Source organism: Pseudochaenichthys georgianus, chromosome 21 (assembly GCF_902827115.2).
Source record: "Pseudochaenichthys georgianus chromosome 21, fPseGeo1.2, whole genome shotgun sequence".
NCBI lineage: Eukaryota > Metazoa > Chordata > Actinopteri > Perciformes > Channichthyidae > Pseudochaenichthys > Pseudochaenichthys georgianus.
In genome coordinates, this window is record NC_047523.1 from 35,995,061 (window position 1) to 36,139,239 (window position 144,179).

Consider the following 144,179-nt stretch of genomic DNA (forward strand, 5'->3'; position numbering starts at 1 on the left):
TCTAAGTCTTTCCTAGGGAGGGTGCATCTAGTATGGCTTACCTTTTTCTGTTGGAGTTGAGCAGTGAGCTGGCTGTGAAGCCCTTTAGGAACTTCCTGCTGACCTTTGACCTTAGGCTGGAAGCCAGCGAAGGTGGTCAGGGTCTTTTGAACTGCAGCAACAGGAGGAGATTTCTGAGTCGCAGGTTTCACTGACACCACCACGACATCATCATCATCATCTTCATCATCTGGTTGTGTTGGTCTGGTAGATGTGGGGTTCCTGGTGTTATCGGAGTCACTGGACCCCGGGGTGATTTGACTAGATGTAGGTTTAGAAACGGTCTCTTTTACAGTAGGCTTGTTTTGTTCCACCAGAGAGGCTTTACCTTTGTTTGGATGCTGGGGTGACTCCTTAAGAGGATCTTGTAATGTTGTATGTACCTTCTGGGGGTGAGCACCCTTAACATTGGAGGCAGAAACTGTTTCTTCTGTTTCTCCTTGCTTTGGGTGGCGCTCTTTAGTCTTGTCTTGCACCTTATCTGTATTATTTTCCAGACCGCTTGCTTCCGAACTGTTTCTCTCCTCGTCGGAAACTCTCTTCTTTACCTTCATCCCCGGTGGGAGTGGTTTACCTCGGTAAGAATCCTCTTGATTCACCTTTTCTCCAGCCACCTCCACATTTTCTTTCTGATAGCCCTCTCTTCCCTCCGCCTTGTGACTTGGCTTGCCATCTTTCTCCTCTCTTCTTTTCTCTTCATCTCCTCCCCGATGCATCCTTCTCCACTCAGAGTCCTTGTCCGTCTTGCCACCGGCTTTAAAGGGGTTTAGAACGGGTGGCAGACAAGAGGGCTGAAGCTGGGTGTAAGATAGAGGGTTTCTCTTATCTTTCTCTGGCTGCAATGATGGAAGACAACATATATATATTTTTTAAACTGGTAGCGGACACACAAAGGAAAAAAAAGATTGGTAATGACATGATTGTATAGTCGGTGATTTAATTTCCCCCATGTCCAGTTATATCTCCTTGCTCTAGCACATGTGGTCTCTTTGGAAATCATGAAATCAATACAACATACATTTTGAACATAAGTGTGTATGGTGTGTATGGTGTAATCTTACTGCAGTCCAAGGCACATTTCCACACCACTTCTGGCCTGCCTTTTTGCCGTCAATGCACCTGTAGAACAACCTGGAAAAAAAGAAGTCCCTTAGTTCAAACTGCCTAATGTAAATGTAAAACTGCAACTGGTGTTACTTTTCATTTTGTTACTTCCCGTTTTGGACCATTAAACAATGCACCCACCTGTGGCTCTGCTGTTGTTGACTGTAGGCGAGGGCCTGGAGCTCCACCATTGAATCTTCATGTTGGAGGCAGTGGGATGGAGAGATGCTATAGGAGAATCAAGTTTAAAAACAGGGCCATACATCTATGCACAAACTCCCCTATTTATTCTAACAACAAAATGAAGGAAATAAAATCTAGAATTTGCCAAACAAGTCTACTTTTATGCCAGTGATATTTGACAATGACATGACTCACAACCAGAATGTATATGGCTTATATCAGTGGAATATAATTGGATACCAATATGAATGGTACAACCATATCACTTTGTGTATGAGAATAATTGAGGTTTCGATATAGGAAAAGTAAGGACACTATTGAGGGACATATAGCTTTCCCCCGCAATTACAAGGATTTTCAATTGATGTCACTGCATGTGGAGTTGCTTGGATCCACCCTTCACTTTCGATATCCTCTCTTAATTGGTATCAGGGATCAGTTAGGAATGTTTTTAAACTTTTTAGACAGATCTGAATTCCAGACTGCAATGGATGGACTGAGTATATTTGCTTTAGAAGTGTCTCTGTTGTAATGTATTGTGAGAAACTGTGTTAGAAACTCATGTAGTAGCACTTTAAATGCTATAAAGCTAGTGCATTTGCAGTATTTGAATAATGCTGGTTGATTCCACGTATTATAGGTGGATTTGGATAAAAAGTGTCAGCTAAATGAAATGTAATATAGGTGATGTGACATGTGAGATTACCTGGACACATGACAGAAATCACAGCCTTGCTTGTCAACGCAGACGAAGAAGCTTTTGCCTTTACTTGGTCCATCTTTAACGCCCGTTTTTAGCATACATATGCTGCCTGCAGGGGGACGTTGAGAAAGAGATGTTGACTTAATCATTTAGCTAAACTTTCTTTACAGTGCAAGACAGAAAGGAAAATGCGTGGACACATTTGGTTTCGTTAATTCAGACCTTCAACAGAATATGCCTTGTCATGCGCATTTCTAGCATAAATATGACTTTTGGAAACTAAACACAATATGTATCTTTATATTTTTATAAGAAACACTTAACTAATTGTGACTTACCGTGGACATTACATAAAATCTTCTCCATTGTACTGGCACATTCACTTCAGTTGCTGTTGCTTGGACATGAAAGTTAAAATGTTCGTATGAACCAATCGCATCAGTCAGAAAACACATCCGGTATATACATACCAGAATAAATGTCGACGTACACATGTTTGGATACAACCAGCGCCATATGGATACAACTAACTTTGGATAGCCATACAAGTAAATATATGACAATGCGAATATATCAAAACGTAGAATACACCAGGATTTAAGTATACAAAGTGAAAAGTAAACAGTACGCCAGATTGAATTATCTCAGTGACTTTTATTGTGAAATACTTTTTGCAAGCGAGCCGTTAAACCGGATATAATTAAAAACTATTAAAAACAATATACATATATATATATATGTAAATATGACTTTATATTGATAAAAACTCACCGTTGATAACAAACAACTGTTATGGTCGTTTATTGTAAACACAAATGCTTATTTAAAACAAAATTAGCGAAACGGATTTTTTTTCAAGACCTTTGAACTACATTACCCACAATGCAATATTTTATTCGTCATCTTTTTTTTTTTACTCTCGCGGGTTTTGTTTTGGTATGGCGGCAGGCTTCGAAAGTTCTGTATGTTATGTTTCTATTTTGCACTTTTACACTCCAGTGACACCATTTATCGCCCATGTTGAAGGTAAATCCCATGTTTTAAACACTTTTAAAAATGTTGCTAATGTTTCTGCCTCGTCACTACAGTGTAACAACTGTCAACATAGCTTTGTGTATCTTCAAAGAGCCTGCTAACAGCAAATATCACCGGGGACGCCTTTTAAATGAAATTGACTACATTGTACTCCGAGCACCATTCCACTATCTGTTATTACATTTCATAAATGTTGTCACTTTGTCAATGATTAGGACGCTAGATTTCACAAGCAGCTGTGTTTTACCGTTGCTAACCAAACAAACTGCCGTGTTGAGTCGCTACCGTTTAACCGTGTAAACCAGAGTTGTCCATTTATTTTTACTGAGGGTCACCTACAGAAAGATATACAAAGGGCTGGGCCACTCACTATAGGTAAGCTATATTGCCTTGTAAATCAGAAAATGCAATCAAATATAGGTAAATTATTACAAACAGCCTACCTCAAAGCTTTCAACTAATAGGGTTTCATTCATTTTGTTACAACTAGTCTCTGCAGCTCACTCCTTAAACAGAAGCCTCAGATTGGGGGGGTGGGGGGATAAGACAAAATAGGAAGGGTATATTTCAATCTTGTTATGCAAATAAGTTATTGGGCTTTTTCGATCAACTAAGATTTGTTAGAAAATGTTTTCAAGTTTAATTGACTGATTTTTTTGTGTGCTCTTAACACATGAAAAATACATTTTTACATATTTAAGAAGTAGAATATAAGACATGGGCCATATTTCATTATCCTTTGAGAATTCCCTGCGGTCCAATAAAAAATGGACCACGGGCCGCAGTTGGGACACTTTGGTCTGACCGGTGAAAGCCAGACACTTATTAAAAAAGCTAATTGTTATTTCTTCGTAAAGGAGTTACTAACTTATATATAGTTTTCTTGGATCTTGGCACCTTTTGAGCGTGCTGTACGGTATTTAATCAGGCTGAGATTAACCTTTATTAACCTGTCACCATAATCTGTCTCCAAATCCTGGATTAGCGAGACCTGCCTGAGACAGCGCCGTCATCCTCATGTCATCTCCAGCCGGGCTTCACTTCTCCCAGGCAGACTTTGTGGCCCGGTGGATGCCAAGTAGCACCAGAGCCGGGGTCATCCTCAGCCCCTGCCCGGATTTGGCAGGCTCCTTGAGACACACCTCTGCCATGGGACCCTCCTCCCTGGAGCCAGACGACTCCTTTGCATCCGATTTCGCCCCTCTTCCCGGCTCAGCAGACAGCAGTTGCCTGGGTGTGGATGGATTTACTCGGTCACCTGGAGGAGTGACAGCTGGCACGGACATGCCAGTGAACGATCTGTCCTCTGGGAGACATTTAGATGGAGAGTTGGACAGCTTGGACGAGATGGCAAGCAAATCACAGGATCTGCCCCTAAGGAGGAAGCTTGAACAGGTTAGGACATTCTGTTTTAGAATCTGGTGTCTCATACAAATAATGTTTTGTCTCCCAAGGCTTCAACACAGGTTAATTGCCTGACTGTCATTGTTATAACAACATGAGTTTTGTTTGATATTCTAAAGCAGAATGCACAATCTGGTTGTCAGAATGAACACTGAAGAGATTTAATTAATGTGACTCAGAATATTACCCGGAATACTTGACCAAGCCAAATGAACATTACATTACATTACATTGCATTTAGCTGAGGCTTTTATCCAAAGCGACTTACAATAAGTGCGTTCGACCAAGAAGATACAAACTTGTAGAAAACCGAATCATAAAGTACATCAGGTTTCATAGAGCCAAGCATTTCAAGTGCTACTCAACTGGCTTTAGATAAGCCAGTCCTTTATTAGTATATAAGTGCTTTGTTAATAGTTCTATCGCTCGAAGTGGAGTCGAAAGAGATGAGTTTTCAGTCTGCGCCGGAAGGTGTGTAAGCTTTCTGCTGTCCTGAAGTCAATGGGGAGCTCATTCCACCATTTTGGAGCCAGGATAGCAAACCCACGTGTTTTTGCTGATGGGAACTTGGGTCCCCCTCGCAGCGAGGGTGCAGCGAGTCGTTTGGCTGATGCAGAGCGTAGTGCACGCGCTGGGGTGTACGGTTTAACCATGTCCTGGATGTAGGAAGGGCCAGATCCATTCGCAGCATGGTACGCAAGTACCAGTGTCTTGAAGTGGATTCTAGCAGTTACCGGAAGCCAGTGGAGGGAGCGGAGGAGCGGCGTGGTGTGGGAACATTTAGGAAGGTTGAAGACCAGACGAGCCGCTGCATTCTGGATGAGCTGCAGAGGTCGGATGGCACATGCAGGTAGACCAGCCAGGAGGGAGTTGCAGTAGTCTAGGCGTGAGGTGACGAGAGACTGGACCAGAAGCTGCGTCGCTTTCTGGGTCAGCTGGGGACGCATCCTCCTGATGTTGAACATGACATCTCTTCCCTCCATCATGCAATCTGATCCGTGGACATCTTCATTTAGTAACCTTTGCTCGACACACTTAAAAGAGCGTGCAGCAGCACATGCATCATGTTGGCTAATCTGTTGTTGTGTCCTGAACGTGGGAATTTAAATGGTGATTACACCACTGCTTCCTGTGTACTTAACATCTACCGACCTCATCTCACAACCTTTGCCTCTACTTGCTATTAATAGTGTTTCCCCCCGAAAGCTACCCTTATCAGCAAAGACTTGGAAGTGCATGCAAGTCAATCAGCACTTTTATTCACTCTCTAAATGTGCAGTGTGCAACTGTGATGGACAGCAACAAATACATTTACAAGTTAGAGTGAGGAGGTGGAATTGGTGTCAGCATGAAGTCACAGGTTCACTACATTCCACTTAATATAAAGCCATGTCTAGCCAACATATATTTAAGCCTACTGAAAACACTGAGTTGCTGTGGATAAGAGGGTAACATTTAGATATCGTTGTGTGTGTTATTGTGCAGTTGAGGATATGGCAGCAGCAGATGCAGGAGCGGCTGAAAGCCAATCAGCTGGGGGAGCTGCTTCGCCTCCAGGAGGAGCAGCAGAGGCTGCTGGGAATGATGAACGGATCTCAGCACTGTGCAGGAGGTAAGAGAGAGAAACAGTTTGCTGCATTTAAGAAATGCATACAATGTTTCCCGTAGGATGGAGTCATAGCAGCGGTGCTGAGGCACGCGGGCTCAGTATCATGTGAGCGCGTGGAATTTCTTAGTGTGTGCACGTGTGAAGTGCGCCCCGCCAATTTGTTTCTATGTCTGCCAGCACAAGAAAGGCTCTTGAGGCCTAGTACCAGGGCTGGTTCTAGACTATTTGCTGCCCTAGGCGAGATGTTATATGTAAAGAATAAATGAAAAATCTCTACAAAAGACAAATACACTATCAAAACAGAAATGCATTGACATGGTAATGTGTTCAGTATTGTATGAACATGAAGATCGGGCAGGGACGCAGATCGGTTAGTGACACCTGGTGTCACTACCCGATCTGCAGCTCTGCCCGATCTGCAGTGCGCATGTGCGAGATGGTCCGCCATATTGGACAACTCCGTACGGCAACTCAACTAGGACACTTGACACAGTGGCGTTTGGCAAAGCAGAAAAAGAACACTCAAAAAAGCGAGAGAGATGAGTTATTGTTATTACAACGTGACTTCACTATTATTTAACAACTCTTTTTATTGGGTTCTCTTATTTGGGGTTAAGTATAGTCAGAATAAGTTAGGAATGGATTTAACTTCTGTTAGACAGCTATCATACTGAATACATATTTACTGTGAATGTGTGCAACAATGTATGGCATATAGCTGTCTAACAGAAGTTAAATCCATTCCTCACTTATTCTGACAATGTACTTAACCCCAAATAAGAGAACCCAATAAAAAGAGTTGTTAAATAATAGTGAAGTCACGTTGTAATAACAATAACTCATCTCTCTCGCTTTTTTGAGTGTTCTTTTTCTGCTTTGCCAAACGCCACTGTGTCAAGTGTCCTATTAGAGTTGCCGTATGTAGTTGTCAAATATGGCGGACCATCTCGCACATGCGCACTGCAGATCGAGCAGGGAAGCAGATCGGGTAGTGAGGCAGATCGGGCAGGGAGGCAGATCGGGCAGGGAAGCAGATCGGGCAGGGAGGCAGATCGGGCAGGGAGGCAGATCGGGCAGGGAGGCAGATCGGGCAGGGAGGAAGATCGGGCAGGGAGGCAGATCGGGCAGGGAGGCAGATCGGGCAGTGAGGCAGAACGGGCAGGGAGGCAGATCGGGCAGGGAGGCAGATCGGGCAGGGAAGCAGATCGGGCAGGGAGGCAGTTCGGGCAGGGAGGCAGATCGGGCAGGGAAGCAGATCGGGCAGGGAGGCAGATCGGGCAGGGAGGCAGATCGGGCAGGGAGGCAGATCGGGCAGGGAAGCAGATCGGGCAGTGAGGCAGATCGGGCAGGGAAGCAGATCGGGCAGGGAGGCAGATCGGGCAGGGAGGCAGATCGGGTAGAGACACCAGTAAACCCAAAGCAGGAAAAGAAGAAGTATCGTCAGCGGCTTCATTTGCGTAATCTTCCCTCAGGGACTTATTCCGGTGTGAACGCGATCTGCTCTTAGTTCCATGGGGGAACTAAGAGCTGGGAACTAAGTACGGCAAAGAACTTGGTGTGAAAGCGGCTTTTGATTTATCACTACCTTATTTAAGATTGATTTTTTGTTTTTATTTGAAAGGATGTGTATACGAAAAATCTTTTGATGCAATAACAATATATATATATATATATAAGCATGTTTTGATGATTAACAAGATAACATAATATATTAGCATTACTTGGCCAAAATAACTGTGACATTAAAAAAAAAAAAATCTTCCCATGCCTTCTGTTATTTATTTTACAGATGACACAGAACTTTCAGATCTGTCAGAATCAGACTGGCAGGACAAGACGTCTTACAGCCCCTCCAAAAACTCCCATGGAGTCCCACAGGGATCGTCCAGGGGCCCCCTACAGGGACAAGAGTCCTCACCTGCACAAAGCCAGCAGCGGCTACCCAGAGGTCAAGATTACCTGGAGGTGGACGATGAGGAAGAGGGTGAGGAGGGAAAGGTTTCATTAAGCTTAACAGCATTTGTACAGAATTGTTTTATGTTGTGAGTACTTTGGACATGATTTGACTGTGTGTTTCCGACAGGCACGTGGAACCCCAGAGAGGATGATCGTGAACAGAGTTTCCATAGTAACACTTGTGGTGTGGATGTGACCGACGACAACAACAGGGAAAACGATGAAGTCTTTCATGACAGGTAAAGCCTATGCTCCAATATATTACTGTTACTGTTAATACGACTGCTTTTATTTTTGCTGACTACATTTCCTGTGTGCATACGTCTGCCTGTGTGCGTCCGTGCCCCGTCCAGACCTATAAAGTCAGGTATCGGGGGTCAGAAGAAGACGTTTGAGGAGTTGTTGGAGGAGCAACTCCGGCTGGAGGAGCAGAAACTGAAGTCTCAGCAGGTCAGAGAATACAACACGGTTCATTACAAACAGTAAACAAGTCAATCATCAGTTCGTACTAAATGTACTTATCCCCTTAAATGTAATATCACTAATTTAAGCCTCTCCATACGGGTGCAACAACATCCAAACTCTCATTGTGTCTTCTCCCTGAAACAGAGCCACACGGATGTTGTCCAAGCTCCTCCCAAGAAGGCCTTTCTGAAACGGGGCGAGGGTCTCTCAAGATTCACCAACACTCGCAAAGCCTCCTTACCGGAAATGGAGTTAAAGAAGGATCCTAAATCACAACTCAAGTCCAGAGTAATCTCCCGCAGCAACTCGGAGCCTTCATCCGTCCAGAAAGGTGTCACAAATGGAGTCCAGCGGCTTCCTGTTCAGCGTAAAACCGCCACGCTCAACAAGGAAAACCGACCGAGGGGTTTCGGTTCAGCCCCTCAGGATTTAAGAGTTGAGAGCAAGGCAGCACGGATGAAGGTGTTGGGTAGTCATCAAAGACAAAACACAGAGGCCATTCAAGCTAACCCAGAGAGGAGACAAAGTAAACAACATCAACTCGGGCAAGTAAAGGATCCGAACAATAGAAAGGTGGGTCCGTCAGCTCAGGCTGCCGGGAACATGCAGCCGAACCCAGTGACCAAACAGGTGGGCATGTTCAGAGCGCCAGAGACACTTGGAAGTGTCGCCGCCAGAGAGGAAAGCGTGGAATCGGCAGAAAGAGGAGACGGAGTTCCACAGGACTCGTTTGAGCTGTCGTTCCAGGAGAAGCTCCACCGCTGGGATTGTGACCTGCAGATCGAAAACATGGAGCTGGGAGAGTTTGAGCTGCTGGAGCAGGCGGCCCAGGAGCTGTCCTTCTCCTCCAACTCCTCCTTTGTCATGAAGGTACTTCGTAAAGTCAACAGCTACTCTCGAGTTGTTTACACTTTAGTTTCTTCTAAATACAGTGTGTTGTGTTTTCTCTACCAGAGTGATTTCTTTAAATAGTATGCACTGGTCTTTTTAAGCAGACAAAATCAATATTTTGATACAGAGTTTAATTAGGTATTGCAGCTGCTGCTTTTTGGTTTGGCAACTGTGACGCTTTTATTTGTATCACCAGCTCATCGGCTGAGGCTCAAAGCAGCTGTTTCTCGTTAAACACTTTTCAGTAGTCGATGGTGGGGTGCCGGGTTGTTGCCTGGCTGGGGAACTTTGTTGCATGTCATTCTTTGTCATTCCCCACCCTCATTTCCTGTCATTTCTTTACTGTTGGTTTTATTCTACAGGCATAAAAAAAAAATTGACGGTAAATAGTAGAATTATACTCTCATTTCCACGACAGCGCGGTTTAAGCGTGCCGTGCCGTGCCCGGCCCGTTTGTGGTTGCGTTTCCACTTGGCGTAGTTCCGGCTAGCGGGTACTTTTTCACAGTTTTCTGGCTCTCCAAAATCGAGGTTCTTTCCGGGCCGACAGCCGGGCTGAGTATGCTAAGCTAGCGAGAGAATCGCTGGCGACTACAACAACATGAACACATTTGACCGTGATTTAATTGTAATACACGTTTCAAAATGATGCCGAAGTAACAACATACTGATACCGAGTCGTGTGGTGCGGTGGGTTGTGAGTTGGTGTTGGGATCAGGGTTCAAACCCCACTGCAGTCAGCATGTCGTTGTGTCCCTGAGACCCCTCGCCCACAGTACTGAGTATGTAAGTCGCTTTGGATAAAAGCATCTAACAAGCGACATGTAATGTAATACCGGTTACGGTTAGTAATGGAAAGTGAGCCTGGCCTACCAAGGCCTAACGATACCGTACTAAGCCGTGCGAGGCCCTGCAGTGGAAATGCGCCATAAGTAGCAATAGAATAGAATGTATTGGGAGGGATGAAACCCTCTCTAATGGTCACACGTGCAGAGCACACGGCACACAGCGACATGTGTTCTCTGCTTTTAACCCCTCCTAGTACCAGGAGTCTAGTGCTAGGAGCAGTGGGCAGCTATTGTACAGCGCCCGGGGAGTGGGGGGGAAGGGGGGTGTCCGGTGCCTTGCTCAAGGGCACCACGGCAGGGCAGGAGGTGAACTGGGACCTGTCCAAGTAGCAGTCCACACTCCATATTTAGGTCTGGTCGGGGACTTGAACCGGAGTCTCCCAGTCCAAGCCCCTACTGACTGAGCCACTGGGCAGAACAGCTCGGATGAGGGTTGTGTAAAGAAAGCGGCAAGAATGAATCCCGCCAGTATTTAAAATATTCCAGTAGTTACAATCTTGAGCGTGTGGATTTGTATTCTTATTTAACCTTCACTATAACGCGGTGTTATTTTAAAGGCTCTGTTCTGTTCTTGCAGGTCCTTCAGTTGGACCGACAGCACAGGGGGCTCCACCCTCGACGGCTCTCCTCCACCCCCATCAAGTCACCACCAAAAGCTGCAGGTCAGGGGAGCGGTGGTGCTGCTAGTGGGAGTGATGCGGCATCTAGAAGCAGTCCTACGGACTCTGTGAAGTGCAGTGAAGATGCGCTTGAAACCGGCGTTAAGAATAAGACGGAGGTGAACGATGTGAGAGGAGGGAAGCACGAGATCTCTGATATCTCATCCTGCGACTCTGAGTTTGAAGACCAGGAAGTAGCGGTCAAACCACCTGCGTTTCCCAGCAGCCTTTGCTTTCCCCCACAGTCCAACCTGCCGTATGACAAGCGGTCGTATCAGGACGAGGACAGCTGCAGGGACTCGGCCTCAGATGTGACACAAACTGAGGAGGAGAGTGACGGCAATGCCGACGAGTCCACGCTGATAGAGGACAGGCAGCAGGGGGGGGTCGTGTTTGACGACGACGACACGTGGAACGATCTGGAGGACACCGCAGTCGCCCCAGCCAATGAGAGTAGAGGAGCTAGTCCGGTTTCCAAGGCAACAGCCAATGGGATCCCGCCCCCGACGCAGATCCTCTCGAGGAAGGTGGCAGCGAGTAAAGTCGTGGAGCTGGAAATAGAAACCGAGCTTCCTCCTGCCTCTCAGCTCATGACCAGGTTGTTCCCCGCGCTGAAGCCAAAGACCCAGAATGCACCTCTCCCTGTTCCTTCTGTTGCATCTGAGTACAAAAGGCCAGAGGAGGACACAGGTGAGAATATACAGGGAGCATATTTCCAAGGAGGCTGAGTCAGCCTAATGCGGGACATTAGTTTGAAGGTCGCTCCGCCCTCACCTGTGATTAGACGTTTGAGAAGTCACAGCTTGTGTTAACCCATAGGTTCATTTGTTTGCCCTTTGGAGCCGAGGTGTCCCACATTAGGGCAGTTCACCCGATGTTTATTTCCCATAGGCCCATAAATGTCATTATTATCATCCTTATATTTATTTAATAATCAAAATGTCCACATTCCCTCCGGCCTACTTTCTGTCTCTAACCAAACCTCAACTACATGTTCAGTACCTTTTTAAAAACGGCACACAGGCAAGAACAGAAGCCGTCTGGTTGGCACTTCATCGTGTCATGTACCTTTTTAATGCAAATATATATTATTGGCCGTTCAATTTAAGTGTGTGTGTGTGTGTGTGTGTGTGTGTGTGTGTGTGTGTGTGTGTGTGTGTGTGTGTGTGTGTGTGTGTGTGTGTGTGTGTGTGTGTGTGTGTGTGTGTGTGTGTGTGTGTGTGTGTGTGTGTGTGTGTGTGTGTGTGTGTGTGTGTGTGTGTGTGTGTGTGTGTGTGTGTGTGTGTGTGTGTGTGTGTGGTGTGTGTGTGTGTGTGTGTGTGTGTGTGTGTGTGTGTGTGTGTGTGTGTGTGTGTGTGTGTGTGTGTGTGTGTCTCCAGTCCCGCAGGTCCAGTCCCGACAGCTGAGAGAGAGACTGGTGGAGCTGGAGATCGAGATAGAGAGGTTTAAGAAGGAGAACGCTGCCCTCGCCAAACTCAGACAGGAGAACGAGAAAAACCAGGAGGACCTCAGGTGAGATGTCACGTTATGTTTACCTTTCAAATGACCTTCCAAGACAAGAGGTCCCTGCTCTGAGCTACTCTCATGACTTCACGTGTGGAGGTGGTTGAGCTGTTTATACTTGTTTGATGTAACTTTGTCTCTCTTGCTGTTATGCTTACTCGCTGTGTTTGTAGGAAAGAGCGTGTGGCGTTTGAGCAGCTGAAGGCAGAGGAGCTGGCTAAGTTAGAGGAGGCTAAGAAGGAGGAGAACAGGAAGCTGCAGAAGGATCGTAAACTGTTTGAGACGCATGCGTCAGCCGCCAGAGCCATCCCCGACAAGAAGGAGAGGGAGGAAATCCAGGTGGGTTCACACGTTATACATTTAGTCTCAGTGCAGTGGCTTACGTCTGCTTTACGTACACTTTCATCAACACTTAAATACTAATGAAGCTGCGTCTGCTGGATGGGAATGAAGCGACTTTTTGCTACAACTTAAAGGTCCCTATTAAACTGTTTTCATCAATATATCACAGGTCTGATATCTACAAACATGTCTCTGAAGTGTTAGGCTCCAAACACCAAACAGGTCATTGCAGCATTACCCATAATCCCCTCTGTTTCAAAAGTGCTGATTCTCTGACTGTTACTTTAGATGAAAATAAGGAGGGGGGGGGTTACCTTGGTTACTGATTGGCTGATGGTTACACAAGCCAAACACATCGTTATGACATCATAAAGTGGCCAAAATCTGATCAGCTCATTTTCAGACAGGTTTTTATATAAATGGATCAAAAAGAGAGAAAATCTTTGTTCCTGAAACTTTCAGAGTCTCTTTCCACAGAGGGGACACATGTTGATGTAGAAGAGACATGAAGAAGAGGGGACACATGTTGATGTAGAAGAGACATGAAGAAGAGGGGACACATGTTGATGTAGAAGAGACATGAAGAAGAGGGGACACATGTTGATGTAGAAGAGACATGAAGAAGAGGGGACACATGTTGATGTAGAAGAGACATGAAGAAGAGGGGACACATGTTGATGTAGAAGAGACATGAAGAAGAGGGGACACATGTTGATGTAGAAGAGACATGAAGAAGAGGGGACACATGTTGATGTAGAAGAGACATGGAGAAGAGGGGACACATGTTGATGTAGAAGAGACATGAAGAAGAGGGGACACATGTTGATGTAGAAGAGACATGAAGAAGAGGGGACACATGTTGATGTAGAAGAGACATGAAGAAGAGGGGACACATGTTGATGAAGAAGAGGGGACACATGTTGATGTAGAAGAGACATGAAGAAGAGGGGACACATGTTGATGTAGAAGAGGGGACACATGTTGATGTAGAAGAGACATGAAGAAGAGGGGACACATGTTGATGTAGAAGAGACATGAAGAAGTGGGTTTTGCATAATGGTGGCCTTGAATCTGTCCCCTTGCTCCCTGCCAGGCGTTGAAGCAGCAGCTGAGCTCCCTGCAGGAGGAGCTGAGCGGCAGGGAGAGCCGCTGGACCTCCACCAGCAGCCGGCTGCGGCAGACCATCGACTCCCTGAACCAGGAGAAGAGCGCTCTGAAGGATGAGGTACCCCCCCCCACCTCTGACTCTCTTACACCCAGGCGCTTAAAATGGGATGTGTGTCTCGATACCATATCTGTGTCGGAGAAGTGAATGATCTGAACGAAGCTGGAGGTGATGAGGCACGCGTTGTGATGGACCCCAGATCTTAGAAAATGATTGTCTGTACGTTGCATTCCCTTAACAATCAAGATAACCCAAATGCATTGTAACAACAAATCCTGATCACATAATAATACACGTGTAAATGGAGCCTTTGTGTATAATCGAGAAATACGCCTATCTAAAGTGGTTGTCCTGAATAGTTGAATTCACATGTGTCAAACTCGAGGCCCAAATCAGGCCCGTGGTGGATTTAATTTCGGCCCGCAGAATAATTTCTAATTACTATTAGATCTGTCCCGCCGGTATATTGCACGCACACCTTCACTCCATCCTGAGGGTTTCCTCCGCTCAGAGCCTGAGCCCAAACATTGATGAACTTGCACCCGAGATGAGATGCTAAGTATTTGGCTTGAACTAGCATCACAGAGCAGCACACTGAGTTTAATGGATGTTTCCTTCTGCACATTTTCTCTCACGACAACAGGCCATGTTTTTTTTTTTTCTCGAAGCTGTTGTTGGTCCGTGGAAAAAATAACCATAAGAAATGACTCTGCAGATAGAGCCATAAGAAATGACTCTGCAGATAGAGCCATTAGGAATGACTCTGCAGATAGAGCCATTAGGAATGACTCTGCAGATAGAGCCATTAGGAATGACTCTGCAGATAGAGCCATTAGGAATGACTCTGCAGATAGAGCCATTAGGAATGACTCTGCAGATAGAGCCATTAGGAATGACTGCAACTGATTATTTAATGTTTAATGTTGTTTTTATAGGCAATAATTTAAGCTTTGTTAGTTCCAGGTTTAATATGTGCAATAAGTTCATTTCAATAAGTTTTGCAATAAACATTGAACCAGTCCGGCCCTCGACTAGTACCCATTTTTTTTATTTTGGCCCCCTGGGTATTTGAGTTTGACCCCCCGTTATTCTTTGAGTAATACAACTTGCCTGTTATGTGTATGATTATAGCAGCCAACTTTTGTTTTTTTTGTCTTTATTTAAAAATGTGTAAGCATACTTTCTCTTTTAATTTAAGATCCTTATGTTGGAAAAGCTCCGCCTGAGTGCCTGGAAGAAAACCTCAGTCAGTGCTGAAGAGAAGGAGAAAGAAGCGAGAGACGCCCCCAAAATGTTTGAGAGCAATGTGCCATCTGTGACCAAAGGAGTGAAATTCGCTGTAAGCACATTTCAATGATTTGTAATATTTCATGTCGTGTAAATAATAATAATAATAAATCTTTCTTTGGTTAAGATCAACATGTTTCAACACAAAAAACAATATTGGACTTCTCTCTGACTTTCATTTCTCGATGAGCCTTTAATTATAAATATGTATCTGTGACTAGTACAACGTGAAGGGGAGAAATGATCGGTGATTTATGTTGTTTGTTAGCATTATTACAGCTATGTATGTATCCATCTACCTATGTGTCTATCCATCTATCTATCTATCCATCCATCGATGTATGTGTCTATCTATCTGTCTATGTATGCGTCTATCTATGTATGTATGTGTCTATCTATCCATCTATGTATGTGTCCATCTATCTATATATGTGTCTATCTATCTATCCATCTATGTATGTGTCTATCTATCTATCTATGTATGTGTCCATCTATCTATCTATCTATCTATGTGTCTATCCATCTATCTATCTATCTATCTATGTGTCTATCCATCTATCTATATATGTGTCTATCTATCTATCCATCTATGTATGTGTCTATCTATCTATCTATGTATGTGTCCATCTATCTATCTATCTATCTATGTGTCTATCTATCCATCTATCTATCTATCTATCTATGTGTCTATCCATCTATCTATCTACAATGTGAATGGGAGAAATGATCGGTGATTTATGTTGTTTGTTAGCATTATTACAGCATCAGTGTCTTTTATGGCATGCCATTGAGCCCTCTGTGTTTTCAGCTCCCTCTGGACTCCAGAAGAAGCAGCTGTGCAGCAGCCATCAGACGAGGCTCCAGAGACACTCAGGGAGCTACAGGTACGCTCAGGAGCTTCAGTCCATTCACAGGAACACAACACGACACTCTCATCACATCTTTGAGGACTGAGATATCTGGCGCATTGGTTTTGTAACTACAGGTTTTTGCAGTCCCCTAACTTAATAAGGTTGCTTTGATTAAGACTTAAATGAATAATAATAAACTTTATTATGGACGTTAGGGCTGTACCCGAATATCCGAATATTCGTTCGTTGGAGTACTATTCGGGTTTCAATTTCATTATACGAATATTGTTTGTGTTCCCCCCGTTTTTTTTCCAAATTGAATTTATTGAAATCTCCAATAACAACGTAAGAGCTTGTGCCTCTTCGGGGGTGCTAACACTTAACCATAAACGTTATCGTTTAATTTCTCCGTCTTTATATGTAGATATTACTTTACTCCGTTAATCTCCGTCACATTGTTTCCATAGCAACAACAACTTCCTGTCAACTGCGTTAACTCTCCTTCAAAATAAAAGCATGTCCATAAATAGGAAGCCAAGCCAAATTACACTTAAGACATTATACAACTGCAACGAAAGTAACAAACACAATGCGATATCCTTTTCAATTTCAAAGAACACAAATTGGGTTACATTAACAACTAACTATAAAACAACAATACTGTAGAATAACAAAGTGAATGCCGTGAATACACGCGTTGAAGCGGTTTGCTGCTGATTACTAGTGTTTGAGTGTTTAGCCACTAAAGAACCAGATATTTCCCTCAGGACTTGGTTTGACACAAAACTAATATTGAGTTATTGGACTTACTGATATACTTCCCAAATACTTGTCTCCACGCCAGAGTCCTGCATCGGGTCGGGTACCCGACGGGTGACCCGCAAAAAAGGTGATTCGCGGGTGGTATTTTTCCAACCGCTTTTTTCCGGGTTCGGTTCTGGGTAAAACAAAGATGATGCGGGTCGGGTCGCGGGTGTTGCATAATAAATATATTGAAATAATGATAATTTAGTTTAATGTTTAAATCCTCAGACCTCTCCCCCGCGGGACCGCGCATAATCATAACCTCTGCAGCGCATCAATCTGCTGCTGTGCGCGCCACATTCGAAATGGCTGAGGTGAAGCTCTCTAGCGGAGAATACAGCATTTTCAATAACACTTCCTCAAGAGCGAAACCCAGCGTCTGGAGGCTTTTGGTTCCTAGATGGAGAAAATAACCAACATCCCACGCTTTTTGAGACAAATATGCAACTGCGTGTGTTAATAATTGCACGTTTTCACTGCTCATATATAGGCTATGCGGGTTCGGGTCGGGTCGCGGATCTTGTGCCGACGGGTCGGGTCGGGTTGCGGAACTAATTGGCAATATGTGCGGGTAGCGGGGCGGGTTCGGTATTGCACGTCGCGGGTGTGGGGCGGGAGCGGGTCTTGAAAATCAGACCCGTGCAGGACTCTGCTCCACGCTAAAACCCTCAACATTGTGATGGATTACAGATTTGTTTTTTGTTTGGTTTGTCAGCAGCGATGAAGAGCAGCCTGAGGAGGCCATCAGGCTGCGGACCCTCCTCTTCCTGGCTGCCTGTCAGAAAGACGGAGGAGAGGTCGACTCCTGCCAGCTCGAGTCAGGACACATCCTCAAATCAAGAATCCTCCAGCAGCAGCAGCAGCTCTCCCGTGAGAGACGTGGTGAGTGCTGCTCTCTCTTCTCTGGTGAAACATTCAACTTTTTAATGATATTTTATTTGTATTTCTGAAATATTTTGGACTTTATTTCTTGTCTTAATTTTTCTTATATACATCTATCTCTCTCTATCTCTGACCTTAGAGGTGGTCAGCCCGACACAAATAGATCCTCTCATTCTCTTTATGATCTTGTCCTTGTTTGGGGTCGTGGGGCCGTTGAAGCACGCTGCTGTAAACCAGGGCTCAGTCACGGTTTCATATTTCTGTTTCCTATCCTCTTATCGTAGACAAGGCAATCCCTACCTCAAGAGCCAGAGTGCAGCGAGGCCAACGTGCCAGAATCTGATCAGCAGGTCATTACATACCCCGATGGGAAGGTGAGGAAGTGGAAATATGTCATTTTCCACATCACAGAATATATCTTGAAAGTGAACACGTCTGGATATGTTCACAACATTAAGGAGGACATGGCACAACCGGGATATGCAGCTTTCCTCAGTAACATAAGACGTGTACTTTGTTCTTATGGTGTCTTTGTTTGCATCAATCTGGAAACAGCTGGATGTAACATTGATAGAAGACTTAAATATGAAGTTGTTCTGCAGTGATTTGTTGGTTATGAGTTCCTGAATGGAGTGTGATGCTTCTGATCTCAGACAGAGACGGTTCTGGCTGGAGGCGATCGTCTCTTCGTCTTCCCCAACGGGACGAAGAAGGAGGTCTCAGCGGACGGACTGACGGTCAAAGTCACGTTCTTCAACGGAGACACCAAGGAGGTCACAGCCGACCAGAAAGTGGTGAGGACTTTGACTTAGGTCGCATTTACACTAGTCCCGTTGAATCGAACCCTGGTGCGTTTCGTTTGGGTTTATGAGAACGCAGTCCGAGACCTCCGAAGTGAACTAAACAACCGGACTCTGGTCCGCCTAAAAGAGGTGGTCTCGGACTGCTTGCAAGTGAACTCTGGAGCGGTTCATCGCTGGTGTGAACGCAGTCCGCACCAAAACACAGGAAGCGTAGTATTTACGCGTCACAAGAACGCGGATGTCTTCAAAATCTTTAGTGAAAGAGTCTTTCACTTAAGATTTTGAAGACATCCGCTGTTGTTTAGTGAAAGAATTAACTGTTGAACGGTGTCGTGTAAAGTAAAAATGCTCCGTCAACTATACAATAAAGCCAGAGCCACCTGTCGTCGGTGAGACGCCCCTCCTTACTGCAGAACGTCTCTCATTATGTAATAATGTTTTTTAACGGACGTTGTCTGATGATATAATCATATGCGCGGGCCGCTAGTGTCTGTTGATCTCCAGATTAACAGCAGCATGAGAATAACCTGCCGAAAGTGCCGATGCTCCATGGCGGAGGCTCCGGTAGAAATTGCCGGGATTTTCAGTTTTACCCCCTTAATGTCTGACCAATGGTTGAACAGCATTTCCGTGCACATGACTTGGTGTTTAAAGTTTATAGTCTGTTTGAGTTTTGCCCGTGAGAACGCAAACCGAACCTTCTGGTGCGCACCAGAGAACGGACTATTAGGTGAATGCGACCTTATTCTAAATGTATAAAACCGTTCTCTCCTCACAGATCTATTACTACGCCGAGGCTCAGACGACACACATCACATACCCAGATGGTATTGAGGTGCTGCACTTCCCCAAAAACCAGACTGGTGAGTCCATGAGGAAACCAGTAAAGTAGTTGCCGCTCTGTAAAATAATGTTTATCTCATTTACCTCACTATCTGTTATTCTTCGGACGAAAAGTTAATTATTATTCCGCCAACTTAATTTGCCGCGCTTCTTCTCCCGCATTGAACATCGCAGAAACTCCGTTCAAACATCAAAACGTTCAGCTCGGTCGGGAATCGACGGCTATTACTTTTCTCATTCATAACTTTCATAATTCCAGAGATACATCCCATAATACATCACATTTTGCAGTTCGAATATTCTGCTGCTTTTCCAAGCCTTTTTACTTTCTTCTCTCATCACACATTCAAGCCCCCTGTGTTCATGTATCATTTCAATCTAAATTCTTCACTTTCTTCTTACACATTACATTTCAGCAGTTTAGCGTCAGCTTTTCAGCATAAAGCATTCCCACGAGCAATTTCTTCAGGAATTGCATTCTCTAGTTATTAGATGATACTTATTGATGCATCAGTGTGTAAGGTACGCTGCCGAATTAATGTAGTAAGTGAGAAAATAAAACATGTTCCTCTGAAATGTAGTTCAAAGGAAGTATCAACTTCCATAACTTCAGATGTAGATATTCTAAGGTAACTTCCACCAATGGATTTTATATATAGAAATGTATTTATTAGGATAAACCCCTTGAGATACACCATCTCGTTTTCAAGGGGGTCCCGATTTATTCAAAACAGAAAAGTTTATCTAATGGTTAAAACTTTTATATATTTGGCATTAAATGAAAAAAATCATGTATGTTCGTAGTGGCTTAGTTTGTATTGGCAAAACGCAGGTAATTGATGATTACTGTGTTCCACACATTAATACTTCATTTCACCCTCAGAAAAACTTTTCCCAGACGGCCGTAAAGAAATCACGTTCCCAGACCAGACGGTGAAGAACCTGTTTCCCAACGGTCGGGAGGAGAGCGTTCTGACGGACGGGACCGTCATTCAGGTCAACTCGTAAGTTCAGAGCTGTTATTACTGCGTCTGTTTTTACCACTAATGAACATTGCTTTCCACCGAATGGGAGTATTTAAAGGTCCACTTCTTCATGTGTCTTCTACATCAACATGTGTCCCCTCTTCTCCATGTGTCTTCTACATCAACATGTGTCCCCTCTTCTTCATGTCTCTTCTACATCAACATGTGTCCCCTCTTCTCCATGTGTCTTCTACATCAACATGTGTCCCCTCTTCTTCATGTCTCTTCTACATCAACATGTGTCCCCTCTTCTTCATGTCTCTTCTACATCAACATGTGTCCCCTGTGTGGAAAGAGACTCTGAAAGTTTCAGGAAAAAATATTCTGTCACTTTTTGTCCTGATCCATTTCTATAAAAACCTGTCTGAAAATGAGCTGATCAGATTTTGGCCACTTTATGATGTCATAACGATGTTTTGGCTTGTGTGACCATTAAAAGGTAACCCCCCCCCCCCCCCCTATCACCTGAATCTCCTCCTAGAGCACCATTGAGTTCTTTGTAACCAGATATCTCTCAGAGGGGCGTGGGGAGGGGCTCCTTATTTTCATCTAAAGTAACAGACAGAGAATCAGCACTTTGGAAGCAGGGCTGAAACAGAGGGGACTATGGGTAATACTGCAATGATCTGTTTGGTGTTTGGAGTGAAACACTTCAGAGACATGTTCTGTATATATATATATCTGAGACCTGTAATATATTGATGAAAACAGTATAATAGGGGACCTTTAAAGTGTCCTACACCTTCAATTGACGCCGTGTGTGCATTCTGCCCCTCAGGGACGGCACTAAGGAGATCCTCTTCAACACGGGCCAGAAGGAGATCCACACGGCGGACTACAAGAGGAGGGAGTACCCCGACGGCACGGTGAAGACGGTGTTCACAGACGGCCGGCAGGAAACACACTATCCCACGGGACGCATCCGGATCAAAGACAAGCACGGGAACATCACCCTGGACAACCGTGCGTAGCAACGCCGCGTCTCAAATCTCCAGGAGGAGGTCAGCTGGTCGGGATCTAGTGCTTTTTAAAATGTCATTTCAACGCGCTCTGTCGTAGTCAGAGGCAACACGACAGCTGGTACACAGTTAATATGTAGGAAGCAATAAGCCTTTTTAATAGTATTTAAATTATTTATTTTTAATTTACCTCAAGGACACATTCGACAAGAAACAGTTTGCTAGAAAACGCTGCCTTTGTTTTCTGTCTAAAAAGGTCAAAAATACAATTGCAACTAAATCTGTTCTTTTGTTTGTGCCATCTTTTGGCTTCATCCAGTCTTTACATTTCCAGTGAAGGCCTGGGAATAATGAAACCCTGTTCAGATTCAGTGTGAGTGAAGTGTTTGTTTACAACCATTTTAATTTGTGAATATGTATTTATTTTCCTAGCTTATTGTATATTTCTGTAAAAATAAATTTTATCTTTGTTTTTACAACCATGAATCCCTGTTTTAATCGTTTCAGGAAGAGTTTCAAGTAATTATTTATTAACAGGGTGTCCGCGGTGTCTTAAAGTATTAAAAGTTAAGAAATCAATTTAGCGAAAATTAAGGCTATTAAAAATTAGTTGCCAACTAATTCAGTCGTCGATTCGTTGGTGATGTGTGTTTTACGGGCCGTTAAGCTCCAACTTTATCGGTCCTGGACACATTTAAAAAAATATGTCATACTTATTGCTACATAAACATTATATCGCAGTTTTAGTGTCGCCAACTAGTTTCTAACATGCCAAAAGACAAAAATAAAAAATTCATCTATGATGTATCGATCCTTCTCTCCACCATCTGCGTGCGAGGGGGCGGGGCTGTTTACACACACGCGGAGAGAACTAAGCGCTGCAAGGTGTGGTTAAATGTCTTGATGCGGACAATGCTCGTTGCCAATAGTGCAGTAAGAGTTCAGCATGTAAGGGCGGGAACACCAATTTGTCTAAACATTTAGCAAAAGTGCTCCACATCCAGACGGAGGAATGCACCGGGTTCGACTGTCTCTACGGAGTTAACACAATGATACAAACATGCGTTAATGATGAGGTAACTGAGTTATTTATTTTGTTAGTTTCAGCTATTCTGTTTACAGTTCTGTCATCACATTATTTAATACCATTTGTTAAAACATTGTTGTTTCTTTTGATGTGAAATATTATTTATTTAATTTAAATAAAAAGCAATGTTAGTTTTGTTCACAATTTGTTTAGTTAAAGGTGGGGTAGGTGATTTTGGAGAAACCAGCTCGAGTGCGCAAGAATTAGAAAAAATCTGCCACTTCCTCACAGAGCCCCTCCTCCAACACACACGAACGCACACATGACCAATGAGGGCACGAGATAAGTCTGTGCACTTGGGATGTGCATCTCCATTACTGAGGCCGATGCGATGCGCATCTCGATACGTTGCCACGATACGATACATTAACGATACATTTGAAACACCAGGCGATGCGATTCACCCCTGTTGCGATACAGTTCGATACGATTTGATTCAACATTATGCGATTCGGTGCGATACGATGCGAGTCAACACGATGCAAAAATAATGATACTTCAATATGGTACGACAGAGGATTTTTGTTGTATTCCTTATATGCAGCAAATCATACATTAACAAAAAAGTGCTTTACATATTTGGTACTGCACATCCCATCATGCCGTTTATTTTTTTACCTTTAAAATCTCTCCAGAGTACAGTACAATTGTATAACACCTCACAGTTAAACAATGTAAGGATGCATTGCTCATGATTAACAATGTGCAAATAACAGCTACCACAGTGCCATGCCCATACAGCTGCCAGCCTGATGTGCTTAACACTCATAGGCTAACTCACCAGTGAGCAGAAAGCAGTGGGTTCTATAACAATAAAGAATACAAAGAACCTTTCACAAACAGGTATCTCATAACTGCTAACAGTAAGGAAGACATTTAAATTATTATTGGCCGTCACAGGCTGCTGTAAACTAAACACCACTCTCTCTGACAGAACACCTCACTGAGTGATTTAACGCATAGTCTAACTTTCAGGTTTCTCTTTTCAGCCGCAGACCCCATGTCGCCTCTTTATGTGCGTCGCTAAGTTCCTCCTACTACGTGTGTACTTTAAAGCGGCTCGGCATCGTTAACAATTTGCGAGCGATTTTTCAAGTTGACCGTCTGTAGTATATAGTGCCGCGCACATATACCATCAGGACGTTACTGATGGGGTGCGGCTGCGGAGTGATACTGTGTGTATGCAAGCCCGCATCTATGTATCATGGCTGTTACCTGTTAAGTAATAAAGATACCTCATACAAAGGTCTACGGATACCTTATTACTCTCCATGACCTGCGGTCAACTATATAGCATAAAGGACTATTACACCGTCTTTCTTGAACAATCCGAAGTTTTGCCAAACGTTTGATTTGTAGGTATTTTTCGGTGCGCTGTGTTTCTCTTTCTCCTCAACTTCCGTGTGTGTTGATAACTGAGCCTCTCGGCCTCCGTAGTGGCGAAGCAAATATCAAAGATCGTCTCTGCTGAGCGTTGACAAGATGAGGGGATTTTATATGAATGAATCGGTTTTTTACCGATGCAAAGACGCTACGCAATCGATGCATCGCGAGTTCAACCCAAACTGTAGCCGATGTGCACTCTTTCAACCGGTGCACTCGCATCTTGAACGTTTATGCCGGTGCACCGATGCGAATCGGTGAATCTTAACATCTCTACTGTGCACAGATGGAAGGCTGACAGGCAGGGAGGCCATCCAGTTACTTTAGCCGGGCCGGCTCAGATGATTGGTCGTGCTTTTCACAGCTTCCACAGATGACATTTTTCATGGATTTGTTGTCAAAGCACTTCAGATATTCATTGCTATCGGGATGTTAAGAGCATTCCATGGAATATAACAACAAGTGTATCTCGAGCTGGTTTCTGAAACTTACCTACCCCACCTTTAAACTAAATAATATATGTATTTTTGAATCAAGTATTCATCTTTATTGTCTTCATTGTTTCCACATGCCTAAAACAACCTCAAGCTAAATCTAAAAGTTGATGGCTAAATAAGAGCGTTTGAGAAATTGTGCAAGGCATAATAGTCGATTAATCGTTTCATTAATCGATTATCAAATTAGTCGTTTGTTGCAGCCCTACTAGTGTAGTTTATTGATGGCATCCCGTTGGGTTTGACGTCATCTGAACAGGACATCGCACGCTCACTGCTTGATAGTGCGAAGGTCCGTTTACGCCGGTTGCTAAGCAACATCGTTATGGGGAAATGCAAGTCTGCGTCCAAATGGTTGGAAGATAAGGAGGAAGGACAATCGATACTGTATATAGTCAATGTGAGGTAAAGTGTGTCGCCAAGGTAACCGGTTAGAACTCAAAGTGGCGATGAGGTCTTACAATGTATGGAAAGGGTCTTAAAGAAGGTCTTAAAAGGTCTTACATTGACTTCAGGACTCCTGCATATACCCTTATAAAGAAAACACTGTACAAAGTTCAGACAGAATTAAAGACTTTAATCTGCACATTCCTACAGACAAGTCCGTCTCGTGTGACTTAAATAACGAGAAAATAAAGTGACGATCCAACACAGCTCACTGAAACACAACACACTGAAAATAAATCTCTGCAGGATCAAACTTCTTGCAACATGTTAAAACTCAAAGCAGTAAAACAAAAACAGGATGTCCGCGGGCGAGCCTGGAGGAAGAAGAGATGGAGAATTTATTAACAGCAGCTTCAGGTTTGATGTCTTTGAGATACAAGACTCATAGCTCAATCCTTTTCTACTGCAACATTCAGTATAAGAGTTTCAACCTTTGCCTATTTTTGATAAACTGATAAAAGAAACCCCAGAATCCATTGTGATGTCTACAAACTGCCTTTTTAGTCTAGATATAGTTACTATATACAGTATAATCTTGAAGCATCCAATACAATGCAAACAATAAGCAAAAATCAGGAGATTGTAACGTGATATTTAAATCTGGGTTAAACAAAAACACCAAAAGTTCAGAGGCTCCTATCTAAATGTGTGAATGGCATATTTGAACTAAATCTGCCGACTCACCGGAGCTGCTCCCGGATCGGTCCTCTCGCTTCACTCAAACTCAGCGAGGCCGTTGCTCACCAGAGGAAGATGCACCAGCTCCTCATCCTCATTGTACAGCAGCACCGTGAGCTCTGGCTCCCGCGCCTGCACACAAGTAGAGCAAGAAGGCTGACACTGAAGCACCTGAACAAACACAACCGAACCATAATGACCAGGTTTTTTTTATTCCCATGTGTCCCCGTTTAGTTTGTGTTGTGTAAAGTCTTAATACTTTTGTATGCATGCTTCTTAGGTAACATTAAGCCGTCTTTGGCTCTTTTCTGCTGTAACAATGTACATGTCCCCTCTATGGGACTAATATGGGTAAATAAAGGTATTCTGATTCTGAAGACAACAAGGTATTACATCATTACATTTAAAAATGTGGGTTCAAACTTTAGGAAAATCAGTGTTGCAAACGTTTTTTGAGGAAGGAAATGCATATATTCAATTATTAAAGCGACAAAAAAAAACATGTTTTAGTATTTAAGACTGACTAAATATCATTATTATGATTATGTATTTATCTCAACAAGGACCATGCATACAAATACATTAAAGTGGACCTATCATGATATTTTTAGGCAATAGCATAGGTCTCAGATATATAAAAAACATGTCTATGAAGTGTTTTGCTCAAAATATCAAACAGATCACCCATTCTAGCCATGCCTCATATCCCTCTATTTCACTTCCTGTTTCAAAAGTGCTGATTTTATGTGTAAAATAAAATACTGCCGTGATGAAACGCCATATCATGGATTATCAAGGATCCTCTCTGAAACAGTCTGGAGCTCAAAGGCTTTCTCTCTTGCCGGTTATACCACAAGGTGAGTTCCTTTTTACTTCCTGCTTCTTCACACACATGCTCTCCAGTACAGGTTAGCTCTGAGTGTTAGCGATGCTAATGTAAACACCGACCCTATTACATGCAAAACAGTCGGGCATTGTTTCTGATAGCAACGTTTCTGATTGGGAGCTAATAGTTCATTTTCATATGCAGTCCGTAGGTAGGTACATAACACTAAAAACCATCATGTCCATCATACAGAAATGTACTTCCTCCAAACGGTAGAATACTCGCTGCCTGGCAACTATTTGTTTTAATGTACTCTGCTACTGTTGTTTGTCTGAAAGAAGTCAATAAAATCTAAGTGAAAAAAAAACACAATAAAAACATTGCATAATCTCTATCACACAATATAACTCATTTGTACATTACATGGTGCTTTTAGTTAACTATCGTTCTGGGGAAGTGAAACATAACGACAGCTCTATTTATGAAACGGTCATGCTGAGTGTCTCACCACCACAGAGGCGGTGATGTTCCCGTGCAGCATGTCGATCATGTCCATGGTGGCCTTCACGCTCCAGGCCGGGCTGTAGGGCAGAACGTCCTGCTGCTGCTGCCGGCTCTTACTCGGAGGCTTGAAGCCGGCCACTTTCACTTTGAGCGCCCGGGACGGAAAGCTCATGAGCTCAGCACACATCTGACGCAGCCTGACAGGAAGTGGAGACATCAGAGCATTAAACTCCAGTAAACATTTTACATTTATATTCAATTTAATATTGAATAATCCTTGTAATTTCTTGCACAATAATATCCTGCATTATATTTGTTACTGGACATGTGTATTTTCCACATGTATATATTTTGTACATTTGTAATGCTATTTTATTTCTATTCTAAAATATTTTGGACTGTTTTTTTTCTAGTGTCTTAATTTCTCTTATGTACATTGGCTGCATGCAAAATATTCCCAAATTGGGATCAATAAAGTATCTCCATCTATCTATCTATCTATCTATCTATCTATCTATCTATCTATCTATCTATCCACAAACACATCTGTAGATCAGTGACTTCCAGAGGATTGAATGATACTCAGAGCTGAACAAAGGACCCTCTGCAGTGCTTGGTTCGTACTTGCTGGGCGGCAGAGTGTCGTCGGAGCCAAAGTCCACGTGCTTCACCAGGATCATGACGGGCTCCACGCTGGTGATCTTGATCAGTTCGGCCCGGTAATATTTCCCATCCCTGTACTCTGCCAGACACGGAGCTCCTGGAAACCAGAAGCATAACGTCTTAACAAACCCTGCACTGTGAGGGTTGAGAGTATTATATAACTGGGAAGGTTTTGACCACAGTAGGAGCTTCCAAAACCCACCTGGCATCGGAATATTTCATTTAGGATTACTGGGAGAATACTGAATGTCCTCTTCTAATATGAGAGTAACATGATAACAAAGGTATCCCAACTGTAGCTGTGAACATGACAGGATGTGTGAGTACCTAGAAGGGCATCAGGACTGTTTTAGGCATATGATAGCTATGTGATTAACATTCAGCCTCTATGGCAGGGGTGGGGAACCTTTTTCCTCTCAAGGGCCATTTCAATTTTTCCAACATCCTCCGAGGGCCGTACACATTATTGACCTCTGCTTAAAAATACTAAAATCACAGCCCATTCATTTCGCCTTTCTTTCATGCTGTGCAAAGAAAAAGCAACCTCTTAATCCAGATATCTTGCCATGACTCACGCATGCATGCACATGCACGGTGGCATGAACACCAAAACAGAAAGATGTGGACACAAGATGTGTGCAAATGTATTTAGTTTCCTATTCATGTGGACATGATTTAAGTGTGGGGGGGACCTAACCTCCTCTAGGGGGGTCAAACTAGCATGCTCCCCCGGGAAGATTATTTTTTAAATGTTGAAGTTGAAAGCATCAATCTGGTGCACTTTGAGAGCAACATTAGTAGATCTATGGAAACATCTCTCAACACCCAGATGAAACAGAACTGTAAGCAGATTTTCTTTTTCTTTGTGGATATTTTACAAATCACTCCCCTTTCAAACTGTATTCTTGTTTATTAATAACAACTTTTTTTACTGTCATATAGTATTTTATACCTGTTTACGTTATTCTCTTGTTTTTTTATAACTATAATGGTCATATAAAGATGTGCCTTTACCTGACTGGTTGGAGAAGAAGCTTCTTATATTCGTTAGCATAGCTAGCTAACCAGATGCTAATAACAACAAAGTTATTGACTGTATGATCAGTGTGACAGATGAACAGATCGCCACTGGGCCTTCAACTAAAGACACAGCCACGCAGAAACTGCAGCATGTGTACGGCTCCTTATCGGTACTGCAATTGTTGGAAGTGCCGGAGCCGCGTTCTGGTGCTCTCCGTCAGAACTGCACCCCTGTCAGACCAGAGCCCTCTGTGTCAGACGAGACATATACCACGTGATGACACTTAGGCTCGTGTTGTGTTCAAGGACCCTGACCTTGGCCAGGAAAAACAGGCGCTCGTTTGTTTAATTTTTTTGCGGTCTAGATTTCTTTAATGTTTTTCTTTTTTGCGTGTGTACATAAATTACCTCGAGGGCCGTACCAAATTGTCTCGCGGGCCATATACGGCCCGGGGGCCGGAGGTTCCCCACCCCTGCTCTATGGAGAGACATACGACAAGCATGCTCATTTCTGACGTGGAGCTAATCTGAACTAAACATTGAATACTGCTTTGAACCAAGCCCCCAGGAAGAGCGCCGGACTCTGTGCCAATATTCGTCATGTCGAAACGGCGCTACTGCAACTTCCGTATCAGTCCGTGGCGTCACTGGGCCCAAAACTACTTTTTCTCATTGACTAACATGGGAAAGAGACGTTTGTAAATCAGCGGATATTTTTTTTTAAACTAAATAAACTACCCAGTATGAATTATCTTATAGCCCTTATTATAATCATTAAGTCCTTAAGTTGTAAAATGCACTAAAAGCCGAATCTAGATTTATTTTCTGTCTCCATTCATTCTAGTGAGCCGAGAGTGGGAGCTCCGGGGGCGGGGCTTAAGGGGCGCTTGCTCTGTGAGCGCACATACGGGTTCTTCTGCTCTGACAGCCAGGCATGATGGGTACTCTGTGACGTTCGCTCTCTCAAAAGTTGGGCTATTTTGTCCTCATGCGCAGCTCTTAAAGGAAAGAATGAGACCCCGCCTCCCACGCTGTATCCAGTTCTTATTATACATCCATGCTTTGAACCGGTATTCCTCCATCTTGGGACTGTGTGTAACTCCCTCTCTTGAATATCAGCATGTGAAGGACACTGTTCAGGAACTAGTTGTACCAAATGCTCTGTATGTGATGACTACTTCCATTCTTGAGAGGATAATAAAAAGGATAAAAGCACCAAATCCCCCACAACCCCCCCCTCACCCACATCGAATCCTGTGTGACTGCAATAAAATCCTGGATGCAACACAACTTCCTCAAACTCAACAGCAATACAACTGAACTCCTCCTCATCAGCTCCAAATCCACCCTCAGCAAAACCCCCAACCTGACAGTCACCATTGATGGCACCCCTGTTTCCCCCTCCACCCAGGCACGCAACCTTGGCGTTATATTGTACCCCACCTCGAGCCCCACATCCGTCAAGTTGTAAAAACCAAATGTTTCCACCTCCGCAATATTGCCAAACTCCGTCCCTCTCTCACCCGCCCTGCAGCTGAGCGACTCATTCACGCCTTCATCTCCTCCCACCTCGACTACTGCAACTCACTCCTCTACGGCATCAGCTCCACCTCCCTCAATAGACTCCAGCGTGTCCAGAACGCAGCCGCCAGACTCCTCACCCACACCAAATCATGGCATCACATCACCCGGGTCCTCACAGAACTCCACTGGCTCCCCGTTTCACACCGCATCCACTACAAACTCCTGGTCCTCACTTACAAAGCCCTCCACCATCTGCCCCCCCCCCCTACCTCACTGACCTCCTCATCCTCTACCAACCCCCCCGGTCCCTCAGATCCTCCTCAGCCGGTTTGCTTTCCATCCCCAAGGCCAAACTCCGGAGCTTCAGGGACAGAGCCTTCTCTGTGGCAGCCCCGAAGCTCTGGAACTCCCTCCCCCAAGACCTCCGTGAGTCCCTCACCCTGTTCCGCCTCAAAACCCACCTCTTCAACTCTGTATCCATAAGCCCCCCACTATAGAAATATAATTTGTTATTATAATACATATATACTGATTATTGAAGCTCAATACCGTAACACAGTTACCTTGACGGAAGTTGCCGAGTCGTTGCAGACTGCTGAGGTCTGAATTGATCCGGGTCAGAACTTCATCCAGAGTCTCTCCATCCACCTCATCGGCGCCATCCACAGGCCACAGGAACAGCTGCACACACACACACACACACACACACACACACACACACACACACACACACACACACACACACACACACACACACACACACACACACACACACACACACACACACACACACACACACACACACACACACACACACACACACACACACACACACACACACACACTTATCACCAGGTAGGTTGACACGTACGAGGAATTTGACTTGGTGTCATTGTGCATACATACAAGTAAAACCAGAATTCAAAACACAGAACTATTTTAAGAAAACTATATAAACATTAAAAAATACAAAAAAATATAGCAGTATTTACATAGAAATAGAATGGAATACAATTCGGCAGTAATACAAAAAAAGAAAACAGATATTGTGTACATACATGTAGATAATTTCCTTCATTAATTTACTAAACTGTATCTGGTTCATCGGGTCTAATGCATGTACATCTGCATCTTTAAGATAGATAATGTTGGTATAATATGACGGGTAATAGTCACCTCGTTGGGGGTCCACAGGTGCTTGACCCGGACCTGAATCCGCTCCCCCTCCTGGGGCAGGTTTGGGTAGATGAAGGGTCCCAGCAGCGGCTCCTCTGGGCCCTTCAGACCCTGAATACACAACATCGAAAACATCCTAATTTAGTCACTGCGTAGTGTTAACCCATTTCATATTACACGGCTTGGTTGTATACTTGATTCCGATTGGTCAATTCAGAACATGTGACACGTTAATACAGTAGTACAGACCGCTGTCAAGGACTATAATGACGTTGCTAAGGAGGATCAAGAAAGAGAAAGGAAAAGAGGTTAAAAGACGGAGCGCTGGACGTCAGATAAAGGAACAGAAGAAGACGGAGAGGAAGTGAACAATAACAGGAACACGGTATGGGCTCTGCAGAGTTTAAGGACTTGTTAGTGGATCAGAAACTGCGAACAGTGTTTTGCCGCAAAGTTGTTGTTTTGTCGCAGTTCCAGCCGTTGGTGCGCCGCGGAACTGAGTTTTATTTTCTTAGCGGAACAAATACGATCATTTTTAAGTCCATAAGAATAAGTTCAATTAATATTGGGAGTCGAGTTGTTAGTTTGTTTAGTATCTGGCCGTGTAATAGAGAGGCCCTCCCCTTCCAGTGGGACTCATGGGACCTTATTTAGGAAAAAGTATGTATTGAAGTCAATGGAGAGAGAAAGATTATCTTTTGATCCCATTTGAATTGAGCCATGAATTACACATATGATGTTTGTCAATCTTAAAAAATCATTTCCATGTTAAAAAAGTCACAGTTTGTCGTAAAACTGTTGAAATATAAGACTGTGAAAAATACGCAACTAGAAAGACTACAAATCCCAGAGTCCCGGTCCCGCATGCTGGCTCTTAGGAACCGACTAACTCCCCTTGTGTGTATGTACAGCTCTCAACGTGCCCAGACTTGTAGTGATTTCCACCTCTTTTAATACTTTCCGCCTCGTTCTGAAAGAAAGAAGTCAGATGTGCCAATGTCACGGCCGTCTTGGTGTGTGGTGCGAGACGGGAGATGTAGTTCATTGAGCGGTTTCACACAAAAAAAGTGTTACTTACGGTTTACGACAAAAAAAATGTTTGTGACTGATATTGATCTTAATGTTTACTTATTGCTGTTCATATGGTTTAAGTTAGGTAACGTGTGGCTGTCTTTAATATTAGTTTTCTAATCTCAATTCTTATTTGAATACCTCAGTGTCGATGTCCCAGTCATCCAGGAGGCGAGCAGACATCACTGTGAATTCCTGCACAGAAAACACAACAGTTTATTCTCGAGTGTGTTGTGGCAGCATGGCTTTATTTTTGGAAACCAGAAGACTAGAGATGTCACCACCTGTCTCATATCTGATGTTTTACAATGAAATTAACAGTTATGGCACTGGCAGTAATGTCGCACACAGAAGACACAGCTTGTAAAACCTACAAGTCCAAATAAGCCATGTAGGAACAACCTTAACATAATGTTTTGACAACAGGTCATAAAACTAAGTATAGTCAATGTGTTATGATGAGCCAACAATTTAATTTACATTTTCCATTAAAGAGAACATTTAGAAATGTTTGTGTTTTTACTGTCAATTATGGTTTCTTAGAAGAAAAATGTATATAATTGTAACAGGTGAATCTAAAATAACCGCAGAAACCAAACCCACAGACCTTGTTGACAGAGAGTGCTTGGTCCATGGAGGCGTGTTCGTGGTGACACAGGATCCTGCTGAGACTCAGTCCGTCCACAAACAGCTCCACTGAGAGGGGGTCCCTGGGGTCGCTGGGCAGCTCCTATCACACAATAGAGATTCAAGATTTAAAGGGGACCCATCATGCAAAATGCACTTTTTGACGTCTTTCATACATAACTTTTGTCTTGCTCACGGACGGATAAAAATAACAAAAAGGGTCGCAAAATATACCATTATCTTTTTATTTGTATTTCTGTTGTAGCTATATGTTCACTTAGTTTTATGGGGTTTCATATTTTATATTGTGGCATCGATCCAGTTGTCTCGTGTCTTATCTGTCAGAGAAACCATTATTTATTTTATTATCACACATTTGACCTCCTTGTGTCTATTAACCTGATCAAATGTTATATTTCGCTGCATGTACCTGTAAAGTTCTTAATAAATAATCTGTGGGGAATTTCTTGTTGTTTATTTTTAACTTGTGATGTGTCATTTTGTAAAGCACTGTGAGCTAGGGCTGAACGATTAATCGATTTTAAATTATGCGATTATCAAATCGCAAAGCCTGAGTTTTTTTTTACCATTTTTGTGCCAGTCATCCACACCAATCAGAAGTGCTGTGCTCCACATGTACCAGCCATTGTTAACCAATCAGAAGTGGCCCATGATAGAAGGTGATAGACAGATTGATCCAATCACCTGCCAAGTGCTTTTGAAAGTGCCTGCCCTTTCCAAATGGCTTCCAATGGAGCTTCAGATGGTTTCTGAGTCAGGTTAGTGACGCTCCATCACATGTTTCTATTACAGGGTGAATCTTAAACTGAAGCTTGACTTTAAAGCAACCCAACGGAAGTTTCATGTAAGTTTAATTCTTTCACTCGTAGCTCGGGCTGCGGGGGCGCTAGAGACGGGAGCACGTTGATGCGACCTTCCTAGCCGGAGATATGGCCGCATTTTACAATAAACTTCCGTTGGGTCGCTTAACAACAAATATCGCAATTAGATTTTTCCCCAAAATCGTGCCGCCATACTTTGAGCTGCATGTGAGAAAAGTGCTATATAAATAAAGCTTTATTATTATAAAAAGGTATTCGGTGTATTCCCACCATGACTCTCATGTCCACACAGCGGTTCAGCAGGAGCTCCTTCAGTAAGGCCACTGCATCCCGCTGCCACCTTCCCCCGACCTGAACACACGGAGAGGTTCAAAATACAAATACACCTTGTGTTAGATTTGTTGAGAACTCACTAATACACACACACACACACACACACACACACACACACACACACACACTTACAGGGTTGATGCTGTGCAGCTTGCAGGGCATACAGAGCTGAGGAACATCTTCACACAGCAGCACGGGGTACACATGAACCACTGGGATGTTCTCCACCAGGCCGTAGTCCACATACTGTACCTGGTTACACAAATAAGATAAACAGCATTTATAAACTTCATGTAAATGCAGTCTCGCAAATCTTGTGTTAGCTAACACCTCCTCGTTGTGCCGTACTGAGGGTGGTTACATCAATAGGATTTACAATGAATCTTTAGACAAAAATGACTTTAAAAGTATAATTTAAGACATTTTAAAAACGGTCCATAGACTTACTTTTGGATTTAAGAATTTGTCGCCTTCGAAGACTTTACAAGGATCTGCCGGAAGCTTGATGTATAACTTTGTCTGTTTTTATTGGTGGTTAAATGTGGTTCAAATGTGTAATGTAAGTCTCCAAACATTACTAGGGAAGGATTTGTGTGTGTTCTCACGGTGAGAAAAAATAAGCCACGAAAGACTGAGAAAATGACTTCCAGTAGTTCCTATATAGTTTACCGTTAGCTCTCTACTTCTGGCGATCGTATGAACCCTGACCTTAACGTGTCCACCCAGCACCTCCAGCAGTTGTCCTCGGTACCACAGCATGTCCGGCCCGATGACAGCGCAGCCCAGCACGGACTTCCAGGTGTACGGCTTCTGTCTGGGTAAAGTCTTCATGCTCTGCTGAATCCTCTCCCTGAGCTGCTCCAGCTGACACTCTGACACACAGAGCATTCATGTATTGAAAAAGCAGTCAAGATTATGAGCAAAGACACCGTGCCACTGATACTAGAGGAAGTACATGTCTGGCATAAACTTTCAAGAAAATCCAATGCATTTTTTTTAGTTATTTTTGACACGTACAGTAGTTACTTCCCGGTTTATATTTTGTTCCTAAGGACCACATGATTGACAGGTTATGTTTTGAGTCTAGAGTTAATTTAATTGAAATAAAGGAGTTAATAGACGCTTTCACACCAAGTACTTCGTTCATCAGAACTCTTTAGTTCTAAAATAACCACATCTCGTTCACACCGGAATAAGTCCCAGAGGAAGGATTAGGCAAATGAAGTCGCTGACGTCTTCTTCTGCTTTGGGTTTACTGGCAGGCCGAAAACAACTTCACGGCGTATACTGCCCCCGAAGTCTCCGGCCGGAAGTCCCCGGAGTTGGGGACTGACGCCAGTAAATCGCCAGAACCTCCTCATCTCCATCGCTACCATGTTTTATTTTGTGTTGCCATAAGTTAGTCTCTCTCTGTCGGTGCGCTGATGCTAATAATGCGACCAAATAAAATGGCGGCTTCACAAAACCTTTTCGGAGTTTTACGGGGCGTGGTTTGCAATCCGCCCAGCCAATCAGAAATGGGAACCTTTTTCTCCCACGAAAGTCCCTGCTCTCTAGCAGGGACTGAAAAGGGGGTGGAAAGTTTCTCATGAACTAAATTCTAGTTCCAGATTTGTTTGGTGTGAACGCAACATTTCAAGAACTATACTGGGAAAAGTACTCCGGTGTGAAAGCGCCTAATATGAGCATACCTGCATTCAGTGTTCTGGTGTAAATGAGACCGTCCTCTCCGATGGCAGAAACATTTATCTGGATGTTACCGAGGCATGGCAGCTCGGGGGGGTTATACATTGGTGTCTTCACCTGCGTACACACACACACACAAATAAATAGCGTGTACACTTTTGACTACCTGTGCACATATATTTTAATTTATGTTTTATATTTTGAAAAATGTACACGGCAAGCTAGGCTTATAGAAATAAAAGGCTTTAGGACATAAAATAAAAATGTGTTTTTTCTTACATGCGTTATAAAAGGTATTGGCATTTCTATTATCAATTGCACACAGAATGTTTTCATTGATCTTTGCATTAACACAAAATCCAGGTGGAGAGAAATTATTTATTGGCTGGAGTGTGTGTGTGTGTGTGTGATCACCTTCTCAGCAGACATGACGGTGCGAGAGTTAGGTCTTGGACTAGTGGTAATGGAGATGGGGGTGGCTGCGAAGAACAAAGGACTCGGAGGAAGAGCTGGGGGAGTGTTTATCCCCTTCACATCAGAGCCTTTAGTCTGGGTCTCGCTCACTGGAGGCGGCGCTTCGGTTTCTTTGATCTCAGATTTTTTAACAACAACATCTCTGCAAGAAGAAAGACACACAACATAAGGTGTCCACAAACACCAGAAAGACATTGGCTTACATTTAAAGGTCCCGTGTCATGGCCATTCCTACTGATCATAATTCCATTGTTGAGGTCTACTAGGATAGATTTATATTCTGCAATGTTCCAAACTCACATTGGTTTCTCAAACAGCATCTCTGTATAGTATGTGTATTCACTCTCTGTCCTAAGCGGCTTGTTGGAGCTCCTGCCCCCCCCCCTCCCTGTGAGCCCAGTGTGCTCTGATTGGTCAGCTCGCCCACTCTGTTCTGATGAGTCCACCACCGTTACAGCCCGAGCACACACACCCACAGCCTTGCCGCGTCCCGCCGTCTCAGGCTGAGAAATCGGCGGAGCTCCAGCTGAGAAAAGGTGGAGTGTGTGTGTGTGTGACGTAACGGCTCCATTTGGACCAATGGGTCCATTTGGGTTGTCGTTACGTCACAGTGACCAGGAAGAAAACAATGGAAAGAGAGAAATCTCCAACGAGGCGTTCTGGGGCAGCATAGACAGGTCTTTTCTGTGTACTTTGGGGGTTTGTGACTTTGCAGACTGTTTACATGCAGAAAAAGCTACATAACACACAAGGGGACGGGTGATAACCGGAAAAGCATGACATGGGACCTTTACAATAAAATATCAGTCTCTTACTAATGCCAATAAGAAAGGATTTTCTGCTGAGTGATAAGGGCAGATTCTTGTGTGGAGGGCAGAGATGGGGTCGTTACTAAACAAATGTAATATATTACATATTACTTTAAAAAAAAGTAATATATTACACTACTTCGTTACTCTCTACATAAAGTAACTCGCTACTTTACTCGCAGGGCCGGCCCCCCCATCCCTCCCTGCAGGCAGATCACGCAGACTGCTAAAGTTTCAAATGTTCTCTTTAGTTCAGTTTCCATTGTCGCATAAGACTGATCCAGATCCTGAATGTTTTCCTATCTGACCGTGGCTGTCCTCTGTCTCCTGCTATCTGACCATGGCTGTCCTCTGTCTCCTGCCATCTGTATATTTTGCGCAGTCTATCTCTGCTCACGCTGTGGCGTCGGCGTGTTCTCCTGCGTGTTGGCCATGTGTTGCACTGGAACCAGACACCGCAAAGACTTCAGCCGAGCACGTACGAACTGCGCATGCGTGAGTGGCAATAACTCAACTTACCAGCAGGCGGCGGTAGTGTGTATTCGTCATTCAAAACAGACAACAACCGGAAGACAGAGAAGAAGAATAGACTATGATATAAACAACAAATAGCGTGTGCGGTAGCTCCACCTTAGCATGTGTTCTTTGCAGGTGTGTGTTGAGGTTTGACGTGGTGTTTCCAGCAGTGGATAACAGCCTGGACAGTTTGCACCTCACCGTCACATTCCTGTCTATTCTGCGGACGAACTCAAAATAATGGGCATACCTCCACCACCTCTCGAGAGTCATCGCTGACTCAGCCATGTTTATGCAGCACTGCACGTGGAGATGTGGACGCGCGCGCAGATTACGTACATATAAACCTACGGCGGAAACCCCTCTTGTCCGTCAGTGTGATTATGACTGATTTTAGTAAGTAACGAAGTTTCGCGTGTCGGGGCAATGTTAGTAACTGTAGTGTGATTACTGAATTATAAAAGTAGCGTGTTACACTACTCCGTTACCGACTAAAGTAATATTATTACAGTAACGCGTTACACCCAACTCTGGTGGAGGGTGTATAAAATGCAAAACCTCAAGCGCAGAATGTAAGTTTCATCCACAAATAATGGTTGAAAAATTCACAAGAAATGCTTTCATAAATTTGTTTTTCATTTTAAGAATTTGTTTGTATATTTGCAGATGTGTTTTTTCAAAGTTTCAAAATCTTTTCTCGATTTGTTCACACACATACCGAGACGAATCTACCTTCATTCACAAAGTAGTAGATATTAGAAGATATTTAAAGTTCAATAAATGGATGTTTTCAAAGTCAATGAATAATCGTATTTAATAATCGTGATATCAATTATTGACAAAAATAATTGTGATTTTTGCCATAATCGAGCAGCCCTAGTGTGTGTGTGTGTGTGTGTGTGTGTGTGAGAGAGAAAGTAACGAGCTATATTCAGAGCTCTGCTGCCTTGGCTACACTATTTCATCGTTGCTGTTGTATGATTGGTGTGTTGCTGTTGTATGATTGGTGTTTAACTACGGTATTTAGCATCTACAGCACCTCCGCTTTAGGGTTGACGTAGACCCAAACGTCGCCCGGAGGTCCCCCGGTGTTGTTGCGGGAGCTGCTGCACTAGCTAACGCTGCACTAGCAAAACCAACGGGTGCAGCGAGCTTCAAACACGTTCCCTCCACTGGTTTCAACCAAGCACTAAATTCGATGTTTTCCAACCAAATTTAACTTACACTTCCCCATATTTATTTGTAAGTAGATTTGAAGATACATGAGTTTCTGACTGCCGCTAGCTGAAGCTTGGTTGCTAGGTTACTAGCTGGGTGTTTTCCAATAAGGGGCCGGGAGAAACAAAGTTAGTGATTACTGGTTCCATGTTGATTCATTTCAATACAAATTGTTGGGGGGAACTGAAAGGCTCTTATCGTACAGGTTACTTTGCAGCCCGGACATTTCCCCCAAACACATTTAGACGCGATCGCTACACAGAAGTACCTTTCAAATCCCATCGTTTTTAAGACCTTCTAAATCAGTGGTTCTCAAATGGGGGTACGCGGACCCCTAGGGGTACGTTGTAGTACTGCAGGGGGTACGTGAGATTTATTTTATGTTAATGAAAAAACAACATAAGTAATGCATTTAAACAAACTACTAATAGTAGATTAACTACTTTCTTCAAAGGTTTACAGAAACTCTGGATAATAAAATGGGAAAAATAAAAGGGGTGCTCTCTTTTCCTCTCCCTCTCCTGACAGCCCGTCAGGCTCGTGCAGCTCGCTGAACCTGTAATAAGTGACCCGACAGTAAAGAATACGTATATTTATAACTAGTTTAGCTATTTCCAGAGTAGATGAACAAGCTAAGTGTGTTAGGTCTAACTCTTAGTGTATTTTGCTCGACTCAACGGTCCGCGGCGGAGCTGTGATCATGCAGAGCTGCGTGTTCTCCGTCAGCAGCAGCTGATCGGACATCTGATCCCTCTCTCGCGTCTGGTTAGACTTCACTCGCGTTTATGTCCAAATCTATCAGATCTAGCTAGTTCTAGTTAATGATATGACTGCCTGCTTATCAAAAGGACCTAAACAATAAGCGTTGCTTGGCAAGTATAGCGCAGCATTATATGTTTATATGAGGGGTGAAAATCCCATGCTCATAAAATGCTCATATATTTTTTTCTCTTCATTTTCCACGCCCCAAAATAAATAAATAAACCAATTTTAGGAAAAGTAACGATGTTTGAGCAGTGTGGCTTTTATATTAACTAGGGGTGTAACGGTTCACAAACATTTCGGTTCGGTACGTACCTCGGTTTTTTGGTCACGGTTCGGTTCAGCAGAATTTTTTTTCACAAAACAAAACATATATATATTTTTTTTAATTATTATTAAACTGTGAATAATGTATTCACTCAAATAAATACAAAATATAATAAAATAAACATTAAGGTGCAGCATTTCGATGAACTGAAATAATCTGTATCTGAACTGTACTGTACCTAAGCAGCCAGTTAGACATTATGACTTGCTTGTCATTGTATTTTCATGTTGTTTAAAGAAAGATGAACTTGTCCACATGGCTGCTGAAAGGGCAGATCAGCTGGCACTAACAATGTCTCCTGCTGTGGAGAACACACCCTCTCGCTAGGGACAGAGGTAGCAGATACAGCCAGGTAGCGCTTTGCTAACATGGCAACATAAGGATATTTGGCGTTTATAATAGCTTTGACTCGGTCTGAAGTTTTTGCGAGTGGTGGAGGCTTAAATGCTAGTGGGAGTTGGGTTTGCACTTCAGTCTTTTGGTACCGGTTATATTCACGTTCGGGTGATGCCTTTTCAAGAGTGTGCAAGTTTGATGTATTGCCAGCCGCGTAACCAATTTTAGTTGAACAATGCCGACAAACAGCTTTGGTTCGGTCCACCTGTCTTTGTCCGTCATCCTTGTACGTAACTGCGAAACCAAAATGTTCCCAAACCGGAGACTTCAATGATGCTGGAGGATTTTCGAGCTCAACTTTATCTGCGTTCGCCATTAATTTTCGACAGTTCCTCAAATTACCGACTAAATATGAACGCATCCCTCTGACCAGCTCTCATAGCATGCCCTCTCATCCAATGAAATGACTTGCTCGCTCTATGACGCGATGAGCCCAATGTGAGGAAATTACTCTGAATGCTGCGACGCAGCACCTCAGATTACTTCCAAGAAGTTGTTCACTTTCTCAATTTTTTACGTTTAACGTTATATTCGTTCGGTACCGAACCGAAGGGCCCGTACCGAATAATTTCGGTACGGGTACGTGTACCGTTACACCCCTAATACACCAGAGTTACACATATTTCAAAACGCGAAGTGTAATAACTGCAGTTGCCTCGCTGTCAGAATGACAAAGATCCTCAGTGAAGCACAAGCCCATGTTTCACTACATTGTAAGTACAACTTATTAAAAAGATCAGTTCAATGCAACTAATGTCGTCTTGGTCGTAGTATTGCATGATGTTAAAATTGGTTTGCCATGAATTTAGTGATGTATTCTAAACATTTGAAATGTAGCATTTAAGTGTTTCTCAGTTACAATGTTGTTGTTTCAATAAATCAGACACTGATGGTGCAAGGCTGTACTGTACCTCTTTATATAGGCATTTCTTCCCTAACAAATAGTTTTTGCGCTGATTAGGGGGTACGTGGCTGAATTTTTTTTTTCAAAGGGGGTAGAACCACTGATCTAAATCATATTTAAGACCTTTCTTATTGTTTTGGTCATATTTAAGACCTTTTAAGGCCTTAAATTCAGATGATCAAATGTAAGACCCCGCGGGAACCCTGTAGGTAGCTAGAACTGGTAACATGGCCTAAATTCCCCTTCGATTCTATTGGCTCGCCTCTAACGGTCAAAAAGAGATGTCAATCACCAAAATGGGTTCCAGAGAAACGGTAAAAACGGCCATTTCCACCCAAATCACCTCCGTTTTTGTTGCTAAATCTGTCTAAAAAGGTCAAATGTCACTTGTTTTGCATCAATCTTGATACAGGGTACTTATTATATGTTGTACTTTGGATTCCTAAAGCTTTTAGTCTACCTTACCATCATCCAAGGGTAGTTTTCACTAAGTAAAAAAATATTTTTGGAGGGACACTATAATTTACAGTTTTTTTTACTATGTTCAATCTGAATTTTCTTTAAAATAAAAAACATCTATATTGATTCTGACTTTTCTACATCCAACTCACAGGTTTATCATTACTTTGAGAGAGAAGATTATTAATTTAACCCTTTTAGAAGGGAAGATATGGTCATTTGTTCTGGAAATGTCATGTTCGAGCCTGAGACCTGAAAAACAGGCTCAGGGCTAAACGGGTTAAAGAGAGGAAACATCTCGACTAAAAGTTGACTAAAATGTAATGATTTTTCATCGACTAAAACTATGAAGGATAAAAGGACTAAAAACAAACAACCATTTTCGTCTAAAGACTAAATAAAAATTAGCTGCCAAAATTAACACTGCATGTATCATATAATCACACACACAAACACAAACGTCCATGCATTTGACAGACCTTGGTTTCCTCTCCCTGAGGGCGAGGCCTTCGCTCACGAGAAAGTCTGCGATGCTGACAAACCGTCCCGTCTTGTTGGAGCAGGACAGAATGACGGGAACCGGATGCTCGTCTGTCAACTTCTGAACAACAAGAGAGAGGAGAGAGAGACAGAAATATTAGATTTTTAATATTAGAGCAAATTTAAAGCCACTGACTTTGAGTAATTATTATTTTTTAGAAGATACACTTTGAAACATCGGATAGCCATTTCCAGCCTTTAACCAGTTAAACCCACGGCCCGCGCAAAACCTTGCAAGAAACAGCGTCTGAGGGCTTCTTAACATTTAATAAACTATGAATGTGTCATATCCACTTAACGGGAAGAAACTCAGCTTTCAGACAATATTAACCATTTTTAGCTAAACGAAACAAAAGGGTAATAACAAAGGCTCTGAATTAGCCCCGAGCGAATAAATGCTGCACAAACAAGAAATCGATTAGCAAGCTGAGATTCCAGATATATTAGTATCATTACATTACATGTTACTTGTTAGACGCTTTTATCCAAAGCGACTAACATACTCAATACTGTGGACAATCCCCACAGGAGCAATTTGGGGTGAAGAGTCTTCAGGGACACAATGACATGCTGACTGCAGTGGGGTTTGAACCTGTGCTCCCCTGATCCCAACACCAAGACTCTATCCACTGCGCCACACGCCTCAGATGTTCATCACTCAGCGATCCGAACATGGGAAGCAAAACCAGACCTCACACGACGTAGAGAGAAATTCTTACCTATGCTGATGTTCTGATCAAAAGTTGTGTTCAATGGCATTAAAACGATAAAAACGCTGCTGAAGGTTAATCCATAGGTTAATCCAATGTGTCACTTTGAAATGATTCCTGATAATCCATCTTCATATTTATGTCAATAACGGAGATTTCATATTAGCTGCTACGAGAGTGGATGACAGCTTCCGGTTTTGGGCATTCTGGCTGCGCATCTCTCATTCACCAATGGGTAATGTTTAGATGGATTTTAGGAACTTCCCCTCGATTCTATTGGCTGTAACGGTTAAAAAGAGGTGTCAATCATCAAAATCGACCGACGGGGGCAACAGATATGGAAAATGCACCCAAATGACCCCAGAAGTTTTTTTTTTTTCTAAATCTCTAAAAAAGGTAAAAGGTCACTTGTTTTGCATCAATCTTGATACAGGGTACTTATTAAATGTTATAGTTTGGATTCCTAAAGCTTTTGGTCTACTAACCCATCATCCAAGGATGGTTTTCACTATAAGTAATGTTTTATTTTTGGACGGCCACTATAATGTTCAAACTGAATTTACTTTAAAACAAAAAAAATTCTATATTGATTCTGACACTTATACATCCAACTCACAGGTTTATCATTACTTTGAGAAAAACAGGCTCGGGGCTCAACTGGTGAAATGCAGATTTGTACCCGTCTCTAAATTAACAAACACAAATATATTGTATGTACATTAGGGTAATTGAGCTAGAGCAAAAGACCTTGATGGTGACCATAGCCGAGGCTCCAGCCAGGTAGAAGGAGATCAGGTCGCAGGCTGTAGCCGTCCAGGTGGATCTGCCTCCTGCCGGCCTGAAATTAGGGGGAAGAAGAAATCAAGGTGAGAAAAAATAAGCCACGAAACACGGAGAAAGCGACGAAGTTCCTATAGAGTTTAACGTTAGCTCTCTACTTCTGGCGATCGCACTTCAAAAACTCAGCTTGCAAAAGGTTGAAGTGTGTGTGTGTGTGTGTGTGTAACCTGATGTCAGTGAGAGTGCACTCCAGTGCCAGAGCACCCGTCAGTGAGGGACGGAGGGGCCGCAGGTCGCTGATCTGGATCTTCACCTTGTTGCCATGGTCACAGCGCAGAACCTGATACCAGCCAATAGAGACGCAGTCAGTCAATATTAACAATTTACATTTAAATCATAATCACATTTACTGAATGCTTTAAACTGAATATCAAATACCCTAACTCTGACTTATTGAATTATTCCTTATGCAGCAGTGATGTTCTGGATCAGGTTTTTATACCTCTGCGATGTTGTCTGACTCGACGTCGGAGCAGATCTGTCCTCTCTCCCAAACCCCGTCGATCTGAGCAGCGCAGTAAATGTCGGCCTTCCACATTATATCTTCGGCGTCCATGCGCGCACACTGCTTCTTCACCAGCTCACAGATCCTGAAAAAGGGTTTTAAGATTAGATTCAACTTTATTTAAATATAGCCACGTTGGAAGTAATTTAATCACTAATTCTCAAGTTTCATTTTTAATTATACTATATATATATATTAGGGCTGTCAAACGATTACAATTTTTAATCAGATTAATCACAGCTTAAAAATTAATTAATCATGATTAATCACCATTCGAACTATGTCCAAAATATGCCATTTATTTATGTATATTGTTGTGGGAATGGAAAGATAAATGAAAGAAGGCGGATATATCAATTTAACATACAGTATCTATGTTTATTATAACATTTTTCTGCGTGTCAAAATTAAAGACAACCCACACACCTATCAATCATCAAACCGTGGGGTCTTAATTCATTACGTGTTGATTTCTATCAACGGGGGAGTACTTCAGGAAAGTCGACAGGGGGGGGGGGGCTAGTGGAGTACTTCGTGACCACAGAGTGTGAACGTTGTGATCAGCTGTTTTAGCGCAGTTCTCCAGTGAAGGGGGGAGTCTCCCTCCGCAGCCGGTTGGCGTAGTTTTGGCACAGTTCCGTTGTACAGACCGACGTTAACAGCAGCCCTGTCTGTGCACACGAAGAACGACCCTGTCGTCCGGTGATCTAACCGCCTTCTGGAAAAGCTTCACAAGTACGTCGGTACGCAAATGCGCTTTGTGACACAAGTGACGGTACGCATTTCAGATTACGCCATAACCTGCGTACCAGTTATGTGCACCCCTGTACTACAGCAAGAGTATTCTGCGTCGGGACTTCCTGCAACACCACGCCGTTATCAAAGATGTTCTATTGAGAAGACGATCACTACGTGACAAAAGTTTTCAAAACCGTGGCTACTGAAATCAATCTTACTAACTGTTGTCTGTGCAATTTACTCCGCGCGAGTTGGCAGACTTTATTTTGCTTACTTTAACATCATTTTTCATGGTGGGGCTAAGCCATTTCTTGGTATGGGTGTAGCCTACCCCAGCCATACCCTGGCGCTGCCACTGGTGGCACGTATGGGGCGGGCCATTCTGCACATGCGTTAAATATTTTATATTAATTATTTAAATATTAATTCAAAAAATTAATTACCGCCGTTAACGCGATAATTTTGACAGCACTAATATATATATTAAAGTATTTTCAATTTCATAGCAGGTTTTAAGTATTATAGCCCAGTGATCTGTTGCCTTTTAGGAAGGAGTGTATGCAGCATTAAACAGGATAGTTGTATTTGTTTATTCCTGCTTTACCGAACTAGAAACATATGTGTATCGTTACATCACAGGTCCAATTTATAGTCACTTTATATATTATATATGAAAAGTTTCAGCTTGTATTGTCAACATGATACTTATACTGTCTGTTATGTGTGATTGCACCATCGGGAATGCTTGGAATTTCGCTGTACTCTGTGTAGTGACAATAAAGGAATCTAATCTCTGATCTCTATAGAGTGCCACGGTGACGCGTCCTAAAACCCGGAAGCAAACTCCTTCCAGTTCCTTCAACAAAAACGCAATTTCTCCATAGGATTTTGGAAAATAGCTGGAAATCAGGTCTGTGGTTGAGACACATTTAAGAGACGGATCACGTTTTGTTCAGCCGGATTATCTCCACATGTCTACTTTTATAATTTTCAAATCATAAATCTAGTCGCCAGAAGCAAAATGCTAACGTTGTGCTATAAAGGAACTACAGCAGGGTCGCTGCTTCAACGTCACGCCGTCTTAAGATCCATATTCAAACTACAGACTCTAAATGGAACAAGTTGAAGCGTTTGTTTGAACACTTTGGAGGAGGCAGGTACTTGCTTTCAAGCAGAACAGGGCAAAGAACCTTAGAGTGTTTACGTGTTCGGCGTAATGACGTACAACGGCCTGGACAACTTCTGTAGTCCTATTCAGCCACTTGTTAACAACCATCGTTTTTCAGACACGTCAACTCTTCAGAAATCACTGCTGATGTGTTTGATGTCGTAGAACAAAACGTGATCTGTCTCTTCAATGCGTCTCAACCACAGCCTTAGTTCAGCTATTTTCCACCATCCTATGGAGAGATTGCGTTGCTTTTTGACGAAGGAACCGGAAGTGGTAAAATGCTAACTTACTTCCGGGTTTTAGGACGCGTCACTGCGGCACTCTATTTACTAAATTGTCTCTCTATCAATATGTAGTAAAATATTTGAGAAAGTGGTTTTGTTTTTTTAGCTGCTGACTTTTTGAGCTGGGCGTCGTTCTGGGTGAGCTGAATGTAGAAGCTGCTCGGCGAGTTGACGTGGCTGACTCGGACTTTCAGGTCTTTGAGTTGATCGGGGAGCTTCAGCTGAGCATCAAACTCCGGCTGCTCCTCAGTCTGATCTCCAGGGGTTTTCTGCTCAGGAGTGTCAACGCTCTCTGTGTCCAAACCCAGCTCAAGTGGAGAGTCCCAAATGGCATCAGTTGAGTCTTCAGCAGAGGACCCACGTGTCTCCTGCAGGGATTTAGGTCTGCAGGGAGCAGACCTAAAGGGAACAAAATGAAGAAGTAAATGTTAACATGTAATCTCTTTGCGCCTATACTACAGGATATACGGTAGTCTAGGTTGCTCTCTTGAGTCTGTGTGAGACCTGGAGCATGAGGTCCACTGTTCGTTAATGGCTCTGTATTGGTGTTATGTACGTTGATGGAATAAATCAAGTTAACAGAAGATAAACGTCGTGTTTATTTGTAGTAGACTAACATTGGTAGCAGAGGATGGTTAGCAGAAGATGGCTACTGCTAACTACAAAGTTCCACCGAAGTTCGACGAATCCCGACCATACGAGTGTTGGAAAAATGAAATCGCCATTTGGCAGCTGGTTACTGAACTTGATAAGAAGAAACAAGCCCTCGCCGTTGTCCTGGGGCTGGAAGGAAGGGCAAGGGACATCGCCATGGAAATACCCGCTGTGGATTTGAACAACGACAATGGTATGGACACACTGCTAGCAAAACTAGATGGCATGTTTCTCAAAGAAGAGAGAGACCGCGCATACGATGCTTACTCTTTTTTTGACTGTATCAAAAAGGAGAGCTCCGTGTCCATGGCGGACTATGTGATTGACTTTGAACAGCGATACAACCGAATGAAAAAGTACGACATGACTCTTCCTGACGCCGTGCTAGCTTTTAAACTTTTGGACACGGCTTGTCTAGACGAGAAAAATAGACAAATGGCGCTGACTGCGTGTACAGATTTAACGTTTGCTGCAATGAAGTCCGCGCTGAAGAGGATCTTTGGGGGGAGAGTGCAAGGCGGCACATCAAACGGAATACATGTTAACGATGAAGCGTTATTCACAGAGCAACGCTCACAAGGAAGATTCAGACGTCCAACAACGCAGCAGTTTGGACAAGTTGGACAACAAAGGCAACAGTCACAGGGTACCAACCCACTGGATAGGTTCGGTAAGAGATCAAAATGTGCTATATGTCAGAGCACGTTCCATTGGGCTAAAGACTGTCCTCACAAGAGTAGCGAACAAGTAAAGCTAACTGAAGATCGAACAAAGGTAGAGGAATGTGACATTACACTGTTTACTAAAGCCTCACTGTCTGAATCAGAGGTATTCCTAACGGAGTCTTTAGGGACGGCTATCATTGACACTGCATGTACCCGCACAGTGTGTGGAGAAAAATGGTTGGACAGCTTTGTCGCTGATCTCAGTCAAAGTCAAGTGAACCAGATTGTGAAAAGTGAAACTCCAAGCTCCAGACCATTCCGTTTTGGAGATGGAAATATAGTGCATTCCTCCAGAATACTGCACCTGCCTGCCAAAATAGGACAGACAAAATGTCGAGTGGAAACTGAAGTAGTCAAAGCTGATATCCCACTACTTCTGAGTAAGACTTCACTGAAAAGGGCAGGAACCATCTTGGACATGGAGAATGATAGAGCTGTGATGTTTAAACAGAATATCCCTCTTGAACTCACCAGTTCAGGACACTACTGTATAGATATCAGAGACAAGGACACAGGATTGAATCAAATTGAAATGAAAGATGAGGTCCTTACAGTCACAGAAGACAGCCAGAATGAAGATGAGGTCCTTACAGTCACAGAAAATATGACCTCAAATGAGAAACACAAAGCTCTCCTGAAACTACACAAACAGTTTGGTCACGCCTCCGCAGAAAGACTACAGCGACTCCTCCGCAGTTCGGGAAATAAAGACAAAGATTGTGACACTATTTTACAACAAATAGTACAGGAATGTGACATATGCCAGAGATACAGCAAGACCAAGCCGAAGCCTGCTGTGGGCTTGCCTCTGGCTTCAGAGTACAATGAAACGGTGGCAGTGGACCTGCACGAGTTGGAACCAAGTTTATGGTACCTCCACATCATTGACCAATTTACACGTTTCAGCGCTGGAAGCATTGTGAAAACAAAGAACTCCTCTGTGATGGTGAACTCTTTCCTTCATACATGGATCAGCGTCCACGGCCCACCACGGAGAATTTACAGTGACAATGGAGGAGAATTCAACAATGCAGAGTTCCGTAACATGGCAGAGAACTTTAACACTGAGACAAAAACCACGGCTGGATACAGCCCCTGGAGCAATGGGCTACTGGAGAGACACAATCAGACCCTCACCAACATCATCCAGAAGGTCAGACGGGAAAATGGATGTGACTGGCAAACAGCCCTAGACTGGGCTCTCATGGCTAAGAACAGTATGCTCAATGTGCACGGCTACAGTCCTCATCAACTGGTGTTTGGCCAGAACCCCAACCTTCCTTCTGTACTGGTTGATAAACCACCTGCGCTAGAAGGTACCACTATGAGTGCTAGAGTAGGAGAGCACATTTCAGCCTTGCATGCCTCTAGAAAAGCATTTACTGAAGCAGAGTGCTCAGAAAGGATAAGACGAGCACTACGTAAGCAGCTCAGACCCACAGATGAGAAATATGAGATGGGTGACAAGGTGTATTACAAACGAGCTGAATGCACTGAGTGGAAAGGACCAGGGATAGTTATTGGTCAGGATGGGGCTGTTGTTTTTGTGAGGCATGGTGGTTGTCTAGTGAGAGTGCATCACTCTAGGCTTTCCAAGGTGAACACAAAGGTTAATGAAGAGCAAATGGTACAAAATGATGCTGACACAGAAGCAGGAAGTGAGCAAGGTATAAACAATGCAACTGGTAGTTTAGACAGTGAGCAAAATACAGAGAATGAACAACAATTCGGTGACAGGGAAGCCAATACAAGTGAAGCGATCGATCCTCCAAATACTTTGAGTAGCGTAACACAAACTGAAATGGCGCAGAGGCCTAATGCCCACAATAATCCTGCCCCTTCTGCAGGTGTGAGTTTAAAAACAGGACAGACTGTAACATATATGAACAGAGGTGACAATACTCTACTTAAAGCAAGAGTCTTAGGGAGATCAGGCAAGGCTACGGGGAAATATAAAACCTGGTATAACATGCAACATCTAGAGAATGATGGTAGTGATGGGCAAAAGGAATCAATTGATATCTCACAGGTTGATAATCTCAACATTGAAACAGAAGACAAGAAGCTGATGTACTTGTAATCAAAGACATCTCATTTGATGCAGCTAAACAGGAAGAAATAAAGAACTGGCACAATAATAATGTATATGAGGAAGTTGAAGATGCAGGGCAGAAATGCATTTCCACCAGATGGGTTTGTAGTCTTAAGGACACTCCCAAGGGTATAGTGCCTAAAGCCCGACTGGTTGCCAGAGGTTTTGAAGAGCTGAATATTCAAGATTTACCGAAAGATTCCCCTACATGTGCCACAGATTCACTTAGACTTATGTTATCAGTGATATGTCAAAACCAGTGGGAAGTCCATTCTATGGACATCAAATCTGCATTCTTGCAAGGTATGGAGCTATCCAGGGATATTTATATCCGCCCCCCTCTAGAGGCAGGATGTCAACATGTTGTATGGAAACTAAAGAAATGTGTATATGGTCTTGCAGATGCATCACTATATTGGTACAACAAAGTGAAGGAAATCATGCTGAGTACTGGTGGTAGAGTGTCACAGGTGGATCCGGCAGTCTTTTACTGGTTGGATGAGCAATGTAAGGTCACTGGGATGCTTGCGTGTCATGTAGATGATTTTCTTTGGGCAGGCTCATCAAACTTTTCATCCAATGTGATCCCCCAACTGCAGTCTGCATTCAAGGTTGGGCGTGAGGAGCATGAAAAGTTCTCCTATGTAGGAATGGATTTGGTAACTGTTAACGGTGAAGTTCAGGTACATCAACAAAGTTACATCGAGAACCTGGAGCCTATTCCCATACAAGCAAGTCGGGCCACACAGAGAAATGAACCCCTCAACGAAACTGAGAGAGAGCAGTTACGATCAAAAATAGGACAGATCCTATGGGTTGCTAAACAGACAAGACCTGATGTAATGTTTGATTCATGTTGTTTGGCTTCTAATATAAAAGGGGCAACAGTACAGTCTGTTCATGATGCTAATAAGATCATCCGTAAACTAAAGTCTGAAAAGGTGACACTTAGATTTCAACATCTGGGAAACAGTGATGCTTTGAACTTGATAGTTTTCAGTGATGCTTCATTTGGAAACCTCCCAGACGGAGGCACACAGGGAGGTACTTTTATAACACTTATGGGAGAAAGAGGGAAGTTTTCCCCCCTCTGTTGGCATTCAAAGAAAATCAGACGAGTGGTTCGCAGTACCCTTGCAGGGGAAACTCTTGCCATGTCAGATGGGGTAGACAATGCAATTTTTCTAGCCACACTATTTTCTGAGCTCACTTACTGGAAATGCTGGACTGAATGCACCCCCTGTACTCTGTGTGACTGATAACCACTCTCTGTTCGATGCGCTCAAGTCCACAAAACAAGTCACAGAGAAGAGACTCAGGTTGGAAATCAGTAGCATTAAGGAGCTCATACAGAGCAAGAGGATCAAGCAGGTGCGTTGGTCAGACACAAAATCTCAGCTCGCTGACTGTCTCACAAAAAAAGGAGCTTCGGCTCTTGTGCTCTTAAAAGCACTCAGTGAAGGACAATGGGATCTGGGTTAAAGTGTCTGTTGAAATGGAACATTGTAAAACACCTTTGTTTATGTATTTGTTTCTTAAATGTTTCCCTAATTATGTTGACTACTCAGGGAATTTAAACATTTTTGTTTTAAGTCACTGTATGATTGTTTTATGATTCATGCAATGTAAAGTTATTTTTGTTTAGTTTATTTCTTTAAAAAGATAGAATGAGATTGTTAACATGTAATCTCTTTGCGCCTATACTACAGGATATACGGTAGTCTAGGTTGCTCTCTTGAGTCTGTGTGAGACCTGGAGCATGAGGTCCACTGTTCGTTAATGGCTCTGTATTGGTGTTATGTACGTTGATGGAATAAATCAAGTTAACAGAAGATAAACGTCGTGTTTATTTGTAGTAGGACTAACAGTAAAGATAAATGAGAATAAGGATTGACATTATTAAACCATAAAGAAAAACAAAATATGAACTGAGAACAAATTAAAGTCGGGATGCTTGATACTTCATTACACATTACCACTCTTTACATCAGTTACAGTTTTTATATAAATTAGTACCATTGTTGTCCTTTACTGTGAAATGCATCATGCTGTGTATTAAGATCAAATACACATGGCTTGATAAGGATCCTCACATGCAAAACGTATACTAGCCTATGATCTAGAGCAGTGGTTCTCAACTGGTGGGTCGCGGACCCGTTTCGAGTGAGTCGCAGATGTGTGAGTGAAGAGAAAAAAAAACACAAAATATTTTATTTTTTTGGAAAAAAGACGAACTTTTATTTTGAAGGCCTGATTTTCTAACGCTGTGCATGCAGTCGGCGTTGGACTGGAAGTACCGGAGACCAAAAACGGTTTTGAAAACTTCTGTCACCTAGTGATCATCTTCTCAATAAAACATCTTCGCTGATGTTTTTTTGAGTCTTCTGGCCAATCAGAATCAAGATTGTTGCCGAAGTCCCCACGGAGAATAACTTTGCGGTATAACCAGGGGTGCACATAACTGGTACGCATGCGCGGCAACAATCTGAAATGCGTACCGTCACGTGTGTCACAAAGTGCATTTGCATACCGACGTACTTGTGAAGCTTTTCCAGCAGGCGGTTAGATCACCGGACGACAGAGTCGGTCTCCGTGTGCACAGACAGGGCTGCTGTTAACGTCGGTCTGTACAACGGAACTGTGCCAAAACTACGCCAACCGGCTGCGGAGGGAGACTCCCCCCTTCACTGGAGAACTGCGTTACAACGTTCACGCTCAGCGGTCACGAAGTACTCCACTAGCCCCCCCCCCCCCCCGACTTTCCTGAAGTAGTCCACTAGCAACCAGTTTATATGTTAGTATTTCTAAAAATCCCCTTCTGGGGTTGGGTTTCCAGCAAGTCTGCCTTTTTATGTTACACAGTTCAGCTTTGATTCCATCATCTCATTAAACCTTTTTTAAAAGCATACTTTAGTTCTGTGAAGGGATATAAGCACTGTACTTCACTTTGAAAAGCGTATATATATATATATCACAGCACGATTTTTAGTTAAATAGATTTGAGTGGTTAAACATTTCGGGTCGCGATTTATTGACAAAGAAAAAAGTGGGTCCCGAGGCCTGAGCAGTTGAGAAGCACTGATCTAGAGAAAGTCAGGGACAAGAGAAAATAAAGTGCTTTTCAAGGTTTTATTAGTAGATATTTAACCTTTTCAAATGTGTATAAATAAAAATACTGTTGTTTAAAATGAAATTTTAGTATATAGTTTTTTCCTCAATAACTTCTGGATATGTCAGTTGTTGAAGTGTCACCTGTCTTTGAAGGAGGCCAGCTCCTCTTTGACCAGCAGTGTGGCGATGTTGGCTTCTGGTCCGTTCAGACTGCTCTCAAACAGTTTGACCGGCAGCGGCTGAGACCCTGGTTGCCCTGGAAGGCAACAGGAAAAATTCAGAAAACGCACACACACACACACACACACACACACACACACACACACACACACACACACACACACACACACACACACACACACACACACACACCACACACACACACACACACACACACACACACACACACACACACACACACACACACACACACACACACACACACACACACACACACACACACACACACACAGCCTGTTTTTTAGGTGTCAGGATCGAAAATGACATTCCCAGAACAAATGACTATAACTTCTAAAAAGGGTTAAATTAATAATCCTTTTTTTTCAAAGCAAAGTTACACCTGTGATGTAGAACAGTCAGAATCAATATAGATGTTTAAAGTAAATTCAGATTGAACATGGTAAGAAAATGTAAATTACTAAACCCCATTACTTATAGTGAACCCCACCGTTGAATGGTGGGATAGTAGACTAAAAGCTTTAGGAATCCAAACTATAACATAATAAGTATCCTGTATCAACGTTGATGCAAAACAAGTGACATTAAACCTTTTGAGAGGTTCAGAAAAAAAAATGCTGTTATTGACATCAAAATTGAAGATGGATTATCAGAAATCATTTCAAAGTGACACAGACACATTGGATTAACCTTCAGCAGCGCTTTTATCGTTTTAATGCCATTGAACACAACTTTTGATCAGAAAACAACAAAAGGTTAGACATTTCTCCCGTGTTTGCTCCGTAATGCTACGTGGTGTGATGTCTGGTTTTGCTTTGAGTTCTGATCACTCAATGATACGAATATATCTGGAATCTCAGCTTGCTAATCGATATCTTGTTTGTGCAGATCCGATAAGTAATAAGGGTATTTTACCGTGAGTTCTGTGCTAAGTGCGTTAGCATTTTTTTCCGCTCGGGGCTAATTCAGAGCCTTTGTTATTACCCTTTTATTTCGTTTAGCTAAAAATGGTTATTATTACCTGAAAGCTGAGTTTCTTCCCATTAAGTGGATGTGACACATTCATAGTTTATTAAATGTTAAGAAGCCCTCAGAAGCCGTTTCTTGCGCAAGATGTTGCGTTTGCCCCCTGTGGAATTGAAGGCCACATTGGAGGATTCACAATAAACGTAAATTAAGCTCCTCAATTATGGTTTTTGTCTTATTTGTTGGCAACCTGAACAAGTCCAAAACATTTGATAAAGTCAAAGACTTGATAGCAAATTGATTTCTGGCTTGCAGACCGTACCTGTAGCCACGATAGTGACCAGTTTATCTTGAGCCAGGCTGACGAATCTGTTGCAGCAGGTCTCACTCCAGGTGTTTCCATCCAGAGGAATTATTTCTGACAGACAGCAGTGGATTGCCTGGAAAGCAGAAAAAACACTTCCTGAAAAAGTCTTATATTTAGAGCACACATAGATAATGTTGTTTTCTTATCACAAAAGCGTACAAATATTTATTAGTGGATCAGTCAAATCTTTGCTCTCACCATGGAAGGAAGGGCGAAGAACTCGTCCTTGATCTTCCTCAAGTCGCTCACTGACAGAATCTTTTTAATGCCGAAGTCGACATACTGCACCTCCACTTTCTTGCCCGCCGGATTACCTACACACACACACACACACACAAAACATCGCTGTTACTTTATTGCCGATTGAAAGACTGTGCACTCAAGGAAAAATACTCACGAGTTTTGGCCTGAAAGAAACAAGGATCATAAGAGAAACTAGAATGTTTGATTCGGCAGCTGTGTTTACGTAAAAGTATTTAGTCAGCCACCAATTGTGCAAGTTCTCCCACTTAAAAAGATGAGGCCTGTCATTTTTATCCTAGGTATACCTCAACTATGAGACAAAATGAGGAAAAAAAAATCAAAAAAAAAAATCCAGAAAATCACATTTTCTGATTTTTAAAGAATTTATTTGCAAATTATGGTGGAAAATAAGTATTTGGTCAATAACAAAAGTTCATCTCAATACTTTGTTATATACCCTTTGTTGGCAATGACAGAGGTCAAACGTTTTCTGTAAGTCTTCTCAAGGTTTTCACACACTGTTGCTGGTATTTCGGCCCATTCCTCCATGCAGATCTCCTCGAGAGCAGTGATGTTTTGGGGCTGTCGCTGGGCAACACGGACTTTCAACTCCCTCCACATATTTTCTATGGGGTTGAGATCTGGAGACTGGCTAGGCCACTCCAGGACCTAGAAATGCTTCTTACGAAGCCACTCCTTCGTTGCCCGGGCGGTGTGTTTGGGATCATTGTCATGCTGAAAGACCCAGCCACGTTTCATCTTCAATGCCCTTGCTGATGGAAGGAGGTTGTCACTCAAAATCTCGCGATACATGGCCCCATTCATTCTTTCCTTTACACGGATCAGTCGTCCTGGTCCCTTTGCAGAAAAACAGCCCCAAAGCATGATGTTTCCACCCCCATGTTTCACAGTAGGTGTGATAGTCGGATGCAACTCAGCATTCTTTCTCCTCCAAACACGTCTAGTTGAGTTTTTACCAAAAGGTTTTATTTTGGTTTCATCTGACCATATGACATTCTCCCAATCCTCTTCTGGATCATCTAAATGTTTTCTAGCAAACTTCAGACGGGCCTGGACATGTACTGGCTTAAGCAGGGGGACACTGACTGACTTTAATAGTATAGTTATTTTAACTTTTCTTATTTGTGTTCAATCTGTTTTTATGGTCATATTTTACCTAATTGTATTGTGTTCAAAAGTTGTTTATTTGTGTACACACACACGATAATCGATAAATTGATTCATCTTACGATAAATAAAAATGGACTCGTGCAGTGTAGCATCCAAATTAATAATATAGCGACAAGCAGGAGACAACGTGTGACTTACTCGAGGGGAATTTAAAGTGAAATGGAATTGGTTACAAAACTACTCTCCGGTGTGGCAGTATTTTGGATTCAAGCCAAATCAACGAGGCGAACCTACGGATTTGAATGAGCCGGTATGTCGCATTTGTTTAAAAAAGGTAGCGACAAAAGCTAGCAATACCACAAATCGTAAACTGCACCGAGAGCCCCCACCTTCCCGACAGTTTGCAATCAAAGATGCATTTGCCCGACAATGCAAACATGTTGGTGTTCCTAGCTCGAAATCGCAATCATTTCCAGGAAAATGTATCGTCCAACTAAATTAATTACCGCGACAGGTCCACACCCACACAGACACACACACACACACACACACACACACACACACCCCCCCCCCCCTCACCTATGATCTGAGCTCTGTACCACAGCTTGCCCTTGAACCGGGCGACGCAGGACTGCTCCATCACAGGACAGTAGATGTTGAAGTCTTCATCTCCAGACATCATCGTCGCATTGTAACAATCCTGAAGCTTTGCAAAGAGCAGCAAAGACTCCATGTTCTCAACCTGGAGGGGGAGGGGCAAAGAGAGAGTGTGACAACAGAGGAAATTAAACATACAAAATATAGTGACAATAAAAAAGGAAACAATCTAATTATTTTTAGGAAGATGCTAAACGTGTACATTTGCTCTCTAGTTAATCTGAATGATATCCCTGACATCTGTGCCCTGTTGGTATAAAGTGCATGTGAGAGTCTTTACAACCACCTGGATGTAGAAGTCAGTGGGGGTGTTGATGTGGGACACAACAGCATTGACCTCTGTGTCGACCTTGGGATACTCAGGAGGGTAGAACAGCAGCGTCCTCATGCCCAAATTCACCGGAGCATAATACCTGAGGGCAGTTTTTGGAGAGAAGGCTAAAGTTAGGACCTGGATGAACACAATGGGTTTATTTCCCATATTTTCTTTTTACAAGGCGCTTCATTTCAAAACATCTATAGAAGTAGGAATATTTGTAGGCCTCCATCACCCTAAAACATGTTTTACATCTTTAACAAAACCCTAACTCCTCACAATCAGAAAATGCTTCTTATGGAGAACGGAAGAAAAATAAACATTTATTTTTTTGACATTTGAGAGATTATCTATAATATAATACAATAAATATATATTATAGTGATTTACATCTACTTGATCCGCAGGCCAAGTCAAACCTGCTGTATGGTCCATTTCTTGGATTTTGGAAACAATTATTTTTACCTCATTTCAATACATTTAGATTTTTGGACTCAACAAAAGTGGAGTTATTGAGTTGGAAATAATGCTACACAGCCACCACTGGAATCTCATTATTGGAATATTATAATACTCATACATTTAGGCTAATCTTAATCTGCCAATCTGCAAAAATATGTGTTTGAAGACAGCGTTTCCACCAGGGGGGCGTCTTGCCGTCATTTGGCGTCCAAAAGAAATAAAAAAAAATCGAGACAAGATCGAGAGTTTCTATCGCTTGAAATGACGAAAAGGAAAAAGGACAAGGACGTCCCTCTGTTGGAGGGGCAAAGGAGTCTGGTGGGATTATTTTTGCCGCCAGCAAAGCGTGTTCCTGTGACGGAAAGTGTACTGCCGGCGAGCCTTGGCGGGGGGTGCTAGTGGAGCACGCGCGTGAACTGCAAGCGCCGGAGCCTCGCAGCGGCGATACTGAGGCTCTGTGGTGACATGAAGAGCCGGACCCGAAAGAGCCGGCTCTTCTTCGTGAGCCGAGCCAAATTCCCATCACTAATACGTAAAGAGATAGTATCTATAACTTAAGGGATGGCTCAATTCAAAATTCAAGTCACGTGACACGACGTCCCCCCCCCGGTGGACGAGGAACAACAGACATTTGCACGTGAGAATTGAAATGTCTGTGTTATGAATACAGGCTTTAACTATTTGGTAGAGCTCTAATATATTGCATCAAATCAAATACATACTTTTTTGAAAATCACTTTTTTCGTGGTAATTAGCACGTGTACCTGGCCACTTCGTTGAGGACGAGGTACTCTCTGACGGAGATGGGATTGCCACTGGACTGATTGACGGGAACTTTATTCAGGTCCACCAGCAGAGTGTCTCTGTCCTGACCCTTATGTCTCATATCCACCGCTGCAGAGCCCACCATACGGCTGAATTTCACCTGAGCATCTTTTTCCCAGCCCTTTGTCTGGACAAACAAAAACAGACAAAGAGTAAACACACCGACTGCTGCTCTTTTGGTAAAACCCCACAATATTAACAACATAAACACATTATGAAAGCAAGCTGAAGGGAAAACACTTCACAAAGCAGAATAGTGACTTTGGGTAACATGAGTGCAGCAGACTCTTAATTCCCATGTAACATTAGTATCAATCTTTATTATCTTATTATCACAATTGTCAAAATAAACATTAGTAAACATGTGCAAGTTCTCTTCAGCTCAGTCTGTGTTATCTCGGAGGTTGTTGTCTCTACTTTTTTAAAACTTTTTATTATGGTTTTATTATTATCAGGAACAACAATACAAACAAAAGTAGTGTCAGAAATCAAATAATTATCTATACATAATGTAACTAAGGCCAGGGTTCGCTGTGACTTAGTGAAGGGTCTTGTAGGCAGTCCAATTGAACTGTTTCTTTTTTTAAATTCTGGTGGTTTCATTCTGAGCACATGGGTGAGTCTTTCCATATGGAATATTGCTCGAACCACTTCCAACCAGTCATTGGCTGTAGGGCAGGGGTGTCAAACTCAAGGCCCGGGGGCCAAATCCGGCCCGTGACTTCATTTTCTGTGGCTCCACAAGAGCTTGCAAAGAATATAATGTTTATTATACGGTTACATGCCGCTTTACAGAAGCACGTTGCTCATAAACTACATGTCCCACAATGCATCTCAAATATGTATTTTTTCTCAGAAGTTCACTTTTCTTTTCAAAATGTCACTTTTTTTTTCTCTCCAGATTTTGGCTTTTCTTTTAAAATCATTTTGTAACATTCTCACTGAAGAGACTTGCAATTATTTGCTCTAGACTTCTGCTTTCAGATGTAGTTAATTATGAAGTTATTACCCTATCCCATAATAATCCAATGCAGAGGCAATCATGTAATATATAATACATTATTTTATATATATTAAACATTTATACATGTATTTTTATATAGTCTTAAAGTTACAACCGGCCCTTTGAGTGCAACAATAATGCTGATGTGGCCCGCGATGAAATTGAGTTTGACACCCCTGCTGTAGGGGGTTCCTCCTGTAGCGATTTCCTGGTAATTGCTTTTTTCGTTGATGCTATCAGAATCCGAACAAGATATTGGTCTCCGTATAGGACAATGCTCCTTGTGAGGTTTCCTAAACAAAAGTACTTCAAAAGTGTTCGGGACCTCATATCCCAAGATCCATTTGAGCACAGTCCATACATCAATTATCTCTGCTTTTTGAATGTTATTTCAAATGTTTGAAACTGAAATGGACAGCATATCATAAAGCATTTATCCGTGTCCTCACCAGGGAAGGACATTATTACACAAACAGATTGTGTATTTAATAAAGTCTCAGTGGTTCTTACCAGGTCATAGGGGACCAGGTCCTTGAGGGAACATCTGATGGCCTGAGGAGCGAAGTTACTCAGCACCCGATTCACCCCCTCATACACCTTCCTCAGCTGGGTGTTCACCTCCTGCAGGGAAGACTCGGTGCTCCCCTCCTCCCTGAAACAGAGACGAGAGGAAGAATCAGTAAAAAAGATTACTGCATAACACAAACCTTGAATACTGAGAAAAGGCATTGAAAAAAAACCAGTCCAAATAAATTGATGGAATAGTTTCTCTAAATAAAAGCAAAACAGAAATGCTAAAATAATCGTTTAATGTCATTATACATGTACAATGAGAGAAATAAATGCTTCTCCCTTTCAAAAAGGTGCCATCAAAACAAAAAACATCACAACACAAGACAACAAATACACGCAGCATGCATACTTAGGAATAAGGAATAAAGCAGTAATTATTTCCAGGGGTATCATCACGTGAAACACCAGGAGAGAGCAATAATTGGTGTTTGGTGCGAGTGAAATCAATAGAGTTGAGAGCTTACTCCACAAACATTTTTCGGGCTGGAAAAGTAGGAAGTGCCAAGCTACATTTAGGCCCAATCCCAAATCACCCCCTCGACCCTACCCCTCCGTGACGGAGTGAACTCCGTCTGTAGCCACACTCGCAGCTGAATGAAGTTCCCTCCATTAAGGGTTAAGGGAGTAAACACAGCAGCAAGCTTTGGGACGGCCTCTCCTCTCTCCGGCAGAAACAGGAAGGGCCGTAACTGTATCTAACAACGGTTTCAAATCAGCATCTCTTTGACAAAAAATGTAAATGAATAACTCAAATAAAACTCCAAACATCTTTCATTGTGTTTCAAAGCTCTTTTAGTTTTAAACCTGATGTTTATAAGCTTCTTAGTTTTTGCAACGGTCTGTAAATATACACAACTTTATAATAAAATGCACTCATTTAGCTTTTTCTAGACTAAACACAGGTTTGATCCTAAGTTAAAACATATGAGGTCATCATGAGGTTGTTAACATCGCAGTTTATCAGTGGATGTTTGCTGGAACTACTTGTTAACAGCTTGTTTCCTGACAGACACACACAGCGTGACTCCGGTCAGGCAGAGACCGGTCTCCAGTCAGCACCGCTGCAGACTCGCTGTTTGAGGGCTTGATAACCCACTCCCCCTCCACACTCGTTGGTTTGGAACAGCCCTTAATATGGCGGACCCTCCGCGCGAACGGAGAGGTAGTGTGTAGGGGGCGGTTTGGGATTGGATTGGCCTTAGTTTTTCTGTCCAGTGCTTCAGAGAGGTTGTAGTCAAACTTGATTGCGGCAGTAAATGGAATTTAGACTATGATTTAACTAGAAACAGAACTTTTGTGTAAGCTAAAACAGATACATTTTTACACTATATAATGACTTCTGTCGCAGCTTGAGGAAACACAGGTGCCTTATGTCCACCATGAGTGTGTGTGTGTAGTACCTCTGTATGGGGAGGCGTATGTTGAGGCCAGAGTCGAGGAAGAAGACTCGGACACTGGCCAGTTGAGTGACTGGACAATCTTTCCCTGCATCAGCACGTCCGATCTGCAGGACTGAAACCACACTGGCCCGACACCACAGACCCTCCTTCGACTTCGCAAAAATCAAGGAGCCTGGAGAGGAGCGGAGAGACAAAAAGCTGAATCACAAGCACTGTCAGTTTTACTCCACTGTGAGAGGATGAGGGGGTGCGATGTATTCTCTACATGATTACGAGGGTGTCTTATATCTATTATTAATATGTCATCAATATATCTGTGCTCAGTTACAATTATTAATGTATCATCAAAGGGGTGTACCTAGTATACTTTTTGTTTGATTTACTCAACTATAATTAAGTGAAGATACTGCCTGTAACCATACACTTTCATTGGTACATGGAAAATGCTTAAACTTGAAATTATAACTTGATATTTTCTCTTTTCATAATCTTTTTTAAGGCGAGGCACTACAGGTGAATAGGGTACTTTTTTTAACTTAAAGATATCAGATAGAAATGTCTCCAGTTAATTACTTACATTAAGACAATTGTTTTTTGTATTACAAGTTTTCTGAAATAGCATGTTTAAATATGCAAATTATCCATTATCTCATTAAATATGCAGATATTTTAACACATTTCAGGAACACAATTCTGAACACTGGATAAAGCCAGGTTCAAAATTCTTGTTTCATTTTGTAGTCACATTAGAATCCAAGGCTTTTACAGAAGGGACTTTGAATATCTCTTTTTATCACTCCATAAATCAGGAAATACAGTCAACAGCCCTAAAATATCAATTTTAGCCAAGTTTTTAGTAGGGATGCTTTCTATAGTACAATAAACACCTAAATGTGTACTTTACATTTTGCTTCCAAAAGCCTGAAAGAAAACATGTTATGGAATCAAAATACCACAAAATCTCAAAATTGACCAGTGCATGAAAAACTATATTTTTGCCTGCCGTGTTAAGGACACAAAACACACACCGTTCTCCACTTTGTCACTGGAAGTAAAGTGGCAACTGTCTCTGCTGCAGAAGACGTTTATCTTCTCGGAGAGGTTCTCACTTTCGCTGTTCTCCGCCTCGTAGCGGACGTAGAAGTGACTTGGATTCACAATGTGGGTTACAATCACCATCTGGAGGACTAGGAGAGAGGAGAACCAGAGAGGAAGGAAGGAACGGGGGAAGAGGAATCAAGAGGGTAGGTAGAGAAAAGACATTTAAAATCCAGGTCATTGGGTTACAGACATACAACATTAAAATATACAACAGTTGACTATCCCTACAATCTGCCTGATTGCCAAAAGACTGATTTATCTTTTTCCTTTGGATTCTCCCTACGTCACTAGCCAGCTCAGGGCCGGTGGGTTGGGGAGCTGCAGCAAAATAGAAAGCATTGGCAAACATATTAAGGTTTCTCCTCTGCCTCAAATACAGTCAACTTCATGTTCTGATGTGACATTGATTAAATCAAAAACACACCATGTTGTTGTTGCTTGTACAGCTCCTCGATGATTACGTCTGGATCTATAGAGTGCGACGTGTCGTTCTGGCGAGGACGGTTGGAACTGCCAAGGGGAATCGGAGAGGAGCCTCGGGATAACGGACTGCGAGATTTCGGGCTCTCCTGGTTTTGTTTTGGATGAGTGGGCAGGTCGTTGCCAGAGGGAAAGTTATAGTTTCTGTCCTGGCCCTCTGCACGCTGCAGCGAGGACTTCCTGTTGAAGCTGCTCGGCGGCTCAGACAACCTAAAAGATATATAATAATAATTCAAGTACATCCTTTCAAACAGAACTTTTTATTGAACATTCAACATTGCAAATGAAATAATATTCAAATATATAAATTATATATAATAAATAAAACAAATACATTTAATTATAACAAATTAATTAAAATCAAACACAACCAAAACAATCAATTAAATAGACTCGGGCTGGAAAACAGAGCTCTCTCTCTCATATATATATATATATATATATAAATAAATACATAAATATGAGCACACATTGTCTCCAGTAAAAACACCTTCCTTAAAATAGCAGTCAAGTGTACAGTCCACTGTCCACACAAAGACCCAGATGCCTCAACAGGCCATATTCAAATCTGTATTTCTAAGATTTCGAGCGAGGAACACCAACATGTTTGCATTGTCGGGCAAATGCATCTTTGATCGCAAACTGTAGGGAAGGTGAGGGCTCTCCAGCTGCCGCTCCCAGCTGGGGAAACGGAATGGGGTGGTTGTGTTTCAGGTGCAGTTTAAGGTTGGTCGTATTGCTAGTAGGGCTGCAACAAACGACTAATTTGATAATCGATTAATCTATCAATTAATGAAACGATTAATCGACTATTCGGACTATTACTGTATGCCTTGCACAATTTCTCAAACGCTCTTATTTAGCCATCAACTTTTAGATTTAGCTTGAGGCTGTTTTAGGCATGTGGAAACTAACAATGAAGACAATAAAGATGAATACTTGATTCAAAAATGCATATATTATTAAATTAACTAAACATATTCTGAACAAAATTAACATTGCTTTTTATTTAAATTAAATACATAATATTTCACATCAAAAGAAACAACAATGTTTTAAAAATCGTATTAAATAATGTGATGACAGAACTGTAAACAGAATAGCTGAAACTTTAACAAAATAAATAACTCAGTTTCCTCTAATCATTAACCCATGTTTGTATAATTGAGTTAACTCCGTGTGTTGCTGCTAGCACACAGAACACCTGACGTGGAAACGTTGCTCGTGGACGGGGCTACAGAGCTGCTAGAAAGACAGTGGAACCCGGTGCATTCCTCCGTCTGAATGTGGAGCACTTTTGATAAATGTTTAGACAAATTGCTCGTGTTACCGCCCTTACATGCTGAACACTTATTGCACTTTTGGCAACGAGCATCGAGACGGGTAAAGTTTAACCACACCTCGGAGCGCGTTCTCTCCGCCATCTCCGCAGTGTGTGGCTGCATGTAGCAGCCGCGTGTGTGTGTGTGTCTGCATGTAGCAGCCGCGTGTGTGTAAACTGCCCCGCCCCCTCGGACACAGACGGGAGAGAGGTCGCGTCTGGATTGGAAAGATCTAAAATACATCATAGAGGCATTTGTTTGTCTTTTTGCATATTAGAAACCAGTTGGCGACACTAAGACTGCGATATAATGTTTTTGTAGCAATAATACATGACATCTTTTTTAAATGTCTCCATTACCGATAAAAAGACCAATAACGTTGGAGCTTAACAGCGCGTAAAACACATGTGATGACGTCACCAACGAATCGACGACTGAATTAGTTGGCAACTAATTTGGTAATCGATTGTAATCGATTAAGTCGATTAGTTGTTGCACCCCTAATTGCTAGCTTTTGTCGTTACCTTTTTAAAACAAATGCGACACACCGCCCGGCTCATTCAAGTCCGTAGGTTCGCCTCGTTGACATATTCCCACACCGGAGATTTGGTATTAGGTTTTGCAACCACTTTCATTTAACTTCAAATTTCCCTCGAGTAAGTCACACGTTGTCTCCGGCTTGTCTCTATATTATTAATTTGGCTGCTACACTGCTGCACGCAGAGTGTCCTGACCTGGCTGTGTCATGGGCTGTGTGTGAGGCCCCGCCCCTCACAGCGCGCCGGGCTAAAGTGCTGGTCACATCCTTATGTAAACAAACACGCATGTAAACGGCAATTTATCGAGCTCAGAAAAGTTATCGAGTCCATTTTTATTTATCGTACGATAAGTCAATTTATTGATTATCGCGACAGGCCTACATAACACACATTGACTTGACAAAAACTACAGGCAGCAGATGTAAGATTTTAAGTATTGCTTGGTGTAGGTTGTTCCTGTTCATCATTGTACAGAACCAAGAGCATCCCCCACACAGAGGGCTCCACATTGAACACAAGCAATGTAAACTTTTCTTGCTGGAGTTCATGTGTTTGTAACAATATGGGCCCTTTAAGATAGAAAAACTACAACAATAAGTTCAACAACAGCAACCTACAGTAGAAGCATGTATTTAACAACAATGTATGGAGACATCTGAAGTTGAACAGAAGAGAGAAACTCTCCTCATGGTCAACAGACTGGCAAAAACAAATGCTGTGTAATGATGCTCTTTGTTGAGGTTTACATTTCCTGTTCTTAGAAAAAGTAGAGCATTTGAGAGACTTTGAACCCTAACTGAGTCTTAAATAAATAACACATTAGAGATATTTAGGAACTCACAGCTTTGGGTCGCCGACTTCAATCGCCAGAGACAAAGCCAGACTCGGTTTCAGACAATCGATCTGGAAAACACTGCTACAAAACAAACAAAACATACATATAAATAAAAACATTATAGGTCAAAGCCTGTCTCTTATTTTTGTTTGGCTTCATTTATATAAGAAAATAGCAGGGCAGAAACTGTTTCAAGTACATCCATATTTCAAATGTATCTTTTATTTTGATATTCAACACTATGTTGTTAATATCATCACGGGCAATATTTGGCCCGCGGGCCGGATAGAATAGCCCTGATGTACATACTGATGCAATGGTGAAATAACACATCAGGTCCAACTAGGGATGGGCGATATGACGATGTTAGGTCTTCACGATATGCCTTTTTAGAGATAACATATCTATCGTGATAGTGCACCAGGGGTAGGATTTTCACGGCGGCCGTACAACGTACAATTATTTTCGGGGCTTCACCATGGCCTGAGTGCCCCTGATACTGTTAAAATCTCGAAGTTGCTTTAAAAGCGTCAGAACAGTGGTTTCTGAACTGCGTTATGCTGACGAAATGCGAATATTCTCACCCTAACCAACTCCGCGGCTGTCAGCTGTGTTTACTCCTGTCATTCAAACAGGGCGCTGGAGAGGGGGCGGGGCTTATTTCCATGTAAATACGGTGGTGGAAACCAACTACGACAAAATTAACCTATTTGACCGTGATTTAATTGCAATACACGTTTCAAAATGATGCCGAAGTAACAACATACTGATAACGGTTAGTAAAAACCAAGCCGTCTAGTCAGGATTCAGACAGTATTGCACTTCATTTATTGTCTTGGTTGATTCTGTTGGCTTATATTTTATTATATCAATAAGGTATTTATATTGTTTTTCCCTTTTGAAACAGATGTTCAGTTATGTTAAAGTCTTTGATTGCACTTCAAGTCTAAAGTTTACATTTTAATTGACTTTTCCTCATTGATGTTTTACTTAGTTATGTTTTACTCTGCTTTTCATGTTTATTGATGTTACAATAAACATGAAAAGCAGAGTAAAACATAACTGCTAGTGCTACCTAAAACAGAAAGTTAATTTTTATTCTGAGAAACTGTGCCTTGAATATTTTATTTTATTTAGCGAGAGAGTGCACTTTACTTGGTGAAGAAACCAGTGTTAACGTTTGTTGTGTAGGTTGTGGCCTACCTACTTGAACACCGAGGAAGCCATATCAACATTCCAGTTGAATTGTTCATTCAGGGATTCATTGCAGAATTAAAACCAGCTTGATGGTATTTTGGTCTGTTACTCCTTTTTGTTTGAGTTGTGTTACCTTGTAGGTGCTTGTACTGTTAACTTGAAAAATAACCATAATAATCGACATTGAAAAATATCGTGATAAATATCGTCTATCGTGATACTGCTTGAAAAATATCGTGATATTATATTTTTCAATATCGCCCACCCCTAGGTCCAACATAAAACAAACAACCATCAGGCATAAAATGACCAACCTCAATCCAGAGCCCAGAGTGATGCATTTAACATCGAAGGACTGCTCATCCACAGGGGCCTGCAATGTCTCCAGAACCTGTCAAACACAAACAAGCGGCTTATTAAAAAGCTGTATTTTCAAATCAATTTGCTTAAATGCATTTCTTTAAATGGGGAAGTTGTGGGAAGGGGAACGTAAAGCCTGCATTACGGCCCGTCTACACTACAGGCATCGAAAAATGCTTTCAACGCTTCGCCCATTCACTTGAATGGGGTGACGGAGTTGATTTTGAATCTTCGCCGAACTGCATTGTGGAGAGCGGAGCGTGGCTTTGCAAGCATCGTGAGCATCAAAAGTTGAGCAATGTTCAACTTTTGAGGCTCGATGCTTGGCATCAGCCAATCAAATCATGCGTATGCAAATCTGACAGTACAAGCGCTAGCCAATCAAACCGCGTGTATGCTGGGAGAGACTACGCAGGTAATTTCCTCATATTCAAAAAAAATGGAGCGGTAGTGAATCGCCCGGTGCTGTATTATCAGTCTCTGTTCACCTACCGGGATACAGACCGGAGGAGCGAGGCATGGAGGGAGGAGGCAGAGACAGTGGGTGGAACTGGTAGGTTTTCGCCTGTTTGGGGATTTTATATCCAGTTTACTCCGTTTTAACATTGCTATTGCTTTGTATGCCGGGGGCGGGAGATTCCTGATTGGTTGTTGGTTGCGAGAAATCGCCAAGCCTCAGACACGCCCAGCTTCAAGATTTTTTGATGCCTGTAGTGTAGACGGGCCGTTAGACTCAACGTGCATTTACAGTAGTCCGTTGGCATCGGACCTTACATTGTATGCTTAAAGGGATAGTGGAAATCCGCGAATTTTGGGTTTAACTTATGTATTTTTATTAAAAATAAGCATAATAAACCATTTTTTTTAATTTCATGCGCCTAGTTTCATTTTATTTTCAATTTTACTGCTCCCGACCACGCCCTCTCAATGAAACGAAATACTTCGGGAATCTTCGGGTGATGACGAAAACAAAGGAAGACGGGCACAAACATTGGACGAGGCACGAGTATTTTATTATGTTTTCTGGCTGATTTAATGCATCGTTAGCCTGTACCATTGTGTACAACGCCATTTATTGCCTGTCGATTAGGCGACCGGAGGCCTCGTCATCCGATAATCCGGTACAGTGTCGAATGTGTACACTACAGTCATCATATAGACATGATAGACTAACAGTACTGTGAGTACAGCCTACACTTGACAGGCAGCCTGGCTAGCCTAGGATTAGGACCATACTACGTCAAAAGACCGATTGGCTCTAGCTGTATATCATGCTAGTATACAATTCATTTACATTTATTCATGTAATTAATGCCCATAAGGCTGTTACATATACAATAATAAATGTGACAAGATAATTTATGTGAACCTGACCCTGGTATGTTATGAAATGTACCCTACATGCAGTCATCCTCGGGCATAGCCATAGGCCTACAGTGCATGCATGCCAACTTTTGCAATATATAATATAGCGCCTAGCGTGAGCTATGCTTGGGGACCTACCAGTCAAGATTATTTGTGCGTAGGGGTGCATCGTCTGGCGCCTGGTCCTGGTCATCCTCGCCATTGCCCATGCCGTGAACTAACTCCATCTCCTCGGGCTCGAACAAATAAGGACGTAATGGTCCATCGTCTGGCTCAATATTCTCACCATCGTCGCTTACTGAACCGGATTCAGATTCAGTTCCTAAAACTACATTTTCGCAGGAAAGCCGAGAGGATGTTTCTGACTCGCTATCATCACTGGATACCTCGTACAATCCTTCTTCTTTGTCTGGTATATTTGCCCTTCCACGTTCATTCTGCATAGACGCCGTGGTTTGTTATTGTTTCGTCTTCCTGAGTTTTCCTCACTTCCGGTTTGGCTGACTCATCATTTCGTTTCTAAAAAAGTTCGGGGAAGCTGCAATAAAGTGCTTCTAACATGCGTAAGGCAATTATTATATTTTTTTAATCAGGTGTGATTGTTTTGGTACGTAATTATGCTTGTATATAAGTTAAAACGAAACTATTTGTGGTTCAATTTCCACTATCCCTTTAATTGACATGTTCATACCTTATCCAGGGTGCAGTACTGCTCCAGAAAGGGGACACGGCGTACTTCTCTGGCCATTTGCATGGCAATCTCCAGGGCCTTCATCTTCTTCTGGACGCGGCACAATTCTACTCTACCGGTGGAGAATCGAGCGTTTAATTTCGTCAGCTCACTGATCTGCTCATCCTTCCTGTTGACAGAGAAATCACATGCTTCCGTTATCCTTAGAACAAATCTGATATGTAAGATTAACAAGATAAAGTAAACAAAGACAAAAAAGTGTATGTTTACAGATTTCATATGAATTGTTTCCTGAAGAAAACAGATAACATCCATACCACTTCTGAATGGCTTGTGAAGCCTTGTCTGCAGCTTGCGTGATCTCAGACTCCAGCCGAGCTCTGTCCCTCTTCACCTGATCCGTCAGACCAGTCTTAAGAGTCTGCAGAGATGAAACAGTCAAAGAATATAGTTTTTGTTAATTACTTATTCGATTCAAATGTCAATAACAACGTCTAAAATCAAGCCCTACATTGTGTGTGAAGTTTACCTCATTGATTTTGTCAAGAAGAGCATGATTTTCTGCAGCCTGGACCAACGCCTCATCCACCGCCGTTCTAATCTTCTCAATATCAGTTGACTGAATAAAGCACACAAACAGGGAGTTATTTTATATTTTTTGATTTCATTTCCACCTAGAAACTCCTGGGTTCACACCATAGACTGGAAAGGTTCACATCAATAGGCGCTTTCACACGGCAGTACTTTTCCCACAAAGGTTCATCAGAACTCTTTAGTTCTCATGAACTAAGTACAGATCGCGTTCACACCGGAAAAAGTCCCTGGGGGTGGATTAGGCAAATGAAGCCGCTGACGTCACTTCTTCTTCTTCTGCTTTGAGTTCACTGGCAGGCCGCAAACTACTTCACGGCGTATACTGCCACCCGAAGTCCCCGGAGTTGGGGAAGGCTTCAGTAGAAGCTGCTGGGAGTCCCAGCAGCTTCTACTGAAGCCTTCCGAGTACACCTCCTCATCTCCACCGCTCCCATGTTTTATTTTGTGTTGCCATAAGTTAGTCTCTCTGCGTTTCTGCGCTGGGCTAATGCTAATAATGCTAATGCGGGGATAATAAAATGGCGGCTTCACAAAACTTTTGGGGAGTTTTACGGGGCGTGGTTTGCAATCCGCCCAGCCAATCAGACATAGGAACCTTTTTCTCCCACGAAAGTACCTGCTCTCTAGCAGGGACGGAAAAGGGGGTGAAAAGGTTCTCGTGAACTCATTTGAGTTCCGGCTCTTTTTGGTGTGAACGCAACAAATCTACCTGCTCAACATCCTCGGTATTGGTGTTAATGTCCTTCAATGGTGATGATTCGTCCTTTTTGCGATAACTTGATCTCCTGCTGTTCAGGAGAATAAGACAACAAAACAGTTAGGTTAGGAGCTAATATCTTTAAAAAAAAAAAAACTATAATACTGCAGGTAATTTTAAGATGTATAACAGCATTTTACCTTTTCCGATTAAGTTTAGAGGTGTAGATGAGGCCAATGATTCCGCTATCTTCCTTCAGGCCAAACACCCCACCTTCAGGAAGGGTGGAGTCCACCTGCAGGAAGTGAACTTTATGTATTTATTGACATCTCATACCACCTTTGCATCCTTGAACTGATGCTTCAGTATCCTTATGACAGTACCACAGCCTGGAGTTGTACAGTACCACATGTTGCACCTCCTGATTTACACAAACATTTCGGTTAGGTACGTACCTCGGTTCGGTACGTTTTCGGTAAAGCAGAAAAAATTATCGCAAAACAAATATTTTTTGGGGTTTTTTAATTATTAAACTGAATAATGTATTCACTCAAATAAATACAAAATATAATAAAATAAACATTAAGGTGCAGCATTTCGACGAACTGAAATAATCTGTACTGTACTAGCACTCACCTAAGCAGCCAGCTTGACATTAAAGAGCTTACGAAATGCTTTTAGCACCTGTTAGTGGGCTTAGTATATGATAGAGGTTGCATTTGTATTGTGGAATGTGCCATATGATTTTTTTATTATTGATCTATTTTTAATAAATCACGATTATAACAGCATACAAAAGTTGTCAGTTAGTAACAATCGTTCGTTGCGCCGGAAACATCAACTTCGGCCATTTCCGGCGGTGACGTCATGAGTGGAACACAGCTGAGCTCAGTCCCGTTTGAATGCATTGAAGGGCCAAATATTACGACAAAGGATGCACAGCAATAAGACGCCAAGAATAATTGGCAAGCGATATGTTGTATGGGGATGTGGGGTAGTGTTGTCACGATACCAACATTTTGGTTTCGATACCGATACCAAGTCAAGAATTGCGATTCCGATTCTTTTTCGATACTTTTCTTAAAAAAAGGGAAACTCGGAATATCGGCTTTAAAATTAGGAATAACAGATGATTTTAGCAGAACAACTAAAGCAGCAGTGTTACTAAGAACAGAAACCCCAAAGAGTCACATCTAATATAAATATATATAAAAGCATTTATTTTAATTGTGTAGCAGTGAGTTTAACATTTTGGCAGCACTGTTGAGCATTTTGAAAATGTATTGTCATGCCTCTGTGCAAGGCTTAGTCTTTCTATCTGTATAGCCACTGGTGTAAAGTAACTAAGTTCATAAACTCAAGTACTACTTGGGTACAATTTTGAGATACTTGTACTTTATTTAAGTATTTCAATGTTTCTTTTACTACTTTGTACTTCTAATCCACTACAGTTCAGAGGTACATGGTGTACTTTTACTCCACTACATGTATTAATCCCTTTAGTTACTTCACAGATGTGGATGAATGATGTAAAATATAATCAAGTGTTAAATCAGACTTTAGTTCCACCTGGAGTACATCCACAAGATTCAAACTAGCTGCACCTTTACCAGCTTTGAGAACACTTTCATGATCAATCATTATAAAACACATCATATATATTATTCTGAAATGGACCAATCTGCACAATGACTACTTTTACTGTCGCTACTTTAATACTTTTACTTGAGGAACATTTTGAATGCAGTACTTTTACTGTAACAGAGTATTCCTACACTCTGGTGCTTCTAGTACAAGACCTGAGCACTTCTACTTTTACTGTCGCTACTTTAACTATATTTTGATGATAATACTTTTGTACTTTTATTTGAGGAACATTTTGATTGCAGGATTGTTCGTACATTCTGGTACTTCTACTTTAACTCAAGTACAAGACCCGGGTACTTCTACTTTTACTCAAGTACAAGATATATACTTATACTACCTCCGTTTATAGCCTATGAAAAAAACGAATAGAAAACGAAGGCTAAAGCTAACGTTAGCAGATAGTGATGCTAGTTTGCTAGTTAAGTTTGCTCAACGATAATATTGCGACAAACACTTTTCAGTGCACATCACGCTCTGCCGCTCCGACAGGGAGCTCTGCTCTGAACACCTGAACGGCCCGTTCACAGACTTCTGGCGTCTTTTTTGTCAACAAGCCGAGGCGCAGCGGCAGTTGCACTCCCACTTGCAGCCATGCTTCTCGTTTTCTCACATGCTCTGGCAGCTAGCGCGTGGCCGCGTGCACGAGAGAGGGGAGGGACTTAGAGCGTGCTTGAGAGGAGCGGGACTGCAGGCACAGCTGCAGTGCAGGGAGTGGAAGCAGAGCGCTGAACACACAGCGCTGAACACACACGGCTCTTATTAAAACGGCGCTTTTTCACGGGAGTACTTTTCCCCGTCATTCTTAAAGTACCGATACTAATGAAACGGAGGAATCGTACCGTTTTTAACGAAAGGGTATCGCGGTACCTTTTAAGTATCGGTACACCGTGCAACACTAATGTGGGGCAGTCTCAACATCTGGTTATGGGATGTTTTTGTGGCCAAAAAATGATCAAATGTTGCGTATATGGACAAAACAAGTGCGTCGTACGAGGCGGACGTTTGCTAGACCAGGTAACCCGGGGTCGATGAAACCGACGATGTGTGGGGCAGCACATCAAGAGATCGTGTTTCGAACAATCAACAATGCCCGCTAAGGAGAGAGAGTAAACGCTTTCTCGAAGGTTCGTTTTGCTTTCTTACAACGTTACGTTAACTCAACCTTACGTTTGCCATGAGGCTATGTTACTTCCCTTAAGAGCTAGCTGTCTTAGCTAACAACAGTTAGCAGCTAACGTTTTCTGCAGTTTGTGTTTCCACTGAAAAACGTGATGTAGTTATTTAAGGGTAAGTTAACTAAACGTTATCTTACAAGTAGAGAAAGTTAAGTTGTGTTTAAAATCGTCAATGTAATGCACGTTAAAGATTTTGTGTTGAGCATGAAGTTAGCTTTACTGTAGCTCACCAAAGGTTAGCATGTTAAGCTGCACTTTCTGTGGCAGCTCGCTTAATACAAAGAGGGGTTTTGTGCTTCATTGTAAACTTTTCTTACAAATGTGTGTTAATCTACCTGAAATTGTAGGGACAGTTTTTTTCTACTCAACTATACAGACCATTGTTGAGGAGATGCAAAACATACTGTAAATGAGTTGGGTCTGACATATACTTTGAGTAATGTTACTTTGCTGCTAAAAAATGAAACATTATCAGATGAGGACATCACCAAAGTGTGTGAGTCTGTCAGGGGATTTGATCTGTTCTCTGCATGTCGTACAGGGCCTGTACACACTGCTCTGGTATGAATTAAAAATATAATTGTAAAATGTATGTCTCTCGCTCTTGTCATCATTCAGGCTTTGCATTTGAACTCCTATGACTGGTTGCGGACTTGAAGGGAACGACTCCATGGCCTTCCTGACATCCAGGAAAAAGGTGAGATTCTAATCCATTTCAATGCCAACAGCCAGTCATTGTTTTTAACTTTTTTAATATGATTTTTTTGGGGAATTTCTGTTTTATTGGATAGTAGAGATTTACTGAAACCTAACACCAGAGAGAGAGAGATAGAGGGAGGAGATGATATGCAGCAAAAGGCCGAGCGGATGGTTGCTGCTCCGTGTGGAGCGTGTTCTATCAGGTAAAGCACTTTGGTACCCAGTTATTTATGGTATTGAGTTTGAATTTAGCCTTTGGAAGGTCATTTCCGACAGTGCATTGTAAAGACTGAAAAAACATTTATTTGTCTCAACATTCCTGTAATAATTTGTTTTTTTATTGTTGATATTGTTTTGTTCTTTATTTTTGTTGTGAGAATCACTTTGCAATTGTGTAAGTGCTAGCTATATACATAATTATACTAATATTATTGTTGTTACCATCATTAAAAAAAAAATCTTTGTTTTCTTTATTTATCGCTGCAGAAAGGATCATGCCAGCCCACATCAAACACCTGATCAAGAACTTGTGAATCTTCAGGCAGAAAAGATGAAAACACCTGTTCAAAGTTCCAGTTTCCTGTACATGGAACCATGCCTGTCCTCTGTTCCACATGTCTTCAGTCAGTCCAGAGGCCTGTACTACGAAGCAGGATGTTCTCTTCGCGGCTAACTTCAGGGAAAACTCCGGCTTTCCGGTCCTACGAAGCTGGTTCTCTTTTTAGCGGGCTAGATCTCCATGGTAACTTATGCTGAACGGCTAAACTGCCCCGGAGCAGGTTAGGTTGCAAGCTAAGAGCTCAACTCAGTGAAAGCACCGCCTGCTGACCAATCAGAGCTCAGTGTGCGGAGTTTAAAGCGATCAAGTCATATTACAGGAGAAAGGAAATACAGAAAAGCTGCCGTCGCAGGAAAGACGGCCGGCAAAAATCACTGACTGTGTGAACATTAATAGAATATCACCTCCATCTTCAGAGCAATCTGACTATTATAACATTAGCGTTAAGAAAGCTTACTTAAATATCTGCCACGACATCAGTAACCGGATCAGAGTAACATTAAGTACAGTCCGCGGCACATCACTTCATAATGTATCACATATCTCCTGATCTGAGTCAGCTGAGCCATATCTGGCCGTGCAACACTCACAGTGTCACATACTGTATGCAGAAGTATTATTTTAAGCAACACATTAAGTTGAGGAAACACTCGAGTCAAATGTAATGAAAGTCAGACGGTGTGTTAGACGGGGCAGTGATATCTTGAACCTGTTGATGTACGCATTCAAACACTTGTTCTGTTCCAGCTGTATTCACCTTGCAGGTGCAGCTCTGTGGCTTTTATCCTGATCAAGTGTTTAAGTCATGGATGTTTAAAGTTTAACTTCTTCATTTTTGACTAGTATTAAAGTGCACTTTTCATTCAGGAAGTATGACGCTGCGCTGTCAGTACGCTTCTCCATGTTTGTGATTGGTCGAATGCTCCAGATACCACCCCTTTCATGTGAACGCGCACATAACTAGATAGGACACGGCTGGCTTGAGCGATCCACTTGATAACCAGCGTCGTAGGACAGTTTAGCGAGAGCATGTATGTTTTGGATTAGGCCAACCGGCTAACTCAAACATATCCAGGTTAGGTTGAACCGGCTTCGTAGGACAGGCCTCTGGACCCTATGACTCGGACACTAGTTCTACCAAGGCTTATTAGAGGTAAGAGTGGTAGGAGAGGAGTGGAGTTATCTTTGTATTTAGGCTGCAAGTCGACAAAGGTGATCAGATGCTAATAATGATCCGATTCATTTGATATTGATTGTCTGCCAATACCGAATCCTGATCCGATTCTTCTATTTCCCAGATAATACAGCTGCACCGTGTACACTAGCTCTATTTGTTTTTGCCATTGTAATTCACCATAAGCAATTGTTGACTGTAACGTCTAGACTCTATGCCAACCAACTGTAATTTGTAATGTATTATACTTTAACGGTTCTGGCAACCACAGCAGCCCAAATGTTAACGTAAATATTAAGTTTTCTTTTTACAGTGTACTTATATCTGTACATTTCTTTTCAGTTTGCTTCAAGAAGTGGCTTCAACAGACAGAAGTGCAGGCCAGATTGGGAAAGGCTGGACGCTACACAACGGGAAACATTATGGACATGAACAAGGAAAAACAACAAACACTTTCTTTGTTGCCTTGTTCTTATCATACATAGTGTTACGGTTTTTGTTACCATTTAAATATTGAATTCTATGTATTACTTTTATTTTAAATCAAATGCACCGGTTTTAGATAATATATTTATTTTGATGTGTAGGTTGATTTGCAGGTTGGTTGTTATTTGTATAATTATTGTATTGTTACTGTGTATTTTATTATATTAACTAGCTATTTATTAAATTAAAATACTATTGTGAACACTATACAATGTCTTTATTTTGTAGATACCAGAATACATGACACAATGAATCTTTGTAATATATTTATGTTCTCTTGTTTAAATAATCATACCAGTATTTAATGTATGCTGGTCACCTGGAATCCTGGTAAGCTCCCAGCAGGGTATATTTAATACTATTATTAAACATAAGCTGGTGATAGATGGATAAACCAGCCATCCTGGCCAGCTGAAGTGTCCAAAACCCCTCTCCAGCCAACCATTCCAGCCTAATATCTACTGGCTGGTCAATTGACAACAGCCTGACCAGCTACATGTATCTAAACTGGTTATTTCAGCAGAGTCATTATTATTTATTTACTATTTTTTGAGAATCTCTGAATTTTAGTCAAATGTATATACCAGTCTCTGTTCTGTTGCCTGAGCCAAGTTTGCCTGCTACATTACGATGTATTATTATTGATTTACTATTTATTGAGAATCTCTATGAATTAAAGTCAAATGTATACCAGTCTGTGTTCTGTTGCCGCATCGGATCTCCGCCAAATGAGTCTTGTCTGTCACTCGATTCTGTCTCCAGAGTCCGACATCAGCCACAGAGGTAGTGTATTATTCAACAGGTGTTCTACTCGTGACGTGCGTGACGTCACTAACCGGCGAAAGCTGTTTTGTTCGGAGCGGTCGTGTAACATCGGAAGTGAGCATGGAAAGTTGTAATAAACCACGATTTATAAATACTGCGGGCATATTGTCATGAATGACATGATTTCCCATTAATAATATTATATATATTATCGTAATAAGAACAGTATTGTCCTTCATTTCGTAAGCTCTTTAAGACTTGTTTGTCATTGTATTTTCATGTTTTTTTAACAAATGTACCGAACCGAAGGGCCCATACTGAATATTCGGTACGAATACCGTTACACCCCTACTTACATTGTGAACAAAAGTAACCAACGGGCTATGATTATTTATAGAGGGAATATGTGACATTTATTTGCTTCTTCGGCTTGTCAATTTTCTTTAATATATACCAAACCTGATTCTACAATGTTACACTTATTTTATGATATAATTACTGCTGCTATACTTATCCACCTGAATGTGTGCTTCTGTAAGTTGTAATTTATATATATATATATATATATATATATATATATATATATATATATATATATATATAAAAATATAAAATAGTGTTCTTTTTACCTGCCTACATCTATATCTGTATTTCCACATGTATATTTTCCACATATATTGTGTTTTTCTGTATTTCAGAAATATTTTTGGACTTTTTATTTCTTGTGTCTTAATTACTCTTATGTACATTGTCTTGTTTTTTATGCTGCTGCAATGAAAAAGAAAAAAGAAAGTTGGATCAATAAAGTATAGATCTATCTATCTATACTTTGCGGTAACAATGTACATTTTCCATTTTAGGGACGAATAAAGAAATTCTGATTAGACTCACAAAACAAATGATTTACTATCAATTTGGTAGAGTTACAATGGCTACATTTTAAGGATGCAGGCAAAAATAGAAAAAAAAGATTTTTCTGACTTTAGTTCAATTATGAGATGATTTGGTCCCTACTTGAGTCACTTTACCTTACACTCGGGACATTTGATGACATCGTCACTTTGAATGGACAGCAGGCAGGATGTGCAGTAGATGTGGGAACATAAAAGCACACGAGGGAGGTTGCCTTCAACTTCGTCCTCTGAAAAAGAGGAAAACACACAAAGATAAGCAGGAATAATGCAACTACAGTGTAAACTATTTATGCAAAATGGAATGCATTTTTATAAAAGGTGATATTACTAATGTGTGTTAATTGAATTGGCCCCTAGCCCCGTCATTTTGCAAAGCAATTTTGAATATTCCTGATATTAAACCAAAAACTTATTAGCAACTTTTTCTGCTTGTAAATAATAATGGGGAATATTTTACTCGGAGTTCAAAGGGCAGGTTTCGAGTCGCACTGGATACTTAGGTTGTTAACTTGTTTCCTACAAAAGAACGTGTCCGTTGCGTTGCTATTGCTAGCCATGTAAGCTATTGAGTTTCGGCCATGTGTTGAGGCTCTTTTTGAGCACGCTTTGCAGAAGGGACAAAATCTTCAATCGACAGATTTGATATGATACGTTACATTTAACACGCTTCAAATGCATAAATATACTCGTTATGAGACTTTCGAGCACCTGCAATTTGCACAATTGGCATTAGTTGCATTAATTAGCATGCATTATGCAGACAAGAGCTACAAAATGGCGTGGCCGATTCGGACAACTTTGGTGTTTTTATAAATGTATATTGAGGATGCGTAATCAATTTCTGACATTTGTAGGATTAAAAAAGTCAGTTTTAACCAGAAAGTGGCCTTATTTGTACTTTTTTATTCGATTTTAAAGTCGATTGAAGTCCTTAAAATGTCGGAAATTGATTCAACACCCTTAATATTCCTCATAAATCACACCAAAACTGTCCAATTCGGCCATGCCATTTTTTAGCTAATGTCACATATGCGTAATAGTGCTAAATTATCAAACTTTTCAACATTTACAAAAAACTATTAGCTAGCTGCTACTGTCTTGCTAGCTAGCTAGTACTAGCTTCCTAGCTAGCAGACGAATTTAGGTATTTCAACTAGCTTAAGTTATCGTAAAACACGATTTATGCGAGCTCTAAACTAAGAGAAAAGGACTGTAAACTTCCTACCGGGTAGAGTAAAGGCTTCTTCACATAGCGTGCACATCTCAGCGCTGGGGTTATCGCCTCTTTTTATCATTTTGTATTTAAAGTGTAGAGGGGTTTTCTTTCGTCTGAAAACCAGAAAGGTGCGGTCGTCGTTGTCACCTGCCCACGTGGTTCAGGTGCGTTCAATGTCCCACCTTGAATAATGGAGAATAATTTGTTTTAATCAAAAAACAGCAGTGTACATTATGCTTGTCCAGCCTATCAAACTCACAAAATATAAACATTGATTACAATACACTTTATTTTAATTCACATTAATGAATCTATTGAAATGCCATACATGTTTTTTTCTCAAATATAAATCTTCATCAATGTGCAGTGTTACTTTTGAATCTCGTGTGACATTATTTTTTTACCCCTTTTTGATCGACTGTATCATTAAGAATTGTGTCTTTAACCACGTAGGCTATAAATTAGCTCGGCTGGCAATAACCAGTATACCAACCAGCAAATTGTCTTAAGATAAAAGGCTAAAACATAATCTGCTACAGCTATTTTGATTGAAAAAAAGTATTGATGTCATCTCAGCCTTGGCAGCTGTAATAAAGAACAAAGTCAATGGCCTAAGTGCAAATGGTGTACTCTTTTCGGTGGCCACTAGGTGGCACTAAAGCATAGGCCTACGTCACACAGGTCATATGTGGGGTGATGGGTTCACAAAGGCCAGATGGCAAAATTATAGCCTAGAGATCTTCAAATGTGCAAATATTCACTTTCTTTTAGTAAGCCTCGCTAGCATCACATTTCACCCAACTGAAGATCTCTACTTCATCCCTTTGTCTTTGGATCTCTGGGTTACAGGTGATGGTGAATGGACATTTTGGAAGATGCTTATTTTACATGAAGTGGAAGCTCTTTTTGTACCAATGTGTTTGACGCCTTAATGGATTAATTGTAAATAAACAGTGCAAGCTTACATCGTTTTAACCATGTTGTGTTTCTACTTTTAGTAAGTTCTCATCTGATTAGAAAGATAGACAGAAAGACAGATGGATAGATAGATAGATAGATAGATAGATAGGTGGATATATGGATAGATAGATAGATGGATAGATAGATAGATAGATAGATAGATAGATAGATAGATAGGTGGGTAGATGGATAGTTAGATCAAAACAATAAAAAGCAAGTATATACTGTATATAAATATCGATGGTATAAAGGACATGTCACAAATCATTCTCAGAATAAAATGGTCTAGATAAGTTAGACTGTTCTATACAAGACCAACATACTACAGCAACAGAAATATAGACTCACAGTATATAACATATATTTATATATATTACAAAAGCAGAAACATATATACGCATATGATAGTATCAATTACAGATGTGTAAAATAGCTGTTGTGCAAAATGTTCATGGAGAGGAAAGGTGTATTTTATGTTGCTTTGTGTGATATATTCTTTTGTTTGCTTTTGAACCAATTGCATGGCTCCTCAGCAGAGCGGCAGCATGTCGCTCCTCTCCTCCATCCAGCATCACACCGCCAGAGGACAATGGCCATCCACCAAATGAAGCAGCAGTAACAGGAAGTGACAGCCGATAGAGAGCAGAGAGCCACAGACATCAGATGGTAAAGGTAAATTGTGTAGTATGCAACACGGCCAGGACTTTAACCTTCAGAGAGCGTTCATCCAAATCCCTGGAGGGGGGGATTAAAGTGCAACGCATCACAGGGGTCTCTCCATTTGAGGCTGGCAGGATACAGCCCTGAAGAACAAGTTGAAATACATGTGTTTCAACAGTTCGACTCCCACCTCTGCATCGCTGTCCCAATAAATACGGCTCCTGTTGTTGATCTGGAGAGAAAGTAGACCCACCTTGGTGTGAGGTGTCAGAACGCCTGCAGGTTTCAAATACACCTGTCTGCTAATGGGAGGCAGGAAAACATCCCAGATCAGTTGGCCCAAGGATGTTTAACACTACACATGTATCTGACATACCCACTTGTTTGTTAAGAAAATGCACAAGTTTAAACAACACAGATACAGACCGATGTTACCAATAACTCACATATATAACACAAAGCATAAAAACAAATAAAGAAAACGAACGCACACTTTGAGTTACTTTATTTATTTGACAACATTCTAACAGGAGAATCACCAAGACACTGTTACTCTGGAAAGAAATTGATATTTTGCGTAAGGTATTTTGGGAAGGGCTTTGCAATTGAAAAAATAAAAGAAATACATTACATTTTAAAATACAATAATAATAATAATAATGTTAATAATAATAATAATTTCCCAAGTGGCGGCATTTTGCAACATGTACAAATATTGTTTTAACATTAAAAAGCTAAATTTAACATCTAAAGCCAGTTGAGTAGCACTTGAAATGTTTTTGCTCTCTGAAGCCTGATGTACTTATATGATTCTGTTTTCTTCAAGTTTGTATTTTGTTGGTCGAACGCACTTATTGTAAGTCGCTTTGGATAAAAGCGTCAGCTAAATGCAATGTAATGTAATGTAATGTAAAAAAACAATTGGTAAAAGTGTTTTAAATGTATGAAATATTCCCTTGTCCTCGTCTGTGAACAGGTTTTATTTACTTCCTGTTAAACAAAAGAATATGTTCTCCTTCCTGCTGTCTGAATTCCAGCAGATGGAAGGAGTGTGGAGTTATTTATGAATTTGGGCACTGAAGGAATCTGGCCATCGGTCTTTACCAGGGCAGGGTGTGTGTGTGTGTGTGTGTGTGTGTGTGTGTGTGTGTGTGTGTGTGTGTGTGTGTGTGTGTGTGTGTGTGTGTGTGTGTGTGTGTGTGTGTGTGTGTGTGTGTGTACCAGGGTGGGGGGGTAGTAGACGTGTTTACTATGTGTAATGAACCAATCAGCAGGCCGCCCAGGGGGGGATGTGGGGGTGCCGGTTAGGGGAATGGGGGTCGCTCCCCATCTTTCCTTTTCCCAAATGTGGGTCACTTCCCATCCTCGGGTGATTTCCCTCGTGTTTCCGTAGAAACAATAACCCTCCTGCCCCCCCCAAACCCCTTATCAAGGCACTTACTCATTTATAATGCTCTTAATGAATCTGCATTATCCCGTTAGCTGCCTCCTGATGTCTCACAGGCTTTGAACAACCATCCGCCCGTTCATTGTTATTATCCAGTTATTTCCTCACTTATTGTGGGTCATCTCTTACGGCAGGGGAGGATGTCTATAGGAAGACGTGTATTTGTGTGTACCTCAAAGGTCTTATTGGAAAACAACCTCTGTACGTTTCCTTTGTTTCCCCCCGTCTGTTCACAAGTAAAGGTCAATATTGAATTAATCAGATTGACAGCTGTGATTCAGAACTGTGGGTCTTCTGGGAACCTTCAGAATAACTAGATATTATCAAGTCCATTTGAAAGGAGTTCATTAATATTGATGTGACTTCAGAAAACCTCTAACACATAGCTTTTCTTCAAAGGAAGCACGTTTGGTCACCCCTTCAGATGAACAACACACGGTACATTAATAGTCCACTTATTAATATTGATGTTATTTCAGCAAACCTGAAATGTCATATGTCATACCTGTTTGTATGCTTTCACCGTCTGTCCATAGCCTTTATGTGCCTTGTATTTATTCTTATGTGTGCTTTTTTTATCTATTCGTGTACTATTATATTTTATTATAATGTTATGTTCATTGTGAAGCACTTTGGCAAACCCTCTGTTTTTAAACTGTGCTATATAAATAAAGTGGATTGGATTGAAACCCCCACATAGGTTTTCTTTAAAGGTAGCATCACTGGTCTTCTCTTTAGGCCTCATGTCTTTTCAACCTCCCTCCTATTCCTTTGTTTCCCTCCTTCTGGTCACAAAGTAGTATTGGGTATGATTTATTTAGTGGATGGACACTAAATAAATCAAATATCTTCTAGGATCTCTCAGATGAACCACACAAGGTACATTAACAAGTCCATTATAAATACTCCATTAATATTGATGTCACTTTGGCAAACCTCACAGATTTTCTGACAATGGTCATCAAGTGTTCATGGTCATTCATTGTGACGGGATGATGTCTATAGGAAACCGTCTGTGTGTGTGTACCTCAAAGATCTTAACTTAAATAACAACCTTCTTCCTATTCCTTTGTTTCCCTGATCCTAAAGTAGTGTTATAGTGTAACATTGAATTTAACACATTGACATCTGTACTCCAAGAGTCAAATACAAACCATATATTAACAAGTCCATTGATGTTACTTCAGCAAACCTCCAACATATCGTTTTTCTTCCAAGGAAACATATTTTTCCGTTTGAGGAACGTTTTCCTTTGACTCATGGAAGAAGCCCCGCTGACCCACTAGCTTTGTGAGCATGGTGTGCTAAAAACATCTTCTCTCTTTCGTGACCGTCAGAAGGAAAACAAAAAAGGTCAAGAGACGTGTAAGGTCCAGGAGACTCAAGAATTGGCTTTAAGCGGTAGCCCCCTCCCCCCAAGGCCATTTGGTTGCATCATGAAGAGAGCAAGAGCAAGGGCGACGGCAAAGGACATTAGCGTTGTACCTTCCTCTCTTTGTCTGCTCAAAGAAAGAGCTGCCATCAAACAAAGAGAAATAATTCAGTCTTACATCTGGCTGTAAGGCAGATCCATTCAGTTCATTGTATACGCATTTTTAAGCACATTTATTTCTTTGTTGTTACGTCTCTGAAGTCAACTTTTTCTTTTTGATTGGCGAATATCTGCCTGAGCGTAGCGGTTATGATTAGATCCAGGTCAGCTGACACAAACAGACACAGGACTGCTCTTTTTTTATGTGAACCGACCACATTACTACACACTACGCACGATGCTCTTGATATTGGGGTTGGGGGATGTTTCATATTTGTTTACAATACCCTCAAAATGGACCCATTATATCCATCGGGTGCAGATTTACAATTTACAGCCTTGAGCGATTTTTATGGCTCGAGGCTGTTTTCAGCAGCAGCCTTTTTGGGTCTCGGTCTCTCTATAGCCTGTCCTAATGCCCTTACTTCTCTTTTAGACATGCCAATGACTTCTATATATTCTTCACTATAGGCTCGACAAATATACATTGAGTGACAACCAACACGTGACACTTTAATGCATTTCAGTAGAATAGTCCTGCAATAAATACTGCATGGTGCCATTGCTATATAGTCCATATCATACATAAGAAGGCTGTATCGTTCCTTTCAATGAAGTACCTTGTGTTTACATTCTTTCATTTACGTGAAATGAGGACGTGTGATCATCATCGAAGTGACTCCATAGGAATCATAAAAAAGCCTTTACTGAACTGTTGGCATATATTTACAAAGAGACATATGCTACTTTCATATGCGATGCCAGCACTTAGCAACACTTACCAAGGTGTTGTTAATTGTGCAAGAATGACACGTCCCTTCTCAAGCTTCCCACTGACTAACACGAACATATTCATTGGAATACAAATCACTGAAGGAAATCCTGTCTCATTCATATTTATGTCCCCATACAACTGTCATCTTAATCAGACTGCAGCAGGGGAACATATTTATTCTGGGTTGTCAAACTTGGAGTTAAGAATGTCAATTGAAACAAAACAAAAACATCACCGATTAGTTGGCCGTCTTAATGCAACAACACTACTTGGTTAGGTTAAGTCGTAGAAGGTCATCCATCGTCTCAACATTGGTGTGGACGTTTGAAGAATGATGTTCATAACTCAGAGATACATAGATATTAAAGCATTGAAGCTGCTCTAGGAGATTGGGGAGATTTCTGACTACATTGAGACTTTGGAAGAGTTGTGTCTCTAAAAACCTGTGTGCCTTGCATGGAATTGAAATGTTACACAGGTTGTGTTTGGATCAGGACGGTTGTATTGGTTTCTGTTTGTCCTGGTTCTTACATCAACGTCTGTGGAGTTATTCCATAACTAACATCACACCTATTATGAATAGGTCTGTGAACCCTTTGTGCCTTCGGCCACCCTCTCTCCTGCGCCCCTTCCTCTCTGATATTTATAGCTTGATCACTCATTCACACGTTCACTTGGTCACACTTCCTTGAACTCTCAACTCTTCATCCCCTCAAAGGCACATTGAGAGGGCGAGGCACCAGTGGTTGGGAGTTCCCTTTAAGAGCCTGTGCGTTGTAAAGACCCGCTCTGTGACCTACGGCCCATCGAACATCACACAGATCCACATCAAGGCGAAGAGGGAGAGATCCGACCAATCAGGCCGCTCGTTAGCCGGCCTCACTATCGCTCTGTCGATCAACGTTTCACGACCCGTCCATTCTCCCAATGATCGGCTCACCATCGCCGCCACTCGGCCTTTTACGCCAGAGGCCGCTGCCTTCGGAGGAGAAGGTTGTTTTGCATGTTGTGTGAGATGACGTCTGAAGAATGGGGGGTTGAGACGGGGTGATTTTGGGGGGTTGGGGGTGTTTTAATAGTAAGCCGAGAGCAGTCTCTGTTGCAATTATCTCACTTTGCTGCACTTACAGAATGCTTGACCTGCTTCTCAGCATCGATATGGCATTTCTCAGGGCGAGGCGGGGGTCGGCACAGAGGGTTCGGATCTACACAGGAGTGTGTGTGAAAACAGAGATACTTTTGACCGTGCGTGTGAGAAAGAGCATGAATAGGTGTGACACTGTTTATGTATGTGTGTGTGTGTGTGTGTGTGTGTGTGTGTGTGTGTGTGTGTGTGTGTGTGTGTGGTGTGTGTGTGTGTGTGTGTTTCTTACCTGTCAGCCGCCCTGTGGTGGGGCCGAGGCCGTGAGAGCCCCTCCTGGGTGGCCGATAGGAGCTTGAAGAGGTTGTGAAGAAGTTAGTGTTGGCTGATTAACTTATCACAAGACCCGGATACAACAAAAACAACCATTTTCTACCAGCATTCAAATCTAAGGTGTTGACTTCAGCAAAATGGTATATTTTTTATAGAAATTAACAAGAAAAATATAGAAGCAGCTCTAAATCACTTTGACGCAGCAGGAACTCTAATGTTAACTTTAAGACACAATGGAAATGTCTCCTCTCTACACTGTACTGCAGATCTGAGGAGACATCTGTCAGATTCGACTGACGCATTCCTCCATCGGGTCTCTGGCTCACTGAGGAGCTGCTCTCCCACCTTCATTATTAAAACATGAATCAGATGGAGGAACAGATGCTCGGGTGACTCAACAGGAATTTGAAAACAGAAAAAACCGTTGGCAAAATAAAGAACAAGAGTCAGTTTCTTTTTTGCAGAATTTGCACAAGAATGACTTTAGCTGAAACTTGACTTTGTTTCTGTGTCTGATTTATGTTGAAATGCCCTTTGGCTCAAGAATCATGTTCTTCAGGTTTATGAACATCTTTCCTGTAAACATAGCCTAATTTAAACTATTTATTAAATAATTTTAAATGAGACTAAAGAGCAGTTTTAAGCAGAACTACGCTAAGTATATTTTGAAAATCCTCAGATATATAAAACACAAAACAAGAGCAAGTATTCTTATTATTCCCCCTATATCCCAAGGATAAAGCAATGTATTTTATTCAGGATTTTTACTTCGGTTTGTAATTTAAGTATGTACCTGCAGTTTTGGATCGCAATTAGGATTATCCAAATACTGTTCCAAACATTATCTTAAAGAGGTGATGAACAAATGTGTTTAAGGGGACAATAATGCCAGCTTCCTAATGAAGAAACTCCTGCAACCTTTCCATGTTGTCCAAAAACGATTTTTCTTTTGATTACTGGAATTTAAAAAAGACGACAATTGCTTTTACCATGGCCACAGCAAATGTAAGCAACACAAAATAAGATATTAACACTCACTGACATCATAGTCCTGAAATATACGCACGCTTTCTGGGAACTGGCGCAGAGGACACACACCTGGGCTTGTTGGCGGGAATCTTAAGGTATTATTTATTTCTCTTCTAAGTGATGAGCTGATTCAAAGCACTACTTGGAAAGGACATGACAGGTTCGCTGAAAGAGGCTGTTGAAACTGCAATTTGTCTCTGAAGATCTACTTTCTGTGAAGTTCAAATACTCAAACATCACAATGTTGTTTGCAATACCCAGTAAACACTCCCACACACTGTTCACACACTTTCACACACTTTGGCCCACACACACACACACACACACACACACACACACACACACACACACACACACACACACACACACACACACACACACACACACACACACACACACACACACACACACACACCAACACACACACACACACACACCACACACACACACACACACACACACACACACACACACACACACACACACACACACACACACACCACACACACACACACACACACACACACACACACACACACACACACACACACACACACACACTGTCGCCAGGACTGAGGAAACAAATGAAGGGAAAGTTGGCGTTGTTTACGAGTCCAGAGGCTCAGGGGGAATATTAAAGCTTCCTTCTCTTCCTTGCAGGCAGAATGAAATACATGTTGTGTGCAGGGGGAATTGCGAAACAGAATTCTCGGTACGGATCCATCATGCTCATATATTTATAATTTGGTTTTCCATAAGTAATTCTCAGCTTTATGGTTAAACTGACTTTTATCCAAACCTTTATCAACATTGACAGTATATTTTAAACAAGCTCTGTGGTCTGTTTGAGGTCTTACTTCTCGTCCATCAGAACATCAGTAATCAAGACATGATTACTGTTACTACGTTTTGGAATGCTGATCAACTGGAAAGACAGCATCTTAGCAACATTTATCATCCAGTGTGTTACTATCTTCGTTCTACATAGCTGAGACATTAAAATTGAACAATGTTACATCTGCAGCAACCTTGTCTGACACCGGTCGACATGCAATTGTCAGCCTTGATTTGGATTCACCAGACAACTGATACGGCTAAACAATGCTGTCTCGTATTGTTACGTTCCCTACTGGGCTAGGGGAACCAAAGGGAAGTAACACAATATAAAATGACCTGGCGAGAGAAAGGAGAGTAAACTGATCTGTGAAGCCACAAGATGGTCTTTTAATGGACAAAAGAAAAAGAGCTCACCAGCCAACTTGCAAAGTACACTAAGATAAACTAGAACACAAATATACACTGGAGCACATCTCCTAATAATGAACAAAACACAGGTCTCACACAGAGACAGAGGGTGTTTCTCAATGTCGAGGAAGGCTGCTCCAGAGCCACTATTTCAAGCATACTACGTTATCGAGTGCCGCCGAAGTACTGTTCCAATGTCCAGCATACTTGGAATTCTACCGAGCCCGGTGTACTTCGTTTGGAGACATTTCGATGCTGCACATGTGTAGACTCCGCGGTCTTAAAATCCCCACAATGCTTTGCGCACGGACCAATTTCCCCGAAAATGTAAGGCGGGGCCTCTCATATGACGCACACCTGCGCACTTGCTCGCCTGTTCCACTCTGCGTTTTCCGAATGCCAGGAAGTATTCTTGCCTCGCTTCTGAAGCAAGTGACTCGGAAGACATGTGCTACCAAGCAAGCGTACTCGTGCACACATGCAGCCAGAGGAGAAGGAGAGAGCCACTGCAGCCTTGAACCACAGTGTCTGGTGTGTTTCCATCCTGGGATTCCCTCTCTATTCCTTCCATTTAATGTCGTATCTCTAAAGGAATTAATTGACTGTACTGAGAAAGAAGGATCCTTACTCAGCAACTACTTCTACTGACGGCCTTCAGCAACACAGCGACTTGTTAGAGAGTTTAAAAATAGAAAAATATCATGCAAAGAAATCTGCTCCTGCTTCTGCCACCTTAGAAGCCAGACACACACGCACGTACACACAAAACACACACACACACACACACACACACACACACACACAACACACACACACACACACACACACACCACACACACACACACACACACACACACACACACACACACACACCACACACACACACACACACACACACACACACACACACACACACACACACACACACACACACACTCCGATACATAACTGGAATTCTGTTGGTCTTCATCTCAAGCATCCTTTTGTTCCTCAGCTCTCCCCTACTGGCAGACAGTGAGTCTCTTTTATCACCCTCCCTTTCTCTGTGTCTCTTCCTCTCACTCTGTTCATCGCTGGAGACAGACAATGACAGCAATGCCCGAAACAGAGAGCCGCACCGCCCTCCTGTCAGTCAGAGAGACAATACGAGGTGACAGCGGTCGTGCAGGAACACCTGGGTGGATGTCTGGAGGTGACGACAGGATAATGTGGTGGTGAAGTGTGGCGCTGAGCCACGATGACACACTCAGGGCTGACACAATGACTTCCTGAAATGTTTGATTTGCGGTTACACATCGAAAATGGTGTTGTCTCCTCTCCAAGGGCAAGAGTTTAAGAGAGCAGCTACAGTCGTGGTGTGAACGTTTTTAGAGACAAGATAGGTTTTCTAAAAGATTGGTGATGGAATTATTTACATTTTTGCACAACGACCGTACAGTACATAACGTTTTTTATTTCAATTACAACAGTTCTGCATTTTCAAATAAGAATGTCAATTAATCTCGGAATTTTAAAGCAACTTAAACTCAAAGCTGACCAAACACGTTTAAACAAGCTGACCTTTGACCTTGATTATCATTACAGCAGGTTTCAACGTCTGGGATTTTCCTTTGACTTTCATCTTCTATTCTAAGTGATGTTTCTACATTCACAGGTTTGTAACTACTTTGTTCAGTTCAACACGGTTATTAAAAACATCACAAAAAGTGCATATGGTACAAGACACCATTGTCCCCCCGTGCAGGACTGGTATGAGGAACTTCTAAAACTGTCAGCTTTGATGATGACTAAAAACCCAGGTATGTATGTATACACCTGAACTAAGAACATTCATAACATTCACCAGTTTGCAACTTACAAATGATGTATCACTTGCATATAGACTCTTATGGCACTACTTCTATTCTATTTTATTGTATCACTTGCACTATTTTATCTGTTTTATTGTGTTGCGCTGTTGGAGGAGTCTGTGACCTAAGATTTTCATCGACATAACTATACTGTAGCTATGTACGAATAAAAGCCTTGAATCTTGAGATGTCAATGATGGCTATCTGAGCTTTTATAAGTTTAGTTTTAGTTATAAGTTTTAAGTTAGTAGCAGTTGAGCATGAAGGTTATTTTCATTATTCAACAATATACAGAAAATCGTTTTGAACATGGGAATCTAATCGTATACTTTAATGGCACTTCCTTTTATTTCATAGTACTCATTATTTTATATATTCATATAAGACATTAACAAAAGATAAAGGTCAATCTGATTATCTAATGTTGTGGCAGGCAGAGACGAACTGTCCTGTGCACCTTTCTTTCATTTCCCCTCGTACCATTTACCATCATTTTCCGTTGATCTCTTTCTCTCTCTTCCCTCTGCTGCACAAACCCTCACATTCCTCTGCATCGCATCTCTTCTTCTTCTTCTTCTTCTTCTTCTTCTTCTTCTTCTTCTTCTTCTTCTTCTTCTTCTTCTTCTTCTTCTTCTTCTTCTTCTTCTTCTTCTTCTTCTTCTTCTTCTTCTTCTTCTTCTTCTTCTTCTTCTTCTTCTTCTTCTTCTTCTTCTTCTTCTTCTTCTTCTTCTTCTTCTTTTCTTTCCCATGTTTTTCCTCTGCCTCTGATTTCTCCAGGCTTGCACTTGACCTTCCTTCCTGCCTTCTCTGTCTGCATCTACTCCCAGAACTAAATCTCTACTGCCAGTCACGTTTCATATGTTCCCATAAATGTGCCTTCATCACCCATCGGCACCGCCATAATCGCTAACATGGCTAACATGGCTAACATGGCTAACATGGCTAACATGGCCAACATTCCTCCACTAGACGTCCCTTCGTGTTTATGTCAGTGTGTAATTATTGGGTTTGCAGCTTCAGGCTCTACACTTGTTTTCTATCTTAACATTAGCTGCATTACTGTGGAAGCACCAAAGAGTGGAAGCACATTGCTTTGCAGCATGACAATAATGCAAGCACTGACACACACATGCATACACACATTCAAGCATGTTTGTACTTGTTTATTTGACTCAGAGGGATGGATGTCATTATAATAAAAAAGACCCACACAAGGATTCTCATGGGTAAACAGACACTGCTGTCTAATTGATAAACTGCCAGTCTGTCATTCCTCTGTGAGTCATTTACTTACATTTGTTTTGGATGACAACCAAACAGTGAAATGACACATACGTATAGAAGCTGTGTATTAAGCAATCATTAGGCAAAGAAAATAACCGTGACTTTTCCCACGACATATATACACTTCTCTAATAAAATAGTTTAGAGGGGACCTATCATGCAAAATGCACTTTTGTACGTCTTCTATACATGAATATGTGTCCCCGGTGTGTCAGAGAACTCACCAAGTGTCAGAAAACACAACCGTCTCTCTTTTCCTCCATACCCAAATCTCTATAAACGGGGCTGGAACGGATCTGATACAGACTGATACAGATTTTAAATATCTCTTACGTCAGAAACGAGGAGCTCCGCCTATATGGGCAACTCTCCACCTATCAGGAGGAGACAGCCACGGCCATTGCTGTTCGAAAGCGCTGGAGACGCTGTAGTACATATGCCAGGCCTGTAGGTGGCGCTGTATTCTGCCACAAAAGCAGCGAAGAAGACTTCTCACAGATTCAGCTCTGTGTAAGAGTCGGTGAGGGCTGATAATTTATTCCGGGAAATTACTCTGACCTACTAATTGACCTAACCGAAGTTATTGAGTCTATGTAAGTTTACTGCTCGGCTCAGATCCACCAACGTCAGCAAGATCTCACCTCTATTAACTCCTGAAGAACCAGGTTCAATTAACTGCTGTTTCAATTCAGACAACTCTCTTAAATCTGTTTAAGCGATCCCGAAGGATTTTGATATCAGTAAATGAGGTGTGGCCCTACCTAAGTGTGAGTGTGGCAGGGTGCAGTCTTACCTTTGAAGCAGGAGAGGAGAGCGCAGATGTCTTTTAAGTTGTCCCAGTCCAAAAGGTGGGATCAGTTTATTTGGTATATAGGTCCAAACTAATACAGGGTTTTTTCCTTCTCTCTTTACAACATTATAATCATACTAAACCTATTATGCTGTGATCATATTCTAATATGAAACTTTAATTCACAGTTTTACATTTATTACCAAAATTGTAATTTCACCTGCCCAATTCAGTTGTGATTTTTAAATCTCCCGATGTAATTTAGAGACATTTCCTCATAAAAGACCGGTGATAATAAAAAGTACATTCAAACTTTCATTCACCAAATCAATTCACATCAATTCCATCTATGTTTTCCTCACAGGTGGCGGGCCTAATACTCACAAACACATCTCAATTCATTTCACTCATTTCCCATAGAAATTCAACCAATACATTTGAGAGATATTTACCAAGTCTGAGAGAACCTTACCGAGAGCAAAACCCAGCTCTGAGGGACAGAGCTTTTACCGGGAGAGAGTATACCAGGGGAACCCCCCCCCCCTCTCTCAGCTTGCTCCCTCTCCGCCAGTGTCTTTATGCTCAACAACAGGATATAAAAACCTAAAGACATGGGCATGGCCTCTGATGGACAGGACTGGACATGACCAGACATATTATATAGCTATGTCATAAGACACACCTTCCCAGGCTTATGTAACAAAAGTTCATGACCTCGCGTGTGCAGGACTTGCAAAATATTATTCTCGGCTATGACATAACCACCTTTTTGGGGCCTCTGTCTTTTTCTCCTTAAGTCAGGAGCCCCCCTCCCTGTGTACTGCCGTGAGGGAAGAAAACCGTCTCTCGCTTATCGGTGAAACCCATAAACCATTATAGGCCTTACACACTCAACTTAACAAACCACTTTGTTTATACTGTAAATATAGAAAATCATAAAATATGAAGCATTTTCATTACGGGTTATATAAGAATATAATTGAGCATATTTGATTAAAACTATCTTTCGTGGTAAGTATTGATCCTGATATGGAGATCTCAACACCTTGCAAAAACAGGGCTAAAAAAGAGCAAATAGAGCGAAATGAGGCATGGCTAAAATGGCTGTTTGGTATTTAGAAAAAAAAACTGCGCAGACATGTTTTATATAGGTATGGCCCTACAATATATTATTCAAATATCGCATGATAGGTCCACTTTAAGCAAAAATATGGCTCAAACTAAATCTCCTGTTAGTCGCTAGCAGTCATGGGATTCTTCATTTATCCCACAAGAGCAATACAAGCATATTAAGTAGCATGTGACCAATATCAACTAAGCAATACTTGCAAGATGAACATTTTGGAATATTTGGAAGCAGAGAAATGGATTGAACTGCTGATTTGCTGGTGTTTTCCCTATGACGGTATCAAGCATTCAAAAGGACAGTTTTTGAGAGGAGTTGTCCATGATAGCCATTATAGCAAAAGTTACATGGTTTTCGCAAAAATATTGATTCGGTCATCTCATGGTTTAATATACATTTCTTGTTCTTGTAAAGGAAAGTGAATCATTCAACAAGTGATCAAAGCAATTTGCCAATGATAATCTCACATTACTGATGAGACTTTTTTCTAAAACCATCACCTACTTTAAGAGCTTCCATTGTAGGAAAATCATTCCTGTCAGGCATGCTACGTATAAACAAAAAAAAAGACAGTTTTATCTCATAATTGAGCACTATGGTTAGTCATAAACTTCTAAATAATACAATTGGAGGCAATAGGGAGCCTCGACAGCAGTGTTGTGTTATTTTTGGATTAATGGAGTCCAGAATCAGCAGGAATTCTTGCATTAGTTAATCCAATATGAATTCTCCTTCATTTTCTTCCAGAGCCGTCACTGTGTATTAGCCTGAAGATAAGCATGAGGCACCCACACCCTGTTTACACTGATGACCTGTTCCTCAATGCAGCGTCCACATGTGGAACAGATCCTGTGCACAAACGCTCCACCAGCATCACACTGTAAAACAATCTGTTACTAAGGCAACAGGTGCTGTTGGGGAGACATACACGATTTAACCAGGAGCAGGAGTTGATTATAGACGGCCAATCGCTGAAAAGAGGACGTATGGGCCAAGGTCAGGCTTTGGAAAGTAAGGATGACATCAGTGTGCAAACATCCACGTGATCTAAAGATTGTATTTGTCTTGGCCAGCGTACAGTGTGTGTAATTGCTTTGGTTAAAAGCTTGTGTCAAAACGTCAAAACGCGACATGTTGCAGACATCACCTTGCAAGCGCCAGGAAACTGTTAAAAGAAAGATTTAATGAGGCTTACAGTAGGTGTTTGTAAATATTAAAGGGGCCCTATTATTCAAAGGTTCATATTTGTATGTAGTGTCTCTACTGGGACATGTCTCCATGCTTTAAAGTTCAAAAAGCTTTCTCTCATACTGCCTGTGCTGCAGCACCTCTTTTCACCCTCTGTCTGAAACCAGAGCCCAGTCTGCTCTGATTGGTTAGCTGGCCGGCTCTGTTGTGATTGATCAACCGCTTAAAGATGTCCCGCCCCTTACCTATTACGTACAATGTGTTGGAGTGCTAGCCAATAGAAGAGCGAGTGTTATGTAGTGATGTCACTATGTTACGGGAAGTAAACAAAGGAGACAAATGGAGGCGTTTCAGGCAGGGGGGAGTGTGTGTGTTACATAAAGAATAACTTGTATAACACAGTACAGGAAAGGAAAACCTCCCCAAAAGCAAACGGAACCTCTCACTAACGTTGAAACCCCACTGCACCGGCTTTGTATATTTACCCAGCAAAGACAACAGAGAAAAAAAAAAGGCTTTTGGAAAAACACTTCGAAGTAGCTATCATAAAATCTCCACAGAACTCTGTTTGAAATGATTGTAAATATTTGAGCAAGCTGTGGGTTTTTCATGGTGTGTCTTTACTTTGCTTTACGGTGTGGAACGAGGGGCCTTGTGAGAATCCTAATGTAACGTCGGATTTTCGAACGGTCTCGCTAAATGTGGGTCAGGGAATGAGCAGGAACAGTTTCAGTGTTTAATATAAACACTTCGGTGCCTTCGAGACCACATTCCTCGATGCCTTACGTTCCTGTAATCCCCCATGTCAACCTCATGATGACAATAAAACCCCAACTGTCATTCACCCATGCATGGAAGAGACATTTTACATGCTTTTAAAAAATAAAGACCAAATGGTTCGTCTTTCACCCTTCATTGTTTGCACGATCTTTGTACATTAGTGATGCAATCATCATGCGGCACAGTGAGGAATTTCACACACAAAAGGAGTTGACTTTGGCTTTAAACGCTGTTGATTAACAAACGTCAAGACGTGTGTCAGACTGTTGATAGCATGGGATTTCAACACAGCCGACCAACAGGAACACAATGGGCATTCCTGAGCTTTCCTTCATGGTCGTTTAATGCCTAACTCTGCTGCAGATAGAGAGATATAGATCGGTTTGAAAGGGGGTTGCTGAGTCATGGCCCCGTGCAGTCCGAGGCATTTAGATAGATTTGATGTTAAGGTGAGTTGACGGTGTAGCAAACGCCACAGGATGCAGACCTCGAGATGAAGTGGAAATAGATTTCTGACATGGGCGAGCTGTGGGTGGACAGATCAGCGGACTGGCACAGATGGTTTCCGGTGCCGAGTGCCAGCGTCCAGACGGATGATGATTAACCAGAGATGACGTGCTGCCTGGAGCCAACATCACACCAGAGGTCTCCATCTCAAAATGGACCTGACTACCGTTTCCCTTCTCGTCTCCTTCCCCTTTTGAATAACTTGATTTTCACTGTGAATTATACATTGTTTGGTGGGCCACCCAGCATAAGAAAGTAATGTTTGCTAAGATAGGCTAAAAATAAATGTTTTAAGATCAAAACGTCTAGACTTGTACTCTGGTGGGATTACAGATGGTTGTGTAACAGATTACCAGCATAAAGGAGAATTTTTATTTTTTAAACATGCTCTTTCTGGACTGCTTAAACAGGTTTGAGCTCACTATTTGTCTGAAAATACAAGGTTGAGAACAATGAGATAACCTTACATCACTCACCTTTGTATGATTTGGCAATATGAAGGACATCAAGGTACTTCATTAGAAAGTAAAACACCCACATATTCGGTGTGAGTACGTCTCTTGAAAAGCATATGAGGAGTTAAAGGTCATTTCTTCAGAGTGGATTTAAACACATCTGGATATTTCTGGGTAGAAGTATTTATAATTATTTAGCGAGAGGGGTCATTTGATTACCTTCGAGGAGAGTGTTGTGAAGTGAAAACACCTGCAGCTATGTGAGGAATGAGCAAATACGGATGCTTTCTGGGGGGCGTCACATGTTGGATAAACACAGTGATGTCCTGTCAACAAACTCACATCCAGTCTCATAAATAGTTTCCTAACTCCCAAGCAAGTTACATAAACCTTATCTTACCAACTCTAATAGAGCGGGACAGGACCACCAGTTGAAATAGATTCTAGAGAGCAGATAATCCTCTTGTATTAAAAAAATTACTCGCTGCTTTTAATTGAACTTTTCATATCTTAAACTGCACTGTAACTTTTATCCATGTACATTTTCTTGTAATGTTTAATTGAACTATTCATATTTTAGACTGCACTGTAACTTTTATCCATGTATTTTTCCTTAATGTTTATTTTATTAGCTTTTCTTTTTTAATGCTTAATGTCTTTCATTTTTTTTTTTTGTAAAGCACTTTGAATTGCCTTGCGTTGAAAAGTGCTATATAAATAAACTTGCCTTGCCTTGCCTTTAACGGACAACTTTACAAACACAAATATTTTCACCTCCTTCTAACCCTTTACTACATTTAAGGGAGGAAAGGAAAAAATCTACCATAAAATTATTAGTGTAAACATAGTAAGAGAAAATAAAGAGATCTGTAACATTCGTACACATTCATAAAATAAGTAGAAAACTGTATAATAGACAAATGTTAAATGAGTCGTTGCGTACATTTTGAACCATTTTAAGTATGTTTATTATAATACGTTATCACAAAGTTTTAACAACATGGCTGCAGATGAAACTGTTTTTCTTAGAGAAGTGTTGGCACAGCTTCTTGGCCCTGATGTCATCTGAGGGAGGACGGATTGTTGTGGATTATTTTCTCATAATAGTAGAAATGATTAAAAAGGAAAGTAGTGGTGCCTCAAAGCCAAATAGTCTCCAGTTCAAATCAGTCTCCCTCTTTAAATACTTCTACGTGAGACTCTCAATCACCTGTAGAATGTATTTATCTGGTTGTTTTTTTTGTATTAGCTATGGAGGTAAACAGTATCAAACATAAGCAGCATCTTATCATTTGAAATGGCTCTGGTTGCAAAAATGAGACTGATTGTACAGAAGTCAATGACGCCCAACTTTGCAAGCTGCAAATTGATAGTTCTTTTCACTCATTAATAATCATTATTTGGTGATATTTTACACACATATAATTCTGAAATGTGTGAATCTGCCATTTGAGGGTTTTAGCTTTTGCCATTTTGGTACGTTTCTATTCTAATATATTACGCTGAGTATTTTTTAATGACTGTCGAGGACAAATGTTGGCATCAGTTTTGCTTCATTTATGATGTCCATCTGGATGTGTCAGCAGAGCAAAACAAGGATTTCAATGCAGGTGTTGAATAAAATGTCACATGTGTATATGATATACATATTTTTATATATATTTGTATTGTTGTATTCGGGATTGTGGGAAACGGTATTTCGATATCTCTGTCTGTAAACACAAACTGAAAGATTGACAATAAAGTTGACTTTGACATTTTAAATGAACTATATGTTTGTAATTTCTCTTCATGACTAATTATGGCTGGCTCATGAGTGTTTGCACACACAACCACAAATCTCTTCTCTCCAGACAGCAGAGCCAAGAAAACCACACACAGGTGCTGAATGTCCGGGCCCCGCTGCCATTTCTACCCCCTCCCTCCCTTTCAGTGGATGCTCCAACCATGTCATCCAAAACCCAACCTTCCTCTCTCCATCCTCCTCCTCTCACCCTTCCTCCCTTTGCCTCCCTGCCCCACTGTGGTTACTGAATGAGTTTTGTCTGTGTTTGGATGAGCTCATAGGGAAAGGATGTGTCACAGCCCCACATCGTCTTTCATCCTCCGGCTGGACAGAGGCTTGGACGATGCACCCTGATGCTTCTGAACAAAACAAGCTGGATGTTCGCCCATGCAGCAGAAATCCTGTAGCATGTTTCCAGTCCACTCTGATTATTTCTGTGATGAGGTGGTGGGGGGATTGAAAACACTGCATTCAGCAAGTTTACAATGTGAACACACTGTACAATGCAACTCAAATGTAGTGTAAAACTCGTTCTAATCAATGAATAACGACCAGTTTGATAACATGTAGAACATATTTTTGTTGTATATATTTACTGCCAAGCTCGTTTACAATTCAGATCACTGTTTTCCCTATAATCATTGTGATGTTAAATAAATCAACATTTTAAAGCATTACATAACTGATCCCTACCCGCTGCAGGACTCTGACCTGACCAAATTCAATCTGATTGGGAATTTTGCACCACTAAATAAATTGAAAAAAGGTCAGTCTGTTTTCTAATGGGCCTTGTATAAATATATATTTAAACTTACAATGTTATCACTTAATGCAAGCCCTTAAATAAAGTTGTGTCAGATCAAATTAACTCACGTATTTGACACTGGTAGGTGTGTTGGTTTACATTGTTTTCAATGGGAGCTTGGAGACTACAAGGCCCAGTACACTTTTGCACTGGTGATTTTAATTTAGTCATGAGGTGCAGCTGTGGATACAGTTTCAACGGATTTAACGGGAACCCAGTGTGTCACTATCTTTCACAAAATATGATGCCACGTTCTGGTGAATTTTGACACTTTTTCCGGAAATGAAGCCAGATTCCAAATCATTTTAAGGAAGAATTTAGTGTCTATATGAGAATGTCAGGAAACAGTTGACAAATCTCCAGATCCTTGTTGAGGCTTGAATTTCTTTGACTGGGCCAGTGCGCAATTACTTTTGTTTGCCAAAAAAGTGAATTGGAGATGAAGCCAAAAACCTCTCCTGAACACACTGAGGCCAATCTGTTGCTACAGAGCCACTGTCCGCCAACTGCCATGCATTTATACACTTTAATGATAAAGTGGATTATATTGCAGAGATTCACAAGGTTTTATTTGCAAAATATCAGGCAGGTAGATCCCTTAAAATCCTTATGATTGAGACAAATTGTAACAAACCCAATCACCTATTCTCCACAATACATCGGTTGCTCAAGCCTAGTGATCCCTCATCAACCACTCCTACAACTGATGACTGCAACCGCTTTATGGAACTTAAACATCGCCTTAACATCGCCAAAGCCTCCTCAAACCAACCTGTCTTTCCCCAACATCTTGTACTTGCTCCGTCAAATGCACCCACCCTTAACTGCTTCACGGAGGTCAAGCAAGCTGAGCTTTCAAAAATCATCTCAGCAATGACCTCATCTAGCTGCTCCCTTGATCCTATCCCCACCTCCCTACTGAAAGCCTGCTCTCCATCCATTATTCCAACGGCCAACATCATAATAAACAAATCCCTGTTGAGTGGTGAGGTCCCCCCCTCCCTCAAGCTGGCAGCCATCAGACCTGTCGTGAAGAAGCACGACCTGGATCCTGAGGTACTCTCAAACTACCGCCCCATCTCAAACCTGCCTTTTTTAGCTAAAGTTCTGGAAAAAGTTGTTGCCCTTCAGCTTCACGAACATCTCCACACTCATGAGCTCTATGAAACCTTCCAGTCCGGTTTCAGACCAGCTCACAGCACTGAAATAGCTCTGGTCAGGGTTCTAAATGACCTGCTGATGGCGGCTGACTCTGGTTCCCCAAGCCTACTCATCTTGCTGGACTTAAGTGCAGCATTTGACACTGTTGACCATCGCATCATGCGTCGGCGTCTCCAGGAGGTGGGAATCACTGGCAAGGCTCTGGACTTTTTCCACTCGTACCTCACAGGAAAACAGGAATATGTCTGTCTTGGGAGAAGCACCTCCGACACACACTTTGTTACCTCTGGTGTACCCCAAGGGTCAGTCCTTGGGCCACTGCTCTTTTTAATTTACATGTTGCCCCTGGGACAAATACTGAGGAGCCTTCCACACATATGCCGATGACACACAGATTTATTTCCAAACTGCCCCGGATAAACATCTGGCACTTTCAAAAGTCTCAAGATGCCTGGAACACATACACCACTGGATGAGCAACAACTCCCTCCAACTGAATAGCAGCAAATCAGAGGCCATTCTGAACACCAAATCAAACACAAAAAACCGATATCCCTCATATCAGCATCAATGGCCACTCCATTCCCCTCTCCCCACTTGTAACGAGCCTAGGTGTGAAACTGGACTCATCCCTTTCATTCCAGGCACACATTAACACGGTCTGCCAAGCCTCATACCACCTGAAGAACATCTCCAAAATGCGACACTCCCTCACCAAACCAGACACAGAACAACTGGTCCATGCCTTCATCATCTCCCACATTAACTACTGCAATTCTCTGCTTGCAGGCATTCCAACAAAAACCACTCAGAGACTGCAATATGTACAAAACTGTGCCGCCCGGATACTCACAAAAACACGCAAATCAGAGCACATCACCCCCATCCTTCACTCACTCCACTGGCTCCCTGTAACACACCGGATCAACGACAACGTCCTCATAATGGTCTTCAACGCCATCAACCACACTGGCCCCACATACCTACAGGAACTGCTAACCAGAAAACATTCACATACCTCACACACACTCAGGTCAGGCAGCTCCAATCTCCTGGCGGTCACCATGGGAGACCGTGCTTTCTCCTTCCTGGGTCCACATCTGTGGAATCAGCTTCCAGAGAACATACGGACCTCTGCATCACTCTGAGTTTTTAGGAACTGCCTCAAGACCCACCTGTTCCGCACCACATTTGACTGACTGTACTTTATTTTATTTTAAACCTTTTATGCTCTTAACCTTTTTATTTTAATTGTTTATATTACCATATTTTATTCAATATACTCCTTTAGATATCTTTTTATTTTATTTGTTTTATTATTTTCTCCTTATAACATTGTGAAGCACCTTGAGATGACATTGTTTTTAAAGTGTGATATATAAATCAAATGTATCATTATTATTATTATTATTATTATTATTATTATTTACGAGTGAGAATTTAGTTAATGAACAGAATCATGTTAGTATTTATATTGAGACCACTTAAATGTCCTGTTTTGTTTAGATATAGATATTGATATCATGTTCCTCTATGAAGAGCTCTCATCCACTTTAGAAACTGTTGTGCAACCCTCTGAGCACACCACCCCCAAGGCTGTCTGGGAAATATGTGCAGAAAAAGTCAATTTATAACTGTTTTGTTCAGTAACTTACCAAGACTTGCAAAATGACTACACATAAGATAAAATAAAGCTTTATTGTCTCCCTTAGGAGAAATTTGTCTTGGGCATCGAGATAATACACATAAAACATTCAGGTCAATCAGTCATAGATACAGAACAGAGATCACATATCACATGGCAAAGAAACAAACAAGAAACATACAGGTACAGCACTTTCTCTATTGCACATACATAATCAAATATTGCACTTTCCCTATTGCATTCATACATAATCAAATATTGCACTTCCCCTATTGCATTCATACATAATCAAATATTGCACTTTCCCTATTGCATTCATACATAATCAAATATTGCACTTTCCCTATTGCATTCATACATAATCAAATATTGCACTTTCCCTATTGTATTTTTACATAAATCAAATGACATACAGCTGCTTTGTGAAAAAGTTAGAAATGTCTTTCTTACAAAAGCAAGAAAGGACAGACATTTTACAGTCACAATATCTAATTATTATGGATGATAACATCTTATGTTTTCTTATTATGGGAAAGCACACATTATAAATAAATCACAGACCTGTTTGTATGAGGTAGAAGCGTTTCTCTACAGAACAGAAAGACACAGTAAACACTGTCAATCCATCAGGCTTATGATATTACTTTTGCCCTTGACATTTCTCGCACGTGTAAAGCCTTTGACTTTCTACTTTTGCCTCCAGGGTTCCCAGTGCAGTAGTAACAGTTGTGGCATTTTCTCTCCCTTGTAATAGCTGTAACTCGTACTGCCTGGAGGACATTTGAGCACCGCTGAGTGGATATTCAGCTCTTGTTAAATCAAATTATGAAATGTATCCCTGTTATTAACTGCAGCATTTTGGTTCAACTGTGAAATGTACACCTATAATTACCTGCAAAATGTAGGCTAAAACATGAAATTAGCCTCACAATATTCAGTAGAATTTGGGTCAAACTATGTTATTTCTCCCTGTAATTAACCTCAACTGTGTGAGTTAAATGAAGGTGTAAAACAGATTAACTTCCACCAGTCTACATCTAAAATCTGACCAAATCCACCCTTTTGGAGGTGGGTGTTACAGAAAGCATGTAAAGGTGGTTTATGGTAACCTAGTTTGCAGACAGATGTACGTCATTACTGCTCTACTCTGTTATTGTCCTGCCAACAGCAGTAAAACTTATATAAGGAACATGAAGACATGCGTCTGAGAGAGAAAAATGACAGGGGGCGGATGAAGGGGAAGACTTAGAGGAAGGAATGAATGAAGAGATGAAGGACAACAAGTAACAGAGGCGTAGGTGCATGTGTGTTTTTATGTGTGCCACAAAGCAGTGATGAAAGATGAACTGATGAACCCAAATGCACGACCCAGAGACAAAGTCTTGAATATAAAAAAAAGTATATTTATTTTCTCAGTTCAGGTAATTCCTCTTAACAGAGTAGGTGGTGAAAAAAACAAAAGGCGCTCACAAGGAGGAAAAAACTAGCGTAACAAAAAGAGGACTTTTAAAACTTATAAAAGCCAACAGAATAAACAAAATAACAAAACCTGACATGAGTGAAAAAGCGATCCTTTCTGGGCCGAGGCTTGGCACGACCATTCGGGGAAACAAGCAAGACGAACTGACACAGGACAGGGGAGAGACAGGACTATTTAACCATGGGGTGAGTGGGAACAGGTGGAAACAATCAGGGGCGGGGCAGATGCTGACGATAGCGGGAAAAACACACAAGGGGAGGGAGAAACAGGGCCTGAAATAAAAGAGGTAAGCACAAAATAAACAACCCAGTCTCACGGCATTTCGTGTTATAGTCACGAAATTAATTTAATCTATTGATTTCACCAACACGATATTTTTTAAAAGCAATGTATTTCTATTGATAGTATGTTTCGTGCCTGCACCACGTCTTTTTGTCCGGTCGGGTCTTGGAATACCAGAAGTTGTGTGGTTCATAAAAACATTTTCTTACTCAATATCTTACCCTACCCCTTTTATTTTAAATTGTATAATGTCTGAGTTTTTTCTCGAGGAAAAGAAATGGGGCTCAGAGCCTCAGAATACTGAAATCTGTATTTTTTGTCGTCTTTTTTTCCTTCTAATTTGTTATTATTTGGTGCAGGCACGAAACGTACTACCAATAGAAATACATTGCTTCTAAAATCGTTCTGTGTCCAGGGCTCAACGCTAACTTTTAAAAGTGGTTGCCAGGCTGGCAACCAGGCATCAGCTTTTGGTTGCCAAAACTTAAAATACGGTTGCCATTTTTAGACACCTTATATTTTAAATAATTAAGATACTATACATACATCAACTTAATAATGAACATGTGACGCAAAAGAATGTTCAAATGCTTTACAATAAGTAATTAACACAATTATTTGAAACTTAAGTGGTAGTAAACTTGTCTACCCTCAATTGCTGGTATACTAAATACCAGTGGTGCAGCTGTTGTCATGTTCTTCACAGATCCCTCACAAATGAATTGAGCAAGTCACTAGTTTCTTGGTCATCCGTTGTCTCCCTTTCAAATGTGGGTTACCTTGACCTTTGTGCTGACCCCCACCATAGATCCATTGGCCCTTCAGCATTGAAGTCTTGGATTGGCCAGACTAATACATTTCTAATGTTAAATAAATGAAAACCATTAATTAGATATTAATTATTAATATTGTAAATTACCTTTAATATGTCTAACTATATTTAAAATGTTTTACCTTTTTATAGAAGTGATTATAATGTTATGGCAATATTTTCCGATGGTAAAGTTTCGTTTAGCACTTTTATTTTGGTAGTAATAAGATCGAGACTCTTATTTTGAGGGAACTTTTACCGGAAGTGAATGGACAACATTCCTCTTTGCTTTTCGTTCGGGTTTACGTTATGTTTTATCAGTTGAATCACTTTGAACATTCGTTTGATGTTGACGGGTTGGCCGAACTTTTTACCCCGCAGTCAAACAACTTAATTTGCTTCGCCATTTTTTGTAAAACAAATGCACCAAGCACGCGAGTAAACGTGCATCGCGTTCTGGCTCCGTAATCACACCAATGCAAGTGCAACTTAAGTATCAGGTTCTGACTGGTCACAACAATAATTAAATATCACTCTTAATACAACAAATAATTAACATTTATCTATTTTGGGGTGCACATTTTGCTGTTTGCTGTCCTTATTTCTTTATGTTAAAAACTGGTTGCCACCAAAGGCCAAGAAGTGGTTGACATTTTTTCTGAATGGTTGCCAATGGCAACCTGGCAACCATGAGCCCTGGGTTGCATTCCAATAGTCCATTTAGCTTAGGAACCTTCCTAACCAAGTGAAATGACCCGGAAGTCCCTCAGTGGCAGCCATGATAAGTGCCGTTCCAATTCTCTAAATGAAAGGAAAGGAGGTTTCAAACTTCCTTTATAACCTCCTTCAGCTTAGGAACCACTGGACCTCCCTAACCGAAAGGAGAGGAGAAAATGCTGCCCCACAATGCATTGCAGCCGCAGCATTTGCCGTCACTCAACAGTCGGCCGTTCGATTATGACCGAGAAATTATATCATGAACGTTACGGTGCTTATTAAGCATTTTAAAACGTAGGTGGTAAGTTGCCAAAGTGCTTTGTTCTGAACGTTCATCAGTATTATAATCAAAAAGAGAAATATGAACGTTAGTTTTTACTGAAATGATCAAATAAAGTCAACATTTCACAGTATTTACTGAGCTGTGTGGGGTTTGTTCAACTTTTAAAAGATGTTTGAATGGTGATATACACAGTGATAGATGTTAAGGACTAACGTTTATAATAAATACATCTGTATTGATTTTAAGATCTTTAGTTCATACAATCATACGTATTGGGATCATTGGTATTAATGTGGACCGGAGGGAGAGGGTGACGAGCATAAGTTTCACTTTCCTTTTTTATTTCAATTCCAACTTTGGTCATGAAGAATATGTTTCTCTGTTGTCCACGTTCATAAAGCAAAGCAGCAGCATCAGAGCCCGGTGCAGAGTCTCTAGATGAGTTCACAGAAGTCCCTCGTTCTTATTGAACATCCATGTTGTAGTCCGCTGTATAGAAAACTGTGGTTTCCATAGTTTCCCCACAGCAGCAGACGCACACAATGACGTCCGCTGGCGCATCATAAACACGTCGGATAGTGAAAGTGCATTCGGATTCTCTAAAGTACCGCAGTCTCTTCTCCTAAGTCCTTTTGAATTCTCCTATCCACTATCCCTTAACCCCGTGACGTTTCACTCAGAGGTCAAGGAATAGACGATAGGGTTAGAATTTAGGAGCTGATTTTTGGATTATCGGAACACAACCCCGGTGTCAGAATACTGAAATCTGTATTTCCTTCTAATTTGTTATTATTTAATTTGATTTTAAAATCGTTCTGTGTGACACGAAAAAAATGGCGAAATTGTGTTGGTGAACACGAATCAATAGATTAATTTTGTGACTATAACACAAAATGCAGTGAGACTGTGTTGAAATAAAACAGGAAATGGAAAACGAGTCATGACAATAAACACAGAGACGAGATGATATAAACAGACATGACCAGATGTGAAAAAACATGAAATGACAGACATACTGTAATACATAACATAACTAACATATTTGACAGGACACAACAGGAAAGATGCATGATGACATAAAGGAAAAGTGTGAGCATGACCTGAACAGCAAAAGAGAGAACGATAAAGCTGTGTGTATGTATACAGGAACTGCAGCGAAAAGTGAAAACATTGAGTAAGCCAGTTTTCTGACATATTTATGCAACATAACATTTTTGGTGAGTATAAAAAAAGTAAACGTTTTTATAAAATGAAAGATACTGTGAGACAAGTCACAGCCGCAAAAACACAAGAAAGATGCTTTTTGCACCCGGGTGACTCGTGAACACATAGTTGCCCCCTTATTGATTTTTTAGTTTGAATGATTTGACATTTAGCGCTGTCAAGTTTATTTATACAACATGTTATCTTTCCTACAGCATATCAAGAGGATGGGTTAAATGCAGAGGCCACATTTCACACACACACACACACACACACACACACACACACACACACACACACACACACACACACACACACACACACACACACACACACACACACACACACCACACACACACACACACACACACACACACACACACACACACACACACACACACACACACACACACACACACACACACACACACACACACACACACACACACACACACACACACACACACACACACACACACGATTGGTTCATTACACATAGTAAACACATCTACTACCCCCCACCCTGGCACACACACACACACACACACACACACACACACACACACACACACACACACACACACACACACACACACACACACACACACACACACACACACACACACACACACACACACACACACACACACACACACACGATTGGTTCATTACACATAGTAAACACATCTACTACCCCCCACCCTGGTACACACACACACACACACACACACACACACACACACACACACACACACACACACACACACGCACGCACGCACGCACGCACGCACGCACGCACGCACGCACGCACGCACGCACGCACGCACACACACACACACACACACACACACACACACACACACACACACACACACACGTTGTTTAATGTGAACTGACATATTTACACACTGAACAAAGAGATGAATAGATAGAGAAGGAGTCAAAGGGGTTGAGTAACACTATGGCGTATATTCTGCATATAAATATTTGCAGGTCATTACACTTTGCAAGCCTGCACAATTAAACATGCGTAATGTAATACTCATACTCATGTTTCGTAAGCTCGAAAAGTGTTCCCAATACAAATCAGGTAAAAGAAATACACATCTTTATATTCTTGCATAATCCCGATTTGTATGAAACCAAAGGGGCCTCCTCTTTCCCCGGTTGCTTTCAGGAGTCAAAGGTAAGCTGTTACGAAATGGACGTTTATGAAGGAAACAGTGGTTATACAAGAGTCATGGGAGGGCCTCGCAGGAGTCTGAGCATCTCGTGACCACTTGAGAGGTCACAGGTGTTTGGCAATCCTGTTTGTTTTGGGATGAGACTGTCTTGACCCTCATCTCCTCAAAGATGTCTCGAGGGGGAAAGCCAAGTTGGTTAAATAACGAAACCTGGCCTCCTGGTGGAAAGGCAGGGGGGGTTTAGCGCAGGCCCCACATGTGTCATAACGGCTAATGTGAGAAGTGTGCACAACAAGACCTCCCTCTGTTATCTCTGGATCTGAAGCTATTTATTTACCTGGATGCACACACACATTAAGAAGTTCTGTAGGATGTATTAGTGTTTTTGTCAGTGATTTGCACAAATATAGCAAATAAAATACGATAGTAAGTAAAGTAAAAACAACATATATTGTTCCTCATAGTTCCACAACCTTCATTTGATATATTCAGTGAAGGGCAATTATAATTCCTTCAAAACTTTTTCTAAATCTTGCAAAGAGCCTTTAGAACCACTTACTTGTTACTAGTTAGTATTTGATAGCTCCCAAAAGTAAAGAAATGCCCCAAAGATGTGTCTAAATTGGTATATTCTTAGTGATACTGTAGACATAATTAGTTTGAACGTATATGGTTTGTTTATTAAAGGACACTTATCATTGTTTTCTTTTGCAATTTTTGACATTTTCAAATAATTTATGAATTTCTGTTGTGAGATTTAAGTTAAATTAATTCATTCAAAACTCGGCTGCCCGGATCATTACCTGTACCAAATCGTCTGACCACATCACCCCCATCCTCATCCAACTTCACTGGCTCCCTGTTCAGCACCGGATTGACTACAAAAACCTTCTGCTTACATACAAAGCCCTCAACAACCTCACCCCCACCTATCTCTCAAACCTCCTCCAGGAATACACCCCCTCCCGCTCCCTGCGCTCATCCTCAGCCGGACTCCTGACTGTCCCCAGCTCCCGCCTTAGCACCATGGGAGCCAGGGCTTTTAGCTGCACCGCGCCCAGGCTCTGGAACTCTCTGCCTCCACACATCAAACAGTCTGACTCCATCACGACATTCAAATCCCACCTCAAAACCCACCTGTTTAAACTGGCCTACTCGCTCTAAAACACATTCAACCTGCCATCACAGATCCCCTCTCACTCCGTCACTCTTGTCTTGCCTGTTTTATGCTTTCATGCTGCTGTATTGCCTTGTCGGTTCGATTAAATTGTGTTCCGTTTTTGTTTTAGCTGTTTTAACACTTTTAAATGCACTGTAAGGCGACCTTGGGTGTCCTGAAAGGCGCCTCGAAATAAAATGTATTATTATTATTATTATTTATAAAAACTAGGAAAAAATAAGAAAATCAGGAACCAGATAAAATGTTGTATGGTGTAAAATAATCATTGATCAATTATGAATTGTAGTTGCTGTTCAATCAATTGACCAACAAGTTGTTAAAGCACAATACATATATGAATGTTTACTTTTATTTTGGAAGTGAACGAATTTGACCTTTTCTAACAGGCGAGTGAGCATGCATGCCTTTTGTAACTGTGTGTGTTTGTGTGTGTGTGAGACAAAGGAAGAGCATGTTGCTATACGTGTGTTTCTACCAAAGCAAAAGTACTTCTTGTTTGTTTACACCAAAACATGCTCCAATTAGTTGTTCTATATGGAGTGTGTGTTGTCAGCGGCTCATTGTTTCACTGATTGGTTCTGTACAGTTTGTGTCAGACTGTACAGCGAGTGATGTGTGTGTTCAGAGATGATTTCACAGCGCTTCAAAGCTCCATGGCAGGAAACATTGTTTATGGGAATTAAACTGTATCTCCATTCACTCTTATTGAAGCACAATGCTACTTGTTGTTGTGTTGCTATAGTTACGTAACAGAAGAAAACAAACAGCGTGCAGAGTTTATTATCTTAAGGCATTTTGTGACGTCCAAACTGATGTATATAAATGTTACCTACAGATGATACAATTTGGTGCCAATATCTACTTAAAGGGACAGTTCACCCAAATTATAAAAATACATGTTTTCACAATGCAGTAGTAGTTTTAATGTATCAAGCTTTTCATCAGTGTGTGTGTATTTAAAGACCAGATCAGTCAATGATGGAAGTGATAGTGTGAAGCGAGCAGAGGCCTGTACTACGAAGCAGGATTTTCGCTCAGCCGGCTAACTTCAGGGAAAACTCGGGGTTTCCGGTCCTACGACACTGGTTCTCTTTTTAGCAGGCTATATCTCCATGGTAACTTATGCTGAGTGGCTAACCTGCCCCGGAGCAGGGGGGTATACTACGAATCTAGTTCAACCTATCCTTGATATGTTTTGAGTTATCCGGTTAACTTAATCCAAAACGAAGCCACTCTCGCTAAACTGTCCTACGACGCTGGCTATCAACTCGTTCGCTCAAGCCAGCCAGCCTATCTAGTTAGGTGCGCGTGCACATAAAAGGGGTGGTATCTGGAGCATTCGACCAATCAGAAACATGGAGAAGCGTACTGACAGCGCAGCGTCATACTTCCTGAACTATAATATTAGTCAAATATGAAGAAGTTAAACTTTAAACATCCATGACTTAAACACTTTATCCAGGATAAAAGCCAACTGTTTGCTGACCCAACAAACAGCAATAGCTGAAAAACAGTTACAGTAACTCGTCCTGTTATGCAGAAGTGTGTGTGTGTGTGTGTGTGTGTGTGTGTGTGTGTGTGTGTGTGTGTGTGTGTGTGTGTCACTTTCCACATCGTGTTATTATCGCATCTTTGTAAAAGCCTCCCTCTTTCTCTAAACCTACACCTTTTCCAAATGTTCTGTTCTCGTTGTTCCAGTTCACTTTATCAAAGACATACATAAAAAGGCTCTAATCTGCATCCATCCATCCATAGAAAGTCAGTGAAGCAGATCAATATCACAGGAATGTATCCTGTAGTTACACCAGTCTCTTAAGTTCCCCCCACAGGTTTCGTAACTCAAAGAATGCCCTTTGTTTGCCGTCCACAAGCCTTTTATTACTACATTACACAACATGAAAACCCGGTAACACATGCCATTGTGTGGCCGTTCTGATCCAAGGACTGTGAATGGATACATTTTGTAATATGGGCCGCCCAGGTGGGAATCAAACCTAACACTGGCGATGTTATTGCAACAACTGACCCGACGATATACACTCAAAATAACTTCCACACAAACACATTAGAGCCACTGAGAGTATCTGAAATCCACGTTTGATCCAGACTTCTTTATCTGATGTGAAAACAGGCCTCAACAAAAGTCTTTTTACCAGCAACTGATGCAATCGCAACGAATCTGATCTTTCGTTTTTGTATTTCAAGGGCTGCTGGCATCAAGCAGGGAGTTATATCATAGTAGTCAGACATCTTTTTTAAGTAAAGGTTTAAAGGTGCCCCATTGTGCTTTTTCAGGTAGTCATATAGGTTTGTGTGCATTGAAATGTTGAGCAAACAATAAACGTTGTAGATTGTTGCCTATCCTAAGTATGTAAATCAATATAAAAGTGAATTTAGCTTCAAATCCAGTTTAATAACGATATATCATATAAAACCAAGGTTTACCAGTGATTACGATTAGTTTTAATAAACTTGTATTAAGGTGCAGACACTTATTACAAAGCTCTCCCTTAAACCAAATGCTCCTGATCTCATCTTTCCAGATCCAGCCTCAGTTTTTGGCTGATATTCCTTCATCTCTAAGTCCCAGTGAATTGATTTGTCACAGCAATTCTTGGCAAATTAGACACATCTCATAATTGTAAACCAATGAATCAATTACATGATGTAATGGCATAGTAATCTGTGTTGAAGGGATGCTGTGAGATGCGAGATAGGTGGAGGTTTAAGAGCTGAATCCTCTCCCCCAGGGGCCTCAGCTGCTGAGCCCCGGCCTTCAGATTTCATTTAGCGAAGGAAGGAAGAGTATCTTGATACGTCTGATCCTGGCCCGGGGCTTCTTTCAGCTGCTCATGCCAAGCTGGACCGGTTGTGTAATGATAGGATGTAAGTCTAAATGTGCCATTATATAGCCAACTATGGTAGGGTTTCTGCGAGGACACAGGGTTTTTTTTTACGCAAATGTGACGTGAACGAGGGCATGGGAGGATACCGCACTCTTTTATCTGCGTCTATCTTTGGCTGTGGAGGCCGAGACAACGACAGACAGACAATGTGGAGTGAGATATATGGGGAACATCTGCTGCTCACCGTCCAACAAGGCTCGGAAAGAGATAGAGATGTAGACTTGGCTGTCACTGTTGCTGTTCATGGTTACCGTATTAACATCAAAGTCAACTTTATTGTCAATCTTTCAGTTTGTGTGTACAGACAAATGCAAAATAAAAATCCTGGTATATAAGGCTTCTAATAAATTGCTCCAACACGTAACAGCACTCGGTGGTTCCGAGCTCTTTGCAGAACTCTTATATACCAGGGGTTATTATGAAAAGAGCCCTCAGGGGTCAGGAATTCTCCAAGTCTTAGTTACTGTAAAAATACCTCCTCAAGCTCCCTTAAAGCTGTCTTTCAGCTCAAGTGTGCTCGACACACGTGTACTGTTGCCTCTGTTTTTCACACTTTGACTGACGAAGAGATTTTTGTCAACCTGAGGGCGTTTTCCCCAAGAGTTAAGTGAGAAGATTGGTGTGCTTTAAGTGAGGCATGGTGCTGCTGACTCATACGGTCTGCAAGTGAAAGCCAACCCATCTGGTCTACATGTTTTACGTAATTGGTCATTACATACAATACTATGATTGTTGGTTTATTTGGATAATATCAAGATCATTTGCAGTGTTTTTCATATGATGTGAAGTTACCCATGACTAATCACTGCAGCTCAAATCAAAGCGTAGCAAAGCAACTGTGCTTTTATTCCGAGAAATATGTCAGACCCAAGCGTTATTTGGACATTTGAAATAATTTATTTTGAAAACATTCAAGCATTTAGAAAGAGAGATACGTTTCTACTCTTACGTCTGCAGAAAACAATGTGGTGTCATGGATATGTTTCAATGAACCTTATACAGAATGAAGGGTAAACATTCCCTTACAATGTGAAGGTTAAACAAAGGAGTAGAGCACACTGCTTTAACTCCTTCTTGCAATCCATTTCTGACACACACACACACACACACACACACACACACACACACACACACACACACACACACACACACACACACACACACACACACACACACACACACACACACACACACACACACACACACCACACACACACACACACACACACGCGCGCGCGCACACACACCACACACACACACACACACACACACACACACACACACACACACACACACACAACACACACACACACACACACACACACACACACACACCACACACACACACACACACACACACACACACACACACACACACACACACACACACACACACACACACACACACACACACACACACACACACACACACACCATGTATACATCACTTCAGGGGACATTACATTGACTTACATGCATTTCCTGCAGACTTATCCTAACCTTAACCATAACCAACACATGCCTAACCCTAACCCTAATCCTAAACCTAACCAAGTCTTCACCCTAAAATTAATGATCCCCCTCATGGGGACCTCCAATTTGTCCCCATAAGGGAGGCCAGTCCCCACACGTGACTATGTAAACAGATGTAGGTCCCCACAAGTATAGTAATGCTAGACCACACACGCACACACACACACACACACACACACACACACGCACGCACGCACGCACGCACGCACGCACGCACGCACACACACACACACACACACACACACACAGGAATGCTTGGACGTCAGTTGTGATAATGTTATGTTATATTTGTTGAGTGCGTAGACTGAAAGGAGCATGTGTGGAAAAGTGAAACCTTCTCAGAACTAGATTATCCCACTTATCATTACAGAAATCCAAACATTGTAACATCAGAAGACAAAATCCTCCAGAGCAGAAAAAAAGCGTGTTTATTGCTCAAAGTGAGAGCAACCACACATTTCTGCTGGCCAGTGCTCCGGTGATTAAAGGTGATTTTGTGGCATTTGTTGTTGATAACAAATACAGAACACTCTGTCCAGCAAGACACGCTCAAAAATTTACAAAAAACGCTAACCTTCAGCAGACTCCATTGTGTAATCTTTCCAAATGTTTTATGATGTTTATAGAACGTTTTGTTATGAGTACATCAATACATGATGTGGCTTGTAGGGACTCTTTTAGGTCAAAATAGTTTCTTACTTGAGTCTTACTTGACTACAGTCAATAAGGTTTATTTTAGGTTGATTACCTGCAGACTTCATTGGAAAAAATGTATTTGCTAGTATTATCTACGCTGTGACCTTTAGTGTAGGTTTGTGTCTTCAACTAATAAGTAGAAATGTAAAAAAAAGAAGCCTTGTGGCCTGGTAGTAACCTGAAAGCAATTAGCTAGACATTCAATGAAGGACTCATTTGAATGCCTTGCTTCTGGTCAAGTGTCTGCCTGGCCATTAAATAATGTTTCCCCTGCAGAAAACACGATACTGTGGCATCAAATTGAATTGATTTAACCTTCAAACCTGCCTTTATTTCAAACAAGGTTCCTCGTTAACAAGATATTTACAAAGGTTACAGCAGAAATACAACTGGGTTACTTCAGTGCATGCAAACAAACAGTTGCTTTTGGGTGGTTAATCGAGGTTGTTCCCCCATCTGTTTCCAACTAATGATGAGAGTTTGCTTTAAGCATAGCCTGGTAGAATAGAAGCATATTCAGCTCAGAGAGGCCGGCCTCAGCCTTCCCCCTTTCACAGACCCCCTTCAAATCCTCTTTTGTTGGGACTGAAGGATGTGGCTGTCCACAATATCTCTGAGGCTCCAACCAACAGTGATTCACACTAACTGAGTCACACAGTCTCTCTTTAAATCATTGTGCAGTGTGCATTCACCCTGTGGTCCCGTCTCTGTCAGCAAAACAGTTCCCTGTCGCCGAAAGCTTAGCAGTGAGAAGATTTTAAAGGTCCCCTATTATAGTGTTTTTCATCAATATATTATAGCTCTCAGATATATACAAAACATGGCTCTGAAGCAGTGTTGTAGTCAAGTCACCAATTCACGAGTCCAAGTCACTCTCGAGTCCCCACTCTTCGAGTCCGAGTCCAAGTCCGAGTTACTCAAGGAGTGTCCGAGTCGAGTCCGAGTCATCATTATCTGTGTTCGAGTCTGAGTCCAAGTCCGAGTCATCATTACCTGTGTTCGAGTCCGAGTCCAAGTCCGAGTTACTCAAGGAGTGTCCGAGTCGAGTCCGAGTCATCATTACCTGTGTTCGAGTCCGAGTCCAAGTCCGAGTTACTCAAGGAGTGTCCGAGTCCGAGTCCGAGTCATCATTATCTGTGTTCGAGTCCGAGTCCAAGTCCGAGTCATCATTATCTGTGTTCGAGTCCGAGTCCAAGTCCGAGTTACTCAAGGAGTGTCCGAGTCGAGTCCGAGTCATCATTACCTGTGTTCGAGTCCGAGTCCGAGTTACTCAAGGAGTGTCCGAGTCCAAGTCCGAGTCATCATTACCTGTGTTCGAGTCCGAGTCCAAGTCCGAGTTACTCAAGGAGTGTCCGAGTCCAAGTCCGAGTCATCATTACCTGTGTTCGAGTCCGAGTCCAAGTCCGAGTTACTCAAGGAGTGTCCGAGTCGAGTCCGAGTCATCATTACCTGTGTTCGAGTCCGAGTCCAAGTCCGAGTTACCCAAGGAGTGTTCGAGTCGAGTCCGAGTCCTTAGAGTAATGTGTTATGGAGCCTCCGTGACGGAGATCATTTTCAGTCTCTAATTTTCACGTTCATTGTAGGCTAGGGCTAGGCTACTCATCATCTGTAGTATCACCAAGGACATGTATAGCTTTTTAACAGTATCTATCTAGACTTAAAACCTTTGTGGAGTCAATTTAGTGGCTAACGTTAACGTGGATTAGCAAGCTAACAATTGCATTTCTACTTACTTTTCTGGGTGCCGCCGTGAAAGGTGTCGATTAAAATTTGACGTTGTCCCAGTCTTCTCTTCTATCTTCTGTCCACATAATGTGCATTTTGCGCTGCTCTTTCCCAATATGGAAACGAAATCTTTAAAAGCATACAGCACGATGCGGGGTGTGTCTCTGGACATCTTTAGACTGGTATAGCAGCGGGGGCGCGCCCAGTCTTCAGACTTCATGTGTTTCTCAAGAACGTGACTGACACGATAAGATGCTATGGTAGCAGCCTTGCTCTTGTTGTTGAGCCTGGTGAAAATTGACTGCTGTGCATTTAGCTGTCCTTTCAGGCCCCTCCCCTTTTGGAGCGTAGGGCAGAATTAGGAGGGAATTCCGTCTCGTAGCGTTTGTGCACTGTTTTGAAATGCCGCTCCTAAATTACCCTTCTTCGATAAAGCCACGCTCGCATTGCAGAGGAGACAGATGGACTTTGAATTGGAATAGATACAAAAACAATCATCCTCCCACTCGGAGTGAAAATTATATATGTTGGGCTTTTTTGCTTCTGCCATAATTGCGGTCTTGTGTGTGTGCTGTGCAGACTGTCACTCCTGTTGACACGGACAACGTCAGCCCCCCACTGCCCACCAGCCACGCCCCAACACATGGGGTCACGCCGGCCAATCACAAAACTTTGATGCGTTCAAGTGCATTATTCTGGCACAGGAAGATTATGTTATAGGACATTAACGATAAAACTGAATATTGTTGTTCTATTTTTAGACACATCTCGCGATCGACTGGTTGGGCACCCCTGCGTTAGATGAAAATAAGGAGCCACTCTCCACGCCCCTCTGCGAGATATTTGGTTCAAAAGAAGGAGGAGATTCAGGTGATAAGGTGGGGGGGGGGTTTACACAAGCCAAAACATCGTTATGACATCATAAAGTGGCCAAAATCTGATCAGCTCATTTTCAAACAGGTTTTTATAGAAATGGATCAAAAAGAGAGAGAATCTTTTTTCCTGAAACTTTCAGAATCTCTTTACACAGAGGGGACACATGTTGATGTAGAAGAGACATGAAGAAGAGGGGACACTTGTTGATGTGAAAAGACGTGAGAACGTGGATTTTGCATAATAGGTGACCTTTAATGCTGCTGTTGCACAAACAACCCTAATCTAGGACTTTATTTGACTCAAAATTGTGTCAATATTTGGACTAAAACTGTATTCAATGTCATTTTGTAAGATTTATTAGATGTTGTGTTTTCAAATGGAAATATCTTTCTTTCTTAAACAGTTTTCAATCCGGATTTGAACCCATACTGTCACTCCGGAAAGCTGTTCTTGCTCCCCTTAAAAGGCCCTGCATGTAACTAATCTGAGGGTTATTTGTACGCTCTTTTACCCAATCAGAAGTCTCTCTCTGTAGTTACCACAAGCTAGGCTTCCTGGAGAAGTCTGGTATTGTGGTCATGTTGATTAGTGGCTTGGAGATGTATGCAGCTATATATATACTTTCGGAAACACACCCAAAATACAGACCATTCTGGAAAAGCGGTGGCGCTGGGGGTGGAGAGCAAAGAAGAGACAAAAAAAAGAAAGAGTCCCCAACATACCACAGATGTTTCTGAGAGCCATTTGATCCACAGGGAACTGAAAGAAAAAGTGACTTCATTAAATGGTTGAATGATACCGTATGTGATCTGTTTCTCCCTGCCAAAGAAAAGAAAGCCTCAGACCGTAAACATCTTTTAAACTCTAGGGCTGAAACAAGCTTTGGTTCAGGAAGCAAACCCATGATGGCACTTCCTCTCGAGCAGTGTTTCCCAACCGGGGGTACGCGTACCCCTAGTGGTACGTGGGTGGTCCCCAGGGGGTACGTGAAAATATTTTGAAAAGTAAAAAATAATGAATAATGCATAATCTGTAATAATTTAACCAAAATTGGGGGCATTCAAATTAAGTAATAATTTGCTGGCTATATATTATTATTGGCGCGGCGTTCAGCTTCCCGCCGGACTGTCAGGTGTTACATCATCATCATCATCATTGTAGTGGCGCACTGGTTTTCTTGCTAGCTAGCAAAATATCAACATCCTATCAAGTGGATGCGCTGGTGTTTATTGAGATCAACATTTCTGTTAACATAATCATTATGGATCAATGGCTGAGTCGAGCTGGTTCATCCAGAAACAACAGCACAGGTGATACTGCTGAATCAGGAGAATCCGTTCTCAAGAAAATGAAAACAGAGAAGGTGAAGAATCGTCAGTTTGGTGAACATTATGTGCTCTCCGGGTTTACGGTCACAACTACAGAGCCACCGCAGCCAATGTGTTTCATCTGTGGCGACGTGCTTTCTAATAATAGCATGAAACCATCCCATTTACATCGGCACCTTAGTACTAGACATCCCGCCTGTGTGGGTAAGCCTGCAGAGTTTTTCCACCAAAAGCTGGCTGAATTTAAGGGAAGCCAAGAAAAACTAAAGAAAGCGACATCGGTCTCAACCAAGGCCTTGGAGGCATCTTATGCCGTATCGCTACTCGTTACTAAATCGAAAAAGCCATTTACCATAGCCGAAGAGCTAATCTTGCCTGCTGCTATAATTCTCGCAGAAACTATGCTCGATAAGAAAGCAGCTGATGTCCTGAAGAAAGTGCCGTTGTCAAAGAATACTGTGTGCCATCGGATCGCCGACATGGGAATTGACATTATTGACCAAGTGGTGGAAAAATGTAAAGCGTCTGGTACGTTCGCTTTGCAGTTGGACGAATCAACAGATGTCAGTGGGGAAGCACAACTGATTGCATTTGTGCGTTACAAAGACACTTTGGAGATGAACGAGCACATTCTGTTTTGCAAGAAACTCACGGGGAGAACTACCGGACAGGACGTTTTTAACGTTATTGACAATTTTTTCTCTCAACACAAGCTGGATTGGAAATCCTGCTCTCATGTGTGCACAGACGGTGCTGCGGCGATGACCGGCAGAGTAAATGGATTAATGGCCCACACACACACACACACACACACACACACACACACACACACACACACACACACACACACACACACACACACACACACACACACACACACACACACACACACACACACACACACACACACACACACACACACACACACACACACACACACACACACACACACACACACACACACACACACACACACACACACACACACACACACACACACACACTAACACACGGTTTTCCCCCATCATCCAAACCCATCAATTTGAGTACATATTGTCCCATTGAAAACCGTTACTGAACTGATTTTGGATATTTGTACTTTGATAACCATTAATCTGCCTTCAATGTTGACAATTTTCTGGATCTTCTCGCGGATTCTTCAAGTCCCGCCAAATGATGGGTGACGTCATTGCGGGCACAGCGCTCCAGCTGCACCGTCCAGGATCCCAGCTTCTGCATGTAAACCTTTGTATATATACAGTCAGATGTAAACGCACGACGGCGCACACAGCAGCAAGCTCAGACAGCGATGACAGGTTCATGTTGAACGTGTCTGAGAGCTCATGTGAGGCTGAAGGATCGGTTTATGTTGTATCTTCTAAGTTTAAGAATGAGGTGCGTCAATATGGGCGATCATACGGTCATGTAGCCAGTGGTGGACTGGGACTAAAAATCATCCCGGGACTCTCGACCGGCCCACTTCGGTACCGAGCTGTCAACGGGGGGAGCGGGGGATGTAAAATACAAATATAATGTATAATGTCTGTGTCTTTGACATTAGCGCTGCTCGCCACCTGTGCCCTGTACTACGAAGCCAGTTCAACAGACCCTGGATATGTTTGAGTAACAAACAAACTAACAACAACAAACTAACAAACGAGATCTCGCTAAGCGGTCCTACGACGCTGGTTATCAACTCGGTAAATCAAGCCAGGGTTTCTCTCTCCAGCTGAGAGCGCGTTCACGTCTAAGACACGAGTGGATCTGACTTTAATTACATTTGTCTCGAGTGTTTCGTCAACATAATGTGTTAAATAATACTTCTGCATCCAGTCTGTGACACTGTGAGTGTTGCACGGCCAGATGAGGCTGGAGAAGCTGACTCAGATAAGGAAAAATGATATATTATGATATTATCTGATCGATGATCTGATTGATGATGTAATATGAATGATAAGTGCGACACGTCGGCGTCTTCTCTGCATACGGCAGTTTAAACTGTATTTCCTTTATCCTGTAATATGACTTGAGAGATTTAAACTCCGCACACTGAGTGGATCTCTTTTCTATAGACGCCGGAGGCGGGCAACGTCAGGTAAAATAAGTTATTTAGCCTTCTCAAACCTGAGCCTCACGCGCCGCCTATGGGGAATGTGCTAGTTACTTATCCGACCGGCCCACTTCGGTACCGGCCCATCGGGATTCGTCCCGATGGCCAGTCCGCCACTGCATCCACAGTCCGCCACTGCACCCAGCCCACGTAAACTGTCAACGGGGGGAGCCTCGCTGCGGGGAAACGGTGGACCTAGTGTCCCGATCGGAGTGGGAATAATAATAATAATCCGTGCATTTTATCCATTAATTTCCCCAACATTGTGGTAAAAAAACACACGTTTAATCCACGTTGGTGTACTACTACAACTACAAAAAGCATCGGTTTGTTTTCTCATCAGTAAATGCAGACCGGCTCAAACAAACGATTTTTAATCATCATCCTCACTCATCCTTTAATGTATCATATGTTCGCCGAATTGACATGAAAGCACTAATAAATGTAGTTTCATCCACTTGAGTTTATAACCACAAAAATAATCGATTTGTTTTTATATCACATCCGACGGGAGGAGATTCAGCAGCTCTCACTCCCGATTTGTAATCCTAATGTAATCATCATCTTCACCACGATCATTTATGTTTATGTCGCCGAATTGACATGAAAGCACTGACAAATATGAATATACTGTAGTCAACTTCATTAAAACGTTATTAACGTGCCTAAACTCAGTAATTCACCATTTCTACGCATGACACAACACACTTTGTCCGTGTTTGGCTCTCGAAGCGTTCCCGCATTGACGTCACTTCCGGCTTCCCCCAAAACTTCAAAATGAGTGAAGGAATTTCCCCGCGATGTTCGAAATTATTGATATTTAACGAAACGGTATCGCTTTTTCTTTTTTAAACTGACGGTTCGAGATTACTAGTAGCCCAATATTTCATTGCACAACAGTTGTTGGGATGGTGTCACAGGCTCTTTAAATGCTACATTTCAAATGTTTACAATCCATCACTAAATTAATGGAAAACCAATTTTAACATCATGCAATAACACCAAGATGACATAAGTTGCATTGAACTGATCTTTTTAATAAGTTGTACTAACAATTTAGTGAAACATGGGCTTGTGCTTCATTGAGGATCTTTGTCATTCTGACAGGGAGGCAAACTGCAGTTATTACACTTCGCGTTTTGAAATATGTGTAACTCTGTTAATATAAACCCACACTGCTCAAACTTCCTTACTTTTCCTAAAATTGGTATTTTTTTTTTCATTAACATAAAATAAATCTCACGTACCACCTGCAGTACTCCAACGTACCCCTAGGGGTCCGCGTACCCCTATTTGAGAACCACTGCTCAGAGGACTGAAGGCCAGTAGACTAAAACTGCCTACCCAATTAGATGGTGTACAGGAGATGTATTGTGGAGTGATTGGTCCCCTTGATTTCCTCTGAGAGACTTATTGCCGTGTGTTTGAACAGTTCTCATCAAAACATAGTTGGAAACGTCCAAAACACTAGACTTGTCCCCTTGTTTTGTGTCTACATTTTTGCTCATATGTACCTACATGTGCTATTTAGAGTGCAACAGTTTGTCACAATGCAAAATATGGCAAATTGCACTATGAGTGATCTGATGGTGAACTCATAACGATGACAACTCAACAACTCAATGATCGCCAACTTGGCTAGTGAGGAAAGTGGTTCATGATACTACCACGGACATTAAGATTGCTAACTAGCTTGCAATCGTCACTTCCCTTGAGGGCACAGAAGTCCGGCGGAAATTCTCAATTTTTTGTGGCTGCAGGAGTCAATACTCTACAAGCTGTTTTAAGAAATCTTATGCATAAATGTATTTGCCGGCTTAATGACTGATAATGAAATCCTCTTGGCCTTATCGAACATAAGGTATATTACTACACGCTACCAATCGCAGCTGTGGAGACATTGGTATAGTTGTCTCTTTGTAGGACACTGATTTAAATTATTCTTAAACTATGAATTCTTTTTATGCTATGGATGTAATTTATTATATGTAATGCCTTGTCTTTTATCTGGACCCTGAGTCTGTAATAAAGTTTTCATTCATTCATTCACATACAGTGAAAGTTTACTTAGGAACGTATTCATTAAAGGGCCCTATTATGTTCATTTTCAGGTTCATATTCAACGTGTGCCTCCACTGTGACGTTTCCAAGCTTTATGAAACCAAATGCTGAGTTTTTGTTATTACTGACGAGTCGACGTTATGCCACGTAACGTTGTGCCGTTTAACCATCATCATATTCCAAGTACTTTTGTTGCTCTAAATTGTTGCGTTAACGTTAACCAAGATAACAAAGTTACACCAGTGTGTAAAGTGTTACAACGTTAACCACGTGCAAACCTTATGTGTGAAGATACAACCTAAAAACATTCTTTTGGTGTTATTTTCAGCCAGTACTGGATTTATGCTTCCCAGATGTGCATGTGCCATTTCTATTTACTCAATGAATGACTGACTGACTGAAACTGGCAACAATGAAACACAACACAACGTTTGTACCCAAATTCTTGAAGCATTGTTTGTGTTCACATTTAAGGCGTAGTCCACATGTTCACAGGATTCTTCATCCTTCTTAGTTCTCTATTTACACAAGCACTGTTTTAACGAAACATCCATCCAGATGAAAACACTATTAAAGTGTGACAAGGCCAATAGCAGGTTGAGCTGCACACACACACACACACACACACACACACACACACACACACACACACACACACACACACACACACACACACACACACACACACACACACACACACACACACACACACACACACACACACACACACACACACACACACACACACACACACACACACACACACACACACACACACACACACACACACACACACACACACACACACACGCACGCACCACGCACACGCACACACACACACACATCTGCCGTTGAATGCAATTTTGCCCTATTTGTGACACCGTAAAACCGAACATTTGAAGACATGTTTCCATACAAAGGCACAGTTTTTGAGTTTACCTTGGGCATTGAAAAAAGGCCAAACAACGTTGAAATTCCGTATTGAAGAAGATTTGATTTGATTTGATTAATAAAGTATAAATAAGGTACCTGGAAATAAATCTGACTTAAAGTAAAGTAAATATTCCTCCACCATGAAAGATTTATATCTCTTCCTTTCCGTCTGTTCTGTGTCTGATTTTATCTTATTCCACAGAAGTAGACTAAATTGTGCTGTGGAAAGCAACACCAGGTGAAAGTCAGTGTGAAACATTTCTCAAAAATGACGATGAACAGTGTTAGTCATTTCTGTTGCGGGATAATTTCCAATTTCCAAGCAAATCTGAAACAAATTTGTCATCTCAGTTGTAATTTAGTTATTATTTTCTCAGAGTTGAATACTTCAACAGAAAACCGCCCCGAAATAGAAACCATATGTGCGTATTTTTCCATCAGTATTTGAAAATCAAAAACGCTGTGAGTGAATAGAGGGAAGAAGATGTAGAAAGAGTGATGGATCAACATGGTTTGGTGAGTTTGAGATAATTAAATAAATGGAGAGTCAGGGAGGGCATAGCATACTGACAACATTTATTATTCTATGACTTAAAGGTGGGGTAGGTAAGTTTGAGAAACCGGCTCGAGATACACTTGTTGTTATATTCCATGGAATGCTCTTAACATCCCGATAGCAATGAATATCTTAAGTGCTTTGACAAAAATGTCATCAGTGGAAGCCGTGGCGCTGTAAAAAGCACGACCAATCATCTGAGCCGGCCCGGCTAAAGTAACTGGATGGCCTACCTGCCTGTCAGTCTTCCATCTGGGCACAAACTTATCTCGTGCCCTCATTGGTCATGTGCGCGTTCGTGTGTGTTGGAGGAGGGGCTCTGTGAGGAAGTCTGAAGGAAAGGGCAGATTTGATCCGGCTGTGTATTTTCAAATTCTAGCGATCTCGAGCTGGTTTCTCCAAAATTACCCCACTTAGTAACTTAAATACAATACAAAATATATTCTCTTTTGGCTCTTCCAGGGAAACATGTGTACCCCTGATTATCTATTTAATATCTGACACTTCTGTTTATCTATCCTTCCTATTCATTAATGTATTCCTTCACCACTCCCCTCCATTTAGCTGAATTCCCTCTGCTCTACTTCACTGTGACGATTGACTCCCGAACCCCCTACAGCACTCCCGTTGTTCATATCTGTGGTTTTATCGGAGCTGAAGCAGGCTGGCATGGTCTACTTAAAGTCGGACAGAAAATAAATCTCCATCTTGCTCACGGTGCAGGTGTTAATGATGGGTTAACAGGGTGGTAAAAAGTGTTTTCCAAACGTCTAATGTGTGCTGAAAACAATCCTACCTGATTTGATCACATACGATTAAATCAGTGTGACAGGACTGGGGTTGATCTGATCCGAGGCAGTCATGTGACCTGTTACTACTTACCGTGGGTTAAGAAAGAGGTCAAACCTGACGCAGCTGGCGCCCATGTTTCCCCCGCGAGTCACTCTGGGAATAACATTCATTTTTCTCATGGCGCTCCATCTCTGCACGCCTCTCTCATAAAAGTCACATTAACCTGACGTGTCTCTTGTAAAAGTAAAGCGCCTCCACACCTTTACAGCTCTGTAAGCCAGGTCACATTCCCTGTTGGATCCTCTTCACTGCACGACATGTGTGTTGTTACTTGTTTTCCCAGAGTATTTGTAGTTTGCTTTTTGCTTTTCTGTTGCTTCGAAAGACAAAAAAAGTAAAGTTTGCCTCCCATGCTATTCTCACATTTGTCTTTGTCGGAGTTGTTTAATCTTCCATTGTCATGTTGGTTTACTCAATGAGTAAGGCAGAGATTAAGATTAAAGGTTCAAAATGTACTCAGTTTATTTGATGGACTCTTTTTTATCATGCAAAAATGCCAGCATTGTTCTTTCCTGCGAAAACACAGATACAACACAGATGTCAACGTTTTTTGCAACTGATGCTTATTGAGCGACCTTTATTGAATGTAATGCAGAATAAAAACGAGTATGACAAGCCAGAAAGTGTTTTTGAAGAGGGTTGAAGGATAGTCGTACGGCTCAAACCAGACGCCTGTCATTTCTCTCGTGTAAGCTGTCCCATAAAGCGCTTTATGATCTGACAGCACTTGTTAAAACTCCAAATATTTTAACGGCTAAATGTCTAATACGTGTTTTTCTGCATTGTCATGGTTTAGTTTTCATCTCAAACATTTCTAAGAAGTCTGCAGTTGCGGTTACGATTAATTTCTCCTCAAAATTCTTTGGATAACGTTTTTTCCAGATGTGTGGGATGAAAATGTTTATTTGATTAAACTCTAATTGTAAGTCTTAGTTGTTTCAGTAAACAGTTTATATGCATCCATGGTTAAAAGGCATCCAACTGGCATGACAACTTTTATTTTGAAAAACAAAGAAACTAACTCTGGCTTCAAGTGCAAGTTCATCTTTTTGTGAGTACTCTCAAGGTCACTTTGAGGAGTTTAGCTGAGCGAGCGTGACTGATACCGGAGCATTTCTGTTTTGGGAGTTTGATTGAACGGGCAGAAAGAGTTCGACTCGATGCCATCGGAGCTCAGCAGAGATGGCAAAAGTACACACATCCTTTACTCGAGTAGAAGTACAGATACTCATGTTTAAAAATACTCTGGTGAAAGTAGAAGTACTGACTAAGCTTCTTTACTCAAGTAAAAGTAAAGAAGTATGGGCTTTGAAATGGACTTCAGTAAAAAGTACCCATAGCTAGCAGCTGCTTTAAAGAGTACCTGACCTCCCTTTATATCAATAGAACAATAATGTCATTTTTAGCTAATGAATGTTTCCATGCTGAACAACGGCAACATGACAACGTTTCCATTGGTCCCTCTTCTTTAGAGAAGACCAGGAAGTGATGGATACACGGATCGTGTTCCAACCAATAGGCACGCAATGACTCTAAAGAATAATGATCAGTAGAAAGTAGAAAGTACAGGTATTTGAGTTCAACATGTGAGAAGTAGAAAGTACAGGTATTTGTGTTCAACATGTAAGAAGTAGAAAGTACAGGTATTTGAGTTCAACATGAGAGAAGTAGAACGTACAGGTATTTGAGTTCAACATGTAAGAAGTAGAAAGTACAGGTATTTGAGTTCAACATGAGAGAAGTAGAAAGTTCAGGTATTTGAGTTCAACATGTAAGAAGTAGAAAGTACAGGTATTTGAGTTCAACATGAGAGAAGTAGAAAGTTCAGGTATTTGAGTTCAACATGTAAGAAGTAGAAAGTACAGGTATTTGTGTTCAACATGTAAGAAGTAGAAAGTACAGGTATTTGAGTTCAACATGAGAGAAGTAGAAAGTTCAGGTATTTGAGTTCAACATGTAAGAAGTAGAAAGTACAGGTATTTGAGTTCAACATGTAAGAAGTAGAAAGTACAGGTATTTGTGTTCAAAATAAGAAGTAGAAAGTTCAGGTACTTGTGTTAAAAATGTAAGAAGTAAAAGTAAAAAGTCCTCAGAAAAATAAGTAGTGGAGTAAAGTACTGATACCAGAAACATGTAATTAAGTGTAACAAAGTATTTGTACTCTACTACGTCCCACCTCTGGCCGGTGGATAGTCTGAGAGCTCTGTCCTCATTCCTCCCAAACTCCATCCAGATCTCAGACTCCTGCTCCTCATTGCCTGCTTGGGAGGTTTGGTCTCTGGACGCTACACTAAAGCAATACCACCCTAATATTTGAGTGTGTGAGTCAGTGTGTACGTGTGCAGTTTTAGCACAGCATCCTGAAGTTTATGCACAAGTTAATGTGTTTATTTGTGGGTATGTAAATCTGTGGTCTGAGTGTGAGTTAAGGTTTTATGAGATACAGCACAGGGATAAAACTACTCCAGCTGGGATTGAATAGTTCTAACTATATAAACAAGAAACTATGCTGTTGTATGCATGTCAATGAGTACAGCATAAGGTTAAATAACACAAGCACAGTCATGAAAGAAGTATGTAACTGGTTAACCTAAGAAAAGTACCAATACATTAACGTCAAAATACTCCTTTACAAGTAAAAGTCCTGTATTCAAAAAAGTATTGTCAGAAAAATGTACTTTAAGTGATGTCACTATATGTTCAGAAAGTAAATCAAATGAGTCCAATGGAGGTTTTCCAGTCTGTGGAAGGAACCTTGGCATTTTAGCCTTTGCAGACCATTTACATGCACTTAAAACCTACGCCTCCGCCCGGCCCTTAACCCTGACGGCCCGTCCACACAGCGGCGTGCGTTGAAGCTTCCAACGCTTCTGCCCATTCACGTTGAATGGGGTGACGTCACTTTTAGCCGAACTGCATTTTGGGAAGCGATGTGGAGCGTTGCTGGCGTTGCTCGCCTCAAAAGTTGAGCAATGTTCAACTTTTGACGCCTCAACGGAGGCGTCAGCCAATCGAATCATATGCCAGTATAAGCTCTAGCCAATCAAACCGCGTGCTTGTGTGTCTGGGGCGGGAGATTCATGTGATTGGTTGTTGGTCGAGTGTCAGACACGCCCGCCGGCAAGCGTCAACGCACGCCGCTGTGTGGACGGGCCGTAAGAACACACCCTGGTCACTTTCCGCATTGACTACTGCAACCCCCTTCTCTTTGGTCTCCCTCTCAAATCCATCCACAGACTTCAACTGGTCCAGAACTCTGCGACCTTGAGAGCCTTGAAAGGCGCCTATATAGAATAAATGCATTATTATTATTATTATTATTATTATTATTATTATTATTATTATTATTATTATATAACAAACTACAGGAAAGGGAAAACCCAGGAAAAGCGCAATAGGGTCTCTTTCATACATTGGATTATTTTGTATCTCTGGACCTCAAGCAGTTAAATAAACCTAATAAAGGTAAAATCTCAAAAAGTAAAAGCACATTTCCGATAAATGTAAATGTACAATATTTCCCTGTGAAATGATAAAGTAAATGATAAAGTGAAATGATACTTTCCACCACTGACTGTCAGCACAAGGACAAGTGTTGATATGTTCATAACCTTATTTGGTTCAGTATAACTCCTTCTCTTCCTTCCATAAAACCGATGATGTATTCCTCACACAGCTGCATTGTCTTTGTCACTTCGGTGAAGAGTTATTAGACTGCTCTCCCGCTGAGTTCTCTGCAGGAATGCACGTTGTTTATCCGTCTTTACGCCACGTTTTATGATCGCCGATGCCAGGAATGTGAGACCAATGTAAATGTTTTATTTACAGTATTGATCTCTGAGGAGGATTCAGAGGTCGGAGCAGCAGCGGTGGCTTCGTGCCTGGTAGGAATCTACAGTTTTTGCTAAAGGGCACTTCAGCAGGATGGAGGCAAGTCTTTCTGGATCACAGCTGTTGACCCAAACATCTTGTTGACTTTATTTTGTCTGATGAAATCCAAAAAACATGTTCGGCTCTGGCTTTGCAATCACTTTCATGTATGTCTTAAAGGTCCCAGATATATACAGAGCCTGTCTCTGATTGGCTGAAACACCAAACAGATCATTGCAGCATTACCCATAATCCCCTCTGTTTCAGCCCTGTTTCCAAAGTGCTGATTCTCTGCCTGTTACTTTAGATGAAAATAAGGAGCCCCTCCCCACGCCCCTCTGAGAGACATGTGGTTAGAAAGAACTCAATGGTGCTCTAGGAGGAGATTCAGGTGATAAGGGGGGGGGGGGGGGGGGGGGGGGGGGGTACCTTGGTTGCTGATTGGCTAATGGTTACGCAAGACAACACATCGTTATGACATCACAAAGTGGCCAAAATCTGATCAGCTCATTTTCAGACAGGTTTTTATAGAAATGGATCAAAAAGAGAGAGAATCTTTATTCCTGAAACTTTCAGAGTCTCTTTCCACAGAGGGGACACATGTTGATGTAGAAGAGACGTGAAGAAGAGGGGACACATGTTGATGTAGAAGAGACATGGAGAAGAGGGGACACATGTTGATGTAGAAGAGACATGAAGAAGAGGGGACACATGTTGATGTAGAAGAGACATGGAGAAGAGGGGACACATGTTGATGTAGAAGAGACATGGAGAAGAGGGGACACATGTTGATGTAGAAGAGACGTGAAGAAGAGGGGACACATGTTGATGTAGAAGAGACATGAAGAAGAGGGGACACGTGGTGATGTAGAAGAGACATGAAGAAGAGGGGACACATGGTGATGTAGAAGAGACATGAAGAAGAGGGGACACATGTTGATGTAGAAGAGACATGGAGAAGAGGGGACACATGGTGATGTAGAAGAGACATGGAGAAGAGGGGACACATGTTGATGTAGAAGAGACATGGAGAAGAGGGGACACATGGTGATGTAGAAGAGACATGAAGAAGAGGGGACACATGGTGATGTAGAAGAGACATGAAGAAGAGGGGACACATGTTGATGTAGAAGAGACATGGAGAAGAGGGGACACATGCTGATGTAGAAGAGACATGGAGAAGAGGGGACACATGGTGATGTAGAAGAGACATGAAGAAGAGGGGGACACATGGTGATGTAGAAGAGACATGAAGAAGAGGGGACACATGGTGATGTAGAAGAGACATGAAGAAGAGGGGACACATGTTGATGTAGAAGAGACATGGAGAAGAGGGGACACGTGTTGATGTAGAAGAGACATGAAGAAGAGGGGACACGTGTTGATGTAGAAGAGACATGGAGAAGAGCGGACACGTGTTGATGTAGAAGAGACATGGAGAAGAGCGGACACGTGTTGATGTAGAAGAGACGTGAAGAAGAGGGGACACGTGTTGATGTAGAAGAGACGTGAAGAAGAGGGGACACGTGGTGATGAAGAAGAGACATGAAGAAAGAGGGGGGGGGGGGGAGGACACGTGTTTGATGTAGAAGAAGAGACGATGAAGAAGAGGGGACACGTGTTGATGTAGAAGGAGGCACGGGAAGAAGACGGGGGACACGTGGTGATGAAGAAGAGACATGAAGAGACTAGGGGACACACGTGTTGATGTAGAAGAGACATGAAGAAGACGGGGGACACGTGTGAGGTAGACGAGAAGTGACGTGAAGGAAAGAGGGGACACATGTTGATGTAGACGAGACGTGAAGAAGAGGGGATCACATGTTGATGTAGAAGAGACTGTGGAATGCAGAAGGGGACACATGTGATGTAGAGAGACATGAGAGAGAGAGGGGAGTCTACATGTTGATGTAGAAGAGACGTGAAGAAGAGGGGACACATGTTGATGTAGAAGAGACATGAAGAAGAGGGGACACATGTTGATGTAGAAGAGACATGAAGAAGAGGGGACACATGGTGATGTAGCAGAGACATGAAGAAGAGGGGACACATGTTGATGTAGAAGAGACATGAAGAAGAGGGGACACATGCTGATGTAGAAGAGACATGAAGAGGAGGGGACACATGTTGATGTAGAAGAGACGTGAAGAAGAGGGGACACATGTTGATGTAGAAGAGACATGAAGAAGAGGGGACACATGTTGATGTAGAAGAGACATGAAGAAAAGGGGACACATGTTGATGTAGAAGAGACATGAAGAAGAGGGGACACATGTTGATGTAGAAGAGACATGGAGAAGAGGGGACACATGGTGATGAAGAAGAGACATGAAGAAGAGGGGACACATGTTGATGTAGAAGAGACATGGAGAAGAGGGGACACATGGTGATGAAGAAGATACATGAAGAAGAGGGGACACGTGTTGATGTAGAAGAGACATGAAGAAGAGGGGACACGTGTTGATGTAGAAGAGACATGGAGAAGAGGGGACACATGGTGATGTAGAAGAGACATGAAGAAGAGGGGACACATGGTGATGTAGAAGAGACATGAAGAAGAGGGGACACATGTTGATGTAGAAGAGACATGGAGAAGAGGGGACACATGGTGATGTAGAAGAGACATGAAGAAGAGGGGACACATGTTGATGTAGAAGAGACATGAAGAAGAGGGGACACATGTTGATGTAGAAGAGACATGGAGAAGAGGGGACACATGGTGATGTAGAAGAGACATGAAGAAGAGGGGACACATGGTGATGTAGAAGAGACATGAAGAAGAGGGGACACATGGTGATGTAGAAGAGACATGAAGAAGAGGGGACACATGTTGATGTAGAAGAGACATGGAGAAGAGGGGACACATGTTGATGTAGAAGAGACATGAAGAAGAGGGGGACACGTGTTGATGTAGAAGAGACATGAAGAAGAGGGGACACGTGTTGATGTAGAAGAGACATGGAGAAGAGCGGACACATGTTGATGTAGAAGAGACGTGAAGAAGAGGGGACACATGTTGATGTAGAAGAGACGTGAAGAAGAGGGGACACGTGGTGATGAAGAAGAGACATGAAGAAGAGGGGACACGTGTTGATGTAGAAGAGACATGAAGAAGAGGGGACACGTGTTGATGTAGAAGAGACATGAAGAAGAGGGGACACGTGTTGATGTAGAAGAGACATGGAGAAGAGGGGATACATGTTGATGAAGAAGAGACATGAAGAGGGGACACACTTTGATGTAGAAGAGACATGAAGAAGAGGGGACACATGTTGATGTAGAAGAGACATGAAGAAGAGGGGACACATGTTGATGTAGAAGAGACATGAAGAAGAGGGGACACATGTTGATGTAGAAGAGACATGAAGAAGAGGGGACACATGTTGATGTAGAAGAGACATGAAGAAGAGGGACACATGTTGATGTAGAAGAGACATGAAGAAGAGGGGACACATGTTGATGTAGAAGAGACATGAAGAAGAGACATGAAGAGGGGACACATGTTGATGTAGAAGAGACATGGAGAAGAGGGGATACATGTTGATGAAGAAGAGACATGAAGAGGGGACACATGTTGATGTAGAAGAGACATGAAGAAGAGGGGACACATGTTGATGTAGAAGAGACATGAAGAAGAGGGGACACATGTTGATGTAGAAGAGACATGAAGAAGAGGGGACACATGTTGATGTAGAAGAGACATGAAGAAGAGGGGACACATGTTGATGTAGAAGAGACATGAAGAAGAGGGACACATGTTGATGTAGAAGAGACATGAAGAAGAGGGGACACATGTTGATGTAGAAGAGACATGAAGAAGAGGGGACACATGTTGATGTAGAAGAGACATGAAGAAGAGGGACACATGTTGATGTAGAAGAGACATGAAGAAGAGGGGACACATGTTGATGTAGAAGAGACATGAAGAAGAGGGGACACGTGTTGATGTAGAAGAGACATGAAGAAGAGGGGACACGTGTTGATGTAGAAGAGACATGAAGAAGAGGGGACACGTGTTGATGTAGAAGAGACATGAAGAAGAGGGGACACATGTTGATGTAGAAGAGACATGAGAAAGTGAACTTTGCATAATAGGTGACCTCAGCTGCATAATTTTGAGGAAAATGTCAGTTGAGTTTGATTTATTTTAGGATTATAAACTATAAGAAATGTTGCCTTGGCTCGGCCCTGAGGGGTTTCTGTGAAGTTTGAGAGTAAAACATTTCACGATTGAGTCAAAAGTTTGAATCATAACACCAACATTAATAACCATGCATAATTAGTTCTCTGACTCATAGGGTTTCCGCTCAGTGCAGTCCCAGTTTATGATACATCACTGCTGCATCTGTTGGTTTTGGATATGATGTCTGTTCCTGAAACATCACTCCATCGCGCTCTCTGCCTCGTGTCTCTTTCTGAAGAGGAAACCGTTTCGTGGTGGGGTGGAGCCGGAGCGTAGACAAATATATTCTCGGAAGACATATTTCAGCGAGTGTGAAAAATGACTGCAAGGCCAACACCCATACGTGCGCCTCCCTGCTCACGTGCTGCACTGCAGGCAAGGAGTGTGCTTTCTTGCAGTGTTTTCTTTACTGCACATATTTTATATTTTATTCCATTCTATTTCAATGTAAATACTGCTTTACTTTACTTTATTCTTTATTTGACTATATATATATTTTAATGTTATTATAGTGTTCTTAAAGATGCATAAGTGGGTCTTTTTTGACCCGGTGAGGTGGTTTTCTTGAAGTATCTTTGTAATTAAAAATTGTTATCATTTCATTTTCCAGCTATTCCTCAAAAAACATGTTTTGGATATCATGCCATTCAAATTTTAAATTTACATTTTAAGAAATTGTAGTTTTTGTATTGCTACCCCAAGCTTCCATAAGTGGGTCAAAAACGACCCGCATGCATTTCCTATGGGATCCTCTGGGAACCTTTGATTCTTATCACCTGTTGCTGTCAGGAATACATTCACTGTAGAACACGCAGGCTACATCACAAGTGACACTTCTCAGGAAGATTATTTTACACAGCAAGACCTGATACCTGTCAGTATAATAATAATAATACATTATATTTTTATAGGGCTTTTCAAGGACTCAAAATTGCTACAATATAAGGGAAGGTTAGAGTGGGCGGTTGTGAAGCTGACCGTTGAGCGGCCCAGACCAAGCAAGGAGGCAGAGGCAGAACGTTCAAAAATATAACCCGACGTGGGCATTTATTAAAATCATGGGCACAACGTTCACAGCTTCAACCCTGCTGTTCTCCTTGCACACATCCTGCAGCCACAAGGATCTCACACACACATCCAGCCCTCTCAACAGACAGGGCAACAGAGCCTAAATACCCACACTCTAATCATCACAACAAGACACAGGTGAGGGGGGAGGAGACAACACAGGACACCAGGTGCACACACTCATCAGCCACAGACAACATATACTGTGCAATCTCCTGCTGCTTGTCTCTCGTCTCCTGCTGCTTGTCTCTCGTCTCCTGCAGCTTGTCTCTCGTCTCCTGCTGCCTCAACAGTCGTGGCCCCCTGGTCCGTTCCAGGCACAGCCACCCCCAGCCGCAGTTCCTCTCTTTGGTCCCTCTTCTTCCCTCTCGTAATTTTCACCTCCTTACTTGGTCGAATCCCACTTCTGACACCAAATGTGAAGCTGACCGTTGAGCGGCCCAGACCAAGCAAGGAGGCAGAGGCAGAACGTCCAAAAATATAACCCGACGTGGGCATTTATTAAATGAGTAGACAAGAGGGGAAGAGATGAGTTTTGAAAAGGGACTGGAATACTGTGAGGGTTTCAGAATAGCGGAGATCTTTGCATCGATATGTTCAAAACGTTTTTTTTTCAAAATGTAATTTTTTTTTCTAAAATGATAAATAGTGAAAAATTAAATATAAAATATTTCGAGTGTGAACCAAAATATATTACTAAATATTATACAAGTGATATTTCTTAACCAAAATGACAAACATGGCACAAAAACACATTATTCTAATAAGTGTCCTTTTTGACCCACTTATGGAAGAGTGTAGGGTCCAGTCACTCGGGCATCTAAGGGTTAACATAGTTCTCTATCTGTTTCTGATTCTGAATTAAGGATCTACTGTTTCTAACATAAAGTTGGATATTTTATAATTGTGAAGGTAATCCTCGATATGCAAAACTAGGCTAACATTCTTCAGACAGGTACTGCCTAAAAACGTATCCTGACCTAAAAAAATCTCTTTAAATTACATGTAATTGAGCTGACACTTTTATCTCAATCCAAATAATCTGAATAAGTGCAATAAACCATATAGGCTAAATACAAACTCAGTATACAGCGAGAAACCAGCATGTTTAGACGCTTTTGATAAGTTAAAATGTTGTGAGTGCTGGTTTGTGTTTAAATGGCCATGGTCCATGGAAACAGGTGTTTTTTTAATAGTTTGTGACGAAAGACTGATATTAAGGCGAGCTCTTTCTAAAATCTTGGAGCCACATACAGTAGCAATCATGAGGCCTAACCTAAGCAACTTGTGAGAGCTTCAGGAATCAAGGGTCATCCTCCAGAGTCGAGACACAACTCTGAGTGCTAGTCTAGTTTAAGTGCATTTCTTAATGTCTTAAAGGAACATATACAGGGTCTTATGTTTGAAAATGGACCAAAGGAGCCAGAGAGTTGTGAGGTTTACGGAAAGGTTCAGAAAGAGAGAAGGATAGTTACTGACAGTCAGAGTTTCAACTGACTTGAGTCATCAACTTCACGCCTCGCTGCAAGTGTGTGTGTGTGTGTGTGTGTGTGTGTGTGTGTGTGTGTGTGGTGCCCTGAGGCTGCTAACACATATATGCATCACTACAAATATGTACACACACACAAACCGGCACTTAGTGGCTGGGATTTAGCTCAAATCCAGGTGTGGGGAGTGTGAGGTCAGACTGTAGATCAGATTCCTCTTTCTCAGACTGAACTCATTGACTGCACTTTCACTGCATGAGGTCAACTCCCTCCTTCACTTACAATTATAAAGAACATGGAAACATTTATAGATGTTAGAGATAGGATAATGAAAAATGGTCTCCTTTGGTTTCTTAAGAATCCAAAGATAAAATGAGGATATGACCGGAAAAGTAAAGAATACTTGAAATCACTTGAAAGTGAAAGGACTACATGTTTATCACAGAACCTAAAAATCTACCAGACACACATGATGGGGCAATCACATTTGTAAAGGGAAGTGGTCAGGGTATTTTTTATCATACTATATGCACTTAAGTGTGTGTGGGGTTTATTTCAGGTCAGGAACACTGCTTCACACAAGCTGTTTCCTGTCTAAATAATTACATTAACCAATACCTGTGGGTCATTGAGAGGAAAGGATTGAAAACCTGCAACAATCATCTGCAGAAAGAAAAGCAAGACATGGTTTTGTGTTTCTCAATGTCGAGGAAGGCTGCTCCAGAGCCACTATTTCAAGCATACCACGTCATCGAGTGCCGCCGAAGGACTGTTCCAATGTACTTGGAATTCTACCGAGCCCGGGGTACTTCGTAGCGAGACATTTCAAAGCTGCACATGTGTAGACTCCGCGGTCTTAAAATCCCCACAATGCTTTGCGCACGGACCAATTTCCCCAAATCTGTGGTGGAAAATGTAAGGAGGGGCCTCTCATATGACACACACCTGCACACTTGCTCGCCTGTTCCACTCTTCGTTTTCTGAATGCCAGGAAGTTTGCCTCGCTTCTGAAGCAAGTGACTCGGAAGACATGTGCTACCAAGCAAGCGTACTCGACATTGAGAAACACCCCTGGTCTTTCGTCTGTACTCTGGTTTTCCTTCGTCTTCCCTCCTGTGTCCTCCAAGTCCTCCTGGTTTGTTCTAATCTTGTTTGTTACTTTTCCTTTTGTCCAATCTCGCCAGTGTTGGTGCTGTACCAGCTTTTCATTTTTATAAAAGCTCACCTTTTCTTTATATTCCCATACCTGCCTCCCCTATTTCTCCTGCTCTTGGGTCTTCATTCTTGCCAAACCCTAGTTTTGAAACATAAATGCAGAGCCTCAAAACGAATTCCTGTGGGTTTGCTTTTTACATTTTTAGAGAAAGGAGGCATATTGATCTATAATAATGTAGGTGAATAGTGAACACTGTGGGACTAAAAGCTCTATGTGGATCAGTCATGTGTGGCTGATACTCAATTTGTTATCAAAGTCACTATCAGCCGACATAACATCCACTGTGGTGGAACGAAGCATCTATATTTAATAATGAGTAAAACAGGACATGATTGAAGAAGAGATGAATACCCTACGAGATAGAGGAGTCGAGTGCCTCTTTCACGGGGTGTTTCTCAATGTCGAGGATGCTTCCTTGGTAGGACATGTCTTCCCGAGTCAGGTCATTCAGAAGCGAGGCAAGAATCCTTCCTAGCCTCTGAAAACGAAGAATGGTGGAACAGGCTAACAGGTGTGCGTCATGTGCGAGGCCCCGCCTTAAATGGAGCCCGATTTCCGCCGAAGATTTTGGAAATTGGTCCGTGCGCAAAGCATTGTGGGGATTTTAAGACCGCGGAGGATACACATGTGCAGCCTCGAAATGTCCCCAATGAAGGACGCCGGCCTCGGTAGAATTCCAAGGATCCTGGATATTGGAACAGTCCTTCCGCGGCACTCGATGACGTAGCATCCTTGAAATAGTCCTCGACATTGAGAAACACCAACAATCAACAATAGTTGATTCTATTATTTATTTTGTTAAATGTGCTGGCACTTCAGCTCATGTTCGTCTAATCTTTTTAAAACATTTGTCATAGCTAGATCCACATACATTGCCCTAGACAAACAGACTTTGAAAAATGATCTGTCAGATAATTTCTTAAGAATGTACTTCACTTCTTGTTTCCCAATAGTTTTGTCCAGTGTATGTCAATATAGCAAATGACACCAATCACTTCCTCAATCTACCTTACTGAGTTCTGGTCAGAGTTAAAGGACATTAAAATGGAGAGTTCGATTCAGCAAAAGTTGAATCCCTTCTGTCACAGCAGTCTTCAATGAGATATATTGCTGACACTGTTGTTCAATGGCTTGTATTTAGGGAGAGTTTCATCTATACTGTATATGTATATTGTTATAGCTGTGAATTCAATTTGCCGCCAGGGACAATACATCTGAATTTAAATTGGTGAAGAATATTTCATTAGTATCGTAAAAGCTATGGTATTGAAGAACTTGAGTACTGTTCCTTACCTAGATTACTGACCATATCCAATGTTAACAAAATAAAGATATATATCAGATGGATTTATTAAAACGATACACCCAGAATAATAAGAAAAGGAGTGATGGAAATCTCCCGACCGGTTCACTTCGTCACTTTAATTGATTCAGCTCAATGATGAAGTACAGCAGCTCTGCCAAAAACAACTGCAGCTCCTCCCGACTGATACACAGAGCTTTACTGTTACATTATATGTTGTTATCTTTTACATTCTTGTGTTTTACATTGTTTGGTTTTAATTCAGACTTGCTTCTTGCCTTCAGCTCAGAGTTAAGTTCGGGGTAATGCAATATAGAAATACCTGATAAAAGCTGCTGATCGTACCAGGCATTACAAACACCGCTCAACAACACAACTAAGATGCAACAATATCTGACCTCTCTTTTACTTTATCTTGCTATTAATCAAAAAGCATTTTCAAAAGAACCCAATCTTCAGAATACACGTAACAGAAATGATACAGACCGTAAGAAAATGTTTTATTCATTTATTATGTACAACCCTCTCCAGGCATGCACATTTTCATTAATCCAGTGACTAAATATGATTTCTTAGCGATTAAACATCTATCTTTCCTGTTAACTGATTACTCAATCACAACATTATAAGAAATCCCGTCTCAGTTTTTTAAAGCCCAATTTGACTTCTAAAAAATGCTTTAGCCTGTCTCCAGTGCAGGACAATGTGCTTCATTAGCAATTTGAGCTAACTGCTCTATCTGGAATCACTACTTCCCTGTTGGCAGTGAATCAAAGAGCTAGCTAATGCTCTCAGTCAGAGCCAAGGATAACTTGCAGTGTGATGATAACTATTCATAAGTTACAGAGACTCTTAATCTTGTGTTTCAGCTTTTTAGTTATTCCTTTAAGCCCGCGTCACACTGTGGACACACGAATATGGAATTGTGAATTTCGCATGAAAATGTCCCCGAACCACACACGAAGGCAACATTTACATTACATTTAAGACATACAACTGCAATGAAAGTAACAAAAACAATTATGTTAAAGTACTATGATACTGTACTGATATTTTTAGACTTTGTTCTTTACTTTGAGTAATTTCTTGCATTTAAATAACTGTTTCGATGTGTTCCAGTTAGGCTTTCGTCCAAACCACAGCACTGAGACTGCTCTTGTAAAGGTCTTCAATGACATCCACTTAAACACAGACAGTGGCAGAACTTCAGTGTTAGTATTATTAGATCTCAGTGCTGCGTTTGACACTGTTGACCACAGCATATTACTAGACCGACTGGAAAACTGGGTGGGACTTTCGGAAACAGTTCTTAATTGGTTTGAATCCTACTTAAAGGACAGAAACAACTTTGTTTCTATAGGTACATACACACCTGAGTTGACAAATATGACATGTGGGGTTCCTCAAGGCTCCATCTTGGGGCCTCTTCTCTTTAACGTCTACATGCTACCACTGGCTCAGATAATGAAAAACAACAAAATAAGTTACCATAGCTATGCAGATGACACACACATTTACGTAACAATTTCACCAGGAGACTATGCTCCAATTCAAACACTGAGTAAGTGCATTGAACAAATCAATGACTGGATGTGTCAGAAATTTCTCCAATTAAACAAAGATAAAACTGAGGTAATGGTTTTTGGAGCCAAGGCAGAACATTTAAAAGTTAGCGCTGAGCTTCAGTCTGCAATGTTCAAACCAACAGATAAAGCCAGAAATCTAGGTGTAGTCATGGACTCTGACCTGAGTTTCAACAGTCACATTAAAACAGTTACTAAATCAGCCTACTATCACCTAAAGAACATATCTAGGATTAAAAGACTAATGTCACAGCAGGATTTGGAAAAACTTGTCCATGCTTTTATCTTCAGTAGACTGGACTACTGTAATGGTGTCTTCACAGGTCTCACTAAAAAATCTATTAGAAAGCTGCAGCTGATTCAGAACGCCGCTGCTCGAGTCCTCACTGACACTAAGAAAGTGGATCACATCACTCCTGTTCTGAAGTCTTTACACTGGCTTCCTGTGTGTCAAAGAATAGATTTCAAAATACTGCTGCTGGTTTATAAAGCACTGAATGGTTTAGGCCCAAAATACATTACTGACCTCCTGCTAAATTATAATAATAATAATAATAAATTTTATTTTTAGGCGCCTTTCATGACACCCAAGGACACCGTACAATTTAAAAATAAAAATAAAAAAAATAACTAAATAAAAAATAAATAAGATAAAAGCTAATAGGCAACAGAACAAGATAAAAACACAAACAGGAAATCATGGAGGAGACAGTCAAGTGGACACAAATGAAACATATAATGGGGAGCACTACAGTGAGTAAGCAGATTTGAACAGGTGGGTTTTTAATTGGGATTTGAATTAGGTGATTGTGTCTGACTGTCGGATGTGCGGGGGGAGGGAGTTCCAGAGTCTGGGAGCAGTGCAGCTAAAAGCCCGAGCACCCATGGTGACGAGGCGTGGGGTGGGGACGGTCAGCAGACCAGCAGAGGAGGAGCGGAGGGAGCGAGAGGGGGTGTACTCCTGAAGAAGGTCAGCCAGATAGGGGGGGGGCAGGTTATGTAGGGCTTTGTAAGTGAGCAGTAGGTTTTTGAAGTTGATACGGGATTGAACAGGGAGCCAGTGGAGTTGGATGAGGATGGGGGTGATGTGTTCGGAGGCCTTGGTGCCGGTGATGATCCGGGCTGCGGAGTTCTGTATGATTTGTAGTTTATTGATGAGCTTTAAATTATGAACCATCCAGATCTCTCAGGTCTTCAGGGACTGGTCAGCTCTCTGTCCCCAGAGTCAGAACTAAACATGGAGAAGCAGCGTTCAGTTATTATGCTCCAAATATCTGGAACAAACTCCAAGAAACCTGCAGGTCCGCTGCAACTCTGACTACTTTTAAATCCAGGCTGAAGACTTTTCTTTTTGCCGCTGCTTTTAATTGAACTATTCACATCTTAAACTGCACTGTAACTTTTATCCATGTATCTTTTCTTTTAATGTTTATTTTATTAGCTTTTATTTTTAATGACTGATTTTAAATGCCATTTTCTTAATGTCTTGCATCTTAAGCCATCGTATGACCGCCAGTGGAGTTTCTCAGGCTCCGGCAGCAACTTCGTGAGCGGTGGCAAACATTTTTGGCATGCCAAAAAATTGCCGAAGGACCTTGCGAAGGTTCATTTTCGTGTTGAATTCATGTGTCCATTTTGCCCTTCGTAAGGCCATCGTGATGGCTTAGATGCCCTCATGAATGGCCCAATGTTGTTACGATCAGAGCCGAATTTGAACATTTCCTTTATCGTATTTCCATTTGGTGTCAATTTCGGGACAGTGTGACGCGGGCTTAAAGATGCATATCAGGTAATTGCACCTTCTCGACTGTTTTTATTCATGATTGTGATGTGTTGTTGCAAGTCACCCTATACTCTCTAGCATTTCCCCTTATAGTGTTGTTGCAGCCAATAAGACATGACCCCCACTCTTTCCTGAAAAAGTATTCCTCACTGTTTCTGAGTATTTAACTATTGTGTTACTACACCGCACTGTTGTCTCTCTGTAGCTTTCTAAAACAAATCCTGATGATTTTCCGTCTAATCAGCTTCTGCAGTCTGTTTGTAAACAACGGATCAACGGTCACATTTCTGAGCCCTCTTCTCAGTCGCAGCATGGAAACTACTTTCTCTTTTCTTTCCATGTATATTTCTGGTTTCAGATTTGCTACAAAGAGCAGTAAAGTTGTCAGTTTCAGAGTGAAGGAATGCACGATGTTTCCCGAACATGGTACCAAAATTGAATGGCATAAATCAGGCAGGACAGCCTTGAGCCTTCCTTGTGACCTGCATCTGTCTTGTATCATCTCCCCACAGCTTAGAAAAAACTTCCTGTAAAATAAGTTTTATTTGGGACATTTCTTTTAAATCCCACAGCAGACACAGGAAGGAGCAACTGAGGATACATGCATTATAAAACACAAGTTATTTAAAAGTTGAAATATAAACTCAAACTGGATCCTTAAAATTATGTTAACATATTTTTTGAGTTAAAGTAATACCACACTGTAAATAATAATCCAGATTGGGTAATAAATAGACAATTACACACAGCCCAAAGGCACATTTTCATAATGCCTGTGTCCAGTTAATAGTCACAAGCATCAATATTACAAAAGATGAAAATGATATAGAGATTAAAATGAGGAAAGCAGCACATACTCTCAATTGAGAAGCTGGAACCATGAAGAAATTACCATTTTTACATGTCTTTCTTGACAATTTGCCAAATTATGTTCCAACCACTTCACTTTTAAATATTTTTGTATAAAGTACGTTATATGCAAAAAAGTCCTAATATGTAAAGCTAAAAACTAACTTATGTTTTCAGGTACAATTAATGAAGTCAAAAGTACCCCTAAGATGTGTTTTAGAAGTGAACTACAGTCCCAGTTTCTTTTTTAAACTTTTTATTTCTTACATTTTATCAGTGTCTTACTGTATGTTGTGAAGCGCTTCGGGATTTGTCTTGACAGATGAGAAGCGCTATTTACATTTAATTTATTATTATTATTACCACAAATGTGTACTTGAGTCATTACAAAAGTCTGTCTTACTGAGTCTTTAGGCTGCACAGAGGGAGACATTTAAACTGTATCCCTCTCCTCTGCTGCTCATCTGTCCTCATTTGACGTTTTCATAATTCACCTCTGAATGTTATGTTAAATATCAAGAAGAAATAAATTCAACGGTAAATCCAAGCAGTAAATATCCCAGGATTAGACGAGAGGTGAGGTGAGATACGTCTTTAGGACAGTGTGCATGTGCTTTTATTATGTGTAGTTGTAAGTATGTCAACACCACTACGCTTGGAAGGAGAAAAGGAAACCTAAGCTCAATTTTTAGTAAAGATGTGTGTGTAAGATTAGTCTCAGCTTTTTAAGATAATAATATACACACACAGCCAAGTTTGAGCCCAGCCAAACTACGCTCACCTCCAAAAACAACATTGACTTTCCAGTTTTTAGAAATCTGATCGATGTGCAGATAAGACAAGTGTGGCATTTCTGAAACGCATGCCAGATCCCTCCTATCTGCTTCAATCATCACAAAATAAACACGGTCATGGGTGGTGCGTCGGTTGGGTAACAACTTGTATTTGTTACAGTGGTATTTATACTGTTAGTGAAGTAATCTGAGGAGAAAAACCACAAAATGTCTAAATCAGAATATCAACGAGGAATGTCTAAAACTGTGCAAGAAAGACAAAGAAAGACTTCATAATACAGTGCAAGAAATGCGAGTTACACAACATTTAGAAACGACCGAATGGATAATACATAGCTAATAGTTATTACTTCCTGAATAACTCCAAATCAAGAAAAAAAGAATGAGTTACAGACTGGGCGATATGTGGGTGATAGTCTTCCCCTCTGTCTCCCTCTTTCAACTCTGTATCTCCAATAAAGGCCCTCTCTGACCCCCCCCCCCTAAAAAACCACTTTGCATGTAAGTGGTATTCTGTTAACTATAATGTTGTTGATGGTTTGTGAAAAGTGGAGAGGATGCAGAGAGACAGAAATAATGCACTGTGATGTCAATATGAGAATAAGTGTTTATACACAATGCATTATATTACATTTCATTAAGCTACAGTTTCATCCAAAGCGACATTAATGTAGTGCATTCAACCACGAAGATACAAACCAAAAAAGCAACAAGTTTGCACATTAGCTTTTAATAGGCTAAACCATTGTAGGTGCTGTATTACATTCGCTTCAAATAAGCCATACCTTTCAAGTGCTACAAACTGCTCCGTCGAGAGATCTTTTATATGTATTTTATTGGCCGAGTCTGTGCAGAAGATAAGTATACTTTCTTCTGTACTCAACGTTTGCTCGTTGTAGAAGAGTAAATCAGTCTCACTTTACCTGCACATGAGTTAAAACTACTTGTGTTTAAAATGCAACTTGAGACGTTAAGATTATAAGTGTCCCATTCATAGAAACACCTGTAAGAACGCAGCGTTGTGTCACTGACCACAGCTTTGGCTGCAGAGTGTCTGTGGTTTGAAGCGCGCTGTGCCACAGGGAAGACGAGGGATTATCTCGTATTTGTTAAGAGATTTCCGGTAATGGTGTCTGGCATGAGACACACATTCTTTAACATATCACCTGTGTGTGTTTTAATAATGTAAGGTTCGCCAGGAAGCTTAAGAGCCCTATTGTACTTGTTTGTTTAACTTGTTGCAAGTACATTTTTTTATCTCCAAGCCATCTTTATCAGTTAAATATTAAACCTTTGAATGTGTCCACTGATGCATTCATTCTGTTAAACCCTGTCCTTGCATGGTTTGTATTCTATGTTCAGCTCAGGTGCCCCGTTAGTATAAACATAGGAAAATATAATGTAGCAAGAATAAATGTATATAGTCGTGTTGTTTCATACAGTAAAGTTTAATAAAGGCAATTAGCTTGATAGATTACAGACCAAAAAACAATGCAAAAAACTCTACAATAATTATTTTTCTGCAGCTTAATTTTTCTAAAATTTGGATTGTTCTTATATATTTGTATTCTTTTTTGTAATGCTGATAAACGCATTTAAGGCTATCCAAATGTAACACATTGAGATGTCATTCCTAGACTAATGAATGAATACTTCCACCAAACAACAACAACAACAACAACAAAACCTCACTGTCAAGCTGTCAATCAGAGTGATGAATGTCCCTATGTGGCTCAGTTTGATCATATCTAAAGTTCATGTAGGTGAAGCAGAGATGAAGATGTGACACAGTTAAGGAGAATCACTTTTTTTCCAGCTGCTCTGCCAACTATTTTCACTTTCCTTCACACACAGTGTTTCAGGGTGTCAGAGGTCTTTAATTCTCCTGTTTTTATTGTTGGATTCCAACAATAAGGGACATTCATCACTCTGATTGACAGCTTACATACTTGCCTGAATGAATGCCCCCTTGACTC

The 144,179-nt window shown here is 41.6% G+C and overlaps 3 protein-coding genes and 2 long non-coding RNA genes across 9 annotated transcripts in view; 3 read left to right on the forward strand and 2 right to left on the reverse strand.

Annotated features, from left to right (window-relative positions):
• Window positions 1-2,451, reverse strand: part of ttf2 (transcription termination factor, RNA polymerase II) — a 15,082-nt gene extending 12,631 nt beyond the window's left edge. The window contains exons 1-5 of the mRNA XM_034110550.1: window positions 2,368-2,451; window positions 2,033-2,138; window positions 1,285-1,371; window positions 1,101-1,170; window positions 42-875 (exon numbers count right to left, since the gene is read on the reverse strand). Of these exons, the coding sequence (XP_033966441.1) occupies window positions 42-875; window positions 1,101-1,170; window positions 1,285-1,371; window positions 2,033-2,138; window positions 2,368-2,395 (1,125 nt within the window). The 5' untranslated portion in view covers window positions 2,396-2,451. The remainder of the gene's footprint in view (window positions 1-41; window positions 876-1,100; window positions 1,171-1,284; window positions 1,372-2,032; window positions 2,139-2,367) is intronic.
• Window positions 2,452-2,960: 509 nt separating this feature from the next.
• cpap (centrosome assembly and centriole elongation protein) lies at window positions 2,961-21,787 on the forward strand. Of its 2 annotated transcripts, none has more exons than XM_034109365.1 (19): window positions 2,961-3,055; window positions 4,050-4,459; window positions 5,954-6,080; window positions 7,867-8,061; window positions 8,161-8,272; window positions 8,387-8,483; window positions 8,643-9,368; window positions 10,814-11,585; window positions 12,275-12,407; window positions 12,572-12,737; window positions 13,834-13,965; window positions 15,104-15,244; window positions 16,001-16,076; window positions 17,563-17,729; window positions 18,014-18,103; window positions 18,383-18,523; window positions 19,311-19,395; window positions 20,259-20,379; window positions 21,179-21,787. In XM_034109365.1, the coding sequence occupies exons 2-19, from the start codon at window positions 4,082-4,084 to the stop codon at window positions 21,369-21,371; spliced, it is 3,852 nt and encodes a 1,283-aa protein (XP_033965256.1). In that variant the 5' UTR covers window positions 2,961-3,055; window positions 4,050-4,081; the 3' UTR covers window positions 21,372-21,787. The 2 variants fall into 2 exon arrangements, with proteins under 2 accessions (XP_033965256.1, XP_033965257.1); XM_034109366.1 differs by having other exon boundaries at window positions 17,566-17,729.
• A 3,098-nt stretch (window positions 21,788-24,885) lies between these two features.
• rnf17 (ring finger protein 17) lies at window positions 24,886-79,054 on the reverse strand. 4 transcript variants are annotated; one of them, XM_034109357.1, is made up of 38 exons: window positions 78,923-79,054; window positions 77,812-77,924; window positions 70,479-70,573; window positions 70,291-70,366; window positions 69,517-69,606; window positions 69,305-69,408; window positions 68,988-69,156; window positions 66,886-66,962; window positions 65,381-65,455; window positions 62,623-62,888; window positions 62,427-62,516; window positions 62,126-62,284; window positions 61,098-61,269; window positions 59,635-59,776; window positions 58,061-58,248; window positions 56,802-56,931; window positions 56,441-56,603; window positions 54,686-54,801; window positions 54,443-54,560; window positions 53,098-53,212; window positions 46,489-46,773; window positions 44,119-44,266; window positions 43,844-43,956; window positions 43,584-43,674; window positions 42,066-42,187; window positions 36,135-36,336; window positions 35,726-35,837; window positions 34,743-34,906; window positions 34,167-34,286; window positions 33,972-34,052; window positions 32,840-32,962; window positions 32,374-32,427; window positions 31,162-31,272; window positions 30,549-30,666; window positions 27,403-27,538; window positions 26,783-26,975; window positions 25,455-25,580; window positions 24,886-25,084 (listed from the first exon to the last, which is right to left on the reverse strand). In XM_034109357.1, exons 1-37 carry the CDS (start codon window positions 78,990-78,992, stop codon window positions 25,485-25,487), a joined length of 4,797 nt encoding a protein of 1,598 aa, XP_033965248.1. In that variant the 5' UTR covers window positions 78,993-79,054; the 3' UTR covers window positions 24,886-25,084; window positions 25,455-25,484. The 4 variants fall into 4 exon arrangements, with proteins under 4 accessions (XP_033965248.1, XP_033965247.1, XP_033965246.1 ...); XM_034109356.1 differs by having other exon boundaries at window positions 56,805-56,931; window positions 70,291-70,369; XM_034109355.1 differs by having other exon boundaries at window positions 70,291-70,369.
• Window positions 72,844-74,418, forward strand: LOC139435974 (uncharacterized). Its single transcript, XR_011645181.1, has 3 exons — window positions 72,844-73,049; window positions 73,719-73,797; window positions 74,286-74,418. It is a non-coding gene; the product is annotated as an uncharacterized lncRNA (long non-coding RNA).
• On the forward strand, window positions 75,458-76,220 carry LOC139435975 (uncharacterized). Its single transcript, XR_011645182.1, has 2 exons — window positions 75,458-75,511; window positions 75,875-76,220. It is a non-coding gene; the product is annotated as an uncharacterized lncRNA (long non-coding RNA).
• Window positions 79,055-144,179: the final 65,125 nt, after the last annotated feature.

What these genes read in the sequence shown, in the direction of transcription:
- cpap (XM_034109365.1), top strand. Translation starts at nt 4,082, where the DNA reads ATGTCATCTCCAGCCGGGCTTCACTTCTCCCAGGCAGACTTTGTGGCC. An exon ending in CTTCCCCAAAAACCAGACTG is followed by an intron (nt 19,396 to 20,258) that starts GTGAGTCCATGA and finishes TTTCACCCTCAG; the next exon opens with AAAAACTTTTCCCAGACGGC. An exon ending in ACCGTCATTCAGGTCAACTC is followed by an intron (nt 20,380 to 21,178) that starts GTAAGTTCAGAG and finishes TCTGCCCCTCAG; the next exon opens with GGACGGCACTAAGGAGATCC.
- rnf17 (XM_034109355.1), bottom strand. Translation starts at nt 78,992, where the DNA reads ATGATAAAAAGAGGCGATAACCCCAGCGCTGAGATGTGCACGCTATGT. An exon ending in AACGACGCCCAGCTCAAAAA is followed by an intron (nt 44,267 to 46,488) that starts GTCAGCAGCTAA and finishes ACCCTTTTTCAG; the next exon opens with GATCTGTGAGCTGGTGAAGA. An exon ending in AGCTGCACAGCATCAACCCT is followed by an intron (nt 34,053 to 34,166) that starts GTAAGTGTGTGT and finishes CCGTGTGTTCAG; the next exon opens with GTCGGGGGAAGGTGGCAGCG.